Source organism: Tauraco erythrolophus, chromosome 4, assembly GCF_009769465.1.
Source record: "Tauraco erythrolophus isolate bTauEry1 chromosome 4, bTauEry1.pri, whole genome shotgun sequence".
Taxonomy (NCBI): domain Eukaryota; kingdom Metazoa; phylum Chordata; class Aves; order Musophagiformes; family Musophagidae; genus Tauraco; species Tauraco erythrolophus.
In genome coordinates, this window is record NC_141468.1 from 86,773,608 (window position 1) to 86,899,664 (window position 126,057).

A 126,057-nucleotide genomic window follows, 5' to 3' on the forward strand; every position below is an offset into this window, starting at 1 on the left:
CCTCCCTCCCTCCCCGCCCGGGCCCGGCGCTCGGGCTCTTCCTCTCCCTCGTCGCCCCCATCCCCGCGCCTCTGCCTCAGCTCTCGGTGCTCCATGTCGGCCCCGCTGCCCGGCTCCCCGCTGCAGGATGGATGCAGACACTGACCGGGAACCCACCCCGCCGGCCCAGCCTCCCCAGCAGCCGCCTCCCAGCTCCGCCGTGAGGAGCCCTTGGGACCCTCCTCTCTTGCAGCTGCAACGGCAGCCGCGGACAGGCGCGCTCCCCGCTCAGTGACCAGACTCTCCTCTCGCCTGCCGCCGCCGCCTCGCCCCAGCAGCGCTCCCCCGGGGCATGATGTCGGGGGGCGCCGCTGACAGCGGCACCCCGGCTCCTCGCTTTCTGGCTCCGCCGCCGCCGCCGCCCAAGAACGGTTCCAGCTCGGACAGCTCCATCGGGGAGAAGCTAGGAGCCGCCGCTGCCGCCGACCACGGAGCCTCCGGGGCCGGTGGAGCAGGCGGTGGAGCAGGGAGCGGAGGCCGCAGCGAGGAGTACCGGCGCCGCCGCCACACCATGGACAAGGACAGCCGAGGGGCGGCAGCCACCGAGCACCGCTTCTTCCGCCGTAGCGTGATCTGCGACTCCAACGCCACGGCCTTGGAGCTGCCTAGTTTGCAGCCTGCGGCGTCCTCGGCCCCAGTCTCAGGAGGCAGCGCCGCTCCCTTGGTCTCCCCCCCGAGTGTGCCAGCCGGAGTCCCTGCATCGCCGTCAGCGCCGCCCAGGCTCCCTCGCTGCTGCAGCAGCCGCCGCCGCCCGCCCCGCTCCCCCTCGAAGGCCGGTCTGCCCAGGAGCCCCCTGCTGCAAAAGATGCTGCCCCGCTGCTGCCCAAGGAGGAAGAGGACGATGCAAGCGTGCTGCCCCCGACCAGTGCCGCTGGCAGCGCGGCGGCTGCCAGCCGGGAGTTTGAGGAGCGGAGAACACAGCAGGAAGACATCGAAGAGCTTGAGACCAAGGCAGTGGGCATCTCCCCGGATGGCCGCTTCCTCAAGTTTGACATCGAGATTGGAAGAGGCTCTTTCAAAACCGTGTATAAAGGGCTGGATACGGATACCACTGTGGAAGTCGCCTGGTGCGAGCTGCAGGTAACACAAAGAAAAAGTGTGACTTGACGAAGCGCGGTCACTCTCCCAGGTGCTAGGCTGTGTGCTCGGAGCAGGTGGAACTCAGGAAATCGAGGTCTGCTTTATGCAGGCAGGGGACTGCAGGCCTTATCTGAGGCACCCCTTTGGAAGAAGGGTGCAGCCTTTCCTCGGAGTTGGTTTGCCTTTTAATTCTTTTAAATACTCTGCTCTCTGACTAATTTTTTTAACTTTATCGTGAGAAAACGTGCTGTGTGCCTGTTTCTTACAGTCTTGCGTTTTACGCCTCCAAAAGGTCGCTTGGAGGATTGTAAAAATATTTGTTTGCAGCTTCGGGAGGCTGGGGGAAAACATGTAAGTGAATGTCAACTTTAGCTAGCCTTAACTTTCCAAAATTTGTTAAGGTGTTTTTCATAGGGAAAAATACTAAAATGTTAATCTCACAGGTGTTTCATATGTTCGTGGTGATGGATCCCTGTAGGAAGTTACCCTAGAATAGACACAAAAGTCATGCAGTGCATCACACTGTTTAGTTTTGCAAAGCTCTCTTTTTCATTCTGAATTTTAGGGTTTGCACTTGGTGCAGGCACAAGGAAAGGAAGAAAGTCATTGTCTCCTTTCTGAAGCTTTAAAAAAAACCCCCACTAAAGTTTAGCCTTTCCAAATGGCTGGTAGATTAAACTGGACTAAGTACTCCTCTTCTAGTAAGCTTCTGGCCTGAGCAGAGCCAGAGTTCTGTAGAAGCCCAGTCTGACTATGGCAAGAACACTGTTGCGCGCGAGTTGGAGCTTGTAGAACCAAGAGGTTGCTGTGCAGCAAACTTTAAAGAAGTGGGAAGAGCTTGGAGTACCAACAACAAATACCTGGTGTACTAGTTTATTTATAAAGCCTCAGCATTAAATTAAAAGGATAGTGCTTGTTGATTTTGTTGTTTGGCTTTTGGTGCAATCCATAGAGGGGCTCATGTACTATGGCTTTGTTATTGTGTGTGTTCCCATCCAACTTAAGGCAGAGAAAAGAGCATTGGGCCAAAATCCCAATCCCTTTGAAGGGTTTTTACGCAGTTAGCTGCTCACAAATGGTTGATTGCAGTGAGTGTACCAAAACTTTCTTCCCCTCAAAAGCAATTTTATATCTATTGTGGTCAAACTGTGAGAATTTAGGAAGAGATCTCTTGGTTTGGATTCCTGTTTGCTTTTGGATGGTTGCTTAAGTGTTCTACCACTGTCCTGGTCAATGATGTTACTGACCTTATTCTATACCTAGTGACTGTGGAAGTAAGCTTCCAGGTTTTTTTTTTGACACTTAAGCATGCCCCACTCCTCCGTGCTAGCTGTGTGCTTGCTATGGTGGTCTTTTGAGCTTTCATTCTAAATTTGAAAAGTGAAATGAGCCAGTGTTGGGCTCTGCTTAAACTCTTCCTGTGCGGTTTGAACCGAGAGGAGATCAATAATCCGCCAAAAGGATGACTTTTATTTGAAATGGTAATCTTTGCAATTTTGGACTTCCTTGACTGTAAGCCCTGAAATCTGATTTAATCTTTACACTTTACTTACTGATCGGAAACTAATGTCGGCTTGGCATCCGTCACTTTTTGCTAACATCACGTCTGTTGTGGTGTCTTCATCATCATCAGTACAAACTGTCTAAAGAAGCATCTTCTTTGAAGTAATCAAATAAAGCAGCTCGTTTATAAAGGGCATGTTGCTGAGCTTTCAATGGATTGAAGAATTTAATGAGGCGTATTTAAAGTGGCAGAGTGCAAAAAGCATGAATGAAAATATTTGAGAGGGAAATATTTGACGTTTTGCTTGGAGGTTACATTATGCCTTGTGGGTTAAATCGTTCTGAAGGCTGCAACTTTCCTCTGGTAAGGAAACTGCATACAAACCAAGTTTGAAAGAAAAATACAAATTTTATAGCTGTTAAAAGTATTTGCTAAAGGAGCTACTCTACAGCTAGTCGATTATTTTCAGATGAAGTCCGGTTTTATTGTTTGCACTTAGAAATAAAAGGAGGAACTTGGTATTTGTTGGTGTGATGGGTACATCCTCTTCTTCCTCTAGGAAAATGTAATTGCTGACGGGTCAGTGATATTCGTTATATGCCATTTGTATGAAAATACAATCTGGATTCACAAAGATGGGCTGAAACTCAGGTGCCGTTGGTTTTCCAGCATGCCATGGTTTGAGGATTGGTGAACCTTCAAAGCATGCTGATTTTCTTAAGGAAATGCAAATGGTTTTCTTTCATGCTATATTACACCAACCCTAACTACCCGCTGGTTACTTTTAATTGTCTTGAAATATTGCTTGCTACTCCTTAGTAACTGAAGAGCTTTTCTTCTCTATATTCTTGCTAGCAGGAGTAGGCATCCTGGACGTCCCACCTCTGTAGAGTCTTCTCAAGGGTGCTGCTGGAATGAGGCTGCTTAGCGTGGTTATGCAGACGAAGTTGTTCCTCTCCTGGCTTGTCCAAAGTTGATAAAGGTGTAGCAACAGTTCTTGATTGTGAGATGTAAAATGGAGCGGGGCAAGAACAGTTGGTACTTTTACAGAGTCTTTGGGCATACGTTCTTTTAAGGCTTTTCTGGCCTACCTCACATGCTTCAGTTTCTTGAACATCTCTGCTGTTTGGTTGAAAGCAAGATGTCAGCTGCTTTCATCTCAGTTAAACTACAGTTTTTAAACATTGAAGCAAATTCGGTATTAGGCATCTTGTGGATCAAGACTTTGTGATGGCCTCTGGCAGAATTATTTTAATGCTGAATAATGCAACTATACCTGATTTTTACATATGTGCTCTGTAGTGATAGAGTGTAGAATCTAAGAACATCAGGATGCCTCCTTTCCAAGGGAGTTTGGGTGCTGTTTATCAAATGCAGCTTGGGTTCCCGTTCCCAAGTTGCTGATGATGCTCTGGAAAATATTGCTCATAGCTTTAAAAAGGCTCTTGAACTAAGTCGTAATGCCCCTTACGCTTAGAATCATGGAATGGTTTGGGTTGGAAGGGACCTCAAAGATCATCCAGTTCCAACCCCCCTGCCATGGGCAGGGACACCCTCCACTACACCAGGTTGCCCAAAGCCTCATCCAACCTGGCCTTGAACACTTCCAGGGATGGGGCAGCCACAACTTCTCTGGGCAACCTGTTCCAGTGCCTCACCACCCTCAGAGTGAAAAATTTCTTCCTTATAAAGAAGATGTACTGAACGGTGGAGAAGGAGCTGAAATTCGGTGGGTGACCCAATGGCGTTCATAGTATCTCCAGCAAGGGAGGTCCTGGCCAAGACTCTAGTTTTTCTTGATCTGTGGAAGATGGGAAGATTTGATTTGAAGGAGATGAGTATTTCAAGGTTGCTTGTAGATGTGTAACAAAATCTGAACACAGGTGTGACAGGCCACAAAGTGAACTAGGATAGTCCATGTGAAGCCCATTGTAACTGAACCTCGTTTAGATATTGGTTGCAGGTGTTTAAGTGTGAAATACCTGCCCTGCTGTGAGCAAAGAGGAGCTGCCGGGAGCTCAGCAGCAACTGCTTAGGGCCAGTGCCCAGCTTCAGGTACTGCAAGGAAATTGGTGGTGTAGTGTTAGCCTTCAGATACTTTTTTTCTCATTGTATATGGTCGTCTCAACTCTAGTTGTTGAGTCAAGTGTGCCTCCTACTGTTGTCATTAGCACATCTCGTAAATCGAGTGTAGTAGTTAGAGTTACTGCTGTAATGGTTTTTAAGTTGGCAAAAGTGGTTACTGCCTCTGTTTTCTATTTTAATTTGAATAACTGTTCCTGTACAGTCGTGCTGCTGATTCGTCTTTTAAAATTACCTTTCTGAGCAGGGAGTCTTTGTCACCTCTGTACAGTGCAGGTAACTGTGGCTAAAACAATGCACTTTTCCTATTGCACTAAGTTTATCTATGTGAAATAGTACTTGTATGCCAGAGGTAGCAAGAGTCACGTAGTTGACTGTAAAAGCCAAATATTAGGGGTGATGTGTCATCCTCTGAGTCTCTGCTGGAGTTTGAGCTGGGTTTAAATCGACTCCTGGTTTACAGAGCAATACAGGCTGGTGCAGTCACTTGCTGGACTGCAAAATCTTGTCTGGGATTACAGCTTTGGGTTCTGTTGTTCAAATTAGTGACTTTTAAAATACGGAAGGGCACTTGATATGGAAGGTAAGCTGGGCTCTTTTTGAACTGTATCTTGTTGGGGATTTGAAGACAGCTTCTTTCATTTGGACAGTGTCTTCTCTTAAAGGAGGCATGATTTAGAAATGGCTATTGGAAAAATACTTCCATTTGTTGAAAATGCATTCCTGGTAGATGTATACATTGGAGAACTGTGCCGCTTGACTGGTGTGTGCCGTGTATCCCTCCTTTCCTCTGTGTTCCTTTGACAGAAAGGGTAGCTTGGTCAGTCAGCAGTTACGACTCATGAGTGGCATCTTCTTGCTGACATGGCACTTTGCCATTCTTGCTGGGGCATCAGTGCAGTGGTAGTCAGGTTTGTTGGGCTTACCATGGGAGCTGCCGAAGGGGAAACGGAGATTTAGGGCTGTCTGTAAGCCAGGTAGAGCTTCTGGGGGTAAGAAATGAGTCTGAGAGGTGAAAGTGGTACAAGAAGGGTATGTTGTGCTCCGTAATACTTTGAGGGGAACCTGAATGTGAATTTGGTTACCTTTAGTTATGAATTTTCTGAGTAGTGAACTAGTGTAGGTTACGCGTGTGCGATTTTGTTGCAGACTGTTAGCTATAGACCAAGTGTAGTGCACGAATACCCAAATTTAGCAATGGATTTTGCTTTACAGCAATGAAAAAAACAGTTGAGAAGAAATATAATGCTGTAACCGAGTGTGAACCATGAGATTCTGTAGCATGCTCTGGTAAAAATGACAATGCAACTGGTCATCACTTCATTACAGGAAGTAGGGAGGTGCTAAATAGTATTTCCATATGTCAGATTTTTTCTGGGTGTAACAATATATAGAGATGGATTTAAAACTCAAAATACAGCAAGTTGCTTGAATATGATGTGTATTTTCACATTTAATGATGCTTCAGATTTAACTATACCTATCTTTATCTCTTAGATTTGAAGGTCTATTTAATACTGATTTTTAGGTCAGCAGACAACAATTGAACGTAGTTTTTGTGCTCTGGAGTATAGACTCCACTGCAGGCTCGCCGTGATAAATATCAGCTTACTGAAGTCAAAGTATAATTCTTAAAAATCTCTGCTTTCTGGGCTGGCTGAGCTGGGAACGTTTCAGAAGCTGCATGTTCAAGTCTGACAACCAAAAAAGGTCTTGTAGCACATAACTGCAGCATCCTGTAGTCTTTTTTTTTTTTAAAGCTTGTTGCATATTGCTCACTAGGAGGCCTGTGCCAAGATGCTAGCTCTGATGCACAATCATTGTATTTTCCATTAAAGCAAAATGGAAAACCAGATCAAAACCTTTGTGCAGCGAGAGGAAGCTCAGGAGTGAGGACCTGGAGTTCATCTGTCAAGTGCTATTGGAAAACGATTGCATTCTGCTAGTTCTGGAGGAATAGTCAACTTGTGGAAACAAATACACGTTCTCTGAAAGCTCTAACTGTGGTTTAATTCTGAATATTTTAAAATGTGTTATAAAACTTAGACTGAAACAGATCAAGCTTGGGTCTAATCTAGTGTGGTGACTCCGATGGCTGCCCTGTGCTTCACATCAGTGTTTAAAATGGCTCTAGTAGTCTGTGAGCATAACTGTGTGTCATGGTTTGATGTGGAGGGGGGGGTGGTTCTGGTGGCAGGAGAGGGATTTTGCTCCCTGCGACCTCCCCGGTTTTGGATCCGGGTTAGGCTTAGTTCTGGCCACCAGATCAGACTGCCATCCCCCTCGGGATTGAGCCAATAGGGCGCCTCTGCGAATTGCCCTATTTAAGTCAGGACAAGGGAACCGGAAAAGGTGCTTCGCCCAGGATCGAGCAGAGAAGGGAGGAGGGCACTGCCCCCGCTCCCTGGCTCCCGGCCGGGCGGCTGCCTGCGTTGGGCCGGCGCCGCCCACGGAGAATGGCGGCGGCGGAGCCAGCTGGGGAACTCGGGGGCACCCCACTCCCAGGGTGCCCACTGGGCTGAGTTCACCTGGAGAGGACTGAGATCTGAGAGAAACAGCCGCATCGACAGCAGGTCAGTGAGGATGGAGCGGGAGGAGGTGTGCCGGAGCCGAGTTTCCCCTGCGGCTGATGGTGAGATAGCAGGCGGCCCCCCTGCAACCAGGACGGCCTCGGTGGAGCAGCGACCCACTCGCAGCCCGTGGGGAGAAGATGCCTGAGCCCGAGGATGGTCGTGTTGGGTGCACGGCAAGGCAGAAAGGCATCTGGAGTCTGCGTGACGACCCACGCCGGAGCGAGTGGCTACAGCTCCCTAAGTACCCGAGACTGTGGTATAGCCCACACCGGAGCAATCTGTGGGGAAGGATTGTTTCCAGTGGGCTGGACTCACGTTGGAGAAATTTGTGGATTTTTCCTCGTGGGTAGGGGATCCATCAGGGGAAAAGGGTGTAAGGACTCCTTCTCCTTTAAGAAAGAAGCAGCAGTAACAGCAGGGAATGAACTGACCTGCACTCCCCCAGTCCCTGCCCCCTGTGCTGCTGGGGGGAGGAGGTAGAGCCGGGAGGAAAAGGAAGGTGGGGGGGTGAAGGTGTCGGTTTTAAGATCTGGTTTTGTTTCTTTCTGTCCTCTCAAGTAATCCGTTTTTATTTCCCTTTGTCCTTCTAAGTAATCATTAATAAACTGTTTTGCTTTGAGAAAAGCTCTGCCTGTTTTGCCCAGGACCATGGTTGGTGGGTGCTCCCTCTGTTCTTGCCTCAACCCTCAGTCCTTTTGTTTTTTTTTTCCCTCCTCTCTACTTTATTGGAGAAGGAGAGACTGTGTGAGTTTTAGTTGCTGGATCAGCCTAAAACCATGACACTGTGTGTGGCTACAGCCACTGTGACAGCAGCAGCGTGCCTCCTGTTTGTGACTCCTTCTGGGCCAGATGCATAATTGTCACAAATGTGGGTTAATATAAGTGTGTGACAGTCTCTGTGAACATCGTTCTGTCCTTATTAGGTCTTTTTCTGTTCTTGGCTCTACAAATTCCAAAATACTGAAACCATAAGTGTGTAATTTGTGTATGACACTTTGAGGTTACACTGGATTTCCAAGTGTCTTCAAGTGTGCGTGTGTAGGGAGCTTGGAATTGTGTGCAGTAAAGTCTAAATTTTCTGTTGACCTTCCATGTCATAGGGTAGAACAAGTTACTGGTACTTAGTGGCTTCAAGTCTCTGATGTGAAAACTTCTCCTTTGGCTAACGAACAAAACCCAGCCCTATTCCTGAGTGCGTTGTAATTGATACAGTTGATGACTTGATAAATGACGTGTGAAAGAAGCCAGGCTAATGACCTGCAGAAGTAGAAACAGTGATCAGGCTCCCTCAGACCTTCCAAGGGTGGCCCTGGAAGACAGAGGGAAACTTCTGGAGCTGCAGCTGCTAGGAGACCTCTGCTTAGGATAATCATCTTAACCTCCAAGATACCACTTTTGGAGATGGCTGTGCTTCAGTTTGGAACTGACTCTCAGGCAATAGATGTGATCGGATAAGTATGTTCTGAAAATGCAGCATTTCTTATGGAAATAAACAGGTTCCTGTTTGTCAGCTTGGGTGGGTTTGAGAGCTGCAGAATTAAATCTCTTAAATGAGATTCAGTTTTGAGCTGTTGTAGTTTAAAACAAAAATGCTTAACTTGATAACTAAGCTTTCGAGGGCTGAGGAAAAGTATCAGGACTATAATCTTTCTTTGAAAGGGGGGGGAAAAAAAAACCCCACCTGATAAAACTCCCTGGAGATATCCTGTATAGAGTCCTTTGGGAGCTGCCTGGTAGTGCAATAAATAAACCAAGCAGTAGCAGATGTGCGGTGTCTCCATGGATGCAGTACGTGGTGCAGTGTGGATTCAGTGCCTCTTGGTTAGCAACATCCCTCTGGGCCACGTGTTGTTCTTCTTATTTTTTTTTTTTCATTTCATGCCAGCAGCTTGTTAAACAGCACAACTCTGCCTGTCACCCAGCTTCTCTGTCCTGCGTGTGACAGTTTGTTCTGAGCAGTGGCAGCTTTAATGCTTCCTGTCTTGCATCTCTTCACAAACTCTTGCTTCCTGTAAAGATTAGCAACTTTTTTTTTAAGAGCACTGATTGGTTCTTCCAAATCGTAGTGAAGTTGAAATAAAACTTGAGTGGTTTTCTGTTTCAGTCTTTAAGTTCACGTTTTCAAGCTCGTCTTAGTCTTGAGAGTTAGTAACTTGGGAAAAATGGAAATGCAGATGTAATGGCTGTAACATTTGGCCTGTAAGGAAAAGAATAAATATCATGCAAGTTTGCGGTGCTTCTGCAGCTGGGCACAAGACTTTCCTTGGCAGAGCATGTGTGCTTTTTAATAGCAGATGGTAGAAAGTTAATGTTTTCAGCTCTTAAAACTTTAGATAATGATTCCTTGGTTTTAATTGGATCATGACATGTGTGCGCCATGTCTGGAAAAGTGCTTTTCCAATGAATTTGAAACAATTCCTGTTCTGAATAGCTAGGTTTGTAGTGCTGCTTGAAAATCAGGTTCTCGGAGTAGTGAAGGCTTTTCTCTAACATGAGGCATCTGTAAATCTTTTCAGATGTGGTGTTAACATTCTTGTCCTAACAAATGAGACTCAGCTTTTTATGCTGGCTTCATGAGTGTTTTTATGGAAGCTGCTTACGGTCCTCAGGACTTTCTTGTAGCTGATTCTGGGAATGGTTCAGGTTATGTACTGGAAGCCAACCAGGGTTTGAATGTCTCCTGTCAAGATACTACACGTATCCTCGTTCTAACTTACTTCCAACTCCCTCAGCATATTTAGAAATCGTCATGCCATCACTTCTCAACGTGTGGTTTTGGTTGCCCTCGTTATTCCCCTTGGGAGAGCCAGGGGAAGCGAAGAGATATCTAGGATTGAATCCGTGGGCTTACTCGAGGTCATCCTTGAGAAAGGGAGCTTGCTCGCTTATCTTCTGGGCACAATGGGCAGAATGCTCCTTAACTCCGTGCAGTAAAGGATAAACTTTGTGTTAGGATGTTCAGTGCTATGTGATGCTGTCCTCTTATCCCAAAAGGAGATCCTTGCGACAAGACCATCACAGATGTCACCAAGTCTTCCCTAATAACTAACAGAATAAAACTGCTGGATTGGAATGCAGTGACCAGAAGAATTCAGACTGGGTTCTCAAATGTCTTCTGAACTTTTCACCTGGTGATGACAGGTGCATTGCACATACCCAGGTTATCCTCAAGCACTTCTGGATTTGCCTGGGTAATTCCTAGCAGCACCTGTGTGTTACTTTGCGTGGCTCACAAGCAACTTAACATGCTCTTAGTTTGTTTTTCAGCAAAGGAAACTGCAGCCTGCTGAAAAATAGACTTGTGTTTTCTTTTTCTTCCAGAAGCTGTTTGAATATTAATATCTATGTAAAGCAGTAAGCAATTTTTACAAGGATAACTCATTCTAAATCACTCAGAGAGGCAAACTTAGCAAGCTTGGATTTACTATTTTAGGTATAAGCAGAATCTTTGGAATTGCTACCTCCATTCTTAGTTTAGAAATCCTTCACAGAGTATGTTTATACCCGATGGCCATCTATCTTGTAACTAAAATGTCTGTGAGCTTTGAAGTGATGTGTCAGTGACGCTGGAACTAATACTTTGCCCAGGACTTTGTGTTTTAATGTAGGGGATGCCTTTTTCTTGCTGCTCAGTGTGCCCAGGAATATGATTATGAAATCATCTGGTTCATCTATTGGCGATGGTCTGGGCAGCAATTCTCAGGGGTGTCTGTTCTCAGAAAGAGATCACTATGGTGCTTTTCACGTTGTCTAATTTAGTAACTGGTTAGCAGGACTCCTTTTAGCAGGTTACCTGTAAAATTAAAACAAGGAGGAAGCTTTGCAACTGCGATAACTCGTGACGCAAACGCTGAATTTTGAGCCATAGTTCAGAATGGTTTGGATCCTGTCACCTCTATTAATAAGCAGTCATCGATAGAAACTTTCGTTGGCTATCAGCTGAACAGCTATTTTTCTGCTTTAGGACAGCAGAAGGTGTGAAAAATAAGCTTTATTAGACCCCTTTTATGAGAGAGAAGCTTTGTTGTTTCAGTTTAGCTGTTCCGGATAATTTTTCTCATCTGGATGGTTTGAGCCATTCCTAATTTCCTTGCGTCAGGAGCTGAAGGTAGTGGGTTCTGATAGCAGATTTGGGGCTAGCAACAGAAATCTGCAAATGGAAAAACTCATGGAAGTGATTGAGAGTTTTTTACCACCATTTAGAAGATTTTGAAGAGAATAGGAATACCGATCTCTTTGTAACTGAGGTAAATCTGAAACAACTATGCAGGAATGCTGGGCTAAATGGAGGGTGGTACAAAGCTGACACCAGCAATTATGTGCATTTTATTTGGTTTTGGCCAGTTAATATACTCTCCTGATAGTTTAAGACTGTCCAACTGATGGTGTTACCCAGTTTTCTTTGGACGTTTTCTTCTCTTAGAGTAGCCCTGTGACTTGTTTCTGTTTGCTGGCTGTCACTGGCAAGTTTTTGACCCCAATCTCATTGTATTTTGACTGCTTCTATCCTGGCAAAGACTAATGACATGCAAACAATAACCCACAAATATTGGTATGAAAAGCTTCAGCAATCCAGGCTGATTATCTTAAGGATCTGCAAATCTGCCTGCACTTATGTAATATGCATCTGTTAATGGCAATATCTGAATTGTTAGCAGGTTTGGCTTAAATGGTGCAAAATGTTACCATGTCTGTTTTCAAATCTGCTGGTTTTAAGTAGGGCTCTTGTTCTTGCAGATATTTTCCAACATAAAACTGGTTTTGGTTTGTCTCTTTCTTTATTCACCTGTTTATGGAGTGCTTTCATTTGGGACATGTAAATTGTGTATCTATATAAAAATGTAAGACGTCAGCTTAATGTGCTCTGCTTTGCTGTAGCTGGCTTGGACTCGGAGCCTTTGAGTATTCCCTAAAGAAAAAATATGAGAAGCGAGACTAAACTTGAGTTGGAGACTTCTTGAGAAGCAGTCCGTTCAGATGAGTATCCTACAGTAGGAAATATGCTTTGAAAAGTGATCGAAACCTTTTTTTAAATTGCCCTATCTGGATGTAGAGATTGACAGTACGTAGAATGGCCTTTGAGAGCATGGTTTTTATTTGCATTTATCGTGGTTTGAGGCCTAGTGAGTTGTTAGGTTTGCCAGGAACAGAGTGCTGAAAAAGGAGAAACTGCAGAAATGACTGATATACAAAAATAAGACTTGTAAGTTTAGTTTTAGAATGTTTTTCCTGTGGTTTTCTCTACTTCCTTTGCATGCAGCTTGAGCTTTTTTCTGCAAACAAGCAGCTCAAAAGCAGAATGCATTTCAGGTTGTCTGTACTTGGGGCGGGGGGGGGGGAGGGGGGAAATTAGTGCAGTTGAATTTGAATTTTTTTGCCTCTTGATGGCAACTGTGAGCCAGTTCAGGTGATGGTGAGTGAGTTCTTTTTTGCTGATCTCATTATACAAGCCTGAACCTATCTGAGAGGTTCAGTATTTACCCTCAGGAACAAAAAGAAAAGGAAGAGGCTCTGGGTTGCTGCTGAAGACTTAAGTGCTGTAGGACATTAATAGATTGTGTATGGTCTATACCTGAAGATCTGTCACAAAGAAACCTGTCTTTAATACTCCCATTTCCTCTAGTAAAATGTGCATGTTTCCTATGGACTCCCTTTGATTTTGTAGACTACCTGCTTACATGATCAGTGCTTTTCAGTGGTCGTGGCAACAACAACAAAAAAAATCTGAGAAATCTGAGGAGGAACAACAAGGAATTTTGACCTCTCAAGTTGTAGTCATCTTCTGTTTGCAGAAAGTGAAAAGATCGCAGGGAATTCTGGTTTGAGTTATATTTGTGCTTGAAGTAAGTTTCATGTACAGAACAAAGAGTAGTTAACATCCTGCATTTTTTTCTGTCTGTGTAGGAGAAAAAATCTTTCCAGGTGCTTTAGATTGTAAGGCAGCTATTTGAGGATGGTCCTGTAGTTTGTAATTTGTTCCTTCTAGCTGGGTGTTAGCAATGGAAACAACTCTGTCCAAATGAGTTTCTTCAGCATGGGCAGTAGGTCGAGGGAGGGGATTCTGCCCCTCTACTCTGCTCTCGTGAGACCCCACCTAGAATACTGTGTTCAGCTCTGGAGTCCCCAACACAAGAAGGACATGAAGCTGCTGGAGTGGGTCCAGAGGAGGCTACAGAGATGATGCAAGGGCTGGAACACCTCTGCTATGGAGACAGGCTGAGAGAGTTGGGGCTGTTCAGCCTGGAGAAGAGAAGGCTCCAGGGTTATCTTATAGCAGCCTTCCAGTACCTAAAGGGGCTACAGGAAGGCTGGAGAGGGACTTTTTCCAAGGGTGTGTAGTGACAGGACAAGGGGCAATGGCTTTAAACTGAGAGAGGTGACATTTCGATGAGAACCAAGGAAGAAATTTTTCACTCTGAGGGTGGTGAGGCACTGGAACAGGTTGCCCAGAGAAGTTGTAGATGCCCCATCCCTGGCAGTGTCCAAGGCCAGGTTGGATGAGGCTTTGGGCAACCTGGTGTAGTGGAGGGTTTCCCTGCCCGTGGCAGGGGAGTTGGAACTGGATGATCTTTGAGGTCCCTTCCAATCCAAACCCTTCTGTGATTCTATGATTTATTGGGGTGATATGCCTATAAAGCAAAACTTGGTGCAGTCAGGTTAGACTAATACAACTTAATATTATATACTATTCCTTTTTTCTTTTTTTTTCTTTTTTGGCAGACTGGTGATTTTTCTCACAGTTGATGGCCCTAGAATTTCCCAGGTGTTTGAATAGATGCATCAAATGGGAGGATATAGGGCTTGTTGTGGAACTGTTTGTATGGAGAGGATTTAAAAAAAAAAAGCGCCACGACAGTAACACAGCATATCAGTGCAATTGAACACAACTAAGTGTGTATGATAGCATGTACTTCAACTAGGAAAGATAGCGAGTTGTCTTACCTGTATCTTGGGACTAGGGTTCAAGAAAACCTATTTTTTTCTTCCATTCGGTATGAAATCTTACTTCTCAAATTTAGGTGAATCTCAGAAAACTAAGCAGAACTGAAGTTTGATTTATTGGTGTTGGAGATGATTAGATCTGTTATTACCATCAACTTAAGTGGTTTCTTCTCAGGAACTTTAAGAGTTGAAAGAGCATTTTCAAGACAAAGGTGAGGAATAGTAAAAAAACCTTGTTTCTTAGGATGCACTTGCCATGAATTTTCAAGTTTTAGGACCATGCAACTTTAAACAATGAATTGATTTTTAAAATTCCTGTTGCTATGAATGGCTGGTTCATGAAAGAATCATTAATATATTTGTACTAGACTTTGTGGGTTTCTTCACTGCTTTTTGCCAAAATACCTCCCTTTGTATTTTTAGTTCAGTAATATCTTACTGAATAAGCTACCTGCTGTTGGCATACCTCAATTTCTCATTTTTTTATGGACTCTGGATTAAATAAGTGTAACATACCTGAACATATTAAGTAATTTTCTGCATTTATTCAGACTTTGAGCTGTGTAAGGGCAGCAGCCAGTAATGATGAACGTTTTGTTGCTATTTGTTCTAAGTTTTGTAATATTTTGTAATGAATTGTGAACCTACATGTTTTGTCTCTAAGGTAAAACTTTGTGACCATAATTTAGGTGTTTGAAAGAGGGTTTTTTTTTTGGAACTGGAGAGACAGTGTTAAGTTTAGGGTTGGGCTCGATGATCTTAAAGGTCTTTTCCAACAGGAATTAGTCTATGATTCTGTGATCTATCTCAAAGCAGCTTCTGTGGCCTAGTTAGTGCTAGATGACTAGCTGTTCCAGCAGACTTTCTGGGTCTGTTTACTAAGATATGTAGAGGAAGAGCTCTGAAGTGTTGAGTTGAGCAAGAGTGAGAAAAACTTCGCAGAGCATTGCTGCCCCAAATGTAGAGATGTTGGGAAAACTCTTAATGTACCTACACTGTAAATGGCTGCTACTTGATAAACTCATACTGTAAAATCCTTTCCTTGCTGTCTGGGAGAAAGTAATCTTACGTTCTAGAGGATATAAGTGATAGGATTTTGCATTTGAGGTTCCTGATAAACTGATTCAGAAGAATCCACAAGAACCCTGGTAGTCCTTTATTCACTTGTGAAAAATAACACTCGTGCAAACAGTAATTATCTCAAATGGTAAAGGAAAGAAATGGTTCAGTTTTGTGAGGAAAGCGTAAGGAGCTTTGGATGAGGTCAAGCTAACCAAAGGAAGCATGCCAGGATCAGCTGTTCTAAAGCAGCTAGCTGTACTTTGAACATCAACAAAATAATTCCCAAAATTCTTTTTGCGGTAGCCTCTGCTATTTACTATTATTGCAGATTGCTGGTTAGTGTTCTAAATCGTTTAGCTGAAGGTTGGCCTCACTACAGTTCTGTAGTGGTTTGACCTCTGTCAGAAAACGGCGTGGCTTCCAAAATGGTACTGAATTTCTGAAGTATGCTTGTGTTGTGTGATTTTACTATTGTGTCGCATCCAAGAGTATATGTTGCTCAACTTCTGATCTTGTTAACTTGCTGCGACAAACCACATGGTTTGGGTCAACGTGTAAAACTTGGAGGAGTGCAACTACTCTGTCTAAAATCACTGAATACTGGGTAATGACTCAACTGGTTACCTAGGTTGGTGTGGATGAGAGCAGTTCAAAAGCAGCAGGCTGTAAGCACGGCGATGTTTTCATCGTGTTTTGTCACTCAAGAGGAGTGTGAGATCTGAGGAAGTTGGCACTGGAATTTAGAATGGAAAGAATGAGTTGGTTGATGATGTAGAAAACTATTTTCCACTTTCCCTTTGACTTCTGGCCTTATCTTCTCTGGCAATAATGTGCAGGGAAATGGTATCTTTTGTTTTTCGTGTTCCTGTGTGGGAATGACAATTGTTCTTGCTTCTTACCTGTTCAGGAAGTATTGGTATTCCTCCCCCCTCAGTAAAACATTGTAACAGTCATTGCCAATGTTGCTTTTTTGCTTTATTTTCTAGCTTTGGCCTTCCTGAAGTCTCCCGGGGTCCCTATGTAAGCCATCTGGCAAAACAAGGATTCCTCTCCTCCCCCCCTCCAACCCTTGCCTTCTGGAATAAAGCAGGTTTTGTATCCGTGTCTGTGTTCAGCAACCCTAGGTAAAAGATTAAGGAGGATAGTTAAAACCTGCATCTAAATTTTGTCTCCTGGAGCTGCCTTCTTCCAAACTTAGATTTTCCAGCTGGTAAATCAATCTTATCCGTGGAAGAGTGCTTACTGTTCTCTTGGGAATTTGCCTTATACTTTTGCCTTCCCCCTTCTCAAGCCAGATCTCTTTGCAGGAAGGGAAAAACATCCATGGACTAGATTGAGCTTCAGCTGAATAGGGTGTCTCCTTTCAGCTATACTTTCTGCTGCTTCTCAAATGACCAAAACGTAAGTGACAGCTGAGTTGTCTGTTTGTGTCATGGGTCAAGGGCAGTCCAACTCAGCAGTTTCCCTTTCCTCTTCCCTGAGTTTTGTTTGGAAGCAGTAGTGATTCTATATAGTCATCCTCTTGTCATGAAGGCCAGATGGAAATACGTCAGTTGTTTCATGTATAAATACTCAGTGCAACAGCTGTGAGTTTACCAGGAGTCACTGGGATCACAAGTTGGTGACCAAATTGTTGGAGGGCCGTAAGCATTACTGTAACTTGAAATAAAACTGTGCTATGAAACTGTTAGAAATTGTTTTAGTTTCATTGAAAGAGGAAGAAACGAACACTTAAATGGAAATTCCTTTTTCAGGTGAAGTCGTAATTCTTTTTCTAGAGTCTTACGGAAGTCCTCTTATATTGATGATAATTTTTCAGCCGCTGATGCTGGATTTTACTGGTGCGATTCCCAAAGTAGTAAAAGAATTTCTCCGAAATCTTCTAATTGTCTCCTTGTGTAGTTTTATTAGGTAAGAACACTTACCCCAACTATTACCCACTGCTCTTTTGGCCATTTGATAATCCTCAGTCTGTGTTTCGATATGGATTTCTGGCAAAAAAGCTGAGATACCTGATGTCATCCTAGCTAACAATGAATCAAATGTAATGAGATTCCTAATAAATCCACTTGACACTGATAATTAAAAGGGTTAACTTGACTTTGCAGGTTGCAGAGAGTTTTTGCATGTGCAAATGAGCCTTGATTTATTCCAGTAATATTGAGAAAGGTGAGGGTGGAAGTCTGCCAATGACCACTGGCTGTTTGGTCGCAAAGTGCGGTGTGTTGCATGGGCTGCTGAGCATAATGGGAAACAAAGTGCCATAAAAAAACTTGACTGCTAAGTACATGACTGGAAAAAAAACACTTTAATGGGAGTACGGGCATGGTCATTAACTTAAAATAGCTTCTCTGCAGAAAACTGCTATAAAGCGAGGTTGTAGTTCTTGACCAGTGAAGACTGCAGTGTATAGGGCTGAAACTGAATTAGAAATAAAACAAAAATCCGCAATAACTACAGACTTGTGCTAAAAGAAAACCGCAAAAAACGCCAGGGATTTTGGCCGTATTTTAGCTAAAACACTTGCTTCTCAAACCTTGAGAGGAATTGTGCTTGCTGCTCTAAACAGCTTTCCAGTTCAAAGGGGTGCTTAAGGTACTTCTGATGTCTATGGTTAGCAGCTTTTATACAGTGGAACAATAAATGCGGTCGTCACACTCTTAGTGCCTAGTTTCTGCGGGCCTCAAAAAAAAACCACCCTAAAACCCCAAAACCTCACCCACCCCAACTCCCTCCCCCCAAAAAGAGCCAACCCACCGCTGTCTGGTTGGGTTGCGTTGTCTGCATAGATCTCACTTCTGCTTCCAGGTACGTTGTGCTTCAGAAATTGGGTTTTTTTGGTGTGTGTTTTTTTATTTTCTGACTTGTAGAATTCACTAGTGCAGTGCCTGTGTGATACAAGCCCTTGCAGCCAGTATGAAACGGGTGATTTGCAGGTCTAGAGGTTTGGGGAGTCTAATGGGAGTTAAGGAGGCTGAAGCTGTTCTGGAGTCCTTTAATGAGGATTTGGGGTGGTTTGAATTGCACGTGTCCTTCAGTGGAAACTTCTGTTGTGTTTGAATCCATGTGCTTGGTCTAGATGATGGGAACTCAGAGAATGCTTTTCATGGATGTATTGATGATGTTTATGGATATATGTATTTTAAAAAGTCTGCAACTTCCTTACTTCAGAATGGCAGTGGACTTCAATTCTCCCTGATCTCTGACTTTGTATAAAATAATTTTTCTGGGATAGGTCATATTCTGATAAGCATTGATGTTTTTTTCAACTATATATCGCTGTGTGATCTCTTGCCTTGGTGTCAAAGCATTACGAAGTCTTTCATCTGGAACCTCATCTGGCTGTTTTCTAGCTTAGTGTCAGGTTTACAGTGTGAGGGTCTGGGAGTTGTCAGTGCATGCTCTTGGAAATGGCAAGTAGAGCTGTTAGCCTGTGGCTGTCTCTTGTGGGTTTTGGACAGTCTCTTAGATATGGTGGGGTAACAAAACATCTCGAGCCTTGAATGATGACTTCTGTCAAGCGGAGATCAAGGGTCGTGGTGCTGTGTACTTTGTCACATCTTGGGACACGTTCATCAGAGATAAGAGGAGTCAGCTGTCTTATTGGGGAAACTGAGCTGAATTAATTTGCCTATCAGTTTAGTTTCACTTTTTTGGAAGCATCTGTGGCTATTGCGTTGTTTGGTTTCTAGTTCTTGCTGAATGGTGGAAGGGCAGAGGCTGTTTGTCTCTAGCCACATGCCCACATTACCCTGAGTATCTAGTAGGACCATGATGGTACAATGATGGTACAATGTGGAGACTCCAAATAATATCACATGGTTTTGGTGTGGCTTCCCCCTCCCTGTTTCTATTGAAATACTTGCCATGATTTTTTTTCCCCCAGTGTTCCTACACAATTCCTGCTGTAATATCTATGGAAAAAAGTTTGATTGGATAATGAGTCTTGGTTTCATCTGTCTTGTATCTTGGCTTCCAGTTCAATGTCTGACGAGCCCTAATGATATTGTATAAGCTAACCGTGGGGACCCAGCTGGTTATTCCATGACCAGTATGACACTTTCCCTGAAAGAAGCGGTGCAGAGGAAACTTAAGGACAGAAGAAGGCTTACTAGTAGACCTGAGTAGGCACTGCAGCTGGTTTCCGTGGTTGTTACTAACGTGGAGCAATATTAGGTTACTGCATCTTACAGGTTGTATGTAGTTTCCTTTAATCCTGAGGATCATGGAGATGATCTGTATTGCCTAGTCTCCTATCTAGCTGTTTCCTCTTCTCCCAAGAAGTGAATTTACCCTCTGGATTACTTGGTGATCTAATTTGGATGTTGCAGCTGTGGAGCCTTGGTTAGAAGGCACCACCTGGAGTTACTAAACAGCAGTTCAAAGGATGAGCTTCATGTGTTATGTCTGGAGTGTTGTGCTTTACAAAATGCATCTTGTAGAGCATTAACAGTTTTCTGATTTTATTCAGAAGAGGATCCGCAAGTGGAGGAATAGTTGCTGTTAGCTCTTTTCAGTAAAGCATTAGAGGAGTATGCTCTGGTGCTGAGTAACTAAAAATGCAAGTGTTAGAGTAGCAGTGAGATGAAGTTGCAAAAGAGAAGTTGTTTTGGGGTGTTCTTTGGGCGAAGTGACATGAAGAGCCATTTTGCTTGTTGTTACAGCCCCTGTGGGCGTCTTTGGCAAAAATCCTACTGCAACAATTTAGAATTTGATTGTTCAGTGCAAGACTTGGTGACAAGGGGTAAAACGGTGATTGAAATGATTATTAAGCTGTAACTGAATTTCTTTGCATTACCACCCTTCAGTTGGCATAATGTGCAAGCTGATACCTATTTGGCATCTTCCGAAACTATGAACATTGACGTATTTGTCTTTCGTGTTCGTGATGGGCTGGATTCCTTCAGAACTGCTGACCTTAATCTAAGGGATAATGTGTGTCTGTTTCCAGATGAGCTCGATCCTTGTCAGTTACTGGAAATACTCTTGAATTAAACTTTGTCTAATGCTGTGAAACCTTCTGGTTTTCCAAACCTGGACAGTAGTGAAATGAAGTGTCTCTGAGAGCCCAGAACTGAGAAGTCAGTGTAAATACATTGTTGTTACGCTCTTGAGTTAGTGCTGTAGGGGTGATGCACGTGCTTAACGTGCATGTCCATCAGGTGTGTTTTTCCTCTGACAGTCTGAATACAGTTCACTGATCCGGTGTCAGGAAGCTGCTACTCAACTCCGTGCCTGCACAGTCAGTCCAGCAGATTGAGAAGCCGTCTCTATAGCATAAGTATGTAACTTCCCTGGACTTTGGATCTGTAACGGTCTGTCATTTTGCAAGCTGTCTTTGGAACAAGTGTGTTGGTAATGCTCTATATCGTGGTCGTCCGCTTTTAAATTCCTTACACATGGGACTAATACATTAGGTAGCACCACTTAGGTTTGGTTCCTGTCGTAAGATCTTGCTTTCAGTTGCCCAACTGGTGTGTACTTCAACCACCTGGGCTGCAAGTTTTCAGGCCAAGTGTCTGTCTTGAGCTTAATTGTTTAAGAAGCTTCAACCAAGATGGTGTAGAGAGAAAAGTGCTTGCTTCGTTGCATCCATTGGTGCCTTAAGCTTTTGTACTTCAGAGCTGTGAAGCAGGGACCTAAAAGCAGCGTTGAGACAGTGGGTTGCCTTTATGCTGAGGAAATATTTCCAAGTAAGTCAGTTTCATGTAATAAAGCTTTAAAACAAGCGGTGTTTTCTAAATCAGATGTATTTGGACTGTTTAAAATTCTGAAGGCTTGACCCATGTTGTAGCCTACCAGCTGTCCCTGTTAGCATCCGTACGATGCCATATGAAGGAACTTGTTTAACTTACAATGCGTGTTGGCTTTATGTTTTACAAATGTCCCGTTACTTTTGTACAGCATGTGCAAGCCAAACCCTTAGGATGGGAAATGCACGACAACGCTGTACAACATAATTCAGTTCCTTTGTTTGTGTTGCAGCTGTTTAAGCTAGTAAAGTTTGATATCCTGAGAAATCGCTTGCTTTGTCAGGACAGAAGTTTCTCTGGAGGAAGAGGAATTGAAGCTTTCAAATAGAAAATCTTTTGTGGTGCAGCTGCCACTGTTTTTGCAGAAGCAGCAGACTTTGCAGCTATTAACCTCAGTGATCAGGTGATGGAGAACGAGCTTTGGTTCCGGTGTGTTGTAGTTAGTCTGCCAAATGTCCATGAAAATATACTGTTCAAAAGGCTTTAATTATAGTAAATTTGGATCTTGCAAAGTGACTTTTTTAAAAATTATTTTCGAAGTAAATGCCCTTGTCAAAATCTGTCTGCTTTCCCACAAGCCTTGAGGGGAAAAATGATGCAAATAGAATGGAGAGTGTGAGTGTAGATAGATATTTTATTAGATTTGGCAATTATCTTTATCCTTCCCTGTCAAATGTATTTTAAAATACAGGAGTTGGAATGTTTACAGTCTGGCTTTTTAAATACCTTCTGGATTTTTCAGTCAAACTGGACTCTTGAAGTTCAGGGTTTAGGTGAAATAAGGCCATCAGCAAATGCTGTTGCTGTATAGACTGAAGAGTTAAAGAAACGTTTGGGATTTTGTTTTTCTTTTCTGATGATAGTCATTACTGTGCAGAGGAAGGGGAAAAATAAAAGTTCAAAGACATGTATGTAAATGAAACAAAAAGTCTAAACAGTCTAAACATAGCTATAATCAGAGTAGTACTTGACTGCATTTAGTTTTGTTCTAGTGTTTAGTATCTAGCACGTTGTGTGGGAATTCTTTTTTAATTAGCTCAGAGCCAGGTCTGTGCTATGTCTAATGTTGTTTGCTCCTCCTGGGAAATGGAAACTTGCAAGCGCTTTGGAAGGAAGGTTTGGCAGGAACTTACAGTAGGAAAAGGCAGTTATCCCTTGGATTACCTGGAAATTGTTCCCTCCGTTTTTAAAAATGAAATTCTGGGTACTCGTAGCTGTAGTCTTTTCTGTGGTCTCAAGATTTCACTCTGTTCTTACAATACCATCTCTTTCCACCATCTGTCTTTGGAAAGAATGTGAATTTCGGAGAAAAGCACCCTATTTCTATGAAGCCGATCACTGCCAAGAGATCTCTTGTGAAGTCCATATTTAGGCTCAAGCATAGCGAAGTCGGTTGAGATAAGCAGAGTTCACAATGGGATATGTTTCAGGTTCCACCTTACAGCCTTGTACATGTGACTAATTCTGAAATGGAGTTGTTAGGACTGAGTCAGCGATTTAGTACACCGAAAGCGCTTGTGCTATCTCGGTCTGGTGTGTACTGAGCATTCATTTGCTCTGCAGATGCAGGGCCAAACAGATGGGTTCTGTGAACCTTCAGCAGAAGGTGACCAGGAACAAGAAGAGCAATGAAACTAGTGAAGGGTTTAGAGAACTTGTCCTGTGAGGAGTGGCTGAGGGAGCTGGGACTGGTCAGTCTGGAGAAGAAGAGGCTCAGGGGGGACCTTCTCGCTCTCTACAATTACCTGAAAGGAAGTTGTAGGGAGATGGGGGTCGGTCTCTTCTCCCACGTTATGAATGACAGGACGAGAGGGAATGGCCTCAAGTTACGCCAGGGGAAATTTAGGTCACGTATCAGGAAGAATTTCTTTCCCGAGAGGGTTGTGAAGTATTGGAACAGGCTGCCCAGGGAGGTGGTGGAGTCCCCATCCCTGGAGGTGTTTAAAAACCGTGTGGATTTGGTGTTGAACATGGTTTAGGGACCCCGACAGTGCAGGGTGAACTGTTGGACTCGATGATCTTGAGGGTCTCTTCCAACCAGATGATTCTACGAACCAGGCCTGGCTGAGAAAGCATACTTTGAAATAGCAAATGACAAGAAAGTTTGTGAGAGATCCAACATGTGTTGGAAGCATAGGAGAGATGAAAATAGCATCAAAAAACTAGCAGCCTCTGTAGCCAAAGTGCTCAGGGCAAGAGCAAGCCGTTCTTTGTTTGCAGTGCAGTCTGGATTTTATTACTTGCAAACTGAAATCACGAGGGGCATGTCTGTTTCTGATGGACAGATATGGTGCAACTCGTTTTGAAGAAGCCTGTTCATAAATTTTTCAGCCTGCCAACAGCTTTGAAGATAGGACTGTAACTCAGACTGTGGTTCATCTGTCCAGCTCCTGCTTACGGGGCAGCCTCTTGGTCTTAGCCCTCTTTCACAGTTGCAGGCTGTTAAGTATCGATGCTGCTGTAGTGAATTGTGAATTTTGAGTTTCAAAGCTTACAACTCCGTCGTCTAATATTATTACTGGCTCCTGAAGCCTATTTCCAGTACTTCTGAGGTGCTGCAGCAGCAGGTGCTTATACTTGGCCCTCACTTTTGGTGAACAGTTAGAAAATGAGTAGATAAAGTACTTCTCTTCCCTCTCTACCTCTTTGGTTTGTGGCCTGAACTAAGAAATTGAAGTTCTGAGCACAAAACCCTGTGGTGGTAACAAGAAAATCGTCTTAAGAATCTTCTCATGTTTTGAGTATTTAAAACTATCTAATGACGCTTCCACCTTTTGAGCCCCTAGTAAAAGAGGCCTTAGAATTGGGCTCCCAAGAGACTGTTTTACACAGCTGGCCATTGAAAGTACTGAGGTCTCTATTTGGGTTATAGCCATCCTTTGGGAAAAATTCCTTTATATTGTAGTCGTAGAGTCCTAAGGAGAGAAAATTACCAAGCTACTTGGAACTCTTTAGAAGGAATTGCTGAGGTTGTCATCAATATCTCTACGTACGAAGCATTCAAACATTAGGATTTTGATTGGAAAGTTTGTCTTGGCATTTGGGTTGTTTCTGAGTTAATTGAAGAAAATGTGGGAGGGGCAACAGAAGATGGGCAAAGGAACTGGTTCTCAGGTGTTCCAGACTGCTGCTTATATGGACTTTGTCCTGCTGCTACTCACATCCTGTTGCCTGGTAGCTGGGTAGAAGGCTCTTAGTCCGAAAATGAATATTAGATACCTGTCCAGAGATGGATCTGGGTCGTGCCTGTGAAAAAGGGGTCTTGTGTAGCCTCAGTTGTCTCAAGAGCAGAGAAAGGCAATTCTGGACTGACCTTTCTAGCAAGAGTAAACCTGTAACTAGTGAATTTGAGACTAAAACCAGGTCTGAGTGTCCTTTACCTTTATGATACTGTCTTTAACTCAATTAAAATTGTTTTACCAGGATGTTGTTTGAATTAAATTCCTTGCCCTACCACACAACTTCCAACAGAAACATGGAATGTCTCCAATCTGCTTACCTACTCTTATTCCCACAGAAATGTAGTTATTGCCACTGGAGCAAGGGATGCAGTACCGGAACACTTGTGCAGCTTTTCCGACAAACCACTTCCATTTGAATTCCAGCTTCTGTGGCTTCTCGTGTATGCAGACTTGCTGAACACAGAAGATTGCATTTCAGACGGAGCTGTGGTGCTAAAAATGTTTTCAGATAACTTTTTGGCTAAGGAAACTCTTTCAATGTTAAACACGATTAATAATTTGTTAATAATTTTGGTGTACGATGCACAAAGCCTCAGATATTTCATTGTATGGAAAGTGTTTGAATATTTTAAACTTTTTTTTTGGATGATGCTCTTTAGTTTACAACTAAAATTCATTTTGAACTGCAAGTAGAGTTCTTCTGTGTGACAAAGTAGGAGGTAAATTGAAAAGAAGGAAGCCTGTTTGCAGGTTGTGATGACCCATTGAGGGTGGGCCCCTTTGGACCATGACATCCTCAGATATTGTAGTTTGTTTTTGAGAAATTCTTCCAGTGTTCTTGTTCAAACAATTGAAATAAAGCGGCACCAGACCAAGGACAGACAGTCTGTGACTAAAGCACAATGTAATGAGAAATAGCCATTTTGGATAAGCTGTAACAGTTTGAATAGCTGATTCATAGATAGGTTGTGGTGAGGATCTGAGGTCTTCTAGGTCATGGTTGGTCTTCTGGCAGTGCAGGGTGTTCCCACTAGTATTCCTCAGAAGAAAAACTTAATACAAAATAGCCTTGCCAATGGCAGTACTACTACATGTAGTCCCCAAATTCCAAGAAAAAAAATCTCGGATATTCATCTTAAACTTCCTCTAGCACTTTTCCCTGGCTTTCTGCTTTGAATCACCTTGGAGATTACTCTGTTGACAGTCTTTCATCTCAGCTGTCTTGCAACACTAAATTTTAGTTGTCAGAGCCTTTTCTTGCAAGTAAGTCCAGCATTTAAGGGTGGTTGGGTTTTTTTTTAGCTTCTATAAAGATGGTCCTTTTATCTCCCAAGTATGCATATTACCTTGACTAACCATACAGCAAAACAGTTACTGGTTTTTTGTGTTGTATCCTGTTCTGCTTTAGATAGTGGGAGCTGACTCGTCCTTCCATCTGCATTTCAATTACACTATGTTTTCTTTTATATTTTAACTCAGTTCAAAATTATTCAGGTTTGAACTGTAAAGCCAATTATGCTTCTAGATGCCGAGTATGCTTCATCATACCAGCATTCTTAGTTTTTCATCCTACCACTTGCCTACTGGTAAATATTTGAGTGTTTTCTTCTTTCTGACTCAACTGTGCTTAATTTTCTTGCTCTGTGAAAGACAACTTGCATATTTTTAAATGTACATATTAGTGGTACGTTTGATATAGTCTGAAATGCTTCTGACTCTGAGAGTAGCTTTTTAGGTGTAATCTTGGATGGCGTTTGCCAAGGAAGATGTACACGATGCTTTGTAAACATAAGTGTCTCTAATGCATGTGGTATTGTTGTGAAAGTCTGCAACAAACACGCAGGTGATGCAGGAACCTGATTTCACAAGTCAGCCTGTCAGGTAAGCGTGAAAAAATTATTGCTGCTTCCCTTTCTGGGAAGCCTGAGATAAGCATGGGCATTCTGGTTGATCACAGGAAGACTGCATTGTTGATGAAGTGAAGCTTTAAAAGAAAAGTGCTCCTCCAATGGACTTTGATGTTTGTGAAATGCTAGTACTAATACTAATATTTATGCAACGTATTCCTGAGACCTCATCTAGAACACAAATTTTGGACACCCCATAAAACTCACTGTTTCTGGAACTCTTTAGTCTTCCCCTGCATGAGATCCTTTTTTGATTTGGTTTGACCACCTGGCAGTTATTTGAGGGGTTTATGATGAATCTCTAAAGGATCTCAGAGAGACATGTCAGACACAGAGTTTTCTAGTGATTATTGGAAGGATTTTCTGATGGATGCCAGTGCTTGGCATACACTTCACATATCATCCTGTCGTAACTGATAGGAATCAACAAATTTATAAGTTACATGTAGTACTTTTCTGGATGTGTTTGCAGGGACAGAAGCAAAGGTGGGAGGAGTAACTGGTGTAATGGGGCTGTATATGCAGTATATGTACCGATGTGGTATGTTGAAGTTAACGTGTAGGGTAGGCTGATGTGAGGTCATTTTACAGCTGGAGAAGCTCAGGGGCAGCCTTGCAGGGACTGCTGCTTAAATACTTGTGTAGACAATTTAAGTTTATTGCCCTTAGGCTTTATACTGGGATTTTTGCAAGAGAACTAGTCGGAGGCACGGGAACGGTATTAGTACTTGTGTACTTCCTACTTTGGTTGTTATTAGTAAATCTTTGGCATCATCTTGACAGTTCTGCATAGTTTCTAACTGGCATAGTGGTGCAACTTTTCAGCACACTGAAAAGTGGATATAGCTCACCCTTCCCCTTCGCCAATAGCTTTCTGAAGTATATGGGATGAGGAATTGTATGTTTTGATTCTCTAAATTTGGTTTACCTTCATCAGAATAGGTTAAGGGTTCACCCTAATGTTCTAGACATGCACCTACTCATAAAAGGACTCTTAGACAGAAATACTTCAAACAAGAGCAGCGGTAATAGCTCTTTTGTTACAATGAGTTAATAAATCTGCAAGGTAACTGGGGTGGATTGTGGAGGAGGCTTTTTTCCTGCATTATTGTGTCCCTCCCTGAATGGAGAATTGGATTTTCTTAGTAAAATTAGGCTGAGATGATTGGATGTACCTTCCCTCTGACTGACAAAGCAATCAACTCAGTGCAAAATGAGCGTTGGTGTGAGCTTCAGAACTTTTAATGAGGCATTTGAGCCAAGTGACAGGATGGTCCAGCTGGTTAATAGCTTATCAAGAATTCAGTTCAGCTAGCACTTCAGTTCTGTAATAAGCTGTATGTAATAAACATAAGCCTTATTGTGAACTGGTATCAGGTAGCAAACTTACCCATTTATCTTCCATGGATCAAACAGCAATTTTAAAGTGAATATAAATAGATGAGCTCTATTCTGGTACCAATTATTTTTGTATAGCCCCACGTTTTGATTACTGTCCCTTATGTTCAGCCTTTCAGGATAAATAAACTGATTAAAACTTTTAGCCATCTATTTTTTCAGACTGCTGTGTAAGGAAACACAAATGCTGCCTAGAGCAACCCTAGAATAGAAATGGCTGAAGCCTGAGCAGTTGCTTGCCATTCTTAGACCAGATTCCTGAGGACCTGAGAGATTCCAGAAGAGGTCATGTCTGAGCCATAGGTTTCATATCTACTGCTTTTTTTTTGTCTTACTGGTTGTGTGGAGAGCAAAAGAAAATATATAATTGATTTGATAAAGTATGAGTATAATTCTTAGTTTACTGTGAAGCTGTTAAGTAGTTTTCATGACTGTAGTCTGAAGAATCTGAGTTTTTGAAAGGCAACTGTGGGATTAGGCAATGTACTGATTAGTCTCAGTCACTGTTTTCTGTGGAGGTGAGATTTGGTTCAGTTCTTCAGTTTGGCTTACTTGTTTGCCCGTGAATGTGCTGCTGTGAGAGTGGGGAGAGGAGTAGTATAGACTTGTAGTAATGTATATACTTAGAACAGTTTTGGAAAATGAGCTAGTAATCCAATAGAGACTCACAGGTGGTACAGTTTTGCTGATGTTTGGTTTTCCTGGGAAAAGTGAGGTGCTTTACTGCCAGGTACATCATATTGATGCTTCTTAATTTCAGTGGGAACTTACAAATCTACACTGGCTGAATTGTTTGGAAGCCTATCGGCCAGCTAGACAGTTCTAGCCCTTTTGGAGTCAAACAGGTTCTCTCCTCTGTTGCTGTCTCTTCACGAGGGACTCGAGGTCCCGCCAGCTGCCCCAGGCACCAAGCAGCACACTTGCATCTGTCTCCATTGACCGGTGGGCATCAGCCTTCTGTCGGGTATTGCACGTGATACCGAGGTGCACCAGTGTAGTCATCTCTGCCATTGCTGGGAAGAACAATTCCCACAGTGCTGCTGTAAGACCTTACATAAAGCTTCGTCTTTATGTAAGGTCCCAAGCTTTGTGATCTGCTGTTGTCCTGCAGAGAAACAAAAGTGGTTTTCCTCTGCCACATTCATGATGCACGTTGTGTTTGCGTGCTCCTTACACTTCTGATCCCACTTCTGCCATGCGTTCAGTGTGAGGAAGCGAGGCGGAATGGCTTCGTGTCTCACCAGGTTAGTGAGCTCACCTCTGCTGCAGTGTTCCTAACTTCCTTTTTTTGAAAGCATCTTTGGGTTTGCCTGTTCCAGTTATTCCTTACTGCCTGCTTCCTGTACAACAATAGCAATACTAGCAGTAAACTTGTTCTGAATGTTCTCGTGAATTCTGGGATCCTGGAAACTTGAGGATTTAGCCAATTTTCCTTCTTGTAGCTGAGGACCTGGCAGGGCGGTATAGTTGTGACTAGTTACAGGTCAGTTGTGTTTAATGATGCTGGAACTTGGTGCAAGCAAGCACAAACTTCAGTTCTGATGCCTCTGCTGTTACGAGGAGACTCTCACTGAGGATATCCCTTCCAGCACAGGTTAAGTCTATGGCATTGCTGCCACCAGGTGCCTTAGATGCTGCTACTACTACTGCCGGCACAGGTGCCACTCCATATGCAAGTGGGAAGCGACCACATCACAGAAATATAGTTGTTGGTGGTGTTCTCCCCCCTCTCCCTGTGGTGATGGATCATAGCTTCACCCAAACTGACAAACAATTGCAGGATGAAAGGGGAGGTATCTTTGTCACATACGTAGACTTCACTTGCAGGTGCTCTCCCTTTGTTAAGACAAAGCTGTATTTCCTATTTGCTGAAGCTTACTCAAGTATCAACTCCTTCAGGATATGTATAATTAACTTCTTCAGACTCTGAATCTTGGCTGGTGAAGACCTCTGTCTGTCCCCCTTCTGTCTGATCATTGAGAGTTTCATTTCCTTCCTCTTCTTCCTCCCACCATCAGTTTACCCAAGTAAACTCTGTCAAGATATGTGTAATTTGCTTCCCTGATTTTAACCTTTGAGCAGCAGCAGAAAACTTGCATATGTTTGTTGTGTAACTTACCTCTATCAATGGTAAGAGAAAGGACAAGAAGCAATTTTATTTTTTGGCGTGTATTTAATAAACTAACCGCGTCTTCTAATGAATCTTGTGCTGTGCTGCTCAGGAGATCATTGTGCATTTAAATGCCAGAAATGAAGATACAAAAGAGAACATGTAGGTAGATGCCTTTTCATCAGGAAACTGCACAATTAATGTGAATAAACCCCCAACCTTTCACGTGGTTTAACTGCTTGTGTACTTTCCTGAAACTCAAAGCAATTTGAATACCTTGTATAAGACGAAGCCTACCAAAAAAAAAAAATTTACCCTTACTCAGGAACTTTAAAAGGTGTAATAGATAACTGTTTGAAGCCTACTCTTTTCCATTGGTTAGATATTGTGTAGATATTATACTTCATGTTATCTTTCTCAAGGTTATTTGCATACTCCACAAAGGTTATCTGTAGCTTATGTAAAATTGATTCTTCTTGTGGAGACTTGCCAAGCAGCAATGTGAAGTTGTATTTTCAGTAAGCATTAACTTCCACTACCCATCCTCAGGAACTTGGTCTTCTGTCTTCAAACTAAGACAAGGAGGAAAGGGACTGAAAAGTACTGGTTACCAGCATCCAGAATGGAGAAATACTGAGATCCTCAAATTCGCTTACTGCTGCTTCTGTCGTGATACTACCTGCTTTTCTTCCATTGCAAGGGATTGTTTTGGGACCCTGCAGCCTAATGCCAAGAAGAGGGTCTGTGTTATATTCTTCCCTTCCCCACACTGTGTGACTTCATGCAGATGCAGAGATTGATCTTGATTTCTGAATTCCGTAAGCGTGGCTGAGGAAGTGACACTGAAGCAGCAAGGAAGCAAACCCTTTCTTCCTAAAAACCTTCTAGAAGTCTTTGCAGAGCTGTTTCTGGGGGTGTAGGATCTGGGAGGGATAGCTAAGGAGTTTCAAGGTTGGGAGACACTTAGCCTTCTGAAAGCTAAAGAGGATTTTAGACATTGCAACTTTATGACACAGAAGCCTTAATTCTTTTTTTGTTCTTGCCTTTGGCAAGTAGCTTTTTGGTTTGGTCATTCTCCCTTTTTAAAAAAAAATTAATCTTGTCTTTTGACAGATGCATATACTTTTGGGGTAAAAATAATACTTGATTTATCTGAAGAACAAACAGCGCGTAGTAAGGCGGTATGTTTTAGTAGATGACTCCGAGTGTGGAGCGCAGCCTGGGAGCATTGACAGCTATGTTCTGGTGACTCTTCATCCAGTGACTTCTCAGGTCCCACTTTGAAGGATCCTGGTCTGGCACTCGCTGGCCTTAGCAGCCACAGTTTTAAAAACACATTGCTTTTCTCAACTCTTCATTGAGCAGCTGGCAATCTCAGCAGCTGATGATCTTCCCCAGTGTGCCGAGAGCCTCCAGATGATTATCAAGTGCAAATTTCGGAATCGAGCCTTACAATCTTGTGCAGAGGCTGTCGAAACTTGCCTGTGATAAGTTGAACTGTTGGAAGGTAGGAGAGCTGTAGCAGGAAGCACACGTGAAGCAGGAACTGTCTGAAGACTGACATGTCTTCCATTAGGTGTGCAGACCTGATTCCTAACTCTGTGGTGAGCTAAAGGTTTATGTAACTCTGCAAACATTATATTATACAATAAAGCTCTCAAGCAGCGAGCTTGAATGCTCTGAGCATTTGAGAAGCACTACTGTTAAAAGAAAAAAAAACCCTGCATGCATACTTTTGGAACAGCAGCTGTTCAGCTCCATTTAATCAGTTTTTCGTGTTCAGTGGGTTGTACAAAGGTATACTGGTGGAAGGATCTGTGGAGATTCTTGATCACGTTTCGTGTCTGTTGCTGTACAGGGATGCGTTTTGAACAGTCTTCCCCTCCCTTTTTCTCTCTTTCTAACTAGTCTTTTAACACTGGCAGGTCTGAAATGGTGTATGTGTTGACACAGAAAAGTAGATGCTGTTCTTGTGCACGTAGATGGCCATTTCTAGGTACCAACTTGGTAACGCTGGATGATTTCTAAGCTCAGTGGATTCTTTGTTGATATTTTGTTCATCTAGCTCAATGGTCACTGTGCCCGTTTTTCCTCTTAGCTGCTAGATTTTTTCAGGATGAGAACACTGCAGCCCACAAAGCCTCAGCTCCATTAACAGCACTGAATATCAGAGCGCCGTCTTGCTAGCTTCTCCTCTGATGACCCCTCATTAACCTTGCCGAAAAGGCTTGCAGAGCCTTTCTCATATGCTGCAGAAATGCACACAGAAGAACATTTGTCTCTTCTGTGCGCTGCTGCTTCTTCGGAATAATAGGCTGGGAGCAGCAGTGTCTTCCCTTCAAATTTTCAGGCGTTTGGAAAGCTTGATAAAATGCTGCTTGGTGTAACCTCAGCACAGATGGAGAATTTACCTTGATTGGGATTCAGGCTATTTATAATTCAGCAGCACTCTGAAGTTTGTCGAGACTGTACGTTTTAAGGTCGCACCACGTGAAGACAGTTCACGGCTACTAATTTGTCTAGTGTGCTTTTTAGTGCATCTCTTTGGGTAAAAGCTACGTACTGTAGTTTCAAAAAACCAAGCAACAAGCCGCTACTATCCCTGCAATATAGCTACGTAGAATTTCTGGATCTAGCGGTAGGATATGCAGAAAGCCATTGAAACCTGTCTGTAGTAGGTGAAGTGTCCAGTCTTTCCCTGTTTCCTCTTTATTGATTATATTTTCCTTATGTTGTTGAAGAGGGAAAAGCTCTCAAGTTGTGTAGCAGCTCACAGACTAAACTTTTTTAATTAAAAATCCAGTTTAAAGTTGACCTTTATCATTGTGTGTCTAGTTTTTTGTAGAAGATAGAGACTATGTGAAGATTTCTGTTTGCATAAAGGTTCCCTGGCACTTGGACTAGGTTAATTCTACTTGATAGCAGTAGACTCAACAGGTGTGTGAGCAACCCAGTTGAAATTTAAGATTTAATTAGGTGCCAGAAATGTATTTTCACTCCTCATTAGGGATTCTGAGTAGGTATTAAGCCTTGACTAAAAAAAATTGCAAAAGGAATGTAGGCGTTTTTTACTGATGAACTTTGATATTTTTTTAATTTTTTTTTTGTGGCTTGGTACAATAGCTAATCTTGGGGGTGGGGAGTTGTTTTGGATTTGGGTTGGGTTTTTTTGCATTTACATAAGGCACCTAGATAGAGGTATGGAAAGAGGGTAGTAACAGTCTGTGTGTAATTCATGCTCCTTTAAATTAACTACCTTAGTGAAAGAGTCAACCTGTACCTGGTTTACCATGAATGACCAAGATCTCTGTTTTATGAATAATGTAAACATCACTGATAGCTCTTTCCTGACCGAAAGAAACCAGAAGGGAAGTACAGGGATAAATGGAAAGAGCCAAGAAAAGCTCATTGAGTCTTTCTGAGCCGAACAATTGTTTCCCTTGCTGCCTGTCTCCGTTCCGGCCCCTGGCACCGCAGAACCACACACCACGTGCTGGGGAGCCTCGCTGTTTGTCCTGGCTTGTCAGAACAGCTTAATGTAGGTGGAAAGGCATGAATGAAATGAACGGAGTGGGCTTGATGCATCTGCTCCAGTTTGTTCGGAGGGCAGCCCAGTGATGGGGATGTGACACTGAAGTCCTCCGGGGAAGCTATCAGTTCGGGAAGAACAATGCTGGGTGTTTATGGGATAGTTAAATCCATTTTTGGAAGCAAACTCTCCTACAGTTTGATAGCTTTGTATATTTTTAAATATTTGGGCTATATCTGCTCAGCATGTGCTAACTGACAGACAAGAATGTGATTAGCTAACTTCTAGACTTAGGACTTTGTCTTGTCTGCATAAGGTTGCTTCATAATGGCAAAAAAAAAAAAAGACTAGGGGAGGAGGGAAGGTGTCTGTTTTTTAAATTTTACTGGTAGGGATTTCAAAACAAATTGGTCTTTGAAGGATGAAATATCAAGCTGTATGTTATTAACTGTTCTTAAAGTGGTGGTTTCTTTATCAAGTTGCTCAAGTTTCCCAGGCTTATGGAAAAGCATCTTACATGCCTTTCTATTTCGTTTAGCTTCTGGCTGTTGGATTTAAAAATAAATAAAAATCAAAGAAAACATTAAATTTGTTTCATGAATCTTATGCTTTGTGATGCTGGAATGTTAAGTTGTGAAAGCTTCATTTTTGCTTGCAGATGAAAACAGTGAATAGATCCTGAAGTGATCCATCCATGTACCTATTTAGACTGGGAATTACAGGAGAGAGACTGCAGAGGATAGATCTGCTTATTTGATCCACCCTTGAGATAACTGAATCAAATGAGTCTTGTTTTGAATGACACGCCACAAACTTTTTGCCACCTCTTTAGAGGTGGAGGTGGAGCTGAGGGTCTTGCATTCCCGCAGATTCCTGCTCAAAGGCCACAAGGAAACCTGAGTTTTGACCCGAGGAACTGCCTTCTTGAACGGACACGTCTGGGCGTTTGAGGATACACTTAGAACTGAGGATTGAGAAAGCTGTCCCCTTCCCAAATTTTTGAAAAATGCTCCTTTAAAAAAATTGTCATTAAGTGATGATGGCTTCTTTCTTTCTTCTGCAGCTCTGCTGTACAACAGCTTTGTGTGTGGATTTCATGTGGATACTGAGATGTTCCCATTCCCTGCCTTTCCCCAAGAATTCTACCTAACGTGGCTGGCAGCACCATTTCTCAGTCTCCCAAATTACCTGTGGTGCTCTATTTTCTTGCTTATCTAAATATTTCAGTAGCTGCAGCTGCTTAAATTGCATCTTTGTATAAGAAAGAGCATCAAGTTGTCACATTTGCCCACACTAACAGCTCCAAGAACACCAAAACATATTTGGGATGGACTTTGTAGTCCATCTCTGCAGTCTGGGAAATCTTACTAACAGGTTTTAAGATTCTGGTGTACGGAACACTCCAGTTTTTTCATTTTGCTGGTATAACTGTACATGAGAGCTAATATTTTCCTGAACACTAAGGTTGTTTTCTTAAAGTATATTCACCCTCTTCTCTTACCTAGCGTTAGTGTTCCTTTAAGGAAAGAAATATAAGTCACTGTTATGGATGAGTGTACGGGTCGTGTATCCAAGGAAAATGAGGCTGGTTAAAAGTAGGATGCATGGCTAGTCTTAAAAACAAGTGGCTCCCCTGTCCTTTTTCTTACAGCTCTGTTTAATGTTCACTTTTGCTGCTGAAGGATGCGATGTTTCCTTTGTTGCAAAAACGTAGCTGTCTTCTCCTGGTGAAATTTGTTGGCCAGTGTTTGTGCCCAAACGTGTCCTGGATCACTAGGGCACTGTGACATTCAAAGAAGTGTGGAATTACTGAGTATATTGCCACTGTCTTGGTGGATTTTTTTTTTTAATGCCAGCACAGACGTGTTGAGTGTCTGTTTTAAACGTCACTGATGGGTTTGCAGGAACACGATGCTACCATTGATGGGACTAGAAAGAGAAATGCGTCAAAATACGCGTGCCTGTTAAGAGTCTGCTCAGTGATAAGAGTGATTATCACTTCTCAGTTTCTATTTGGGGCTAGTAGTGCAGTGGTAGGGAAAGCTGAGTAAGGTCCTTAAGGGAGATTGGGCTTACGTAGATTAAGAGGAGAATTTAATGTCAAGTCTAGTCTAAAACTGGTGAGTAGTGTTTGTGGTAGAATGCACAAAATAGAGGAAACTTAATCCAAATGTACGTTTAAAGTCTAAGTTTTGCAAAAAACTGAATGCAGGTGTTCATGTTACATAGCTACTTTTAAAAGTAATTGTTGCAGTCTCATTTTTATAATTCCCTTCAATAGAATAATTGTATTTACAGCTATATACTTGTTTTAAAATGTAGATTATATGGATTAAGTGCAGAGGCTGAGAAGACTGCTTTATTTTACTGTAAGAATGATTATATTATTGTGATTTTTGTATTGTTTGAAGCGTTGAGTGCTTCTTATAAGTGTGTGTGTGTATGGTCTGTTGACTGATGTACCTGTTGCAACTCACTGCTTTTCTGGATCACAGCTGTTTGTAGAAGTCACGATTAACTGGTTTGAATGGAACTTGTGCTGCCCTGTTCATAGTAATGAAAGGAAGGATATTAGATGGGCAAGATAGCTCGAATTCAAGTATTACTTCCATATTAAAAAAACCAAGTCCACCACCTAAGCAGACATGAACATTTAAATGTTTGCAGAGTGGTTCTGCAAACACATTATACTACCTCCTTGGAATTGAAAAGGAACTACAGAATGAAGTGACTTGAAATTATGGCTCAGATTTGACAAAGGTCACTGGTTATTGCTAAATAACTACTAGAAAAAACGATTCTAAAATTCTGGGCTCTTAAGTGTCGCCAGAAACATTCTTTTCACATCAGTTTATGTCAGTTGATCAGTCTGACTAGCGTGACCAGTGCGTTGGTAACGTATTGGTAAGTTTACAACACCGAGTGAGGGTCTCGATGGTATTTGATAGCCGGTTTTTAGTCGGTATAGTCTAGAGAGAGATATATATATATCTCCTAGACAGATAGCAGTACTGTCTAGGAATGCTGCTTCATGACCTGTCTCTGGCCAAACGATTGCTTTCCGTCTTCAGTGTGAGTTATGCTTTTGTTTTCCTTGGTGCTAGATGATAGGAAACCTGCTCAATCATGAGGTCATGCTTGTAATCGAAGAGAATCCAACTTGTTCCCTTGTTCTGCTACAGTTAAAATCACGTACTATATGTTAGAGAGGTTTGATGCTCTGCTCCCTGTGTGGAGTGTTAATCCAATCTGTTACCAGTGGTCTGGGTATTGTACGCGTAGGAGGAACTAAAGATTACTGTTATGTACAACCTGAGAGATGCTTTAAATGATCCAACTCTATTTGCTCTTGAACACTTGACTATTTTGAGGACATTATGTCGCCCTTCCACCTCAAGGCAGGCAACGACCTCAGAGTAGGGGGAGAGGAGATAATCTACAGATTGACAGTTCTTACCTCTGAGAGCAATCAGATTGTAAGGAAAAATATGTGATAAGAAGACTGTAATAGAATGTCTTCTAAAGAGTATTTAAGGGTCATTGCAAACAAAAGGGCATTGAAGACTGATTTTTATTTATTCACCGACTGTACCCAGCTGTTTTTCAAGTTGCTGCTTCTCTGAGTAAGAAATAAAGCAAAGCTTTCTGACATACCTCTTCTTTTTCATTAGGATCGGAAGCTGTCCAAGTCAGAGCGACAAAGATTTAAAGAGGAAGCTGGGATGCTGAAAGGGCTTCAGCATCCCAATATTGTCAGGTTCTATGATTCCTGGGAATCTACAGTCAAAGGAAAAAAGTGTATTGTTCTTGTGACAGAGCTCATGACATCTGGAACATTGAAAACGTAAGTAAATTAAGGCATGTCAAAGCGTGTAAGAATCATTAGCACAAAATCAGGGCACTAGAAATAGATCATGTTTCAGAATAGGTAAGAACAGAACCCTTTTGCTGAGGGCTAAACTTGGCTAGAGAAATTGTTATTTAAGAAGAATCTTACTAGCACTGCAGGGTACGATGGAGCATACTTACATTTATTAAGTTAGCAAGCTTGTCATATTCTTCATGGTGATGTCCTAGTAAGCACATGCAGAAAACGTTCCGAGTTTGAGAGCTCAGGAAGACAAAGGCTATTTTAACTTCTTGGAATCTTTCGTTTTCCTCTCTAGCTGCCTTCCATTTAGCATGAGCTGGTCTGTAAGGTTCAGAGCACGAATTAATTCATGTCCTTGGGGATGTTTTGGGTGTTACTACAGTACAAATAATATGTAAAAAAAACTCAAACCCATAACAACAACAAAAAACCTCAACAAAACAACGCACCACTGAATTGTTATCTGAAAGTCCATGTAGTAGCACCTAACAAAAATCTCGAAGCGTGCAGGTGCCTGGAGTTTCAACCTGTGAAGTAGCTGGGTGAAACTAGGTTCTATTCTTAAGCCAGAATTTTGAAAGTGGAGACCAGCAAATGGAACTGCTGCGAGGGCCCTCTGGTGGAATGGGGAGCCCAGGAGGAGCTCCACTGAAATGTGATTCTGAAATCATGCCTTTGCCTTCCTCTCTAGAAACTTGCAGAGCTGTGAGCTCGTTCTGGAGCATCCACTCGCCATTAATCTCCTGGAAATAAAACTGCCAGCGAGTTGAAATTCAGGGGTTGTAGGTCGTTGGCTTAATTTGGTGCCTATTTAAGTCTTGGAGAGGCATTCAAATCCTAAATGTGTACGCGGGCTCTAGGAGCTGGAAACAATTTGCAATCTATTTGGTTAAAATAGCCTGTGAACAGCTTGGGTTTTTTGTGATTCTTATTGATAGCCGCAAATGGATGTACTTCAAGAAGGAAAAAACAGCTCTTTCAGAGTCTGGACTGCAGTTACAGGGAAGTGTTTGTCTCGAAATAGTGCCGCAGGGCTAAAGATGCTGCAGCTTTCTTTTTAGCTGGATGTTCAGGGAAGACTTTTCTAAGGTTGTTTAAGGAGTTTCAGAGAAAATAATAGATGTGTTGCTTCATGTCCTGTTTTCAGAGCAGTGATAAAGATTATAAAGCTCTGTACAGATGCCTGTAAAGTTAACTAATCTAGAATATGTAGTGTCAGATTTAACTTTCTTATTTCTTACAACTTTTTCCCCCTCACAAATTTTAATTTTTAGATTGGCTTGTTATGCAGTGGCATAAGCAATATGTAAAGTAATAACAGCCAATTATAAAGTAGGGTGTGGGTAGGAAGAAATGCCTCAGATTTGCTGGCTATAGGATTATTTTGTACTCTGAAGGATAAAGGTCTTTTTATTTTATCCAGAAAGAGCTAACAGGCTCTTTAATTGAAGATCTCAGACTTCTGGGTGGTTTTTTTCCCCACTCTTGTATCATTTGTGTTATAATTGTGGTTTAGTTTATTCTTTTCTGCTTCACTTGAGACTTGACAGGTAAACTACGTGGGAAATTTTTGATGTGCCAAATTAAATATTGTTAACTATTTCATGTACACGTGTCTTATTCCTAGACTTACATGTCACACGTGTTTGCTGATGATGTTTGGCTGAGTATTACTTCCATATCTTTTTCCAGTGTTTACATTACCTGCATTTTATACAGGTGGTACCTTCCTTGTTCTGAGACTTGGGACACAGGCATTGTTGTCACTCGGTGTAAAAAAAGTGAACAGAAGAAAAGTGTAGTGATAGCTTAAAGTAAATTTTCCTTTTTTTTGTATTTGTATGCATTTAGATATATACACACATAAATAATGTTGAAATATTGTGGACTCATTCTTTTCAAGTGCTGTCTGGGCAAATTTCTAATTTTGCACAAAAAGTCCCTGAACTTCTGCATGGAAGAATTTTCCAACTCATTGTTGCAAAGGATCTGCTTTCTGATATTGTATGCTATCATGGAATTGAAGTACAGGAGGAAAAAAAATGGACTTGTCTATTTTAAGTCTTAATTATATAATTAATGAAAGCAACAATTTTTAATCTGACTTAGATCTTGGCCACTAGTTTTGCCTAAGGCTATTGTAGTGTGTGTTCCTGATCCACCTCAAATAAATGTCAGCTATCCTGTAGGACAAATACCTTCAGAACTACCTCTGCTAACTTAGTAGTAGCTCCTGGAGCTGAGATGCTATGTGTCAGCAGCCTTCTTGCTTAAAGAAACCCAACAAACATCAACCTGGAGACAGGAAGCCAAAGTCTATTTCTTGTTTTTCTCTATTTGTTGAAGCTAACTATTAAGAAGGCCTCGTGTTCTCCTCTTTGCTTGTATTCTGTGCAAAGATCACCTATCTATTGTGGTTTTTTCAATTGACTACTACCCTGTAAAATAGACAACAATGTTGATTAAGGAGGAACAAGTTCAGTGGAGGGCCACCAACATGGTCAGGTGCTTGATGACCTGCTCTGTGATTCTGTGACTGAGGGAACTGGACTTGCTCGTCCTGAAGAGGAGGATCCTTTGGGGGAGACCTAACTAGCAGCAGCCTTCTAGGGCCTATGAGGGGGGAGGTAGTAAGGCTCTTTGCAGTGGTGTGTGGTGGGAGCATTAGAGACAACAGGCATAAAATGAAACAAAAGAGGTTCATACCGATGCAAGAAGAAGCTGTTTAAGCCGTGATAGGCAGTGGAACAGGTTGCCCCAAGATCTTGTGCAGACTTGGTTCTTGGAGGTACTAGAAATTGGAGGTACTACTTCATACTTGGAGGTACTACTCTAGGCTGCATACAGCCTAGAGTAACCATTTCTGACTTCATGACTGACCCCACCTTGACCAGAAACTTAAGACTGGAAACCTTCTGAGATCTATTCAAGCCTGAGTTATCCTATGATACTAGGAAAATTGAAAGCATACTGGCTAGTAGGGTTGTCTGTGTATTTTTATGTATTTATATACACTTCTATTTTAAAATAGTTTCTGCCTTAAGTGACATGTGACTTAGTTCATGACAGTATTATGGAAAAATGACAGCAGCACTGCAGGATGCTGCATGATGGTTGGACCCAGGTCCTTTAACAGTGAGAAGCTGGCAGTAGACTAGCATATTTGAAACCAGGAATGTAATTAGGGATTCCAGATGCTGAACTGGAGTGCCCCTACCATGTGATCTTTGGAACAGGCTCAAGAGGGATGAATGAGGCTTGTGTCAATAGCAAGAATACAAGTGGTGGCTGATGTGATCCAGAACCTCCTTCAGTTTGTCTCCTTCCTTGGCTTGGCTTTTGCCATGCCTGTCTTTACATTCTCTTTTGAGGCTTGATTTCCTTCTGGAACTGGGTCCCGATGGCTTTTACAGATCTGTTTTTGCAGGAGGATTATTGCTAGCAACTTGATTTTCCAGGTCTTCTTTTGAACTGGAGAAATTAAAGTAAGAGGGATTAATATACTGTATTTCTATGTTGGCATTGATTCAAGTGATTTCATCCAGATTTTTTCTCCTGATTAAGTGGATATGCAGAAGAGACTGAAGACTACCACAGAATAATTGAACATGACTTTTTTTAAGATTGTAGTTGCTACACTCCATGCTGGTCACAGAATTTACTACCAGTCTTGTAGTAGTGTGAAACTGGTCTTTGACTGAGTGACATTGGCTGTATAAGAATAAAATCTTTGCTCTACACAGCATGCGTGTTTCATTCTCTAAACGTATTTCAGCCCATACTTCAAAAAGATGAAAACAACTGTTGTCTTCAAATTGTTTTACCCAAGGAGAGAGTGTGAGAATACATTGCTGGAAAGCACTTGAATGATATCAGTCTGTTCACGTTGTGGCATCTCTAATTGGTTAAAGTTAGAGTAGAATGAGATCAGTTTTGGGTCACAAGCATTGGAAAAGATTTTTGGTATGAAATTTGGCTATTCTGACGTGGGATTTTAAAAAGCAGCAGCCTTAGAACAATGAAGGTTAGGTCACATTCTACCTGCAAGGGAACACTGACTCAGCATATGAGCTCTTCCATGTCAATTATTTGGGAGAGTTTTTTTAAAGATTTCCCTGCCCCGTCCGCATCTGTCCCTAGTTTTGAAGAAGTGTACAGTACCAGTCAGATTTGGGTGATCACACCCTGTCCTGCATCAGGGAAGTGATCTCTAAGAACTTCTAATTTGCTTGACAACTCAACAAGTAACACTCCAAGTAGATTTGAAGTGTAACCTGGAAACCTTGACCAGAGTGCATGAACTTATATTGAAAACTAAGGTATAAGGACTTCAGAGCTCTTAGGGTTTGCAACAACTCTGTCCTTAGTTGATTGTCACTAGTGTTTTGGCTTAGTTCCCCACCTTCCCACCCAGTTACGTTTAATCAAGGAAAAGGTGGTAACTATTTAAGTGGTTTCGGGATAAAAGGGAATAAAAAAAAACCCTCTTAATAGAAAATTGTTGTCATGTATAAGCCTTTAACTCAACTACCTAATTACCAAAGAGTGACTTTGTATGCAAATAAATTATGAGCTATAGATCAAGCATGTCACACTGATCTTTCAGCACCGTAGTCCCCTGGCTAGAAGAAAAGGGGTAGGTTTTAGGAGGAGGAATCATCTTTAGCTCCTAAAGTCTTGAAATGCCCAGGTAGTTTTTAAAGTAGAAGGTGGAGTTGAAATTTGTGTGTCTCTTTAATTACTGCTTTTTTATTTCAGATGGCAGAAGATAGAGGATAATGTACTACTTGTTAGCAGAACCTCTTTAACCCACTGTTACTTTTTTCATTAGGTATTTGAAAAGATTTAAAGTGATGAAAATTAAAGTACTACGAAGCTGGTGCCGCCAGATACTGAAAGGCTTACAATTCCTACACACGCGCACTCCCCCCATTATTCATAGAGACTTAAAGTGTGACAACATCTTCATTACTGGCCCCACTGGATCAGTCAAGATCGGAGACCTTGGTCTGGCAACCCTGAAACGAGCTTCTTTTGCCAAAAGTGTGATAGGTAAGCCTCTCCTGTTTTGGAGGCTGGTGAGCCAGCCTGCCTGTTGGGAAACTGGAGTCTTTTAAGAGCTTTCCTCAAAAATGTGGTTTCAAAGGTACATGGTCAAAGCCTGAAAACGTGTAGGCTTTATTTCTTGGCTCTTGAGGTTATTCTGTGTTCCTGATGAGATGACATGTTGAACTTTTGGTTGTGCTTTTGATATTTGTGTATTAACATTAAGTAGGAGTATAGATTGATTGCCCTGCCCAACAGTTGAGTGTAACATGGTTGATAAAACCGCTCTTGACTACATGAAAATCACAGTTTTAATATGGTGCTTCTTCAAGAAATGTACGAATGCAATTTGGTGACCAAACACCATTTTGATATTTAGGGTAGCATTAATTTATACAGTCAATTTTTTTGATTGTCACCAGGAGTTAATATTACATCTCTTAGACTTTGAGTAATCAGAAACTAAGGTACATCAAAGAAAGTCAGTCTGTATATTACATCGCAGTCAGACTGTGGTATAATGCCGCGCTCAGGGAGTCTATAGAATGTGGATTTATGTAAGTTAGGAGGATGCACTGTGGAAATGTTGCCTTACACAAGAACTGAGCCAGTGTATCCACTAATAACCTTTTCCAGAAATTGGTTTGATGGAACTAGTATAGTCTCTCTTGTGAATTCTTGAAAGAATTGGTTTTATCAGCTTTGTTTTTGTAGTTGGGTGAACAGACTGCAGGGAATGAAGTTGCTCTCGCTCCCTCAGTATTTAGAGCTTGCTAAAATGCAGTATTACTCAACAGTCCTATACTAGATTCCTCGATGGGATCAATGGTGTGTACCTGTAAATTGTCTCGCAAGCTGTCGCTGAAATATTTCCTGCTTCTTAACCAGGTCAAAGTATTAATAGGAGAGAAAAGTATCAGTGTCAAAACCATGTATTTTCTTATGCATACTTGTCTTATCCTCAAATTTATCATTGGAATATCATCACTTTGTAGCTATTTATCTGTTAAAGGTTAGCCTTTAGATAAATTACTTCAATTACATTATCTTTTTTTTATTTTAGTGTAGTGAAAACAAGCAACGTAGCTATAGAATGATCTATAAACTGTCTTGAATCTGGTGTCTGCAGGAAATAATTCTGTGCTTAAATTTACAAAAAGCAAACTTGCATCTCTGGCTTAAAGTAAATCCGATCATACAATGCAGTCCCTTTGCTTACAGAGGGGACACTGATGCTTCACTGGGCAATAATTTTCTGCACACTATTGGAATGGGACTTGTTGAATCTCACGCTTCATGCCTGTAACTCAATCTCTCTGTATTTCTGAGTATTTTTGACTGTAGGATGTCCCTCACTAATGCCTGTATCTGCAGTAGACCTATAAATATACTGCAGGTGGGAAGGTAAGTATATGAAGAAAAGGGCTCTGGTGAGTGGCCTTTGCAGAAAATTCCTTTTTATCCTTTCTTCGATTTATACTTGTAACAACAGAGTTGTTCATTGCAAGGCCTTTCCCGAACCATTCCACTTCAAAACGTAGACGGAGAGCACCGGGTCAGAGACTAGCTGTGGGCTCTTACCAGTACTACTTCTTTTGCAGCAGAGGGCAGTCGGGTCGTTTGTGACACAAGGTTTAATGTGCCTCCTTTCTTACAGGCAGAAAAGGTAAGTGTCGTAACTCTCCTTAGTATTTGGTTTGCAGCCTATGGCTAGTCTACAGTGTTCCCCTCCTCTTGCCCCTTCCCCTCCACTCGACTCCAGCTCGATCCAGTCTGATATTTATATGAACTAACACATGCGAGCCAGGAATTGCATCAGCCCTTTCATGCCGTTCTTATTCCATAAAGGCCTTGCAATGGAAGACTCGCAAAGTACGTTGGTGCAACAGAGTGACTAAGGGTTTCCTCCCTCTTTTTTTTGCCTCCACTTTCTCTTGTCTCACAGGTCTGCCCGTCCGCTTCCTCCTGCGGTGAGTAACGCCAGCAGCCTCTGCTCGCTTTGAGACATTTAGAGTCTGAATCGTTCTTTTAATTTAAGGTACCCCAGAGTTCATGGCCCCCGAGATGTATGAGGAGAAATATGATGAATCCGTTGATGTATATGCTTTTGGGATGTGTATGCTAGAGATGGCCACGTCCGAGTATCCTTATTCCGAGTGCCAAAATGCTGCGCAGATCTACCGTCGAGTGACCAGTGTAAGTCCCTCCCACAGCCGATTGTAAAGCTGCTACTACTAGCAGCAAAGGAGTGCAGCAGGGTTGCACAGCACTGTGCAAGTGTGTGTGTGGGAAAAGAGAAGCTGACAAGAGGTTTTTCAGGGATGAGTGGAAAGATATAGGATGGTACAACTTACTAAACAGTCAGAAGCCTGTAAAATATGTGAATGGAAATATGATTTTGCATGTGTTTATATTCTTCCTTCTGTATATAAGAAGGCATTGCATAGTTTGTTTCTTTTCAAAAAACACAAAAAACCCAAAACCAAACAACTAAACTCATTAGAATAATAACAGGTTATTTTCTAAGGTGCTGGGGGGATGGTGGAAGTATTTCAGTCTTGAAAGGTGGTAGCTTTGTTCTCTGAAATAAAGCTGGATCACAAATTCAGAGCACTTTGGCTTAGCTGCCTGCCAAGGCAAATCATCAGTTGTTACCTAGAGTGATTTTAAGTTAATAGTTTACTGAATTCCAAGTGGCACTTAGCTCCTGTGTATCGGGTGCACTTATAATGATGCAGGGGAAATACTGGATAGATATTCCACCTGGTAAAGTGCTGCTAAGTGTAGTGGTGGTGGTGGAAGTGTTGCTAGTGAAACCAAATGAGACTGAGAAGCCAAGCAAGAAATTTGAGTTTGCTGATCTGATGATTAAGTGGAACCTACAGACCTCGAGTGTAGGAAACAGAACTGTAAGACCAGAAATGTTCAAAATGGTGGTGGCTACGTTTACTTTGTGATCTCTAAAACATTGTCGTGAAGGATATACCAGTGCAGTAAACCAAACTGCACATGTTCAACCTTCTGGTCTAGGCATTCAGAAAGAATCGTGAGGTGGCCACTTGGCGTAGTAAAAACTTGCATTGGGTTTTTCAGAATGCCTGTGCAGATGTGCAAAGGGTGCAAAAAAGCTTACCCTTTTCTCTGATCCATAGACAAATGAATTCCTGTTAATCTTTTTGTGTGTATTATCTTGGAGAAGCTGGGGATTTAATAAATGACTTGCTTAGCTTTGGAAAAACAAAATGCGCTCTTACTCCTGATACCTCACTCTGTAAAAGGCAGATATAATTACTGACTTCCAGATGTGGAAGGAAGGGTTTTCATGTCAGAAGTAATGAATTCTGAAGGAAGGCTTGCTGAAATAAAAGGCTGTCCCTTGGTTGAAGAGGAATATTGGAAAGGTGCAGAAGGAGGAAGAAAGAAGGGATAAATGGCCATTTTGTTTCTTTGAACAGAAGTTAGAGTAAGTTTATATATAGATGTAGGTATGGATATATATACACACATGCAGTCTCTTTTTGCATGTTGGTGGACAGATTTCGATTAGATCTAAGGAAGAAATTCTTCCCTCTGAGGGTGGTGAGGCACTGGCACAGGTTGCCCAGAGAAGCTGTGGCTGCCCCATCCCTGGAAGTGTTCAAGGCCAGGTTGGATGGGGCTTTGGGCAACCTGGTGTAGTGCAGGGTGTCCCTGTCCATGGCAGGGGGGTTGGGACTGGATGATCTTTGAGGTCCCTTCCAACCCAAACCATTCCATGGTTCTATGACTTACCTGTAGTTTTCTAAATAGAGAGGAAAAGCAAGGGCAAAATCTAGCCTTCACCCTGATCTGCAAGCTGTTTGGATCAGTGACAGAAAACTCAGTGTCTTACCAAAGCAATCTTAGTGCTATCTTTTGCTCTGCTTGTGTACGTGTCTTGGCCAGAGCCAAAGAGGTGTCCATCTGGATGGACACTTTTTCTCAGAACAGATACCTGATGTAACTGCCCTACCTATTCCTTAAAAAGTGCTAGGAACTGGGCTGTGGTGAGAATCAGCTTTTGAGAATCTCAGCCTTGGAAGTCCTCAGGTCTTAAGAGAGCTGGTTTTGCCCTGTTCTATGAAGTACTTAACAACTGGAAAGCTTTGTAGGGGCTGGCAGGAGCCAAACTTACCTAGAGACTTACCAGGGTTCAACTTACCACTTGTGTGTTGTGCTTGATGCTTCTTTCTCCCCATTGTTTTTGGTTGACTGTTGGACTTCAAAGTGGAGGAGAAACACTGGTCATTTTTCAGTCTGTCCAACACCATCTACTCTGCTGCTGATGGTTCACAGGTTGAATCAAATTGTTGATTTTTTTTTTCTGCTATTTCATCTACTGCTTGAGAGCTCTAAAATGTACTTTGATATGAAATCAAGGAAATCTTTCTGCCTTTCACAAGGAGCAAAGGACAGGAAGATAAAATGAAATGTATGTTTATCTGCTTCTAGGCAGAGAATGAAAGACCCTGTGCTTTGGTACATTTGGCTTTGTTCATTTCATTGTAGTGGCAAAGCAGTTTGCTTAAAATAAACAAAACAGAAACAACCACAAACAAAACTTGCATAACTTTGAAGGAAGCCTTTCAATGAAGAAAAGAATATTATCTGGAAATAAAGCACAAACCTGTCTTAACTGATAGTAGAGAGTTCAGTGTTTCTTCTATAATGTAGAAAGCAGAACCCTGTTATGAAAGTGAAATAAAATACTCTTTGTGTTCTTTTGACCCCTCTGAAAGCTCTGTGAACCGACGTGAAAAAGTCATAGTAGTTTTCTGCCCTTGTCCTTTGCTCCCTATTAAAATAAGATTTTTCTTTCGTTTCAAAGGAGGCTTAAGAAGTTTAGACAATGTCTGCAGTTGTGGATGAGGGGAGAACCAGTTGAGAAATTCAGTGTTTAAAAGGACAGTGTGTGAACCATCTATAACAGAGGAGTCTGAAAACTTCCAGTGTAGGTGACTCCAACAGTACTTACCAACACATTTTTGGTGGAAGATGTTTAACATTTCCATTGCAACTCCTTAGTTTGCTGCTTTCCTGGACGTATTTAGGAATATTTTGAGGTAGCAACTGTAGTCCTGCGGTGCCTTACATGGAAGGATTATTTTATCTAGATGCATACATGTAGAGACCAGAGGGAAGGAGGATGATAATGGTCTGCTATTGACAGTCATGAAAGATGGTGCTATGTGGCAGCTTAAAACCCCCTGAAACCCCAAGGGCAATAAGATCAAAAGGTGCAGCCACTCTGTGCAGGCAATATGTATTTAAATTAAATATGTATTTAAATTAAATATGTGTTTAAATTAATTGATTGCCCTCACCCCCTTTGCAGTAACTGTTAGGCTTAGTAAAAAGCAGAGTTGCTCCATTAGCTTAAATTCTTGCTATTGCTTAGGACAGAAGCCTGTAAAAGGTGTCTTAATGCCCAGGGTATCCTCCAGGGCTGGAGTTGGTACTGCCAGCTTACATTCTTTTCTCCCATTTTACCTGTGTTGGTTTGTTTTTTTTTTTGGAGGGGGATGACCTTCAGCTGCATTGCATTTTGACCTTACACCTTCTGTCATAAGGATTGCTCCAGCTGATGCCCAGATACTTCAGTGTTGGGTTGGGGCATTTGACAGGGTTGCTTAGAATACTCAGTTGTGTGCTCTGCCTCTTCTGTTGAGGGTCTTCCCTCATAGTTGGAAGCAGTTTTCTGATTCAATAATGTAGTTAGGTAAGCAAAGATATGGATATCGGATCTGAAGGCTGAAGTTCCTCCTAGAGATGAGACATTTTTTGACCCAAGCAGTTATTGTTGCTTTACATCTTGGATAATAGCACTGCTGTGTGAGTCTGCTGTTGATGCTCGTCTAAGTTGTCTACATGGTCTAACTGGCAAGTTCTTGTTTTTCCTTGAAGCAGTGCTGGTGTAAAGTACCTGAGTTTTCCCTGGCCCAAGAAACAGAAGTGCAATTTAATTGGTTTTCTGGCTCACTTTAACGAGAAGAGTTCTCGTTTCAATAGGAGAATCGGAGTAAATGCCTGGCTTAAAAAAACAACCATTTACAACTTGTAGGGCTCAAGGTGTTATGCTGAACTTTGTTTTACAGTTCTGGTAAGGAAGTTGTCAGGAGTTTGACACAAGAGTATTGACCTCTGATTGTACTTGCATCTTACTCAGTCCAGACCCTTTCACTAGCAGTTTATTTAGGAAGGAAAATGAGATCTGTGTGTCCGGTCGCTCATGCGTAAAGGAGCCTAGCCTTCCTCTTTGCTTTCATTAAATCATAATGGTGCAGTTTTGTCTCAAAAAAACCCCACGTTTCCTTGATTAAAGGTATCCTCTGCTGTTCTTTGGAAATGGTTCCCAATAGATTAGTAGTTAGTTACTTAAAGAAATTGTGGCTCTCCTGGGATTTTTACCTTATTGGGGGAGGTGGGAGCAGGAAATGTGAGGTTTAAGCAGTATGTCTCTTCAGCTGAGAATGAATGCATCCAGTGGGCCTCAGAAAAAAAACATCTAAGCCTGTAATTAATTGAAAGTAAGCCCCACTATTAAGGTAGTCTTGCCTGCTCCTGCGATTTATATTTTTCTCTTCTGCCCCCTAGTGCAGACACAACTCTCTAATATACTACTAGAGTAGAGAATGGGTCTTGTCACTCCCCCCACTTTTTTTTTAATTCTGCACCATATCAAAGCAATACAGACAGTTCCAATACAAAATGCAGTCAAGATACTTAATTTTGTTACATACTCACTTGCGCAAAAAAAGGAGTGTAAGATAGTAGTAAAATTAGGACGGTTTCCCTGTCTGACTTCATTCCTCTCTGGAGACTGGTATTGGTTCTTTGACCTGTTCCACACATATTTCAATTAAACAATTTGTCGTGGGAGATGTTTGAAACAGGTGATGTGTATTTAAATGAAAGCAGAGATATTTATAGAACAGACTTCTTAAGTATGATTTCTTCATTTAGTCTGTTTGGGAAGCAGTGCAGTGAAGGCATAACTGACTGCAGTTGCTTCAGCTGCTTCGTCTCAGCCTCTGGTGAGACTGATGTGACCCATGCAGTTGCCTCAACAGCCACCTTGCTGTTTTCTTACTCATGTTGCAGTTGCCATTCACAGATGTAGTAGAGTACTACTCTACTAGCCACTCTAGAGTAGTGTAGACCTCGATTACTTCTACACTTTCCTTCACGCTTTCTTTTTGCAGCACAAAGATTACTTAAAGTGTGTAGAGGTGCTGATTACTCGATCTCTAATACTTGCATGTCCCAAGTCTCACATTTTCCAGGTGATAGGCTAGTCCCAGGACTAGTAAAAAGACAATTAATGGGTTTACTATGCAGATTTGTCTCATTCTTGCATATCTACCACTGACATAAAAATACAAACGTTCATTGAAAAAAGTTAGTAAGACCATCCTTGCTTTCAAATGTACTAATTAGGTGAGTATGAGCAGAAAACTCTCTTTTCTTTCACCCCTTCCCATTATATAGACGTACCTTTCAAGTTCTCCTGATGGACTTGTGCTCTATACTTCATTTCTTCCATGCTTACTTTGACAAAGTGAAGTGTTGCCCTTGTCTCTGCTTTCACCAGAAGTTCAGTCTCCTCTCTGTAGAGGAATGTCTGCCTTCTGAGCTGGCCTTAAGATGAGAAGGGGGGGGGGGGAAGGTATTTTGCATTTTAATGAAAAAAAAAAAGTTGTTGTTTTGTACTGAATTGTTCCACAGAGTGGGCACAACATTTTTCTTCTCCATTCTATAGAGCTTAAAAAAAGGCCCAAGGGAACAAGGTACATAATGAGTAACCTGACCAGGCAGTGTCAAACTGGTTTAAAAATCCTTAATTTCCCTAACTGGTGGGAACTGAAGCTCACTGGTAGAGTGAAGGTCATTCTTTTGGCTGGAAACCAGGTGGTTAGAAAGCACCACAGTTTGGTCAATTGAGATGAAATTAATCTCTTCTTTAGTGTCTGAAGTTGGGCGCCGTAGTTGTTTAGCCTGGTCAACCACGCTGGTTTTGCTAGAGATGGTATGGGCAAAGTATCCCAGCTCTTTTTTTCTTCTTCCTGAGGGGTCCTAGGCAGCAAACATAAATGCTTAACCTTTAGACTTAAGATTAATTTTACTTGTCGTGCTTAATTACTGTTCATGAATGTCCTCTTTTGCTTTCTGGAAGCAATATGTGACTTTTTTTTTAAGCATACATAAAACTGTTTCTTTGCCTTGAATAACTTGGTTTTCTAGTCTGATTCAGATTGATAGCAGGGGTGCATCTGTATCTAGCTTTCAAGTGGAAAAAGCTACTTTATTGGAAGAAAATGAATGGAAAAGGAGGAGGAGGAAACGCTCAAACAGAGCAAGTAGTCTTTTGTTAAAGCAGATACTTAAAGGCAATGAACCTTCAACCAAGCACAGGAAACAGATTAATTGTAAGAGAGGGAAAACTCTTGTAATTGTATTCATGGAAAGAAGAATCTTCAGGCGCTTAAGTATCAAATGGGGAAAATTGCACAGCAGATGCAATTCCTCTGCATCACACTGAATGGACTAAGAATACTTAAGCTTCTACTGCTTGCCTTTGTTGCAAGCATTTTGCTGGAACGTCCTTAAGAGTGGAGAATCTCCGTGGGTGGAGGTTGAGTCACTGACTCATCAATTCAGAAATAGACAGCCTTAAAAATGGAAGATGGGAATTCAAAGTTTTGAAGCATTAGTATCTTAAGCTTTGCATGTTAGATTAGAAGTTCTCTTTAAGCAATGACAGTGATCAGAGTAAGGACAAACAGGGATCAACACTGAGACAGAAGGTGCTGTATGGTTTGCAGTTAGGGCACGTGATAGCTGGAGTTGGAAGGAAAAAGGCTCATTCAACTGAATTCCTTTCTAAAAGTAGCTCGCTTTTACGAGCTGATCTTAAAGGCGTTTGTACTACTCAGCATGAAAAGCTTCTAGATTACAGTTAAAACTGTTCCGTCAATATTGGCGGTGTAAAGCAAACTCGGTTTGAAGCAAAATGAGATATTTCTTACTTACATTGTTGACTGCTGATCCTGGAACGTGGCTCTTAGCAGTTTTTAGTTGGATTTTTAAAATGATGGAGTATTAAGAGGGGGTGATGGGTGTGAGCTTCGGTTGAGTTGGATGAACTCCAGATGTAACGTGTTTCTAAAATCTGAAATTGTAAAATTTGGTTGTATTAGGGTTTCCAAATGTGTTTTTTAGAAACCTACATAGGTTCTCAGGATACTGAGTAAACAATGTATGTTTGAAAATTCAAGTTCATTATCTATTAAGGATTAGGCCTCTTAAAACTGATACTAATACATAATTTTCTGTCCTGTATCGACATCTATTTAGCTCTTACATTAATGGAGGTTAATTTAATTGAATTTAACAAGAGATGGGAAGGTGGCTCTTGGAACAGGGAGGTGGTAAGTGGTTTTTAAATGCCTGGCTTTGCAGTGGGATGAGAACCATTAATGAATCACTGAAGCACTACTGTGGGGACACTGGTGGCTCAGTCTTAGTTGTCAGTATCATGCCACTGGTCAAAAATACTGACATGAAGAACGCATGGGCTACTATTTCTTGTCCTGCCAACTATACTGCCAGTTGCACAGGGGTAGGAATGGGATAAGTCCAGGAAAGTTTTAGTCTTGTGGAAGCTCACAGGGATGTTGAGTAATAACGAGTTATTTTGAGATTATGTGATTCATAAGCCAGAACTCCACCAAAATTTTATGTAAACTCGTTAAAGTTTACGTAAACTCTTTATAGTTACCTCCAGGTTCCTGGGAGCTGTTGCCAGAGCAGGCAGGCACATGGGACCATGTATGCCTGTTTGAATGCTTCTGTTTCTTCCTGTTTCAGAAGAGCGAAGGTCACCGAAGTAGAATGTGATTTTTGCAAATACAGCTTAGTCTCAAAAACAGAGACACGCAAGAGGCTAAAATGTATATATGGAACTCTGTTATTTATTGTGCATAATCTTTTTATGCTAAAGAAAAAAAAAAGCTGTTGCCTCTCTGTGCAGTGTAAGTATTTAGAAGCTTCCTAACACTATGAGGTTGTGGCTTTATTTTAAGGTCAACTTCTTTCAGAGACACTTCTACCTCACCACCCATTAGCACCATCATAAAGTTCTCTGCATGGCCGAGACGGTTTTTGACACCACCCTCTGAAACTATTGAATCTTTTGGTACACAAATAGAAGCCCTTCACTGCTATTAGAATAAGTCATAAAATAAAAGGGACAATGACTTTTGGTGCGTTGTCTGAATTGTGCGCTATTTTTGCTGTTTGCAACATTATCCTAGGCCTTTTAGTAGGGATCTTCTAGGGGCTGGTTTTGGTACCACATGTGTTTTGTGCCCTTGTTGGATCATTCTTTTTAATTCAGTTCGAAGTCCACTGGAACTAATCTATGGCTTTTGAATCACTGGTGCTGTACTTGAATTTAAAAACGAGTACTAGATGGTGTTTTTCTCTCGGAGTGGTAGCTGATTAAAGCAGAGAATGCAACTAATACAATTTGATTTTTCAAAAATGTATTTTCCATACTGAAAATAGAAGACAGATACTTTTAGTGTTGTGTCACTGCGGCATTTCTAAATTTATAGCACTGAAATGTGTGTCTAGGCATGTCTGTATTTTTTTTTTGAAAGCCATTTCCAAGCTGAAGTCTCAGTAAAGCAAAGGGTCATTCAGCTAGCTCAAGGTGTTCACCACTGCATGTTCTTGTTGGAATGATAAAGGCAACATCCCTGCTCCCAAGTGTGAGGTTACAGAACTGTGTGAGAGAGAGTACTGATCTTACCTGTACGCTCTTGTGCAAGAATAAAAACTGATAAATTATTGCCCAGGCTACTTGTCCAGTCAGACTTTACTGTTGCTTCAGAAGAACTTCTTCTAAACAAGGCCCTTTTCACTCTTAGGTGCACCAATATCCTAACTGTTTGCCAGGTATACACTAAGGAGCTGTGTCCTGTTTGCAGTTACAAAATTTCCTGTTCTAGAGCTTGAGTAATTTCTTCTAGTCATCAGAATTGCTGCAGTTACTGTAGGTGCTGTGATTAATCAGCTTTTTAACTAAAACCGTCTGCTTAGCTAGTCATAAGGGCTCCAGATTGTTAGGACTTCTGAAATAGGTTGATATTTGTATTTACCTGGAGGTGCAGAAGTAGAGTGGACTTTGATGTCTGAAGTAAAAACTTGAAATGCCTGGTGTGCTGGGCTAGATAATGAGTCAAGGGGTGGTTGTAGGGCATGGTGTATATTCAGCAGTAGTGCATAGTATTAATTGAGTTTCAATATTATCATGAATACAGTGTTTTTTTTCCTTTGTTGTAGCCTTTGACTTGAGTGCTGGAAAGGATTACAGCCAATGATTTCTAGGAAGAGTTATGACTAGTTCTTGTTCAAACTTAACTGTGGAAACAAAGCAACAGAAGGTAGCCTACTATGCTGGTCTTGAAAGGCTTTTAACGCTGCAAATTCTCCGTTTTATTAAGAATACAGTATTGAGACACTGGCAGAGAGGCTGGGTAAGCAGGCAGTGCCAGTGTGCTGTGGCTCCAGAGCTTGGAGATCAGGTGTAGAATGCAGATGTGGAGGTGATGGTTGAGCAGTGATGGCTAGTCAAACAAGGAGTCTCTTTAATTCTTTTCACCAAATATTATCTCATACCTAATGACTAGCTGCTGCTTTTAAGCAACCTCACAAACTTGAGGAATAAGCAGTTAGTATGGGTATGTCAATCAAAATACAAATATACCATGGGTATATAACAACTGTAATGGTGCATGTTTGGGAATTTTTTTTACTGTTGTGACTGTCCTCTTTTTTATGAATGCCTCAAAAATTGTTTGAGAAGAGGTGGTCAGTTGAGGAGGAAAAGAGTTTCTCTATGTTGTGATCAGTCAGATTGCAACAAGCAGGTCTGTGTAAATGTATATACAGTATAAATGTATATACAGTGCCTCTGTTCCCTTTACAATGTGTTTGTGAAATATGGGCATACATTGTTATCAGCTGCAAGTGGTGAAGACAGCTGGTCTGGAGAAATTTAAGCATCATGGCATTTGGATTACTTACACACCTGCATCGCAGGGGATGAAGACCAACTGGTTAAGCTGTTTATGTGGCACAGAGCTCTCAAATAGCTGAGAGATGAATTTTGATCTGGATGAAGGTAGACTAGTCAAGCTCAAAACGTGCAATCGTTGCTTTTCTTCAGAAGAGAAGCAAACTAGGTCTGTCCTAGTCTAAATAGTACCTCGTGAGCTAACTCCAGCTCACTGGAAGCTTTCCATCTGCTCCTACTGCTTGTATTGCAGTAATGCTATTTACTCTGTTAGGACACTGATCTGGTGCAGAGCTTATTCTGCAGGATTTACTGATTTAATTCTTGGCAGAATTATCAATTGTCCAGAATTAATTGCTGTGAAAATACTGAAATCAGAGAAGCTAATTTTTCACTTCTGGTAAATGTGTTGCGTTGTTTTAATTTTTTTTTCCCCTGCAATCTCAACTACTCTAGCTTTTTTTTAAACAAGAAGGATAAAATCCATCTTCTGTAGGCAACCTGTATCTCTTTGAACTGTGTAAATCTTAAACTGATGTCTTCTGTGCACAGTAAGTATTCGACTGGACGGAGGTGATAGTTATAGGTGTACCCTGTGCGAAATAAGGGAAGAACTAAATCTGAAAGACTGCTTCTAGGACAGACAACAGGATTGGGATGGAGAAGGTGGTGAAATGGTTAAAATGCGTAGGTTTTGAGGGCTGGGTAAGTAACTAATTGCAGGTGGTGAAATTTAGAAGATCATGGGGTAAACCAATTTAAATGCCATGTGTACTGTTGCCTGGGGGCTTCTTTGAGACTGAGGAAAGAGGTAGGATCATTGGCTTGTTTTCCACTGGAATAGTAGGCTCTGTCTAAATTCCTGGAATTAATGGTTTGTGGCAGCCTGGGACAGGCTCAAACTAGAATGGTAACAACTTAACAAAAAGAAAATAGAAGGACTTTAATGACTTTGTGTGATTTGACTTTGCTACTGATTGTATTAGCCTCTGGACTGCAACATGAGAACATTTTGTTTGAGAAGATTAATCAGTCACGGTAGAATTCCTTCCAAGCTCTGCAGTTAGAGCACCTTTTCAAGAGCCGAGCAGGAATTGCCATTAGCCTGGGACAGGTAGACTCTGTGCTTGTTAAAACCTGGAACGGTTTGTTCTTTGCAGGTCATGCGGTGTAGCCCAAAAAAGTGTAGCCTTAATGAGGGGTGCAAAACGTTAGATTTTGATTCCTGTGAAGTAGATTTGCTTTGACTATGGAGTGTCTGTTTGGTTTGAGTGCAACTGTAGCAACAAAAAAAGTTTATAAGCAATGGCAAGCAAAATTCCAACATACTTCATTCATTATACCAGTAAGCACTATTAAAAAGGAGATGATACTCAACAGTTAATTGATTTTTTTTTTTTTTTGGGGTGGGTGTTATGAAATATCTAGCTAAGCAGTTGGAAGACAAATCAACAGAGCAGGATCGTTAATCATCCTTTTTCCCTTGAACTCTCTAAAGTTTCACTGTAACTGGTGGAGAAGATGTCTAAAATGCCCAGTAGAGGGTCAAAAAGTGTTGTTTTCGTAACAGTGGTATTGTATGGTATAGTGACAACACTGGTATGATTGTGGTATACTTGAGGAACTAAGTATGCTATTTTGGAGTGAAGAGTGATCTTGACAATTGGAAATTGGATTTTTATCAAAGTTTATCACTCCTAGTTGGTCAAAATTCATTTGCTCGCTTCACACTTTAAAACTTTTCTTAGTATTGTTCCTTATGTCCTTCCAAAAAAAAAAAAACAAACCAAAAAAAACCAACCAAAGCCCTGAGTCTGTGGACAACTCCTTTCATTAGTAAACAAGTTTGACAATGGCTGTTGGAAACTGGATACTGGGGGGGAGGGAACCCAAACATGTCAGACTTCAGGTTCGGGTTTGGAGTCTAGCAAGAGGTATTAGAAAATAAAACTCTGGATTATTTGTGTGCATGTGGCGTAAAAAAAAAAAATCAACAATGTGGCTTTCTGACTTTGTCCAGCAATTTGAAAATCACCTTCAAATCCCTATTCCTTTACATTAAACACCCAGGAAAAGGAAGCAGATGATGTTGCCAATGGTAGGAGAATGCAATTGTCTGGAAGGAGGGAGGCAGAATGTGTTATGTTATCCTAGTGCTGACTTGTGTTTTGTTAGGATTAAATTATAGTCAGCTGTATGTATACTCTGTAGCTCCATGGAAAGAAAAGGGGAAACAGCAGAGCTGCCTTCATCCTCCTGTACAAAACCAGTGCCAGCAATCTTGGGTTGGAACAACGCACTGCCTGACCTGTCCCACTCTGTGTAGAAGTGTATTTCTGCACCAGCAGGAGTGAACTGGGTGATAACCCTACATGCAACCTTAAACTATTGCAGGAAACCTGGGTGGAGAATAGGCAGACCAGCCAAGTGGGAGGGCGGAGACGTGCAGGGAGTAAAGGATCCCTGGGCTGCCTCCTCTTCCTCTTCCTCACAGCTAGCTGGGCAGGCGGAATCGGACACGCTCGCCTCTCGCTTATATTGATTCTTTCTATTCAGTGGTTGAGTGGCAAAAGCAGATATTAAGCTCAGATCTCTGCAGCCTCATGTACTGGACTTGGAAGAGCACAAGGGTTGTCAACCAGAAAACAATGCTCCCTTCTAACTTAGATGTCTGCTTTCCTTCCGCTGTGCGTTAAGTCCACAGCCTAGTGGATTCCCGTCAGAAACTAGCACCCACCTAACTCTTTGGGGGGTGTGTGTGTCTCTTTTCCTGATGGATTTTACAAAAAGAGAGGTCTGTCCCATATTTGTAATTGTTAATTCCCACTGCTGCTGCTGTCACAAGGATTGCGGGAAAGAGGTAGGTAAGAATTTCAGCTCTATGGAATAAGCCTGTGTTTATCTCTTATGGAATAAGGGAGGGATTTGGGGGATGAATCAGAATTCCTGATAAAATCTGCTGGACTGCTTTGTTTTCCTGTAGATTGGGTCTTTAGCTGTTCAATTTGGCTGTTCTTTTTTGCTGCTGTGATTTTTCAAAACATAGATTAAAACAGCAAGGCTGGAACACTTACTGCTTCTGCTATTTTCTATCTGTGTTGTTATTCCAAATCTACTTTTTTCAATGTAGGATTGGTGAGGGTATGGAATGCTTCTTCTGTCTTCATTTTGGTTTGGTGTAAAAGTTACACGGCACTCATTGTACCTTCTCTTATGAAGTAAACGATATTTTCACTATCTCTTGCATTAGAACAAGATGATAGACCCTGACCCAGTAATCTGCTGATCTAACTAATGCAAAATACTCTGTGTTTCCAGGCAAAAAATTGTGAAGAGGAGTTCTAGGTAGCATATACTTTGGTGCTTAAAGTATCTTGAAAATCTGGTGGTTTTAAGAGTACTTAACTTGCCTTTAATGGATCAAATAACCGTATAGATGTAGATATTTGGAATTGAACTGAATTGGATATGTTGAATTTTGGAACACACTCTTTTCACCTGATGAAAATCTGATAAAATCTCCAACTTTACTACATCTCAGAGACTTGAAATATAAAAATCTCTTCTTACGCTTAACATGAAGGCTGTAAGATAAGTGGTTTTGCCTAAGTTGTGCTATGTGCTACGTACATATATGCTGATATTTTAGAGGTGCTCTCAAAATGCGAGTGTTCAGGGGGCTTTATTTTAAGTTGGTGCTTTTTTCAAAAGAAGCAGTTCTGCCCTTGTTAGCTACTGCACGGTCCTTTTTCTTCTGTAAGCCCGAAAGCTGGCGTGGCAGCGTAGGGAGCCAGACTGGGGAGCTTCATCTCACTGGAAACTGCTGCGGGCTTTCTTGGTTGGATTCGTTTTAAGTCTGATAAAAGCTCTGATCTGGGTCATTATGCAGCTGTGTAAATGCGTGTGCTGGCAAAAGGAAGGGAATGATACGGGTGTGGGAATGGGAGGTGGATCACAGGAGACTGGTGCTTTCAGCAGCAGTGCCAGTCCGTGCTATATTAGATGGCAGCTTGAGGGAAAACGTCGATGATTTTCTTGTGTGCCTCTTATATCTATCTACACTTTTCTTTTTATCTGCAAGAGCTCTTCCTTCTACTTCTTTAGCAATCTCAGAAAAAAATCCTAGTGGGATTAGGGTGTTTAGTTCTCACTGAGCTACCACTGGGGAATAGGGCTAGTAGATGAAGAACTTTGAGTTGTCCTGTGATTCTTCTAAGGAGTTTGGGGGCCAGGAGAAGGATATACTAACGTGACCACCCTGCAGGCAGTGTGGTGAAAGCCAGGAAACACCGAATGGCTTGGTATGTACTGGAGTGCCTTTGTGTGCAGAAACTAAGGAACAGGAACGTGCTTGGCTGCACAGCTCATGGGTTCTTAAGGACACATCAAGGTTGTGGGAACTGCAGGGCTTGGTCTCCCTTGGGTTTCTCTGTGATGGCAGATCAAGGTGTATAGGCAAAGCTGGGTACAAAAGGGTTCACTCATTTACTGATTTTTTTTTTTGTAGTTGTCTATTCTCTGACTTATTATGTAAAATAGTTTGACACTTCCCCTAGTGCTTGAAGGAGGAAAAAGAAAAAGTTTGTAAAAGCTGATAGTGCTTAAGTGGCCTGAAGTTCCAGTAAAGGCTGCTTGGCCAGCGCTGTAGACTGGACTTAGGCAACCCTTCTCATGGACTGTGGAACAAACTGAGAAGTAGGTAGCTGCTTGAACACGGAATCTTCTGTTGGTTGTAAGCCCTAGTGGGAGATTCTCCCACATTTTCTGAGGAGCAGTTAGGAACGTGGAAGCTGTGCAGGAGGAGGCTGGCAGGGGCTTTTCTTTTTAACTGAACTCTTGGTTTGGAATTCCCATATTGCAGTATTGTAAAAGTAGCCCTCATGGAAGGGCCTGAAGATTTTGGACAGGTATTTATTTTGGGATAGGGAAACACAGAGTAGCAGACTGAATCACAATTTTAAAATCCATTCTTAGCTTTACCTTCTCAGGCTTCATGCAGGAGCAGCAGAGCATGTGGTAAAACAAGAAAACTTGTGTTCTGGCTTTGTTTTAATATTTTGCTGTACCAGATGTCTTACTCAGCTTAGCTTTTAGTTTTGCTGAAGTGAGATTGTCGCAGATCTGACATCTTCCTTCTGCTGCCGCGGTGTAAATGAACATACGTGCAGGCTGCTGCTGTGGCTGGGGCTTGAGCTGTTTAGGAGACGTAGATGTTTTCAACTTTGGAAAATTTAGATACCAATATATAGAATAAGCAGTTGAATAATTGTTGCATAGGTTGTATATGTATGTGTATATAGAACAGCACTTAATTATGTATAGAAACATCTGTCTCTACATATATGATCCTGAACTCCTGGGACGGTTTTAAGTTTGGTTGGAATTAGAGGTGGGTGTCTCTGACTAGTCTCAGACACAAGCAAGCGGGTACTTGATGCCAGTAGTGAACACTAAAGCTAGTTTTATAAATTCCTATAGAGTGTAGGGTTCTGGAGACTTATGGTATGTTCTGGTCACAGTATTAAACTGACCTGTCCAAACTTCGGTCTGGTGTCGTATCAGCTGAGGCATTGATCTCCAAAAGTCTTAATGTTCAGTGAAGCTTTGGAAAGCATTACACTAATATTTGCTGACAGACTGTGTTTCAGGGCTTACTGGAGTCACAATACACTCTTCAATCCTGTGAGTTTCACTTGCTAGGATTTCCTAAGACCAAATTTTAGAGCAAAGAAACGGATAACCAGGATGCCGTTGTAACAAGTGAAAAACTGTCTTTCTAGTAGCGCTATTGTCCACCGAAACACTGGACTCTTGTGCTTCTCCCAGTCTTGTGTTTGCATCTGTGAAAGTTGATGCTGACTGTGCCCTCTCCTGGGAGACTGTGGTAAAATGTGTTTTAGGTACTGAACGTGCAAATGCAGTGACTGTTGTGTCTGGCCAAGAGGGGAAAAAGGTATCTAAATGTAGATGGAAATGATTATCGTATTAAGTCTCCAGTTAAATGAAGGTCTGTAATTGCAAAAGCTCTAGTTCAGAGACTGGAACCTTTCCATTTCAAGACTGGTTTCCTACTGACAACAAAGGAAAGAAGTGTCATGTCTTGATATCCCTGTCCGGTGAGTATAGGAATCTGGGAGAAGTACTTTCTGGTTAGGATGCGAATCCTGATGCATGTACTACTACTAGTTCATTATCACTTTTTGTGTAGTTGAGATTTACCAGTGACACAGGGTCAGATGTACGAAGTGTATGATTTCGGGATCTTCACATAACAGAGTTTGAACAGGATGTCCTTGTCCTCTCTCCTTTTGCTGTCTTAAACACAGAGTTGGAAGCTAGAGACTGGATCAAGTAAAATTGAGTGCCTGATTTTGCAGTTGTGGACAATTGCCCCTGAAATAGCGCTTCTGGCCATGGTTAGGTGGTGAAGTTTAGCGCTCTGCCTGCAATATTTAGCAGAATTCCCAGATGACCGTATCTCATGGCCTATTTGCCTCACTGATTTGAGGAGCTGATGGTACTTAGATTTTGTTTTGCTTTTCCCCAATGGCTTTCGCATGTACTGGAGAAAGGATTGCCATGTGTTGTTGAAGGGCTTTTGTAAAGGTCTGCATTGCTAAGCTCGTTTTCCTGAGCTCACAACAGCAGAGATGCAGGAGTGTGGTTTGAGTGTAGTAGGCCTTCTGGGGAGAGCTAAAATACAGGAAAGTGCTTACTTTATTTCTCCTTCTTCCATATTTTTTTTAAACACTGGACAAGTTATTTGATATATGATCCAGTCTGATCATTCTGGGCTAAGGTTTTTCCTGTAACAATCAATCTATTCCAAAAAGACCTCATATAATGGCATGTTGGAAACATGCTGGGAAGCAGCAGAATCCTTTGAAGACTGTCACGTTAATCACTTGGGTTTGTGCACTGGTGTGACACAGGAAGTATTTCCCTCCCTTCTCAGTCCAGTCTATGTCCTCGCCTCTAACCAGCATAACTTCATGGAAACGAAATGGTTCTCCTGTCATAACTGACAACCTAACTGCCAGAGGTTTCTGATATGGAAGTGTAGCTGAGAAATGGAGGGGAGAAACACGTTTGCAAAAGTCACGAACAAATAGAGAAATCTGACCCCAGTCTTACTGTTCATCTATGATTTACACTGGTGGGGAATTCAGGCCAGTTATCTGAGTAAAAATAGTTGGTCTGGAAACACAATCCAAACTTAAATCAAGTGGGCCTTCCAGTTTCTCTTCTACTTGTATGTTCCAGGGTGTCAAGCCAGCCAGCTTTGATAAAGTAGCAATCCCTGAAGTGAAGGAGATTATTGAGGGATGCATTCGGCAAAACAAAGGCGAGAGGTAAGTACTTTATTTTTCGGAGATGTTACTTACTGCCTGCGTCTTCTGTCTGTGATAATACAGATGCAGTTAGTTCTCGGGGTCTTCTGTGTCCTGATGCACGTTGGGAAGCCAGCCTTCTACAGCTCCTCTTCTTTGGTAGATTCTTATTCCATGATTGTTTTAGAGAATTAACAGCATAAGGAAAAGTGCAAATGCTGTAGGAAACATCTATATCAGCTTATTCAGACACTTAACTGGATTTTATTAAAACTTCGACCTAGTCAGCAAAATAGTGGGGGACAATCCTTCCAGATTCACAGGTATTAGGATTGTTTGGTTGGTTTGTTATTCTGGAATCCTTTGTTTCTTCTGTGCCTTTGATTTTGTTCTCATTTTATGGCTGATGATTTCGAGGGCTTTATTTTTTTGAATTCTTGCTGCTCATTTTCATCTGTGTTTGCTGCAAGATGATTTCTACTCGAAGTGAGTAACTTACACCATTATAGTAAATCTGTAACTGCTCTGATGGCTTATTTGTGGGATTTGTTCTGTTTTCTGTGTTTACATAGTTGTTGCTTACTGGATGTCCGATTTCAGAATGCTTCAGCCATCAGCCCTCCTCTAGCCTCCCACTATTCTCTTCAGAGCTAGTTTTGTTTGTGGATGTGTATTCATCCCCTTCTATTAGCTCTTGGAGTTTTACATCTGATGGTGATGCTGTGTATTTTTAGTTTCTGTTCTTTTTCTTAGTATTAAACCATTTTGTATTTTTTTCTCCATTTTAAGTTAATTTTGTGGCTGCACATCACTTATATCTTGCCATTTAGTTAGAGTGGTTAACCTTCAGACTACTACTGTTAACACTGTGTGTATATGAACATAGATTATTTTTTTTGTATCTTCAGGAAAAAGCTGCCAATTGTGCCAAACAGCATGCAACTGGAAGTGGTTCAAAATAGTATAAAATATGAAAGGAATTGTGTGATGCTTATCTAGTGCTGAATTTACTAGATGAGGCTTTTGATGAAATCTTGAAATAGGCTGAAATACCTGTTTGGATTACTGATTTAGGGACTAAGGGTTGTGTGTTGTATCTTAATGTTCAGTAAAACCAAACAATTTCTTCCAAGTTTCTTATTATTTTAGTTAAAATACATATCCTATTCAGTTGACTTAAATCTGTTGGTACTTCTGCTGACCAATGTGTGATTATTTTTTTTATACATGCGTAGCATTGTTGCATTTCGTTTCACCATCACGCTTTTAAATAGAAATTCAAATGATAGGCTGTCAAATAATTAAGGAGAGAAGTGTGGAATGTAGAGAATATACTTGGAGGATCATCAGGCAAGGATATTCCTTAATATTTTATGAAAACTTATTAACTGTGCGTGCTTTTTACATTCTTTCCCAATGTGCTAGATATGCTATTAAGGACCTTTTGAATCATGCTTTCTTCCAAGAAGAGACTGGAGTACGGGTAGAACTAGCGGAGGAAGATGATGGAGAAAAAATTGCCATTAAACTCTGGCTGCGAATTGAAGACATCAAAAAACTCAAGGGCAAATATAAAGATAATGAGGCAATAGAGTTTTCCTTTGACTTGGAGAGAGATGTCCCGGAGGATGTAGCACAGGAAATGGTAAGTGTTGATGGTGTTACACTGGTGTTACACAAGTACTGGTGTTTGACAGTGAAATGTAGACCGTCAGCCTCTGCGTTTTCGGCTGTTACTGTCTAGAAATAAACCAGCTGCAGCAGTTTGTGAATGAGAAGGTAGCGTCAGAGAGTGGTAGCTTCTCTTGTAGCTCTACACCAGTGGCTGTCTGTGACAGTCTGAATTCTGTGAATATATCCTCCTTCAGGTGGAATCTGGCTATGTCTGTGAAGGGGATCACAAGACGATGGCGAAAGCTATCAAGGACAGGGTCTCTTTGATTAAGCGAAAACGAGAGCAGCGCCAGTTGGTGCGAGAAGAACAGGAGAAGAAGCTTCAGGAAGAAGGTAGTCAGAAGCAGCAGCTGGAGCAACAGCAACCATCAAGTGGCCCTTCCCATGCAGGGTCAAAGCATCCCCTATCTGTCACTGGTACTGCTCCTGTCCCCACTACTTCAGCATCGGTTTCTACACAAGTGGAGCCTGAAGAACCGGAAGCTGATCAACACCAACAACTGCAGTTCCAGCAACCCAGTATATCTGTTCTTTGTAAGTGTGCCAGTTGGTTTATTTAGAAACTCTTGCACTTACACAGTTCCCCCCTTAGAGTCTTAAACTTTTGGTGGGTGTAGCAGTAAATATCCTAAGGTGTTGCTGTCTGCCATTGCTGTCTGCTGAAGAAGGTTAGAACCACGAGAAAGCACAGCAAAATAAAATGCATTCTTGTGCCTTCACTGAGCCAAGGCTTGGCACAATTGACAGTCCAGTGTCTTAGCACAAAATCATTTTCCTTTGTTTCAAGTTAATACACCAAACGAACTGGGGCACCTGAAGCATGAACGTGTGTCCTAGTTTTTGCAGCCTTCCTGTAGGGGCAGTCCCTTCTGGCCCTGCAGAAGGCTGTATACTCTTGCAGCAGTGCAGTTAGAGCTATTGGGAACACTGAATCCTTTTTAACTTATGGTTAAGGTGGAAGTGAGGTTAATGTACAGGCAGTTCAGCTCATAATTTGCTCTCTGAAAAAAGGTTTCATTTTCCGTTTTACATTCTGTACATGAAAAGAGGAATTGACACTCCCAGCTTTTCCTCTTCTGCCATCCCAATGTTTGAATCAGTATTTCAATAATGATGGTAGGTGAGAAGTTCTGTGTTAGAATGGTGAAGTTAGAAAGCAAATTACTCTGTTCTTTAGGTAATAGGGACTTAAAGTTCTCTGCTATGTCTACATCAGATGCATCTGCCAGCCAGCACAACAGACCTCATTTATATGTCCATGTAGAGTTAAATAAACAAAAATAATAATTAAAAAAACCTTGGAAGATCACTCATAACAGTGTGGAATTTAAGTTTCTGTTTCTTAGTCTATCTAGTCTTTTATAGGAAGCATAGCTTACTAGTAAGTGTCTTCCCAAAGAACTTGTGAAATTACTGTGTTTTTTCAGAGGTTAGGAAAAGGTGTATTGGTAAGGAATTACTGTGTTGAGGAAGGAAAACTAAAACACACACCCACCATATTTTTTAACTAGCTTAAAAATCTACAGGAGGTAAAATGCTGATAAGGTCCATGTGACACAGCACAAACATCAATCTAATATTTGATTGATTATAATGCCTTCAAAGCTGTGAATCCAGACTGCAGTTCTTGAAACGCACGTTTTTATCTTTTAACTTCTGCAGCTGATGGGACAGTTGACAGTGGCCAGGGGTCATCTGTTTACACCGAATCATGTGTGAGCAGTCAGCAGACTGTGTCGTATGGTTCCCAGCACGACCAGTCCATCTCAACAGCTGCAGCCCAGGGATATGCAGCTTCAGTTGGCCAAGTGCAGTCCCAGCAGCATGGAGGATATCAGCCACCTGCAGCGGTAAGCCAGGACTTGCAATATCTCAAACGCATGGAATTATTTTTCTGTTTCTCTTGAAAGGAGAGAGGAAAGTCTGCAAGGCAGTCTTCAGTGTGTGTTTTGCATGTGATAGAAATTCTGCATGGGAGTAACGAGGGGTTATTTTTGCAAAGGTGACTGAGTCTAGGTGGGGGAAAGTTGCAAGGGCCTTATTTGTCTCTCAAGCTTTTATTTAATCTTGAGTGCACTTAAGCAGAATGATGGGTTAGGGTTTTTTATGGATAGAAGTAACACCCTCAGAACAAGACCATGTCATGAAAGTAAGCATTTAATCTCACGTGGGGAAGTGGTGTGTGTATGAAGTTACCAGGAATCGAGCCGTTGGTTTGATTTGCAGAAGCAATTAGAATAATTTGAGCTACTGTATGAAATTGCTGTGTGTGTTCTGTGAGGCTTTGATTACAGATTCTGCAGGTAAGATTTTATTTTTTTAACTCTTATAGAATGCTGCATGTGAGAACTCCAGATTGAAAAGACCCCACACCCTTGTTCCCAGTTTTATTTCTAGCTTGTGTTGAGTTGCTCATCAGTTGCCATGCATATTCCTTTTCCCTGGACAGTCTGCACTGGGCACAAATACTTTTCCTACTATGTTCATTTGTGTTGCCCTTTTATTTTGGTATGTTTTTTTCCTTGGTATGTTTTTAGATCTGAGTATGAAAGTATGCAGAAATCTATTCTAACTCTGGAGTTAGAACTTCTGCTACTGTTATATTGTCTTCAGTGGTTCCCTTGTTGCTTGTTTTTTACACAAATAAAAATCTAAGCCTGAGGCAGGGATGTTATGGTATAATGTAGTAATACCATACGGGAGAAGATGTGACACTTAAGACTGAGGGTCCTCACTTTTTTTTGGTACCTGTGGCTGTAGGCTGTGTTACAGAATCCTTGGTGTTACTAGCATTTTTGGAAAATGTGCTGGTTTCACTCAGAAGCAAAGCATCTCCATCTTTTTCAAATGCACTTAACCTGAAGCGTGTGGTACTGCTAGTCCTTGATTAAATGAGTTTTTAATCCCTCTAAATAAGCTTTTGTTCTGGGTAAGCCATGTTTTGATGTGTGGGCATATATTGGACCAGAAGCCATTTCACTGCCTTGGGATGGCTGGCTTCCAGGTTGAAAGACCATAATCTTTTGAGAGGCGATGGGAGAACAAGCATGTGACAGATGTATAGCCAAGCTACGTAGCTCACTGCTCAAATGTGCTCTTGCTCTGTGATGACGACAGTGGCACCAGGAGGTTGGCAGAACGGAGTAGAACACTACAGAACTACTAACAGTTTGTTGGGAAGACAGTATGACAAGTCAAAATGATACTGACAACTGGAGAAATGGCCTTAAAAAAAAAAAAAATGCAGTTCCATCAGGACAAGAATGAGGTTGATGCTTAAACAGGAATAATCAGCTGCACAAGTGCAGAATGGGCAACAACTGACTAGGCAGCAATTCTGCCAAAAAAAAAGTCAGGGATTACATTGGACCACTAGCTGAACATGGTCAAAAACATCATGCTGTTGTGAAAAAGGCAAACATCGTATTATGAGAAGTAGTACTGCTCTTGGCCATGGGTGAGTCTATCCTGGACATTCTGCTTGAGCAAATTTGAGGGTGAATTGGGAGAGAATTCAGAGGAGGGTCAGAAAAGCAACCCACCAGAAATACAGTAAACGTGGTTTATGTGAGAAGGCTGGAATAGTTAAGACGAGCTTGAGGGGAAAGCAAGCTCTAAAGGCTGCTGCAAAATAGGAGCAGGCTGACCAGAACCAACATGGTTTTCAGATAAAATAAGAAATAATAAGCCCGAATTGTACCATGGCATTATTGCTTGGGAAGGATTTTTTTCAAACCAACAAGGACAATTACGTACTGCAGTCTCCATCACTAGAGATATTTCTGAACAGTTGAGATAAGTTAGTTAGGAATGACATATATAGTCTTGCCTTGGAACAGGCAAAGATTATGGATAAAGTATTTATTTAATGCTTTGAGTTTCCTTAGGCCTCTCTCCCAAATCTTTTAACAGTCTAGCAAGATTTCTCACATCAGAAATCTTTAAAATCAGATCTCCACTGGATACTTTGAGGTTTTTTCCCTGGAGGTCTGTATTTGATTTCAGTTATGTTAAGGAATTGTGGATTACATCCATTACATTACCATTAGAGCAGGAAAACTTGCAGTCAAAGACTATCTCTTCAAAACACCATCTTTTCATTGATGTAAAAAAAAAAAACCACAACCAAACACCTCTCTGAAAAAGCAATAACAAAAAAACCCAACCAACAAACCCCACCCCAAAACCTAATTCTCATTCTTCCAGTTTGCCTGGATTTTTGACCTGTGGCCTTCTGGATTGTGGCAAGATGACAAAATCCTGATGCTTTTGTTGGCCCAGTGTCTGGAAAATGCTTGTCCAAGACTAATTTTACTGAAATTTCCATAAATTAAACCAACTTTTTTCCACAACTCACGTTGTAGAATGTGTAATCTTTAAATTTTTACGGTCATGTTTAATTAATAAAGAGCCAACTGCATATGTTTAGTCCCCTTAATTCAGGGAGGGAGGTGCCCAAGCAGAGGGACTTGAGATGTCGTGTATAAACACACATCCGCTCCCTGAACTACGAAAAGTTGAAAGTTTGAAAGCTCATCAGTTTCTGCTTGGGCTTTTTATTTGTCAGACTACCAGATGCTGTGAGTGTAGACAGTATGGGCCACATCAGTGGCCCCCCAGCACACGTTCTCTCCTGTCCATCCTGCCATCTACATGCTTCTTGTAAGGTCCTGGGGAACTCCCCGCACTGTCAGTACCCTCGGGCAAGTTTGGGTCCTCAGAGGGGCACAGAGCCTATTCCCAGCGTGTGCTGTCATTCATTCAGCATTTCTCATGTCTTCTTGCACACATAGTGGTCAGTATTGGGCCTCTCATTGTTTGTCTGCATTTCTTTTCTACCTCATTATAGTTTTTTACTGGTTTTGTTCTTTTTTTTTTTGAAGTGTTCAATTCTTAACTTTTGTTTTCCTCCTTTAGCCTCAACGTGGTCGTAGCATGTCAGTCTGTGTCCCCCACCTTCCTGCTCTTCCCTCTATGTCCTGCATCCCTCTCAGTGCTCCTTGCACCCCACCACCAGCGCTGTCTGCACCTCTCTCTCCTTTCTACCTTCGGACTACCCCTGAAGAAACCTTTGCAGCAAAGCTTTCTAAAGCCCTGGAAAGTGTCCTGCCCATGCACTCTGCCTCTCCACGCAAGCATCGACGCTCCAGCCTGCCCTCCCTCTCTGTCAGTCCTGTATGTGTTACCATTTGCCTCCTGGCACAGTAAGATAAGTTATCATTAAATACATCCTGGGCTTTGGGCATTTTTAAAATGAGAAAATGAAGAGCTGATTCCATATTCCTTGTACTGTGCTGCTGGAACATTGATATTTTTTTTTTTGGCAGCAGTACACTTAAACATTATCAAACAGTGGCTGACTTTTTTTTGGTATTTTAGGAGAGTATAAATGTGAATTACCCAGCTGTACCACAGAAGGTAAAGACAGACTAGTTCTTATCCCCTTAAGTCAGAAGACTAGCTTTTTATTTTCTGACTTCTAAGCAATCATCGAGTGTGAATTAAGCCCTGCACAAAACGATCAGCTCTTGAAGCTTAGTTGCTGTGGCTTGTTATTTTAAAACCTTTGGCTAGTTGTGGAGGTGATAGCAGAAATTCAGAGTATGAATACTTCTGAGGGTTTTTCTTAGTTTTAATCAGAAATGCCACTTCAGCTGCTACTCGATGGGAAGAAACCATTGTTTCATGTTTCTCAGAAGGTTAGATGCAAGGCAAGATAGCTTGCAGGACAGGAGGTATTCTGTTTTCAGTTTTGGGCTTCGATTTACATGAAATAAATTTTGAGAAACACTTCTTTAACCTGAAGTGTGGAACTGGTTTTCAGAACATAGGATAAGTTCTTCATCCTGTAGGACCTTCTTGTTAGTCTTGATCAATATGGAAATTTGCTGCTGCTTTTCCAGAAAAAAGGGGCTGGGGAGAAACAGAACAATGTGGAAACAGTCATAAACAGAGTCTGTCTTCAAGACATTATGCTTGCTACTGACTCTTGTAATTTTTTTTTTTTTCCGTGTAGGGTTGATATGTCTCAGCATACTGTAGGCAGAAATGAAAAAATGTGGAATTACCAACTTCTTTGGTATTCTTACATAGAACTCTCTTAGTGAAAACTTCCCTACAAATCTTAAGTGAGATGAGCCTCATCAGATGGAGTGGAATTGCCTGCCAACTCTGCTGTTACTAAACCTGTGAATGTTTCGTTGTCCAGGCAAGAGTCAGGTTTGTTTCAGTGAGTGCTAATTTCTGATGTATGATCAAGAGAAGCAATCAAACTGGGCAGGATGGAAAGGCTCTGCTGGTTTATCATAATTTTTTTTTTTCATCTGTGGGCTGGAATGGTTCCGTTTTGTCTCACGAAAAATTTCTCTTTAGCTCCTTGGATTGCATACGTAACACACTCCCGACAGGACGCTAGCACTGTGGGTTTGGTAGTGGACAGGATTAAGATTTAATGCCATTTGTGTTCTAAATGCAAACTAGAGGCTCTGTGTTGTTGCTGCTATCAAATTCAGAATTTTCATTTTCCCCATATGGTAATAACCTCAGGGGTTTGATCAACCTTCAAGCACTGATCACAACTGGTAGCCCGGGACAATAAATCTCGTTACTCCGTTAGGAGCAAAACTGGCTTATTTTTGTGACCTATTGGAATTGAACTGGAAAAGCAGCTCTAACCCAAGCAAATGTTTCCATTTGTAGCTCTGCCTGCCATGGATGTATTTAATGGGTATTTACAACTCACGTAAATTTCCTAAGTATCGTATGTTTTTGACCATGAATTGAGTAGTCATTCTATAAAGTTACTTCACAGAACTGCCTAGTGAACTGTGCATGTTGATGTGCTTTCACTTTTAATGTATGAATTACTTGTCTTGTTCATGTCAATACAGCCTCAGCATCCGCGTGGGGGAACACCAACGTTCCCAGATTCACAGATATTTTTCCCAACCGTTCATGAACGGCCGGTGTCTTTCTCACCACCACCTGTCTGCCCGCCGAAGGTGGCAGTCGCTCAGCGGCGCAAGAGCACTTCATTTTTGGAAGCCCAAACTTGCCACTTCCAGCCATTGCTGAAGACTGGCCAGAGTTTAGTTCCACCTGGTGGTAATCCCACCAACTGGACACCAGAGGCATTCGTTATGCTGGGCACAGCAGCTCAGAGAGTCGCTGGAGAGCCTCTGCATGTGCAAGTTAATCCTGTGTTTGAGCCAGCTCCTGTCCACAGTGACTATAGATCTGGACCAACACCTCCAGAGGATGCTCACTACAGAATGCATCCAGAAGCTGTGTATTTGGTGGGCATGCACTATCCATCACAGGTATCGGAGCAGTGTGATCAAGTAGCTTTTAACTCTCATGCGACTGAACAACATTTGAAGCAGGTCTCTGAGTCAAACCATGGGCAAGGTGGTCCTCCACAAAACTCTGTGTTCGACTTTCAATTGGGGCAAACATACCTGGCAAGACACGTTCAGAACTTGAGGCTGGATTCTGGGATGGGTCCCCTTTCTCCATTATCCAGTGTTTCAGCTCCTCTGAGTGCAGATCCTGCTCAGATGACGTTCCACCAGGTGTTTGTTCCGCACTCTGCCCCGGCTGTGCTCTCTCACAGTGGTGATGGCAGAGCGAGCTGTGTCTTTGAGTTCCATGTGCACGCACCGACTTCTGCTCCAGCAGAAGGGGCAGTTTTACCCCAGCAGGTCTACAGAAGTCGCCGGGGCTCTATGGAGACCAGTCAAGAGGAATCCACTCAAGGCATAGGGTCACATGGTCGGCTTCAGCCTGTGACAGAGGAGCAGTGTAACTATCTTGGTCCTGAGTTAGCAGGTCCCAGAGGGGGCTCTGCCAGGCGGAGCTGGCCGGAAGGAAGCCCAGAATACTCCAGTGATTCCTCACAGCTGACTTCCTCTGACACTGGCGATTTCCAGTCTCCTCCTCCTACAGGGGGGTCATCTTCTGCTTTCGGTTCCGACTTCTCATTGCCCATTGTTCAGCTGCCTCAGAAGGTATTGCAGGAGTCGCAGCTCTTCATCTGCTTCCCCCAGGGAGCCTCGACTCAGCAGGCCTTGTCCACCTCGCTTCCATCAGGACCACCTGCACTCTATCCTCAGGTTACAGGAACAACCCTTCCAGAATTTCTCTGCTTTTTCTAAGTCATACCTTGCACTTAAAGGGGACCCTTGTTCTTAGACTTGCTCCATGTGGTTCTAAGTGTTAGCATTCATGGGGATGTCTTTCCACCGAGTCAGCAGTACACTAGGATCTCTTTAACTTCCCAGGTTGCGATGGAATAAAGAGACATCAGCAACCACTTGGGCAGTGTTCAGCTTCAGCTGAAATACCGGTAGGGCTTTGGTTTGAAGGGTAACAAATGGTCAGTGTTCCTCCTGCGCCTGGTTTTTCTTTTGGCAAGAGATAGCTGGAAGTACCGAATTGGCTTTTAAACAATGGGTTTAATGAAAAGTGTCTTCTCCAGAGTTGGGATAAGCAGGGAGAGGAAAACTTGCTTTGTGTTTTTGTTCCTGCTCCTTAGGCGTTTAACGAGAGTGTGGTATTTGAAGTTGAACTTCTGTATGAATAAGTTTCATTAGACGACAGCAAGGTGTGTTTTGGACAGTCACCAAATTAAAGAGCTTTCCTAGCCTTGGGGGAAGAAAGTGGGAAGAGAGGAATGGAAGGGGCTATATTATGTACATGGATTTGGAAATGTACATTAAAGAAACTAACAAGCAGAATAGTAAATTAGTGGCACAAACAACTGTTGCTACCCGGTATTGCTTCCTTATAAGCCTAGAATGTGGTGTCCTTTAAAAAGCAAAGTTGGAGAGCCGAAGCTTGGTTTGGAGCTCCGTGTTTTATCAGCATACGTTGTATTTGCACTCGAAATAGTCAGTAATGCATCTGTACGCTGTGACTGCCAGGTGTATGTGTACATACATTGTGTCTGCACTTGTAGTCTGAAACTTCTCATAAGATTTTTTTTTTTTTGTGAAAGAGAGGATTTACTTTAAGTAGACTTCTCTCTTATTCCTTCTGTTCTTGGAATTAGGGTTTCTGACGTTTTAGTTACTGGAATATTAGCAACTTTGGGATTTGTATTAAATTGGAGAATAATCTTTCTCCTTTTTGTGGTAAGATGGAGAACTAAGTATTGGAGGCTTTCTGAATGGCATAATAAAGGTGTTTAGTAAAGCTGAAACAGTTTTAATCACTAGTCCGATTCATTTATAGAAATGAATATATCTTCAACATCTGTGCTGAAGCAGAACTTGCGAGTGAAGCTGCTACGCAAGAAGTTTGAAAATTACTCGAGGATTGTTTCTCCGTAAACCACCTCTGTTAAACTTGAGGAGGTGACTCCTGATGGGTGTGAAATACATCCGGAAAACACAATAAGGGATCACGATTATTTTACAGAATATAAGTTCTAGGCTTTTATCTAATTCGTTAAAAAATGAGAATATGAGCACAAAGTGGGTCGATGTGAACAGATGTTCCAGCAGTGTTTAGATCTGAGCCAGTAAGGGCTTCGAGCTTCTAAAACAGCAAAGAAAAAATGGTTCTTTTCATTGGCAGTCTGCTTTCCCCAAAGTTTCTATAACTTAAAAAGTATGTAGCTTTAATGAACTTATCAGGAATAAGCTTCTACAAGCTAATGATCACAGCATTAGGGAATGTTACTAGATTTTTCTGATGTGATGCATATGCACCAGCTATGTGCCTCACAAAGGCAGTTCACCAAGTGGTGCCTGCTCAGGGAACTCATCTGAAAGTCTTGGTCTAGTTGCCTCCCAGGATCTGATAAAGAAATATAATGAGTACAAAAAACAATGAAAATCCTGGGATCTGATAAAAAAAATGTCAGCCACAAAGTGATAATGAAAATCCATTCCATTTTCCTCTCCATCTTCCACACTCATTTGTATGCCACTCATCCATTTTTTTCGTTGCTTATTCATTCAGAAATTCTGTCTTAGCTAGAACGTGAAGCCCCAGATTCTTCAATATCCCATTCTTGGTAGCCTTTGGATGATAGTGAGTCTGGAAATGATGTCTAGCTTGTATTTTGATATGCCTCTCAGAGGGACCCTCATGACATGTATGTGGACTGAATACTTGTTATTGGTCTAGAATTCTGTATGTCTTTGATTTTTGTAACAGATTTATTCCTGCTAGCCTCCTTCTACCCCCCCCACCGAACTGTGTTAGAACACATGTAAAGGTAAAACTTAATGCCTCTGTTTCCAGTTATCATACCAAGGCATCCTGCTCTTAAAGCATCATCACTGGAAGAAGCAGCTGGTAGGCTGATCTGTCTCATGTTGAGGGGCACGTGGGTTGCAGAGACTGTGTTGGTTGTTTTGGAAAACGTAAACTGCGGTTCAGTACTTTTGTGCATTGGTCTGCTTTGTTCTGGTTGTTGTAGTGGAATTTGGCCAAAAGGACTAGTTTGTCCAAAAGGACAGCTAAAACCTATTCCAACCAGATCTTCCAGGCAGCAATGATTTTAACTGCCTGCTGCACAACCTGTAGGGCTTTTAAGCTGATTATTTTTTTTTTCCTTCTCCAGGCACCGGTGCAAGGCCAGTCAGCCTCGAGCAGTGCAGCAGTACCATCCCAGCTACCCAACACACTCAGCAGGTAGGATGGACAGTCCCTAAACCTAGGATGAAAATACTTTCAGTATAGGATTTTGAGGACTTTAAGAGCAGTTGACTACCTCTGTACCCCCTTCAACCCATAGATTTGGGACAAAAGCAAAGGAATCCTCTGATTCTCACCCAATCTAACATGCTGTGAGATAAACTTTGTTGACTTTCTGAAATGTATTTTAGAATCATGTCAGTGATTGTTTCTTGTGTCTACCTTCCCCAACTTTCACCTGAGCTGGCAGTGGAGGTCCCATTCAAGGGGAGGCATGTCAGGATTTGCAAGTTAAACCATCTAGAACAGGCCGACTTCGTTTGCATGATTTCTTCTAACTGGAAGTACTCTCTTCTGCAACATCCTCTTCTCTTAACTGCCTTTTCTTCCTTTATGGAATCTCATTCTTGTTTTCACAGGTGAAATAATTCTGTTGCAAGATGTGGTGCTGATAATGGAGTTGTATTAGTAATGCTAATAAGTAATTGCTAAAGCTTAATTGACTCAGCATATTCAGAGAAACCACTGATGTCACTTATGAGGAGTAAAAGTAGAATCTAAATAAGATATGCTTTACAAACTTCTATGGGGGAAAAAAATAGCTTCTGCCTCTTTTCCATACTGCAGAATACACAGCAGCCAGCCTCTTCCCAACAACCTGGACAATATCAGCTGCAGCAGCCATCAGTTTCTGCTGGTGCCACTCCCACACAAACTGTCTCTCAAACTCAAACTTCACAGGTTATGCCAATTGCCTCAGGCAGCAGCTGGGACACAGGGTAAACAAAATTCTTCTTTCTAGCAGAAGACTTTTTTCTCTTCTTCCACAGCTGGCAATTTCAACATGCTACTACTTTCACTTTTGTCGTCTTTTCTAATTGTTTCAAAACATCATCCAGATAATAGTATTCTCAGTGTACTACAACTGTCAGTTTTGTTGGAAAATGTTGGAAACCCTTTCTTTCACACGTGGCAGTCGTGAATAATTTGAGGGAGGGATAGCACTTCCATGCCCAAAGATCTTTAAATTGTCAAAAATACCATGAGGCATATTGATGAATGGTGTATGAATGAATTTTCAGGAACTTGTCATTTCTCTGCTTCCCATCAATGTCTGTCTTCTGCACTGTTATGTGTGTAAAACATACTCACTTATTTAGGTAGAGAACCATAAGGGCTGCCTTCTCCACTCTGTCATCTTTCTGTTCATCTCTTCTCCTTTACTCCTACTCGATCAAGAAGCTTCTGTTACTGAGTATTTCTTCATTTTGGCTCATATCTCTATCTCCAACATGTGAGCCTTGATTTTGTTTTTTAAATTGTTGTTTTATTGCTTGTTCCTGCTAAGGCTAAACTGCCTTTCTAGTCGCATCGTTCGCTGGCTTTAATTGACGTATCTCCTGCCATTCTCTGACTGCTGGCACAGTGGCTTTTCGTTCTCTTGCTTTAGTCCCCATACCCAAAGCTGGCAGATTTGTGGAAAGATTTGCACTTCTTTCCTGTAAGAAGGCAGGCTTGGCTCTGGGGACAGAGTTGAGAATTCGATTCTGTTTGTGCACAAGGCAGTGCTTCAGGGTGTTTGAACGTTGCTCTTTGACCCTCTGTGGGTGTCTGTTTCAAGAGCCTGTTGAGTTCTTCAGGGGAAGTGCAGCGAAGTGAGGACCTTTTGGAACTCCAGCCAACTTCCCAGCCACTCTGCCAACTGTGCTCCCCACCCACTTTAACAAAGTGCTATAACTTGAATAATTCTTTCTTTGACTAATGCATAAAAATTCTGCTTTCTGCAACCCTGCTTTAAAAAAAAAAAATCTATCTCTATTTTCTTTACCTCCCCAGCTTCCTGTTTCCCAACCAGTGTCGATCATCCAAGGCGAACCTCAATTACCTGTTGCAGCACCTTCTCTCCCTCAGCCTTCAGTTGCCCCATCAGTCCCCATTGGCTCTCATTTTCTACCCATGGGACAGCCCTTGCCAACTTCCATGGTTCCCCAGTTCTCAGTCTCTCAGTTGCCCGTAGCAGCTCCTCATGTGTCAGTGGCTCAGCCAGGTTTCCAGTCACTGCCCATTTCGATGGCAGCTGGCATGAATCAGCCACTGCTCACGCTGGCAACGTCTGCTGCGGCAACCGCCGTCCCTAGCCAGCTTCCCACACTGATGCAGCCTGTGGCTCAGTTGCCCAGCCAGGTTCTCCCGCAGCTCCTGCAGCCAGCTGTCCAGTCCGTGGGATTGCCAGCCAGCATTGGACAAGCTGCTGAAGCTTCACTTCCTGCTGGAGATGCTCTTTACCAGGTATTGTTGCAAGCCAGCAGAGCTCTTCTCCACGTTTTTACCTGTTCTTCTAAGGCACCAGGTCTGAACTGTGTGCCCTGGCCAACTCACTTCTCATAAGAGAGCCATTAAGCCACAAAGCTGATTTCTGTTGTGTGGGAAAGGACCGTTTTAAGGAGGGAGGGGAAAAAAGAGATCTTGGACACGCTGGTGTTTTGAGTGTTTCATACTTGGCAATGGAATTTTTCTAAAATGACAGAATCATAGTGCAGGACTTTGGTCAACCACTGTGTGAAAGAGGACAGCTGCATATCCAGCAGATTTGTCAAGTTGGGGGGAGAAAAAAATACAAAAAATTGTGTGGTGTGGTTTTTTTTAAAAACAGAGGATGTGTGTTGGAAAGAAAATCAATGGCAGCATGTTTAGCAATGTCAGTATTTCTTTGTAAGCCTGGCAAGGGAGGTGGGGAGCAGGGAGGGACACGGATTTTCTAGGAATAAGTCACATGGCATGGATCTTGAATATATGTAAGTACCAAATTCTCGTCATGAAACGCTAGACTGTTGGGCACAGACTGCTTCAGCCACTTTGTGCCATCATGGTAAAAATGACAATCTGAATAGCGACAAAAATAGCAACTCGGCATTTAGTTGTTCTAGAGTGAAAACTGTATAGATGTGGAAGTATCTGCACTGGGATTATAAGGAATGCTGTAGAGCAGAAGCAGTGTGTAGGAATGTTCCTGGGTCAGCTCATCACAAGAGGACAGGAAGAACACAAGAACGTTTTTACTGTCAGTCTCAAGAATCAGCCCCAGTTGCATAACAGCATCTGAGCAGTATTGTTCAGCCTGAAAGTTCTTCAAACTCATTTCGAGTCTCAGCCCTTAAAAATACAAAGCCAAATAGGGGCCACTGCAAGACTTGGGAGGTGAAGATTGTTCTACCTAAGACGTGGAACTTGGAGTGGGAATATGCTTGTTGAAGCATGGCGACTCGCAAGCTGAGCTTCGGCTACCTGAACAGTTTGCTTCTCTGGGAAGGTGGACTTTGGGAGTGCTCAAATGAGTACAGGAGGTTGGAAGGTGCCCCTGAAACGGATACTTGTTTTACTGTCTTGTTTCCTAAGTAGCTCTGACATTTACTAACTTGACTCCTTCGGTTCTATTACAGGGCTTCCCGTCTCGGCTTCCGCCTCAATACCCAGGCGACTCCAGCGTGGCACCTTCCTCTGCCGTGGCCTCTGTTAGCATTCCTTCTGCCGTGCTGTCCCCTCCCTTGCCCGCCGATGCCATGGCTCAGCCCGGCTATCTTGCCCCTGTCGTGCAGCCGTACACGGAGCAGAACGTTTTAGTTCCCATGGGCAGCCTAGGAGGGCAGGTCCAAGTGCCCCGCCTGCGGGGAGTTTGGCACCACAGGCCTCATCTGCCACCTCGCAGCAGGCAGTTGTGGAGGTAAACGTGTTGAATATAACGTAATGATACGTTTAGGGCTTTGGATTTTGCAGCGGTGTATGTGTGTGGGAACTAATCCCTTCCATGCTTGTCTTAGTTGGAAATTAATATTTCAAATGACCTTTTTCTTACAGCAGAATGTCATGCCAATGTGGGGACCTTGTTGCCACTGGCTGTTCTGTTGGGAAGTGAGTGTGCACCCTGCAGGCAAAAACCCGTTAACACTTCACTTCTCGCTAGTACTGTAGAACATTTTTTGCCATTCCAAAGACAAACTGCGACCGATAACCTTTGAGAATCTGTGATTATGCCTGTTCCCTGCGGCGTTCTTGCTGGGGAGGATTCAGATCGTCTTTGAGCTCTGCATTGGCTTGCCTTTTGCACGTTCTGTTAGTAAGACTGGCTGCATGGCGAACTGTAGTGACACGTTGCAGTAGAAAGGATGGCTGATTTCCTCTCCCCACCCCTCCACAGATGATGATTTGCTTCGCTGCAGTTTGCTCTAAAATATTTTGTAAATTAGAGCTGTCTAGATGCCAGCTGTCTGAAGTTCTGAAAAGGTAGTGCTTTGAGCTTTACAACTGATGTGGGAGGAAACGTTGAAGACTACTGGATTGTTGAAACGGAATGGTATTCTTTGGGGAGGTTCTTGATGTAGGTTTCTATCCATAGGGTACTCAGGGTGTCTCACAGACTGCTCCTTCAGAGACTCTTCCAGCAACACAGCCTGCTCAGTCTACCCCTTTGGCTTCCTCTATGGATAGGTAAGCATGGTTTTCTTTTTCAATTCCATGCGTTAGATTATTCTTCCTTGGGTGATCTTTAGGTATCTTTTTCAGCAGGGTTATTTTTTCACTGAGGGTGTTCTTGAGAATGTGAGAAAATAAACTACCTAGAGGAAAAATAGACTTATGCGAGTTGGAGTGAGTTTTGATTGGCAGCAGGGTATGTGTAGTTATTTAACTTCTAATCCTTCTATATTTGTCTTGTCAAATGGATCATAAGGGATGCTTTCCTGTCCTTCTGCCACTTAAAACTCAAACTCCAAATACCTTGAAAACATATTCAGAAGATATATTTGTACAGCTCCCTTTGCAAGAGAGATGTAGCTATATAGTTACTGTTAGAATTGCTATTCAAGCAACCCTAGGCGTTGACAGGACTCTTCCCCTACTCCATGAAGAAGAAGCACCTACTCTGATGAAGAAGCACCTACTGCTATCCAGAAAAGGATACCCTTTGGTAGCATGAACTGCATGGTTGCAGTTGTGGAGTGCATGGAGGACAGGAATGTCAAGTTTGGTGGTGGTTTGTGGTTTTTTTCAGTGCGCATTCTGATGTTGCTTCGGGATTGAGTGATGGCAACGAGAATGTTCCAGCTTCCAGCGGAAGGCACGAAGGAAGGACTACTAAACGGCACATACGGAGGTCTGTCCGCAGTCGCTCTCGCCATGAGAAGACTGCTAGGCCAAAACTGAGAATTCTAAATGTGAGTATTTTGAGATTACAGTGGCAGTTTGGTAGTGATGATGCCTTTTTTTTTTGAGCCTCAAAATTTTCTTTTCTTTTGAGGAATGTGTGTCTTGAGTGGTCTGTTTCTCCCCAGCCCAGCCTCAGAGCACACAAACTATCCAGTGTATTTTTTCTGCTTCTGGAGTCAGCTTTTCCAAATGTCAGCTATTAAGAGCTTTTTGGGGCATTAGATACGGCAAAATTAGCTTGCTTAGTCATGAGTGATTCCACAGACTATTCTGGAATATCTTATTTAGTCTTAGTAGTAAAAATAAGCCAGTGACCTGACCTGTAAGCTAGAAAGAAAGAAGGGAACGTAAGGAGTTTGAGAGAAGTGTGGACAAGGTGAGCTTGGAGGTTTGAGTAATTGGTAGATCTGGAGAAAAAATGATGTTGTACATGGCACCATGTATTCGACTGGAAAGAGGGAATATGTGTGTACTAGAGCAGTACTGTTGGGTGGTCTCTGTGAGCTTTAAAGAGCAAGTCCTACATTCTCCTGCTTTTGGATTGAAGTAGTTTTCTTTGCTTTAGGTTTCAAATAAAGGTGATCGGGTAGTGGAATGCCAGCTAGAGACACACAATCGGAAAATGGTTACTTTCAAATTTGATTTGGATGGTGACAACCCTGAGGAAATAGCTTCAATTATGGTAAGATGTATTTTAGAGATGAAGAATTGAATCCAGCTTTAATCACAATAGTAATATAAGCAGTCTGATTTTCTCATTTATGTTTCAGAATTGCTTTTCATGTAGCATGGCCTGTGCTCACCTTTTTGGTGTGCAAGCACAGCTTGTGACTCTGGGCACAGAGTGGTGTACCAAATTGACAGTTCATGTTGCATGCTCAATTCACCCAAAATGTGTGTGTTTTTACCTTAGAATTGTGAAGGTTTATCATGTAAATATGCTTTTGGTTTTTTGCAATCTATTTTTTTGAAAAACTGCCAACAACTTTCTGAAAGCACCGGGTTAAACAAATTCTGTTTGCTTTTCTAAGAGCAAACATTGCTTGATCTTTAGAACTTAAGTTTTGAGGGTTTTCCTGTTGTTCTCAACTCAAACTGCAACGTTCTGCCCTTAAAAGTAAGGAATGGGAATCTCTTTCTGATTTCTGAAAGTCAGTAATGACTGATGCTACTTTTGACTTGCTTAAAGGGAAAAAAAAACCGTCTCCATTCCATGTCTAGTGGTCAAGCACAGAAAAGAACTTGCCCTGTAGAGACAGGTTTAAATGAATACTGAGTGGGATGAAATAGAAATTCCCCCTCTTATTTTTTCCTGGGCTGGTACAATCTGAATGAAACTGAGATTGTTTTAGTGCTACTGAAGTGAGGGAGGATGACAAAAAGCAGTATCTTTTGCCAGCTTCTTGGGCACCTGAGCAATATTCATCCTTTAGCTTAGAGAGGTAACAGAATGCAAGAAATCTGTAGCTAAATAATTCCTATTAAGTGTGTGCTGGATTCATACCTGTCAACAGGAACCAAATCAGTGACACAGGGAAAATTACCTCTTGGCTGCTAATGGCTTTTGAAGAAAGAAGAAGCAATTGAGTTCTTGGCTGTGCGTGTGTGGGTAGTGTCAACAAGTCAATTGTGTGAAGTTAAGTGCCAAAAAATAGAGAGAGAATGCACAGATGTCTGTCTCATACTAAAGTGATCCTATGGAGGAATAAAAGAGTAATAAAAGGTTGTTTTGTTGTGGTTGTTTAAAAGAAAAAAAAATCCTTCCAAAAAAACCCAACAAAAACCAAAACCAAACAAAACCCCCCAAAACTAAAAAAAAAACCTGAAATCACAAAAAACACAGGTATTTGGAGATAGTAGAAACAAAATAAGTGAACTGTGCCTCCAAAACGCAGTCATGTAGTTGAAAGTGTGCAACCTGATTTAGGCAACTGAATCTGGAACTTGATGCTCATCGAGTTCTTGTTGAATGTTGAGAAAACTTTTGAGCGTGAGACTTTCTGGTTTCCTTTTAATCAGGATGCTACTAGGCATACCCCGTATGGGTGTCTGTCATTTCTGAGTTTTACCATGCGTTATTTCAGGAGACGCAATTTTCTCATGGGTCAAAGAAAACTAAGAAGGTCTTTCTAAATGCCAAGTATTCTTGTTTAAGCTTATTTCCTCCAACATAAGGAGCAGAATATGTTTTAATAAAGCAATACAGTGTGTTGAAACTAGATAGGCTTAAAAATCTTCCTCCCCTCGTATAGGCAACGTAATTAATTACTGGCTTATGTGCTGTAGCCAGACTTTGGTAAGTTAGTGATATGCAACCTGCATAGAGCAGAAATCCTGCATGGCATGGAAAGAGAGAAGCACAGAGCACATGTTGCAATAAAGAATTTTCAATTTTTTTTGTATTATAGTTTCTTCTCAGTGTGGCTCTTCATGTGCATTACGTTGGATATGAGGAACTGAAATAAGATAAGGCTGTTAATTTTAAATTTCACTGTGCTAAGCAAAGATTGAGGTGACAGTTTGATGAAGTGAGATTGACTGTACACCAGGGCAAATACCTCTGTGCTGGAGAGAATTTAGAAACAATTATTTTTTTCTCTAAGGTGTCACCGTCTCTATCTTGTGCGTAAGAACAGTGAAGGGAGGGCAAACAGTAGCACCAGAAGTAAATTACGATTATTCAGTATATAGTCTTGAAATAATTTGTGGAAAATCATTGTTGCTTTGTTCTTTTTGCAGGTGCAGAATGAGTTTATTTTAGCAACTGAGAGAGACTCATTCGTAGAACAGGTACGAGAGATTATTGAGAAAGCAGATGAGATGCTAAGTGAGGACGTAAGCGTGGAGCCAGAAGGCGATCAGGGTTTGGAGAGTATGCGGACAAAAGATGATGGTTTCTTTCCAGGGTCGCAGGTATGTAAAGGACAGATTGCCTTAACTATTCGTATTTCCCATTTTGGGTGGTGTGGCTTTGTGAGTAGAGCTAGCTAGAAACTGAGACTTCCTTTCATGAGAAATAGCAAAGCTTAATAATTAAACGAAAGACAGAGAAAGCTTCACATCAGGGTAAGAGCCTAAAATTCATTTAGAAAGCTGAATAACGTAGACATCTTGCTTTCTGACGTGTTCGAACGCTTCCAAAGCTGCTGAATTTCGTGACAGTCCGCTAAACAGTCTGATACACTGAGACTTCTTGGATTTGAGGTTGTTGAGGCAGGACACTGAAACCCCCAGCCCTGCGCTGCTCGCTACATGCAGAGAGCCTGGACTCAGGCCCTCTACCCAGTGAGCCACTAAAGGATGGTATGGCTTGGGTCAAAAACCCAAATTTGGAAAGTCATTGCTGGGAATTAAGAAGGGATGCCGTTTCCTGAATCTCTGCCTTATTTCCACTCAGAACTAATTTGAAACATCCATTTCTCTGTGGAGTATTTAAGGAAGTCAGCTGGACTGCCTGTTGACAAGAGTGGTTAGATCAGTTTGTATCGACAGTCATAAGCTGAGAAGCACCCGAGAGCAGTAGCTGACACTTGTCTGGGCTGGTTTCCACTGGTTTGGTAATGGTGTTTGGGTCCAAGGTGCTGCTTACCTTCAGCGCCCGCATTGCAGTAAGCTAGCGTTTTAACAACTATCTTCTGGGTTTCTGTTTCAGAATAGAACTTTAAATTTTATCTTACTTTACAGAAATTAGAGTTCAAACAGCCAGATCCTACATCTTCCATGCCACAAAGAACAGGTAAGTCTTTTGTGATTTTTTTTTTCAACAGTTAACTTTTCTGTTTCAGCGGATGGGTGCAGCCAAGTTTTTATTGTGTATGATGGAGTGCACGTTGCATATTGCAGGTTGTGTTTAGTTACGACTGTGTGTCACTAAATATGTGACTTCTTTCCGTTTAGGGGTTCCTCCCAGCTCCTTTACCCAGGTTGTCCATTCTGCAGGAAGACGGTTTATTGTCAGCCCTGTCCCTGAGAGTCGATTAAAAGAACAGGGCTTTTTCCCATCTGCTGTTCCTGGAGGAAAAGAAACTCCGGATATGGGTAAGTGATCTGAACTCTTAAAATCTGGGGGCTAAGACACGTTCATCGAAACTGTGAAGTTAGTTAACTGAACTATTCCTAAACACCTCTTAAAGTACTTGGGGAAGTAAGGAACTGTCTGTGCTGGTAAGAAGTGATTATGATTTGGGTGATAGTATGCAGGATTCTCAGGGGAAAAAAATGTTGATGGGTTGTCTGCAAGACTGAAACCTTATTTCTTTATTTTAATGTAAGCCTGGGTTTGTAATTTTTTTTTTTATGCTGAAAGGTAAATGTGATCTTAGTCTAGCAATAGACAGTAGTACTGTAATGAAGTTTTCCTGGTGAACTGACATTTTTTTCTTCTTCCAGTAGCTGCATCTCCACTTCATGGTCCTGGAATGAATCTCTCCCACTCAGCATCGTCGCTGAGCTTGCAGCAAGCTTTCTCTGAGATGGGGCATGGTCAAATGACAGAAGGACCTAGTACAGCTCCTCCAATGTTCAATCAAACAATACCACCATTTCCATCTGCACTTTCTACCGTGGCAGGCAGTGGTGCACCTCCTGCATCTGTGGCTGCTTCTTCAATATCTGCTCCCTCCAGCACAGGTGTTTCTCTTCCAGGATCTGTTACTTTGCCTTCAGAAAGTGCAGCTGTTGGAGTTGCACCAAGCACAAGTGTGCCAAGCTCTATTTCTCCACCTCCAGCCTCACAATCTGGACAGCAATCGACTGGTGTCCCTTCCAGTGTGAGCGCCCCTGCTTCTTTCTCCTTACCTACCACATCCCAGCCTGCTCAACCAGTAACTGCAGATATCGCCTCCAGTATCAGCACACTGTCGTCTTTGGCACTGCCACCTACCCAGGTTCCCAGTGTCACTGGTCTTGGTGGTGTTGCACCAGCTGTGACATCTCAGTCTGCTCTTCAGATTGTAAGTAGTATGGCAGCACCACAGACATCTGTTGCCCTGTCTCTGGCTCAGAACGTGGCTTTGCAGCTTCCTCAGCTTAGTAGCAGTGGCTCTGTCTCCAACCTGGCAGAAACAACAGTTGTAAGTGCTCCGCAGTCACTACCTGAGAGTGGGCAGTCTATGGATAAATCACAGCTCTGCAATGCAGCTGGCTTATCTCTTCCAATCTCTGCACCTTTATCTTCAGTAGCAACAAGCATATGTGGTTCAGTCACTCAGCCAGTGATACATCCCTTACTGGTCCCATCAGGAATTACATCAACACCTGTCCTACCCCAAATTCCAGGTGCAACACCCGTGTTGCCCCAGGTTCCCTTACCTGGTGTCTTACCACAGCCAGTTACTAACTTGCCTGCAGTCCAGCAAACTCTCATCCACAGCCAGCCTCAGCCAGCTCCGTTGCCCAATCAGCCTCATATTCACTGTCTGGAGGCCGATGCTGATGCTCAGTCTAAAGCTCCTGGTATCGATGATATCAAGACCCTGGAAGAAAAGCTGCGGTCTCTCTTCAGTGAACACAGTAACGTGGGAACAGCTCATCCGTCAGTATCTCTGGAGACGTCATTGGTGATGGAAACTACAGTTATTCCTGGGATACCAACCACTGCTGTTGCCCCAACTAAACCCCTGACATCCATTAGCACTTGTATACCTCCGAGCAGTTTGCCTCTGGGACCAACTGGCTTGCCAGTGCTGACACCGGTTGCCACTCCCGGGCAAGTGATCACCCCGGTCAGCTATATTTCGGCACCGAGCAGCATTGCAACAGCAGCAGTGAAACCAGGGACCTCTCCTTCAAAGCCCCCCCTTAGCAGGGTTCCGGTAAGAAACGCAGCATTCCTGTCAATATTCAAGTATTGCTGGAAACAGCCTTCTTGAGCAAAATCCCTTCCCTAAAAGCAAAATGCTCAGGCAGAGGTGTCTTAATTTAGTGTATATTGAAAGTTTTATGCTCTGGTTGGCTTCGTGTCCCAAGAGGTGTTTTATTTTGTCCATGTTGGTGGGGGGAACGGTCCAATTCTCTGTTGTGCCTCTGAGAGAACTCTCTAGTGTTGCTGTTTGTAATTTAGGAGTAGGAAAAACTAAGAGTGAAGGGATTGTGGTTTGGTGGGGGTTTTGTTGTTGTTTTTTCAAATAGAATTTGGAAGGCTTGTTTTAAATAACTTTTGGTCTTGTACATAACTAGAATGAAACGAGGTGGTTTTGTGTTTCACTAAGTAGTCAGGATGGCTTAGCTTTGCTTCTCATCGTTAGCCTGTTCTTTGAAGGCAAGGGTGAACCCTGCTGAAAGGGGTTTTTTTGTTTGCTTTTTTAAAAAAGTCCTGTGCTGCTGATATAGTGCCAGGATACTCTCTTCCTTCCAAATGTTAGATTTGTGAAAGCAGAATGTTGACAAGTTTTTAAAAGGTACCTGGATATCTGAACACCTTGTTTACTGAATTGTGCTCTTCAAATAAAAGCTCTTTCATAGAGACAGTCATGACTCGTAGTAACAACTTGAGATGTGTTGTGGCTGTTGTTACCTGCTTGCTAACCAGAAGTACCAGTATGTGAACTTAGACTGCCTGTTTTCTTTTAAATGGCTCCCTGTGTTAGGAGACTGCATTTCAATATTTTAAATTATCAGTAGCCCTGTTCAAAGTTAAATGGAAGTAGATTGAAGAAGCTTTCAGGTGTTTAACAAACCAAAAACCTTCATAACTACTTTTTTTTTTTCCTGCGACGTTCTTTTCCACCCACCAACACTTTGTGCTGGTGTTCTTTTGCCAGCTTTGCTTTTAACCAGTTTGGGGCTGGTCGAATTGAGCTAACACTCTAAGTACAGCCATTCGTTAGTCGTCTTGTACTCTTTGTATTCGAACAAAGTAGAAAATTCCTGCCACGGAGGAGCAGGAAGACGTGCCAAGGAAATCTAGATGCAGAGGCATTCATTTATGTCAAAATGAAATCGAGAATTAGAAAGATTAGAAGATAATAAAAACTGGTATTGGTTCAGGAACAGTTGAAGCAGTTGGAAACCTGCTAACTGCAAACCTGCGTTTACAAAGCTTGAATTTAAATGCAATAAATGTTTGGAGTTTTTGATTGTCAGTTGTGGAAGAAACTACCTCCTCTCTGAAGTTTTCACTTATAAATTAGGGTGGGTTTTTTTCCAAAGCTGAATTTTAGTTCCACTCTCTGTATCGTTATTGGGTTTCAAAGAGCTTATTGCTTTAGTTTTCTGGAGTTTACGAAACTCTGTGTGTGTGGTTTTATTTATTTAAAGTATGTTTTGCCTCTTATTTATAAACTAAACGATTAACCTGCCACAGCTTAAACACTTATCATGCCTCAGAACAGGTAGTGCCCACGTGTATGTTCCCAGTGCACAAAAAAGCCGAGGTAGTGCAACTTGGCGTAGTTCCTGGGGAAACATTTTTTGGGAGAGTAGATAACTATGGAGTGTATCTTCTCTGGGTGGTTACTACTGCAGTTTGAACCAGTTAAGCTGTGGTAACATGGCTGTAATCTAGAACTGGTTCTGCTTGTTGAAGACCAGAATAGACGGTGGGCCAGTTACCTGTGTTCTGCAGTGCTTGCTGTTGTAGGAGGGAAGCCAGCTGGCCAACACTGACTCACAAAACTATCATGTCTTTCTCAAACTTCAAAGTCATAGTCAAGCCTCAAGATTGCAGCTGAGAATAAGAATTGCCAATTGTGTAATGGATCACTTAATTTCTAGAACTTCCAACTTCCCTAACAATGGAGATAACTAACTGGAATGTGCTGTCTGACCTGGTGGGAAGGCTTTGATGCCTCCTTCTAACGTTTCCAGTCTCTCTAACCTCTTCCACGTAACCTGGATGACTTCCCCCTACCCAGTTGCATGGCCTAGTCATCTTCTGTTGGGTCATCAACATCCTTCAGGTTCAAAACAAGTGACGGATGAAGAGATTGGTCTGAGAGGTCTATAAATCTGCTTCTCAACAAGTAGAGACATCCTCAGGCATGCCAGTTCCTGTTCTCAAGTCATGTTGCTTGGAACAATGTGCCAGAAGCATGTTGCTAATGGGCAGTTAACATAGATCTGTTGTAAGGAGATTGAGTGCATGCTTGCACCCTTTTGTAAATTAAGCTTCTTGGAAACTCAGTTGCTTTTTGGAAAAGTTAATGTAGCTTGTCTTGCAGACTTGAGAATAATATTCCCAAGATACTTTACTCCTGGGCACAGCAGCTTGTTTAAACTGGAAATTGTGGCTGCTCAAAGATAACCTGGATTTAGAAACAAAACAAAAGCAAACAAGCAGCTTCCCCCAAGTTTGCTGCAAAAATCCGTACAAAAGACTCTATGCTAACTCTCCAGGAAGGAAGTCTCTACAGAAAAAAATGTTGAGGCTTCTGTTGTATGACATGACTGACTGTAGCTTGGTGTCTGATTCTGTTCCGTGTCTGATGGACTCGCGTTTCCTCTTCGTTATCCATAGGTGCTACCAGTAGGTTCTGAACTTCCGGCTGGCACTCCATCCAGTGAGCCGCTGCCACCTTTTCCAGGACCTTCACTAACTCAGGTGCTACACGACTTGACAGATTTTATCTGCTGCTTTTCCTGTCAAAGAGCATGTTTCGATTAAAACTCTCCATTGCATGTTATTAATGGCTTTGTTTTTCTTTGCTTTTGACTGAGTAACCCCTTTTGTGTAACTGTGGCAGTAGCCAGAGTCGCTTCAGCGCCGGATACGTAGCTTCAGGATGCTGTACTCAGCGTCTGAAGTGCAGGAACAATTAATTAGGCAGTTTAGCATGTTGACCTGAACTTTAGAGAGGTTTTTAAAACATGACACAGGTGAGTATGTGCATAAAACTCCAATCTGTTTGCTTCTTGAATAGGGTGTAGTAGCAAAGTAACAGCTCTTCAGGGTAGTGGTATATTCTGCAATTAAATGTTAATAAAAACGCAAAATTGCTGGCTTTGTGAATTCCTGTTTTGTTTTTTGCTGTGGCTATAACTCCACTCTGATTGCACTAGGCTCTCAGAAGTTATTTGAAGCTCCTGATCATAAACATGAGATGAAATGTGACAGTTGCTTCCCTTGCTCAGATTCTGTCCTGATATGCAATAGTGAACTTGGATATTTTGTGTGTAAATTGGACAGGTGAGCAGCTCAAGACCATGAAGATTAAATCTGTCTTCACTCCTGCTTAAAAAATAGGAACACACACCCCCTCTCATAATTGAAAGAACTGCGTTAAGACAAAACTGTTTTATGGATCTTCTAAATGCTGTGTAATGAGATCATAGAATCATAGAATGGTTAGGGCTGGAAGGGACCTTCAAAGGTCATCTAGTCCAACCCCCCTGCAAGGAACAGGGATATCTCCAACTAGATCAGGTTGCTCAGGGCCTCGTCCAACCTGGCCTTGAACGTCCTCCAGGGATGGAGCATCCACCACCTCTCTGGGCATAATATGGGAACACTGCACTTCAGTGTGCAAAGGAAAGCCGAAAAAACAACCAAGCAAAACCCATGAGACCCTGAGATGGAGCTCTGCTGCTTCTGAAAGAAGTTTGTGAATAAGCACAAAAATGAATTTCTACAGAATTATATTAAAGTACACTTGGCACAGAATTATCACCCCAATTTTATATTCAAACCTGTAAAGAAGTTGTTATTTAAGTGGGTACCTAGTGGTGCTGCTTAAGGGTCAGAGTAATTTTATCCTAAATCGAGTGTTTCCTGTGCACGTGTGCTGCTTACAGTATTCCCCTCTTCCACCTGGGACTGAAGTCCGCAGTGAGCAGTCTTAGAGTACGCGTCCAAAAGCTACGCTTGAATTGGAGACTGTCCTTTGATAGGAAGGAGTTACACTTCAGTCTTAAATATCATTTTAAAGTAATTCCAATAAAATAGCTACAGTATGAAAACTTGTACATCATTTCCTAGCTCTATGGCTCGATTTCTTTTTTGTTTTCTTGACCACTGAGAACTTCAGTGCAGACTGAGCTGACCTTGATCAGGTTCTCTACGTAGCCCTCTAGTAACATTCTCCTTGTCTCTTGCAACGGAGCTCTTGAATTCATGTTTCACCTGTGGAAAGGAATATAAAATAAACTTTAAAGATCACTTTAGTTCTTTGCAAGCTGTTCCTTTTTTGGGGTTTTACAATAGCTGATGAGAAGTATGTGAAAGGATTTAAGGTGACTGTCATACAAAGGAATAGCGTTAGAAAATTGCAAATTTAAGCTGTGCTGAGGTAACTTCGGTTCACCAGCCCGTACGGCTCATGTTCTACTGTAAAACTGTAAAAACTGAATTTACAGGTATTAAGGGACTGATCTTCAAAGATACCATTGAAATAATTTTTCCATTTCTGTCTTCCGAATGTGAGAACCATGGTATTACCTGGCTCTGAAGGCATGAGTAGAGTTGAGCAGAGGGCCCGCTAGCTGCTTTCCTGTAGTTTTGTGGTGGCTGTGACAGTAATAGTCCCTTTTTAACTTTTCCACCTTTTTCCCCCAGTGCTCTCTATGCAGAAGCTCTGTCTTTATTCAGCGTTTTTTTCCCAGTAACGTCATTATTTTGTGATCTCTTAAGAATGTCTCTTAGACTAAGTTGGCGTGGAGTGTGCCCTGGAGGTTAGAATGGAGCTGGTCTTGTGGACCTAAGCTACAGTGTGCCAAAAGCTGACATCTCATCCTGTCTGTTCCTGCTCTACCACTTCCTTGGTCTTCATCTGAGGAACAAATCAGTGACCTTCATCAAGGAGTCCTTGCAGATGACTTCTGCATCCAGAACTACTCATTGCTTGTCTCTTGTGTTTAATTAAAGCGTGTTCAAATCTTTTGTAAGCAATGAGAAGCAGTCCACTACTTGGGAAGTATTATTCTGTGCGAAAAGGCAGAATTTGTGCTCTTTATGTAAGAAAACTATCAAAGTCATGTATGACTCTTGAAACCTGTCGTGGGAAGGAGTGCTGCTGTTTTGTTTTACGCCGCTTCTTTCCAGCAGGCTGAATGAGGGCCCAATTCCTGCCCTGGGAGTAATCAGGGAACTGGTATCTGCTGGTAGTGTTCGCAGCAACACTTTCTTTCTCTTTTTTTTTTTTTTTTTTTTCCCCTCCAGCTTCTGGAGGCAGAAGCTGGTTTATGCCTTTCAACCCGTTCTTTCCGAAGCACGGTTTTGCTGAAGAGGAGACAACAACAATTTCATGATAATTCTTACCTGCTTTTGTACTGTGAGCAAGGTGGGCAGATGGGTCTGGAGGCAGCTGGTTAACATCAGTCATGCTGAGTTCATAGTCGTTTTTATTGTCATTGCTTGGAACTAGATTTATCAGTGACATTTTCCCCCAAACTCAAAGCACTTGTGGTCGCTTATGTGACTTAGGCCACTGCAAAAGATCTGTTCCTGTTTGCCATTGGTATTTCTAGCAGGATTCGTGGTATGGAAGAGGCACGCACACAGTTCCTTTACCAACAGCTTACCTAATTTCACTTCTCATTTGAACTCTGAAGCCTGCCTAGGAGCGAGGGGAAAATTCTAATTCAAATCTAATTGACTGTTAAGAGCGTTTGCTGCTGTCACATAAAACTATCTGGAAAATTACTGGCTTGTGTTAAAGCAGATGGGCTTGCCTGCCTTCCTGCTTCTGGCAGTAGCTCATTACACAACTGGTTTTTTTTTTTTTTCTTTCCTTAGTACCAGACTCCTAATTTGCAGACAAAGTACGTCTCATCTCAAGACCAGTTTTGGACAGTTTGTTCTTGAAGTCTTAAATACCTGTTCTGTTTCTTCGTTAGTTTGTTTTTAAATTGCATCTAGATCAATTTTTAAGCTTCCTTTTGGTACCCTTGTTCTGTAAGGAAATCTTGATTTCCTGATCTGTCTGATACGTCAGCTCTTCACTTGCGTGAAACAAATATCTTCTGAGCGTAAGTGGTAAGAATTATACAGTATTTCAGGTGGAACATCCTCTTAATTTTACAGTATTATTGAATTAAATTAGCTCACTTGTTGGCTAAGCATTGGGACTTCTGAAGGGAGTCATAGAAGTCTTCTTGTGCTTTTTATTCGGATGGAATTGATACAGAGTTTATCGTTAGGATTTTTGGCTGTGTTTTGAAATCCACAGTTCAGGAAGAATGTCATCCTAGCAACCCCTTGAAAGCATCTTTGTGCTGTTGTGTACCTCTAACTTTGAGCTTCTTGAAAGTGGAAGGTAATGTTTTTAGGTTGCTGTGACCTCAGCTTCAGTTCTAAAACCAGATGTAGCTTTTAAATATAAAAGACTTGGAAAGATTAAGGATGCTACCGTTTGGATGGAAATACCTACTCCATAGGGTCAGAATTGCAACTTAGGGATAACTGCCAACACTTTCTTCTTCCGTATGCATCTTCACAGCTATGCGCTAATTAACAATTTGGAGTGAATCTGAATTCTTATCTTTAAGATATTTTTAGGTAATTCTTCTTCTCTTCTCCATCCCAATTCAATGGACTAAGTTTGAGTTGGCATCCAAGATGTTTTTCAAACAGCCGAAATCTAAATAATGGGCATACTTGAGAGAGATTCTGCCCCTTTCCCTTCCTCTTCAAGTCAGTCTGTCCAGATAGCTGCTTTGAGGGAACTTGTGGGGTTTTTTAAATTTATATTATCCTTAGCCTTGCTTTTATCCATGCTTGCTTTTGAAATTGAGCATCTTTTTGAATTTTTCTGTCCTTTTTTTTTCTAATTGACTTTTTCATCAAGATTTTTTAGATAATCTGTAATATAAATTACCTCCTTTATACTCCAGCAAAAAAGTAGAACTTGGAGGCTTGCAGCATCTTTGCTCAGCTCTTCAGAATGGGAATGCAAACTTTAAGTGAACTTCAGGAAAAAACAGAAGTTCCGGTTAATGCTGCTTTTCTGTTTTGTTGTTTTTTTGTTTTGTTTTGTTTTTTCCTACCAAATGTGTTGCTTCCAGTCTTCCTGTGCTGTACATGTTAAATGCAATCATGTGAGAAGGGAGCATGATAGAAGTATGGAAGATGTACTGACTGCTCTAAAGTTTAGTATTAAATATGGCTGTTTCTCAAATGTCATGTCTTCTCCTGAGCTGGGACAGCTGTTTACTCTTTCCTTTTTCTCAGTCCCAACAGCCACTGGAAGATCTGGATGCTAAGCTGAGAAGAACCCTTAGTCCAGAGACCGTTCCAGTGACATCTGCTCCTGCCTGTGTATGTTTGCAATGCTGGCAGTTTAGTAGTCTTGAAAAACCTCAGTGTTTTCTCAAGGTCGTGCTCTTAGGTCACTGCTTTTCATATCTCTACACCAGTCTCTAAACTTTTAAAAATGAAAATGAAGAGACATCTTCCAGTTTGTGGGACCGAGTCAACCAAAATAGAAGAAATCTGTATGTTGCAATAGATCAGGTATTTCCCGAGGCTGGTTTTGGTGTTAGTTCTTAATCCAGCTTTTTGGTGATGTCATTAATGTCACCGAACTGGAAGGGGAAGTGACTGTGGAGTAAGAGGAAAGAGCACTGAAGAAGCAGTATGTGGTATGTCAGTCTTAATTTGGGAGGGATGTTTAAAGTGTGGATCTGAAGTTTTAGGACTGCAATAATACACTGATACAAAACGAAGGTAATGATTGACATGGTGATCTCCAAGGGGCTACTCATGTGTTACTTCTGCAAAGCCAAAGGGGATGTTCTGCTGGCAGCCTCAGGGTTGTAAGGCGTGCAGGACCTCTTGCTGATGTTACTTGCTTTGGAGGTTAAAAACTCGTGTGTTCGTTTTGTGGTGGGACATTCTTTGAACCTGGTGGGAGGAAAAGGTGGTGTGATGTGCTATAGGGTGGATTTGTTGGCATTTGGTCAAACTGCTGATTCTTTTAATTTGATTTTTGTTTTTCTCCTTGAACCTGTAGTCTGTGCCCTCAGTAGCATCTACAACGGTTACCGGGCTGGTGTCCACAGCAACACAGCCTCCTAAGGAGGGTAAGACAACCTTGATTGTTGTAGATGGCTTCTCAGCATGGCGATATAATCCAAAATTGAACAGACTAGTGACTTGGAAGGATATAGCCTTGTTAATAAGTCACACAAGGGCAATTCCCTAAGGATCATATTAGTTTTTAGTGACTAAACTGAAATTTTCCACTGTGGGCCAGGAGAGGGGAATGTTACATGGATATTGTAGTAACTCATTTAGGATTTAAAGCTGTCCAAAATGCTAAACGAAGACTTGCAAAGAATCTCTAGTGTGCTACTAAGGTACAGCTATAGAATTTGAAGGAACTGGTTGTTGTCTTGTGTTACGTTCTTGGCAACAACAGTCAGTTGTAATGAGTAACAACTCATTTTGCGTCATCGTGCTGTGTTCTATATGTAGGATACCTCTTCCTAACCTAAAAGGGTGTCCTTAAATAGAGAAATGAAGGTTTAACTACTAAGAATTTAAGAAAGGTAATAGGAAAACCAGACTCCTTTCTGGCTGCTTTAGAACAGCTGGAGGTTGGCTGGGTGATCAAAACAGAAGTCTGAATGATGGATGACTTTCAAGACTGGATGAGTTTGATAGTTGGGGGCCGGGGGGAACCCAACAACTGGCAAAATAGTCTGAGGCTCTCCTGTCAGCATTCCCCTAATTGCTTTAATTTTAAAAATCTTTCTTTCTAAAATGAAACTGTAACGTGGTACTAGAATTATTTCTGAACTATCTAGTAAACATTATTTAACTTGCATGTGCCTCAAGTTCAATGACAAACCATCAAAAGCTAATAAAAGGAGTAGGAAAATAAAATATTGCCATTTTAGTATGTCTGTAGTGAACAATACTGTCGAACTCATTTGTCTGCTAGAAAATGAGTTGGGTTTTGCCTGCTAAGGTTTAGAAGGTAGAAGTAAACCAACTGGGAAGATGCTTAATAACCACGGCAAGCTGTCCAATAGAATTGATTTAAATATAGGCTGTTATTTCTCAGCTTTGTAGCCTTAAACTGTCAGTGCATACAGCAACAAAATTAGGAGCTGACACCCAAGAATTCAGTTTTGAAAGCTTCAGATAGGCTGCTTTGAGTAACTGTGGCTTGTATCACTTCTTCAGCTTACCACTTTCTTATTAATAAGTCATCCCCAGTGCTTGTGAAATTTAGGCAGTCAGTGTGGGTATTGAATTAAAATAAGTTTTTCTTTACATACATTTCAGTTGTGTTTTTATTCTTTGGCTCTTTCACATCCCTGTTTGAAATAAGTGTGCTCTTTTTACTGCTATCTAAAAATGCCCTTTTAGCAAATATGCTGTGCAGGGAAACTTTGAAGAACAATGCTTTGGTTTAGTGTTGCAGTTTGATATTCTATATATGGTAAAGTTGGAAAAAAGAGATCAGGTTCCATGAATCCAAAGGGAAGGAGGGATTAGGAGGGAACTGACAGTTGAGTTGGAAATAGACCAAAAGAAATGGTTGGGGTTCAAGTCATTTGTTGCTTCTTTTCCTCTTAATCCCGTTCTCCTTTCCCTTAGCTTCAGCATCCTGTGGTGGAGAGAGCAGTGCTACGACTCCCGCAGCAGGGGCCAGTGTTCTCAAGATGGGACGGTTTCAGGTAGGACGTGTTAAACGGATTTGGCTGTTGATAGAGGGTCTTGGCTGAGCAGTTCCTGCGTAGTGCCAGCTCAGTGTGGGCTTTTCTGTCGGAGAAAAGGTCCGTGTTGAGCTCTGTGAGTGCTTTGTGGCGGAGGCTGTTTTCATTCGGGGCAGATGGCAGTAGGTTGGGCAGGTCTAGAATTGCAAATAGAAGCGTCACGTGAAGGAAGAACTGGGCAAGTCTGCATGATGACCTTTCTGTTGTAGGTGTCCGTGGCAGTGGACGATGTGCTAAAAGAGGGCGACAAACCTGAAAGCAAGCCGCTGCAGTTCGAAACCACCTCCACTGATTCCTCATCTCTTTCTGGCAGTAGCCCAGAGAGTACGCTGGTGAAGCAGGCTGGCGGTCGGAAAAGCGAGGCCATGGCTTACTCGTCCTTGGATGTGGTAACTGGTGTGGGTCAGGCAGTTCCTGTGCTGCAGTTGGACGTTGGTCAGCCTACTAAGGTCGGGCGCTTCCAGGTGACGACGACGACGGATCAAGTGGGACGCTTTTCAGTGTCAAAGACCCGGGATGAGGTCAGTTGTGTGGAGAAAGAGCCGATGACTCTTCCTCTCTCTGTGGACTTGGAACAAGTTGCTTCTTCAGCTGCAGCTCCGAAGAAAGAGTTGGAGTTAAGGCAGTCCCCACATATGAATGGTCCATCCTCTGAACCAGAGGCTGCCTTCTTAAGCGGGATGGCTAAGGATTTGGATGACGGCTCGGGGAGCCCAGACTCCCTCCAGCCCCTGGGGTCGAAGATCAGCCTCCCCGTTCAGAGCCTTAGCAACTCGTTCAACTCTTCCTATATGAGCAGCGACAACGAGTCGGATATCGAAGATGAAGACTTGAAATTGGAACTCCGTCAGTTACGGGAGAAGTAAGGCTTTTTTCCTTGTGTGCTCGTGTATGAAATAAATATATATATATATATAAAACAGGATTAAAATGAATTTCATCCGTACTGTGCTTTTGACAAAGAACAAAAGTAAACCTTTTTCAAGACTCAACCTTTGCTAAGTGTCAGGACCCATTGCCATGCGGGAAGTAAGATTCTTTAGTGGGAAAGTAGTACGTAATTATAACAAAAAAGGTATACACACGTTTGCTGTGCTTAACTTTCTAACCTGTAACCTTGCTGTGTGTGCTTACATGTAGATGGGTTGTGGATAAGACTGGAGATGGATAGAAGCTTTTGCGTATCACTGAAGTTTAGTAGTTAGTGGGCATAATGGTGTCTCGTTTGAAAATGGCACACAACTCTACATCTGATATGCATTTCTGGCCCTTCTAATGGTTCTTCTTTTCCTGAAGAATCCTTGTTGGCTTACAAAAAAACTGTAAAGGCAAGCAATGTGACCTACTGGTTTATCTATACTGAAAGTTGAACGTTTTTTAGGGCAGCTAGCAATTTTACATCTTGTGTATGCAACTGCTCTGGAAAAAAAAAAAGGAAATACAAATGTAGACGTCTCCAAGGCCATATGTCTCAGAAGATGAGTAATCCTGTAGCATTTTAACGCTGAGTGATTTGATCTTCTACAGTAGATGTATGTTTTTGTTTGTACTTCTGTTTATCCAGGTTATCTTGTTGGGAACTGTGTGTTGGACTTTTAAAAAGCCGGGGTTAGGGCACAATGGAAAGCGGCAAGTGCTCCGTCAGGTGCAGTCAGTGGTTATTTGGGGAAGAGATTTATTTCCTCCTTTGTCCAATGTTGATGGGAGTTTGACTGAAGAAACTGGTCAAGTGTGACTGGAGGGGAGGGATGGTGTGCCAGTGTGTGTAGATATACAATTTTTGTAAGTCATGCTCTTTTGCAACTTTTTAGGCACCTTAAAGAGATCCAGGAGCTGCAGAGTCGCCAGAAGCAGGAGATTGAGTCACTCTACATGAAACTGGGAAAGGCCCCACCGGCAGTAATTATTCCTCCAGCTGCACCCCTTTCGGGAAGGAGGAGACGACCTACTAAAGGAAAAAGCAGCAAGTCCAGTCGTAGCAGCTCCCAGGGAAATAAGAGCCCTCAGCTGTCAGGTGAGACTTTGTTCAGGTTTTTGAGTAGATCAAACAGAGAAGGTGCTGTCTCCCAATCTAGATCTGTGTCTGTCTTTTGGGGTTCCCCTCCCAGTTCCCCTCACTGCCTGGATTACTGGGTCATTTTTGAAATGGCTTTTGCTATTTTGTAGTCTTGCTCGTGACTTTGGTAATCTAGCGAAATATTACTTTTATGTTGTTCTATAAGAGCAGTTTTGAAGTTGTAATTGGTATTTTTCTTAGGGATCAGTCCTAGAGTTCTGACTAGGAAAAGTGTAAGTTTACAATTTGAGAGGGAAACTTCACATTTTATTTTTTTTTTAAAAAGATAAAACTGCTCTTGTTGCCTCCTGAAACTGATTTTGCAGAATGGGGCTGGTCTCTTCAGTCATCTGCAAAGATCACTTTTTTCCTACTTTATTAACACTGAACCATGGTATAACTAGTGTCCTTCATTTCAGAAACTTAGTCACAGTTGATAGATGTTAAAGTAGTGAGGTTTTTTAATAGAGCTGCAATTTGCTTGTACTTAAGCTGTCAAAGCTTCCTTTATTACTACAGAATTATTATTACTACTATTGTTACTACTTTATTACTACCCAAAAAAAAGTTTTTATAATAAACAGAACTCAGAAATAGTTCTGTTTACTGTTTGAATGACATGGATGTCAACTGCTTGTTGGGTAGTTTTTAAATGTCTCTCCAATCCCATAGCACTGAGTAGACACTATCAGATGGCCAGCACTGTGAGCAGAAATTGTCACTGCTTCCTGCACATTCCCTTTGGTAATTCCACATCACGCTGCGATTTCTGTGCCCGGTCACCCTGACGGCTCGCTTCTCTGTTGTTGTGGGCCAGGGGAGCGATGTGTGAGCGTGGGACAGTCAGCTAGCACAGAGTTGCCTTAAAACTTATTTACTTAAGAATTTTTCTAGTCTCATTGCTTTCTCAGAAACTGGAGCAGCTCCCTCCCTCTGCCCCCCCCTTGCCTGGATTGTCATGCTTGACCAGAGGATGAGACCCTTTATTATTTTTTCCCTCCCCTCACCACAGCACTCTTTCCTGTATCACTAGCATAGTAGCTCCAACTGATCAACTGAGTTACTTGGTAGGGACTTCACCCCCTACTAAACGTTCCACTCCAACGTTCTGTTTTTTTCTCCTGTCCCTTGGGAACAAGGACAGAAGCTTTGGAAACAATGTGGGGAACCTAAACGCTGACTGACTTTTTGCCTTCCTTCTTCCTCTAGGCAATCTGTCAGCTCAAAGCGCACCCTCAGTCCTGCCCCCCCAGCAGACTCTTCATCCTCCTGGTAGTGTGCCAGAGACTGGGCAGAACCATTTGTTACAGCCCCTCAAACCTTCACCTTCCAGCGAAAACCTCTACTCTGCCTTTACCAGCGACGGTGCCCTTTCGGTACCAAGCCTTTCGGCACCAGGTCAAGGTAAGACTGTAAATGGAATTAGTGTCGAGTCTTGCACCTTTGTTACTGGTGAACAAACAACCAACTTGATTCTTGATTTTTAATACGGAGCACAGAGTGGATTGGAAGTCTCCAACCTGTGTGTAGAGGCTGATGAGGGTGGTTTTTTGCAGCTAGATTTCTACCTTCTCACGTAAGGCAAGTGTGAGGCTGTTGAAATAATCAATAGGTGACACATGGCCCTTTCTGCGGTCGTGGAAGCGCCAAGGAGAACACCAGAGAGTGCAGTACAGTGGTGGCAAGTGATGTTCTGCTGACCTGGGGGAAAGGCCTTGGCTGAAAGGATGAAGAGCAGATGAGAAGAGGTTGCCCAGAGAAGTTGTGGCTGCCCCATCCCTGGCAGTGTTCAAGGCCAGGTTGGATGGGGCTTTGAGCAACCTGGTGTAGTGGAGTGGAGGGTGTCCCTGCCCATGGCAGGGGGGTTGGAACTGGATGAACTTTGAGATCCCTTCCAACCCAAACCATTCTGTGATTCTATGAGAATGTGGGATCAGAAAGGTGAAATGAGACTAAGGAAGGGGCAGAGCAGCTTTGGTGTTAATAGATAATTGGAAATGTAGGAAATTGCTGAACGCTCGGAGTGCTTTTAGACTTCCAAACTGCTTTGGCTATTTCTGTCAATAGAATTTTTTAACAGTAAAAGGTAAAAAAGCCTCGTGTTCTGCAATTGTGAGTTAAAGAATTATCCTGGAAGGGGAGAGTTAGTGTAGGAGAACGGAACTGTAGGAATAATAAACCGTTCACTTAGTTGTGGATTGCTTGTTATTAGGTAGTATGTTACCAAATAATTTCTCCAACACAGCTCTGATTTATTTGGTAGGGAAGGCTGCTTTGCTTGCCAGTCATTGAGGGGATGGTAGCTTGATTGCTTTACTTCTCTGAACTTAGCTGTTCCAGTTTTTTTCCCCAGGAACGTCTTTTCAAAAAGCTTTGCCACAGACTGATTTAATACACCAATTCTAACGTGTGTTTTTGCAGAAATTGGAGAAGGACAGACAGAAAATGGAAACAGACTTTTGGCAACAGTTTTCTGTAGAGGCTTTCCTAACGAACTGTTTCAAGTATTTTGGAGCTACTTGAATCATCTCCCTGTGCCTAGAGTTGTGCAGCACCGTTTAATAATTGGATGCTTTTGCCAGGATTTGGCTTTCCTGTAGATTGCAGCCTGATTGCTGTGTTACGTACTGGGGAGTAACACTGCAAACCGGGCGTCTGGTGGTACCGGTGGGAGTCTCTCCGCTCCGTATATTGTCTCCATACTCTTTGGTCCGCACTTGGAGCTTATTCTTGTGTGTCACGTTGATGCATTTCACCCTTCCAACCTCAAGTTGCTAACATCTTGTAGTGGTGTTCTGTCTCTCTTCCTCTCCTTTCTCTGTTCTTCCCGTTTTTGTTTTCTCACAGGCTGTGCGAAGTTTAACTGTGCGTCTGAGAGAGTGACCTTCAAGCCTGGTGGCAGGAGGACCCGATTTCTGAGTACGCCCTGCTTGGCTCTTTGTGTGTAACACCTTTACTCCTTCCTTGTCTGTTTTTTGTTTTGTCTTTTTGGGTTTTTTTGGTTTTTTTTTCTGCTGCTTGGATCTGTTTCATGCAGCCCATTCTCATCCGCCGCCTTGTATTCCTTCCCATCCCATGGCTCAGCTGAGCTGCTCTTGGCACACCTTTAGAAGTTTGGGTTCTCGTGTCAGATATTCTCTGTTGTTAAGCTCATCGTAACAAGCACTCATTTTATCGAAGCTTTTGGTGAAAACTTTGTCAGGACAGGTCAGTGAAATGACAGAAACTGGGGAGAGTAAGCAAGCTGTGGGTGCGTGGGTGTTTTCTTTCAGCCTGCCTTAGGGGTTCTGCTTCAGTGTACGTTAGCTGACACGAGGCTTGGAGGGGAGGTGGTCTTTCTAGGGGAACAGCAAGGAAAACTCGTTTTCCAAATGATTCCTTTGTTGGACACTGCTGTAACTGATGGGGAGTATGTTGACTCCCTCCAGCAGTGTGCTTCCTCCACAAGCGGGATGTCTTTTTGCAAGTTCTGATCACAGTGCAGAGCATTGACGCCACCTGTAGACAGTGAAGACTGACTTTTTATGTCCATTAGCAGGTGGATAGCTAAAGATTAAAGTGTTGAGGGTTTTAAAAATACTTGGAGAATATTTTCAGGCAAACTCGAAAGATCCTCACCTGCTAATGTGCTCAGGTTTAGGAGGTTTTACTGTGAATTGGAGATACACTAAACGTGCAACAAACAGCAGTAAAGGTGGGTCAAAATATCTCCAGACACCCTCTCAGCCCTCATGAGTTACCCTGCAGCCCTTTCCAAAATCCTCTCGTTTGTCCTTACGTTAGGCCAGATTTAGAAGAGAGCCTCAAACTTCTGATGTGGTTGAAGTAACGATGCGCTTGAGCTGAGGCTGCTGATGTGGTGCTGTTTCTTGGGAGTGCTGCAACGTCTCCCATGCTGCTTCTGCAGGCTGGACCCCTTCCATGCCCGACATGTGTTTCCCACCCTCTGGAATGACTTGATATGAGGAAACTTTACGTGCTGTAGAGAGACCTTCAGTCACTGCACTGCATGACAGTACCACGCGTCCGTGGCATCGGTCTCGCTGCGGTTGGCAGTAGCACAGCTGAGCTGGAGAGTTGTGTGCAGGAGCTCGGCCTGCCCTGCTGCAGAGACAGCTGCAACCACCCAGCTCCGTCCTCGGAGAACGGGGGGAGTCGGAAGGGGGGACATGTTGTTCCCTGGCCGTTGGGTTTTCCAATGATACCTCTAGCCCACTTCCTTGGATTCCTGGGGCTGTGCGTACGAATGGTATTTAATTTTTCAAATTGAGCAGCTTTAAAGGTGGGTTTTTTTGCTAAGTATATTATGTGTAGATGTGCACTAACCGACATCTGCAGTCTCAAGATTTGTGGCTGCTTTCTTGGGAGGAGTTAAATTCTTACCAAAGCTAACTCTTTCCAAGTCTGACCTGTCCTTTTTTGGGGCAGGGAACATAAAGAACAGCCGTTCTGTTTCTGGAATTGGCAATGAAGTGAATATATGAGAGAATATGTACTCATAAAGCCTCGACTTGCTGCAAATTGATCAGCATCTGGCTAAAGAGTACTTTGCCATGTGTGTCTCTTGCCATGGGACTGGTGCTAAGGGAAATGGATTCCTTTTGAAAAGCGTGTTGTAGCTGTCCTGTAAAAGCAGGTGCAACCTGGCATGGCACAGCTTGGCCTGGCCCTTGGCTCCTGGCAGGTTGCTTGCTTCCCGGAGTCTTGTCCGTGAAATGCTATCGCAAACTGGTTTGGAGGGTGACAGCTGGAGAAGATGCTGGGTTCGAATCGGCAGCATTGAGGAAACAGTGCAGTAACTGATGCTTTTAACTGTGCAGCTGGAGAAACAGAGTGGTACAGCTTGGCAGGGAATGTCTGAACTATTCCATGGATCTGAGAAAACAGGGTGACAAACTAAAGCACTCGACCTATCAAAAAAATTTTTCTCATGTTGAAAACTTTGGAACTTGGATAGTTGTAAAATGCTTCCCATCTTCTGACAAAGAAGGAAGAGGTACTTGATTTTTTTTCCTTTTGTGGTAAGTCAGCTGTGACAGTAATGTCTCCTGATGTTCTTCACTACGGTTTGGGAATTCTGAAGAGTAAATGTAGGAGGCTGAGCCTCTTCTCTTTCTGAAAGTACAACTGATCAACTGCCAGTATTTAATTTTTCAAATTGAGCAGCTTTAAGGTGTATTATGTGCAGGTGTGCACTAACTGACATCTGCAGTCTCAAGATTTGTGACTCCTTTCTTGGATTTCCTTCACAGTCTTTGGATTTGTCCTAGAAGGTCTCCCAGTAGTGACAACAAGAGCCCTGCTGCGCTGTGTCCTCTGTTTCTCACCAAGCTTTTTGTACTGTTTGCTGATACTAAACATTTCTCACTGTTTCTCTTATTTTTAACAAATTACTCTCTCTTTGTGCTTCAGGGAAGATGGTGAAAAAAGTCTGTCCTTGCAACCAGCTCTGTAGTAATTATCTTATTTCTGTTTTCTCCGATTGCTGATCGTAAAGCTCTTCATCAGCTTTCTGTGGTCACCGAAGCCTGACCTCCCTGACTCTGTCTCCAGCACAGCATCTGTCTGTCCGTGTTACGCCCTCTAACGTGCGCTCTGTCCTTAGTATATCCAATAGTCTGGCTGTTCCTCGAGTGGAGGCAGAACCTCCCCTTCCCTGGGGAGCTCTTTGCTCATCGCTAACGAGAGCGAAGTCAGTGTCAGGGGCAGTTGCTCACTGTAAGGTGCTAGAGATGGACCTTTGAGCAGCTGGGTTGCTTACAGATCTGGTGGGCTTGCCACCACGGTGATGGACCCAGTTGCAGGCACCCCGTCAACGTTTCAAAAGAGGAAGCCATCAGAGATCTGCAGCTTGTCTCCCAAAGCAAGAGATGTTTAGAAAAGCCTGTGCATGCTCATGTCATTTCAGATGGTTTTCAAGGTGTCTCTTGACTGCTGGTTTATGGAGAGGGGGGAATAAAGGGCAGAATTAAGGCATTATAGGGAGCAGGCTGGAGAGAGAGAGGGAAGCCCGTTCCACTTCAGATCCTTCATGTCAGAGCAGAATTGGGGACGGCTGCTGTGACCAAGCAGGAATGTGGGGGGTTGTTTCCATTACATGCTACAAGTTGAAGCACTTCCTTTGCAGCCTCTTCTGGATGGCAGTTTCTGCAGGTGGTGACTATGTTGGAGCTCAAACGTGAAATTCCTGAGAAGTCATTTTTTAGATTGACATTAAGTGGGAGCTTTAGTAATGGCACAGCTGCCCTATAATGGCATAGGCTGGTCTGTCTGTGACCTGAGACAGGAGCTCCTTAACAAAATCCTGTTGGGAGACAGAGCTCTCGCCTCCCACCTTTTCCACCCTGCACCAATCCGGTCCTTTTTAAAACACTTAAGCTTTCCTAAATGATCTTTCACACCTTCAGCTGAATGCACTGTGCCATATATTTTGATTAATTCTCTCCCTCTCTTGGCCTGAGGAGGCTTTCCAGCATGGGTCCGGATCCAGTGTGCTTGCTGAGCGAGGTGGAAACGTGAAATCCCAAAAGCAGATACTGGCCATCACGAAGAGGATGAGAGCGAGTGTGTCAATCGCTGCATGAGCCCTCATGGTGCAATGTGATTCTTACTGGTTTTGGCAGCTCCCTCCCGAGTTGCCTCTTTCTTGCTTTTGCCTCATTTGTCTTCAGTTTCACCTTTCACATCTGTCTGATGAAATAATTGTGTTGTGAGCCCGTTCCCCACGGTGCATGCTGAAGGTTCGTGTTATGCCACTGTGGGTTTTCCTTGCCACCTCGCAGCGTGTTCCTATTACTCATCATCTGAGCTGCAGCTGCACGCCCCGATCTGGGAGCCTCCACCTTTCCTTACCTTTCCGTGTGTGTGCTCTTGCATGCGTCTGCCTGCCCGTAACAACCGCTGCCCACCTCTGGGCACCCGCACCCGGAGCCACTTCCACGCTCGAGCTGGAGCTGGTGGCAGGGGATGTGTATCCTTCCCTGCTCAGCACTACTCGAGGCAGTAACACTTTGCTTATTTGCCCTGCGTAGTAAGTACGTCACCTTCCGAATTTCACTCCTCAATACGAAACATTCCTGCAGGGCTTTGGAGCCTGTTCTTTCCTTGATCCAGTGGTGGCAAGGAGTGTGGCTGATGGCCGGGGAAAGTGGAACAGATGAAGTAGCTGTCGGGCAAGAGACAGCGACTCCGTTGTTTGGCCTTTGCAATAGAGAGATTATTTTCCTTGCTGGTGATTTTGCTCTGCTTTTCCTCAGTTTTCTTCAGAAACGTCTGCCATCAACTCAGGTTTTATTGGATTTCCCAGTTGCACCCTTCAGAGGGAGCAAGTGAAAACATTTGAGGAACTTGGAGAACTGAGTAGATGAGGGTGTGCAAGGAGCCCTGGGTTTAGCACCGCAGCGGCCAGATGCTTATTTAGTTGTATTTGATTTTGTAATAAATGGATTTGTAAAATCTAGATTAATTCCACCTTTACCACGTCCTTCAGAAAAAGCCCGTTGCCCTTAGTGGTCAACCATCATTTCGACGGCTGTAAACGAGGATACTTCGGAATTCTGCTGGGAATTCGGAAAGCTTGCTTGATAACAAACAATTCCTTTGATTCCTGTTCTGTGGTCTGCTTTGAAAAGCGTAAATTAGAGTGCAGTTGCGTGTTTATAAGTGTGAGGGGGAGAGCGAGGCCATCTAAAACAAAGCTGCTGGAATTTTTTTTTCCTATGGGATAAGGTTCAGCAAGTTTTCTAGCAGAACCGAAGCCTGGTGTTTACGTGAAGAGGTTTTTTTGGGTTCTTGCAGTCAGCCCAATGGATACAAAAACTTGTTCAAGTTTTTTGCCTGAGGAACCACTCTCATTTCTGCCTTCTTTAAGCTCTATTAGTTGTTTGCATCTGAAATGCTTGTTCTTCTGACGTAGGAAATCTGAACATTATGGGGAAAAAATGCTTTCAGAGGCAAAAAGACAAATTTAATGCAGTGTAGCCTTCCCCTGCTGACCCTGGCTGTTGGGTGAATGAAGACAGTCCCGCCTGGTTGTCCTCAAGAACATGAGTGTGGCAGCAACTGGGGACAACAGTTGTTGTTTGGAACTGTGGCTTTTTCAAAGTGTCATCTGGGTGAATTTTCCTCTTCATTTTACAAAGCAGAGATAATTTGCTGCAGAGCAGCTGGCAATGCTGGTTGTACCGTTCCCTATTCAGCATCCAGCGTTGTCCTCCAAGATGGCATTGACCTGTGCCAGTAGAGGTTGCTGCTAATTAAAAGGTGTAGGATGAGAGAATGACGTGACTGTACTGTCATTCAGTGCTGAAATCTAATCTTTTTCCTCCACAAAGGCCTGTGGGCTGCTACCATTCCCCTCTTCGGGGGACTACTTGCAGCACTTCTTGAAAAAGTGAACGTGTCTCTGACATCCTCTTAACCTGAGAAAATGCCCATAGGGATCCTTGTAGTTCCCACTGCAGCGTGTCCTGGAATTGAAACGTAGAATTAATCTGCATGGCATTTTAACTGGCTCTCTATTGATGTCCCATTGCCACGATGATTAAATTTACGAGAGAAAGGTGATCTTTAACCTGAGTTTTGATTCCTGTTTCTTTACATCCATAGGGACCAGCAGCACTAACACGGTGGGGGCGACAGTGAACAGCCAAGCACCCCAGTCTCAGCCTACGGCTATCGCCTCAAGCCGGAAAGGGACCTTCACAGATGACCTGCACAAGCTGGTAGATAACTGGGCCCGAGATGCCATGAACCTGTCTGGCAAGAAAGTTGGCAAAGGGCATAGCAACTATGAGGTAAGACGTAATCGGCGAACACGTGCGGTGAGAAACTGTTGGTGCCATTGTTGTCTCGTCAGGGTGTCACACAGAGCGTGGCTGCTGTGTAGCTTGGACGGCTGCTCCAGAAAAACGTTGGCTGTGTTTTCTGTGTGTGTGGGATCGTGTCACTTGCTATGGAAGGGGAAGGGATAACTCAAGAGCAGGGCTGCAGTGTGTTCTTGCAAACATCCGTCGGGAACAGCTTGTGGACCTGTGGGGTTTAAGCACAGTCGTGTAACTTTTCTTGGGGTTTGTTTTTTCTTTCAGGGCCCTGGAATGGCAAGGAAGTTCTCGGCACCAGGTCAACTCTGTATCTCTATGACATCTTCCCTGGGTGCTACGCCCATCTCTGCAGCATCAGCTACCTCTTTAGGTCCCTTCACGAAGGCTATGTGCCCCCCGCAGCAGTACGGTTACTCAGCAGCCTCTTTCGCCGCCCCGTGGAGCGGGACGGGTGGGCCGGCACAGCCACCGCTCGGCCAGTTCCCGCCCGTGGGTGCCGCCTCTTTGCAAAGCTTCAACATCAGCAATTTGCAAAAATCCATCAGCAACCCTCCCGGCTCCAACCTGCGGACCACCTAGCGGCGCGTGGAGGCCACGCTGGCGCTAGACCTCGGGACAGGCCGTGGGGAGGGAGATGGGGCCCCGTCTCAACTCCTAGTGCTGCAATGAACTGGTAGCTCGCCAGACTGGGAATGAATTTCTCTTTTCCAACCATTGCTGTCAGCTCTCTGTAAGGGGAGGTTCCCCACACGCTTTCCAGGGGGAGGAGGATGATCAGCATCCTTACGATGGGACAGTGCTTTTGACCGAGGGGTTCTGTCAAGAGAAGTCACGGGGTCAGGTAAAATTCTTCCTCGCTTCGAGGCTGATCCGCACGTGTTGAGGTGGGAGAGCTGAATCCTAGCATGAGGCTTCAGCACGCTCCTCATCTCTCCCTGAAGAACCATGCCCAGGAGAAAAGCTGTCCGAATCCCCCTCCTCTCCCTCCCTCTCCCCAGTCAGTCGGATCTGGCTCCGAGACGATGGGGCACACGGATGGACTTGCAGTGCAGCCCGTGCTTGATAGGTCATTACTGCTTTAAGTAAGATATTAACAGCTTTGACTGCAGCATTAGAGCAATTTAAATTGTTTAAAAATTTTTTAAAAGTTCCCTGCGGACATGTACTTACCATCAGTTTTGATGTGGAAACACTGTGATATATAAATGTTGTTGGACAACAGTAGTTTAAAAATGAGTGGAATATAGAGGGTTAAAAAAGTTAAAAAGAAAAAAAAAACGGGAAAAAAAGCTAGCTATATCCTTATACTTATTGGAGACACTTTAACTTTTTCCTTTGTATTTTCATTGTATTAGATAAATAAATGTGAATGTAAAATTGTATAAATTAATGTACTTGAATACTTGTCTGTTCTCCCAGTATGCTTGCTGGATATTTTAGTGCCTTGGACTTCCATTGCTTCTGCAGTTAGCGGCATCTTCCCAGCGGAGCCCCAGGTGGACGGAGGGCGAGTTGGGAGAAGGCGGAAGCGCTGTACCCGGTGCCAGGGCGGGACGTTGGTGCCACCGTCACTGTGGAGTAGGTGGGACGGAGCGGGGAGGGGGCGGCGAGTCGGAACAACGACGTTCCGCGCGTTGGGGGAACTCGTCCCGGCGGGAAGATCTGAAGTTGCTGGTGGGACAGGGGCCAGGTGGGGGTGGGACGGAGGGGCGTGGGGGAAGCTAAACCGAGACTAACCAGTATTGGCTATGGAGGTAGGAGGTCTGGATGAGACGGAGAGCGGAGGGGGAGAACGTGTATCTTCGGGAAAGGCCCGACTTAAGATGCGGTTTGACTCCACCTGCGAAGCGGGGAAGATGTTTGGTCAGGATGGGACTTGAGGGAGAGGTGCCATTGCTCGTTGGCGTGGGCTTGTCTGCTGGGATTGCTTTTCTTACCTTTTGGTTGTGGTTTTTTTTTTTTTGTAAAATCCATTTAAGCCAGGAAGAGACTGTCCTGGTGCAACGTCCATTGCCGGCAATGGATGTACTTGAACCAGCCGGCATCGAGGAGTTTCCTCTGTCTGATTTGCAGGATTTAGGATTTTGTTGGCTCTGACAGATTCCAAGCTGGTACCAGGACTGTAACTGTCACCTCACGGTAACCGTACTGTACCTTCCGCTCTGGTCGCTCTCCCTTTTCGTGGTTAAACAATACTGGTTTCCTCTCCAAAGGAAAAACACCACCAGCCAGTGTTTGTCCTGCTGCTTCCCAGTTTTTGGGAGTAGCTCACCAGTACCCTGGAAGCTGGTGCATCACGGAGAGGTTACTTGCCTGATTTTTTTTTTTTTTTTTTTTTTTCTGGGAGCGCTGTTTCCCCATGGAGCCTGACCAGGGAGTTTTTGTCTGCGGATGTGTTCGCTTGTTGATTTTTTTTTATACAGAAAGGGACAAGATCCGTGGCTTTCCTGTGTCTTTTTTCCCAGCAGTGTTGGCAGCAGGGCAGGAACGGGCTGGAGAGGAACCAAGGGCAGAGGGTGGCAGGCAGCGGCACGGTGGCTGCGCCGGAGGTCCGTGGATTTGGGGGTTTATTCCTTGTAACTGAAGTGCAGACGAGAGCTACGGAATGGGAGAGGAGGCTCATGGAGGGGGTGTGGAGGAAGGAGGGGGAGAAGGTGGAGGGGTGCCAGCGGGGGAAGGGGAGCGGAGACCCTCGGCTCTCCCATCCCATCCGAGGGATGCGGAGGGACTCCCAGAACACCTGGCCTGACGGGGGAGATGTGCCCGGGAAGGGGAGCAGTGACAAACGTGGGGCAGTAGTGAAAGGAGGGGAACATTCCTGAGAGGAATCATCAGCTGAATGCAGCATGTGGTTATTTAATTTTGGTCTAATAAGTTGGAGGTCGTTTGTGTTCTTTTTTTCACTTAATGTTATGCGAGAACTGGTTTTCTTTACCATTGATCCCTCCCCGGCCCCGTCCTCTCTCCTCCTGTGGATGAATAACTGAAGTCTAGAGGAATGAACTAATGCTACTGAACTGTTAAATTATTTTGTTTAATATTACACTTCGAGTATCTTTTTCCACATAAAATCTGTTTCGGAATTACAAGCGTTTTTCTTTACATTATTTAACAATGTACACTGTAAAAATTAAAAATACAAAAAAAAATAAAATAAAATGAATTCAAACTTTGGGCTTCCCTGGCCATAGTTAGTTGTGTGTTTTGCACTAAACCCCGGCACTGCGCTGCTTGTGCGATGGCGCCTCGCGCCGCAGTTCGTTACCTTTGTAGAATATTTAACGGAGTCGTTAAACAAACCCAACCTGCTTTGGTTGAGCTGTGGGTTTTCCAGCCTATCCGTCCTTCCCGGAGTGATTTAACCCTTATGTGATTTATCAGTTCATCACAGGAAAGTGCAAGAAACCTGGTTCAATGAGACCCTGACCTTCTGAAAAGCAGTGACCAGTCATGAGCCACTGGCCTTTTACTGGTCATCTCTTGAGCTTCCTACTTGTAACTACTCAGTGGTAGTCTCTTGAGCTTCCTACTTGTAACTACTCAGTGGTAGTCTCTTGAGCTTCCTACTTGTAACTACTCAGTGGTAGTCTCTTGAGCTTCCTACTTGTAAACTACTCAGTGGTAGTTGTCTGTTGAGCTTCCCACTTGTAACTACTCAGAGCACACTTGCTTCTTTGAGCTCGTTAACCAGGAAATGAGTTGTAATGGTCTGGAGGGTCCAGAGGCATGAGCAAGCTGCGAGTGTGGTTTGTATGTCCAACTTCACGTTTATTTTATATCGAAAAGGGTTGAACACTTGTTTAAAAACAAAAGCACAGCTCCCACTTTTTTAGGAAGCTCCAAGCAAACGCTGTCCGAGATGCTACGGGAACTCCTGGGCTGCGGTCCCAGCGCGCCCCTGCTCCTCTGCTGCCATCACACCAGTATGGCTGAGGAAGGCACCGAGGGGCCAGTGGTAGGTGCCAAGGAGCCAGCGCCGGGCTCTGAGGAGCAGCGATGGCTCCGACCCCTCTGTGCAGCCGCAGGGCGAGCAGCCGGGCTGCGCGGCGGAGGCAGCCGCAGCTCCGCACCCTCCGCCTCCTGGAACGGGCAGCGACTGCAGCTCGCAGGCTTTGTGCATCTGTGACCCACCCTCTCCCCGTTTCACTGGAAATCTTTCTCCTGTGCTGAAACACAGCACTGAGGGAGAAAAGTCAGGAATTGCATCTCACTGTAAGGATTAATTCTGTTACTCTGGCAGGCAAATTGCGCGTCGCGGCAGCCTGTGATACAGGCACGAGTCTGGTGCTGCAGAAAAAAATGCCTTAAAAAGGCATCTGAAACATGTAACAACCAAAAAGAACACCAAGTTCTTGCTGGCTGTGTTAAACTCTTCTGTGTTGCTTCACCATAATACGCAGGAAAATCCATTAATGCTTTAGGCTCCCATCATTTCAACAGCCAACTGCAGTCTTCTGATGTAATCCAGGATGGAGGTAGATACCACCAGGTGTCTTACGTAGGTTCCAGCCTCCTCTTCTTCAAGCTTTGACTTCTCATGTGGGGGCTGTGCTCTGTCAAACAGGGAGACAGTGAGAAACATAAGTTTCTTAAAGCTTTTTTTCTGCTTCTAAAAGGGCTCCTCAATTCTTTTTCTAGTTCTTCCTTGATAGGACAGTTCGAAGGAAAAACCCAACTAGTTCTCCTAGCCCACTATCACAGCATCTGCAGCCAGGTCCAAGAAAAGAGGAACGTTTCTCCTACTCCCATTTACTAATCTGACAGCGTTGCTTTCAAAGCCAAGAGCAGTTGCTACGACAGAACTTGGACATTTTTTGGTAGGACGTACCTGGGGTACACTGGTTGGCACAGCTGATGTTGCTCATGATGGCAGCAGACGGCTGCAATTGCACAAACCTCGCAGAGGTTTTGTGGGAATTCATTCTGTGAGGTGTCCTGTCACCAGTAGTCATTTGATGGTGTCCGTGGGGTGGTCCAGGTGTCCCGTGTCCAGCTGATGGGTCTGCCATTTCGTGACTCATCATCTTAAGATCCATAGTCTCCAAGGAAATGTCCCAAAGTTCAGGATCATCTAGAATGAATGAAAAAGTGATCAAACCAAAGATGACGCTACTGTATGTACTACAGGAATGACAGGAACTCCAGGACCAGCCCACTCTTTTCCTCCAAGTGGTGGCCACTACAAAACTGTGAAGCACCTTTTCTGTCAGCGCACAGCAGGGACACGGTGCTACCCCGGTGCTCTGGACTTAGCAATGTCCAGGCACCACGCCGTAAGCAGGACCCAGATGGCCATGGTTGTTAAGACACCCCTTCACCTCCCCAAATGTTCTGTTTCTGTGCAGCATCACTTGAGGAAAAGGGTTTTCTGAACACGTTTTACAACCCAAGAGCGTGGTGTGCAACCCTGCATAGCGATGGCCGCCACTTCCCTGCCCCTCCAGCAAGGCTGTGTCGCTGAGATCAGGCCCATCCTTGCACTTCTGTTATTCCAGCCTCTTCAGAACTTTCCCCTCCACGCTGGACTCCGAAGAGCTGATGTAAATGTTAACATCACCAGATTTAACACTCTTGCTCATTGCTTTTTGGCTGACCTGCAAAGAACTCCTCTTCTATCACGAGCTCCTGTTGTACTGCTGCTGGAGTGCTGTGCTTGACTGGAGGATCAGCTGTTGCTGGATAGAGGTAACGAGAAGAGATAAATATCAGAAATATAGAAGAACCTTTTGCTCCTTAACAGAGCATGAGTTGGAAATGAGAGGTTTTTTTTTTTCCTAGAACTGGTGGTTTTGGTGGCAGCATGTGGAACGGTCAGATTCTGTACCTGATGATGGCTGACAAGGGCAACTGCAACACTTTGAGATGGTTTTTAGCCTGTTTACCCCATCCCCCAAGTTCCTGCTTACCACACAGCTGCCCAGACCTCCTCGGGAGGAAAGAGCAATGTGTTAGTAGGTCACGCAACGTGTGTTTGCCTGTAAAACAAAGTTTTGGTTGGAAAGTTGGTTGGAAAGTTGCAGATTTAACGGTGCAGTTTCAAAGCTGATGCTCGTGCCGCGAGGCATGGATGTGATGCTCCTGCTAAGAGCATGGAGTGGGGGGAAGTAAGCTAATCCTCCCTCCTCGGGTCTCCGTTGTGTGTTGATAGTACAGTGCAAAGGCAGATGGAACTGGTTGGGCTCCAGTAGCAAGGGCACCACATGCCCACCAGCAGCCATCATTAAAACTGTCTGTTTTAACGCTGAGTCTTACCTTGTTGGCTGCTAGGAGTAACTGCTGGAACCTCGTGCTTCTTCTGCATCTGTTCCCGGAACTGCCGCTGTAGCTGCTTCTGTCGCAGTTTCCGCTGGTAAGTGGCATCACGCTCGCTGGCTGAGGAGGCTGTGTTTCTGCCCCTCGCCCCAGGTAAGCAGAAAGTCAAACAGGATTGCAACAATTACATTTTTATGAAGAAAAAAAACGCATTAAGAAATAACAGCAAGGAGAATCCAGTGAGCTATCATTTTATGGCATCTTCCAAACTGGGTTGTCCATATGTTTTGAAAGGTACAGGAACTTCTAACACAGCTTATAAAATAGATTTATAATAGCAGCCTCACCTGGAACTACTTGGCTGTTTCTGATCTGCCACCACAGCAGCATCTGTCTGACCAGGCTTACACGTTGATGCCATCTCATAATGTTGCCTTCCTCCTGCGTTCTGCCTTTCCAAACAGCTGTTGTATCTTGCTTTCTCGATTTCAGGTTCGTAATCCTCTCTTTTAGCGTTGACCAGCTCTAACTCTGAGGACATCTAGTAAAGGAAAAGAAGAAAACAAACTCAGCAATGTCTTTCCTCAAGTTAATGAAATAAGCACAGACTTTTTCTACACAGGACTGTTGAACGCTCGAGTTTGTTGGCTCAAAGTGGAACAGTAAGTTAGAAAACTGAAATGCATTTTCATGACAAAGTCACTCAGTTAATTAATTGCTGAATTCAGGCGACTTTGTGTTAGTTTGATGGGTCAGTGCTCCAGGGCAGACCGCCTGCTCTCCCCACCCTGCCTCCCTGCCAGCCAGAACTGATGCAGATGCAGAACTCTGCAGCTTCTCAGGCATCTCACGAGTCTGTGGCTGAGTCTGTGAAGTTTGGCCAGTCCTGTGGTCACTGAGGAAGGTGCACCGTGCTCCTTCTTTTAAAGACGGGATGGTTTGGCTCTGTGATTTTACAAATTTGTGGTAATGCCACCAAGAGACAACGACTCTGGCAAAGCAGAGATCTGTGCCACCTTTACTTGGCGAGGTGTCACTCTGGATCTGCTCCAACAGGCTCAGTTAGGGAGACAGAACCCCTCACAGCTCTAGGCTGACTAGCAGAGTTGGGTAAAGCCTAGTACGACGATGGCAGCTTTCCTATGAAACACCACGGGTCAGCAGCTGTAAAAGGCTGACTTTTCCCTCAATGAGTGAGGTAGGTCACCACCTAGAACTGCCCACAACTGGTTCGTGATCTGAGTAAGAGCCAGGACAACTTCAATACTACGTGGACTGCTGTGTTCCATCACAGCACACGTATAAATTCTGATAGCTCTGAAAGAACTTAAAAAGTTCAAGTGTGGTTGTCACTGATGAAGATGTCCAGCACAATTTCTCGTCTCTCTCTGGACCAAAGACTTCCACAAGAGGCATTTCTCCATGGTGTTGGTTACCTCAGAAGGTTTGCTGTTCGACCTAGTGCTTCACAGAGCAAAAGTAACAGCAGCTCTTGCCCTGCAAACTGGAACCTGAGGAGGTAAGGAGTCTGAAAAGCAAAGCAGTGTGTAACATGGCTCCTTGCTGTTCAGGAAGGATAAGAGCCATGGTATGGCAAGGAAAGCAAGTGTTCAGGTACACATCACTTGTACATGCTAATTCTTCACACTTTCAAGAGCCACAGTTTGCCAGTAGTATCGTTATCAGCTATTTAAAAAAAATAAACTGGAGTGTAGGTCTTCCTAATGTTGTTCCTTATCCTCCAGCAGCCAAGTCCAGCACATCCTGTTCTCCTAATTCCGTTGCAAAATTCAGGTACCAACACGTTGTGGTTGGCAGACGTTTGCAGGGCCGTGCGTACACTCCTCAAGGAGCAAAACCGAACGGTGCCACCTGTTCTGCTGTGCCATGGTAAAGCCTTGAAGCAACTGGCAACAGCTAAAAAGCTGTTGTGGATCCAGTCTAAAGGGTTGGGTTCACCCTTTTGTATCATAGATGCATCCAGTGTTGGGAAGGATCCAACTTGGTTGACTGAAAGTTGGAATTACCTTTGCCTGAGACCTCAGTACAAAACCCCTGTTACAGGACAACCTCTTGTTAACTATTCTGACAGGAACAAGGCACACTGAGGGTTAAATACAGGCGCACTGTAGATTGTCACAAGGACCAATTTGAATACTGGCTAGCAGAAGGACAAAGTAACCATCAATGCATAGATTGACAGTGCTACTGTGTGGATTTTGCTTAAAATTCAGTGAAAGTCCCAATTCTAACAAGCGGCTGCAGTATGTGACCCACCTGGCATTGTTCCTCTCCTGGGCTATGCATATTGAAAACTTTATTTGAAGAAGGAAGTCTTTCTCATGGAAAAATCTCCAATTTTCTGCCAGAGCTCCCTAAAGTCTGAAGAACTCCCCTTTTTCCTGCTGCCCACTGGCTGACGTAGAGACTGCCAGCTTGGGAGACTTCAAGACCAAAGGAAATAGTCCTGATTTTGCAGGAATGCCCACAGGAGCTGTACCTGCTTTAGGGTAGGTTACACGGATCCTAGATGTCTGTCTGTCCTGCCTGCAGCCTGGGTTTTATGAATTATTGCATCAATTGCCAGTTGGGAAACTGTATGCAGTTACCTCTCATCCTTTTTTTTTTTTTTTTAATTCCTGAGGAAATCTGTTAATGACAGCAATATGTCAAAAGTTAGTTTGATTTTTAAACTTCATAACAGTAAACCCAGTTGTGCTACCACTGCCAACGAGAACAGACTGAGAGATGTGTTTTGGCTTTTGCCTTATAGAGGGCAAAAGCATACAGCAAAGAACGTGCCCACAGCCTCTGTTCTCCCAAAGACTTCCAGTGCACCTATGGGATGGATATTTGACTTGACACTGGTATTGCTGATACACATCTAAAGCACAAGTGGCTAGACGAGAGTGAGGAACCGAGTTGCTACAACTGACAAAGCTTCAACAGTTTCAAGAGCTGCAGCGCACGGAGAAAACGGCCACTAGTCAAAATTTAGAGGAGTTGCGGTGAAACATTGGGGAAGAGCTCTGTGACTAAACAGGTCACACGAACTAGCAGGCAAAGGCTGTTGGTCTCAGAGCTGGAAAAGTTCAGGGATGAGACATATGGATATCATCATTTATCATCTTTTCAAGAGGAAGGGCCAGGAGCAGCAGACAGCTCGTGGCCTCTGCTCACGTTCTGCACCTGACGTGGAAGCTTGTTCACGGCTCGCAGGTAGTCTTTGTCCAGGATGCAGTTCCCAAGAGCATTCCCAAAGCACCTGAGAAATAAGAGAGCTCACTGTGACTGAAAATAACACTTAATTCTCACTTCGCTTCTGAAAATCTACAAGGACATTTGTACAAGATCTTCACTTACTTGAGTGCCCTCTTCAGTCCATCTGTTACTGCCTCCTTTCTGGCCTTTTCTAGGGACAAGGCCTTGGACTTCAGGCCTTCACTGACTCCATACCCCACGTCTTCATGGTATGACCCATCCTGCAAAAAAAATTTAAAACCAGTAAGTATAAGGGGACTTCTGCACGTACAGCACTTCTTGGTAGATGCTCTGCTTTCGTAAGCCTCATTACTTGCTCTTGGCTGGTGGTTCTATAGCAAGGTCAGTGTTTGGACACCACGAGGTTCTCCAGTCTAATACAGTACTCAAGAACCAGTCTGACCTACACACAAGATTTCACTCACAGCTTTACCTAATTGCTCAACTACAGGGAGAGCAAACAAAAAAAATCCACTTACCTTAAGCTGAACTCTGACAAACGCACAGACCCCCACATAGAACCTGCCGTTGTTGAGGTCAACAAAGTCTGGGGGAGGGAAAAGCAACATCCTAAATAACACAAAAGACTTCTGATCCACGTTTAGATCTTTAGTCCTTCGAGGACGTTCATAAACCTGTACTGTACTTGCTGAACGTGCCCAAGGTGCTGTATCATCTTCTGTAAAACGGGGCACGACTTAGAAAACATGAAGTGTGGTTTGAGAACGCTGACTGGTACCGTGCCCAGTGCATGTACACGTGATGCCTTCTGGTTATCAGTGGCTAGACATGCCCAACGCTCACACCCTGCTACCGCGGGTATAAACTTCAACATATGAAAGAAGGGTGAGTTGTAAATGTGAATTCTCATTCAGCTGCATATCCTGAACGTTCAAAGCATGACCATTTTTTCAGCTGGAAGAAAGTATTTAAAATATAGATTTATAAAAAGAGTAACGGAAAAGAAACTGTTGTCTGTAAAAGTAATTTCTTTCCTATTACATACCAGAAGTCTCTAGTTTGTGAAATTTTGCACAAGGCTTTTTTATCCAGCACATACTGGCTGAAGAGTGTAACAAGCTGCAAAACAAGTCTCGATCCAGAAGCTCTGATCTCTTATTTCACACCAAAAGCAACGCTGCACAGTTTACACACAGAGCATCCCAGTTAGCAGTCTTGCAAGTCTGATAGGAACGTGACACGGGTCGGAAATAAAATGCTTTGCAGTTCAAGGAACTGTATTCTGGGTCCAAAAGGTCTTCTCTACTCATCTGGTCTACTTGTTTTGTAAACCTGCCAGAGGTGCAAGCCCTTTTTCTACCCAGGAACTTAAAAGCAAACACAACAGAATCCTCTGTCTCTGGATTGCTAAGGAATGACTTGTTGTGGCACTATTGATAGAAGTTTGAAGGATGTCAGTCCTTTCTTGACTGAAAAGAGCAGGGGGAGTGGTACAGAATAGATGGAAATGAATGAAGTAACTTAATTTATGTCTAGAATCTACCAGCCTGAGGTGAGAAAAGATTTCTGAAGGCAGGAGGGGCAGGAAGGAGGTACATTTACGCAGCTTTGTTGAGCTACTTCAACCAGTCTCCAGTCTAAGCACAGCAGATCTGCAAACAAGGACAAACTCATCTGGCAGGTACTACTTCAGCTGTCAGGATGGAAGAATTGTAAGCTTTAAGGTGATCTCAATACCATTTTCTAGAGGAAGAATTTTTCCAAAGCTTTCTGCTGTGAAAAAAAAAATCTCAGAACCAGGAATTGGCTCAAAGAAGAATGTGCAGAAAAAGATGGGTCTCTAAAGATCAGAGGAATATTAACTTGTTAGAATATAAAAATTACAGGTGAGTACGAAAATTGGCTCAGGGCTGGTGGGTGTTAAATAGTTTAATTGTAATTACTCTTGTGTAGTCACTGAGTGGTCCATAGAGATCAGAAATCTTGATGAGAACAGCTCAAGAAAAATCATAAACACACCTGGAATAATGACTGACATCTTCCAGTGCAAGATCTAAACAGAAGGTCCATTATCATTCAATTTCTCTCCTTCTTGCCAACTGCTAAGATACCTGGAAATTCCACCTGCCTCTCCTCAGGTTCTTTGAAGCCATCTCTGAAGTGAGTCCTAGGGTAGGTACCCTGGTCCTTATCTGACTGTTCCTTCGGGGCCTCACAGTGAAAGGGAAAGTGAAGGAATCATGGAATCATGGAATGGTTTGGGTGGGAAGGGACCTCAAAGATCATCCAGTTCCAACACCCCTGCCATGGGCAGGGACACCCTCCACTACACCAGGTTGCCCAAAGCCTCATCCAACCTGGCCTGGAACACTGCCAGGGATGGGGCAGCCACAGCTTCTCTGGGCAACCTGTGCCAGTGCCTCACCACCCTCTGAGGGAAAAATGTCTTCCTTAGATCTAATCTAAATCTCCCCTCTTTCAGTTTAGGAAAAGCAAAGACCTCTCTATCCTCAAGAGATACTCACCAACGTTCTGCTGAGTGACTGAATGTGCCCAGCCATTGAAGCCAAACATCTCGTTGGCCAGACTGATGACCTTGTGACCCTCGATGTAACAGACCTGAAAAGAAAAGCAGATACACACAAATCTATATAAATACGCACACGTGTGCACTCATACATACATGCTTTATTTTAAAGAGGGAATGCACACATCGTCTGACGCTGAGGAACCCAGCTAAGTTCTAGGTTCAGGGAAAGGCTGATGGTGCAGCTTTAGGCTCTTCCACCAACTGTGAACAGGGGGTTACTAGGACAACAAGTAGGACTTCATCAAGGGAGGGCAGAGCCAGTGGGCACTGAAGAGAGTAAAGTGCGGTCAATGTTATATAATGCTTCATATATTCCAGTTCTGGGGGAAAAATAAGAAAAATTTCTTAAGGCTCCACAGGTAGATAAAGATTCCCTTGTTAAGGATGAAGCACTGAAAACTGAAAAAGTCTTTTTTTTAAAGTAGAAAAGGAACCTGTGGCTCAGTAAAAGCCAGAATTTATGCTATGCTGACTTTGCTTTCACATCTGCATGTTAAAAGACTAGTGGGAAATTAACTTCAAAAAATAAGGATTATTGTAACATTTTTACCCTCGTTTTCCTGGGGAGGGGAAGGGGAAAAGTGAGTTGAAACATCTCTGCATGTTTGTTCCTACCTTTTGTCCTCCTCCAGCTTGTCGACTGCTGATATATTCTGGACCCAGTCTCTGACGAAGAGCATGCTGGATAGCTTGATATTCACTTGCTGTGTATTGATACTTGACAAAAACAAGGTAAGACAAACTTTCTCCCTCGCCCTATTTTAGCTCCCCCTTTTCTCCCAATAGCACCTCTTTACCCCATTTTTCCATGTACAGTCCTTCCCAGGGGTGTATGATCCATTTTTAGAATCAAGATGTAACAGACAAGGAAGGACCTCGGGGTGCAGGTGTGTGTGCATTACATTTGTGCATGACATTGGGGTTTTTTTCTGTTACTCTTGATGTGTGTGTATATAAACATTAATTTTTGAGCTGTAGCAATTTTCTCGTGTCTCATAACCACATTACAAGAACTGAGACGAGCCAGGCCTGTTAGTATCCTATGGAAACCTTAATGCAGTCCTAACTCTAGCCAAGGCTGCTAGGAACACAGCTTATAAAGCTTGTATTTTATCTTTTAAAAACAAAACATAACATCTCCGTGACCAACACGAAAAGTGTATTACTGAAGTTTAAACATGTTCTCCCACCATACGCCATCGGGGCAGGGAGGATAGCAGCTCAGGCAAACAACGGGAATAGCAGTCTTGTGAGGAGTGTTCAGCAAACTCCCCTCAGGCAGGGAAGGTCCTTTGGATAACTCCAGCATCACTGGTATCACCAGCAATCCTTTGTTATCCTTTGGATAACTCCAGCATCGCTGGTATCACCAGCAATCCTTTGCTATCCTTTGGGTAACTCCAGCATCGCTGGTATCACCAGCAATCCTTTTACTATCCTTTGGATAAGACAAAGACACAAGGAAAAAGAGAGAGTGTGCATGCCTATGCCACATTCAGGAACTATGTATAGATGCCATCATAGAGAAGAGAATTCACCACCAAAAGGTCTGTTCAGTCCACGGAAGGTTTTCTTTTTCCCAAATTATCTTTTTTTTTAAGTGATTTTTTTAATAGCAGAAAGTAGTTGACTTTTCAGAACCAGTACTGAGGATGTGTGTAGGCATGATCCAGGCTCTCTGGGAATAAGAGAATAAAAGGAGCCTCATTTTTGAGAAACAAAATTAAGAACTTTTGTGAAGAATCCAAAGCAATTCACTGTAACTCAGGGCACGCCAAGTCTACTGCGGAGGAAAATATAATAAACAATGAGGTAGAGCCCAGCTAAACGGATGGGACTCCAGCCTTACTGCACTCAACTTTAAGCTGAATAAACATGCAGAGCAGATTTCCAGATTTTTATTCCCAGAATAAAACCTTTATTTCCCCCTCAGGCGAAAGGAACTGACCTGTCCGAAGCACGCGACGGAACTGCTAACGCTGGAACTATTGCTGCTCGTGTGGCTTTCGCCGTCCTTCCCTTGACTCTCAGGCATCCCTAAAGATAAGGGAAAACACAAACATGGAAGATAGGAGCCAACAGTCCTAAAGACAAGCTAAAAAACTGCTGCAGTGCCCTGCCCAGCGAGTATAATATTCTGTAACAGATGTGTTGGATGTTACAGTGCTATTACACTTCTCACTCCACGGAACTGCTGCAGCCCCCACTGGAATTTTGTTTTCTGACGCTCTTTCAGAACTAGCAAAATTTTTCTTGCCTTACACTACATAGGCAGAAACGGCTAGTTTTATCCTAGAGGCAGAGTTTTTATCCTAGAGGCAGAGTTTTTATCCTAGAGGCAGAGTTTTTATCCTAGAGCAAGTCAATTCTGGTCTTCCGTCCATAAACCCAACGAGGGTGAGCCTGAATTAAATTAAATCAGTTAAACAATTATTCTATTTCAAGAATAAATAAATTACCCTTGCTAGTCACAATAAATAAATAATTCAACAGCATCTGGATCTTGCATAAGATCAGACTAGAACAAAGAATTAATAATGTCTTGAGACTTTACTGGTTACAAATGATTTTTTTTTTTTTTAGATGATTGTGAATGCATTGTACTATTCTAGGTAAGGAAAAACAAAATAATTCCCTCTTTCAGATTCTTCAGCACTGTCTTCCTAGATCACTCTCAATATCCATCAACACTTAGACTCCGATAAAAAGCAGAGGCAACTTCCTAAAATTCTACTTCTCTATACCCTCACTTCTCAGCCTTCATCTTTGCTGACTGTTTTGACTGTGATCACAGTGTCTTGCACTACGATGGTGTTACACAAACTCCTCAGAGCTGAAAACCTGCCAGAATTCTCACAAGTTGTACCGACAGTTCAGTCGACAGCACCCTTGTCCAAGCCAGTGTCCAACAGCACTGCATTCCCACTCCACCCTGCTGCTGGAGGAAGGGAATTGCTGGGAGCTGATACCACAGGTGGGCAAAGGAGCTGAGCAGCACTTCTGTACCAGCAAAGAGACAACTTATTTTTACAACTGGTAGTCCACCACTAAGGCTTCTGTATGCAGTACCAACACAAGACAAGTCTAAACACAGATAAGACACTTGCAGATGTCCAAACAGTTGGAAAAAGTCAAAAATCCTCAGCAAACAGGGTTATTTGAAAGCCAGTCAGAATCCAGGCAGTACTGTGTTTTCCCACTGTCCTCCAGTGCTTTTTAAAACAAGTTTTCTAGTCTCTAAACAAGGAAGCCAAAGCTCACTGAGAACCTGGCAAGCAATTTCTTCTCTGACAGGGTTGTCAGCCACTGGAACAGGCTGCCCAGGGAGGTGGTTGAGTCCCCATCCCTGGATGTCTTTAAGAAAAGGGTGGATGAACTGCTTAGGGATATGGTTTGATGGGGCATTAGGGACGGTTGGACTGGATGATCTCTAAGGTCTTCTCCAACCATGAAATTTGCAGAAAAAGGATACCAGTTGCTTCGTTGGCAAGTCTGAGCACTGGTGATTTATGCTAGGTGTAACTAAAACTCTCCTTGATTTTGGTTAGCTGTAGTCCTTCATCTCTGGTCCAAAAGTCGTGTAGTTGTACAGCGTTTGGAGACTCAAGCGTGTTTCAATCAAAAGTATTAAGTCCTTGGATTTTTTTTTAATAAGGTGCGAACCACCGTTGGTCTAAATTCTCTGAAGAAACTCTGAATAAGATGTGGGGAATTGATTCTGTACTTCCTTGTTCTCTTTCAGAATTCTTCTGCAAACAGCTTCACTTCATAGTTTTAATCCAACAGATCAGATGCCACGAGAGAATACTACCAGTAAGTATACTTATCGGACAATACTACCAGTATAATTACTGTAGAATACTGGGTTGGAAGGGACCTCGAGGACCACCTGGGCCAGCCTTTCTTGGAAAAATCAAGTCTAAGTGAGATGCTCCAGCATGCAGTCCAGCTGAATCTTAAAAGTGTCCCAGTGTTGGGGAATCCCCCGCTGCCCTGGGGAGGTTATTCCAATGGCTGATTGTTCTCAGTGTGAAAAACGTTCCTCTCGTGTCCAATCGGAATCTCCCCAGGAGTAACTTGTACCCAGTACCCCTCACCTCTTCCATGGGACTCACTGTAAAAAGGAGTCTCCATTTTCTTTGTAGCCATCCTTTAAATACTGGAACACGGTGATAAGGTCTCCCCTCAGCCTTCTTTCCTCAAGGCTGAACAAACCCAGTTCTCCCAGCCTTTCCTCACACAGCAGCCTTCCCGGTCCTTGGATCATCTTTGTGGCCCTTCTCTGGACCCTCTCCAGCCTGTCCACAGCTTTTTTGTACAGCTGGGACCAAAACTGAACACAGCATTCCAGGTGTGGCCTGACAAGTGCTGAGTAGAGTGGGACAGTGACTTCTTTATCTCTGCTGGTGATGCCCTTGTTGATGCAACCCAGCATCCTGCTGGCTGTCTTGGCAACACACTGTTCACTCACATGGAGCTTGTTGTCCACCACCACCTTCCCACAGAGATCCTCCCTAGCCGGGCAGATCGCAGCCTGTGCAGTGTATCCTCCTGGATTATGTCTTCCCAGGGGCAAGACCTTATGCTTGTCCTTGTTGAACTTCGTAAGGTTCTTGTAGCCCACTCTTCCAGCCTATCTGGGTCTTCCTGCAGGTGGCTCTTCCTTCCAAAGTGTCCTCTTCCCCGCTCAGTTTGGTGTCACCAGCAGACTTCATGAGGGTACACTTGACACCACCATTCAGATGGCTTCCAGAGATATTAAACAGTTGGGCCCATTATCAATCCCTGGGGCATCCCACCCGTGACAGGCTGCCTGTTTATCACCACTCTCCGGGTGCAGCCTTTCCGCCAGCTCCCCACCCACCACACAGACCACTGTCTAGACCGTAACGCAGCAGTTTCTCTGGGAGGAGGCTGTAGGAAAATGTATCAAAAGCCCTAGAGAAATCCAGGCAGACCATGTCCACTGCTGGCCCCACATCAACTGAGCAGGTTCCTTTGTCACAGAAGGCGGTCAGGTTTGTCAAGCATGACTTGCTAGCTCCTTTATCCTCCATGGAAGCTTCCCACGGGATCTCTTCCAACTGAGCTCTGAGCAAGCCGAAGTTTGCTCTTCTGAAATGTAAAACTCTTGTCTGTAGCACCAACCTTCAGTGTGCTCAGCAGGGTTCCAAACACCACAACACTGCGATCGCTGCAGCTGACGCTATCACCGAGACATTACAAAGCAGGTTTTCTTGGTTTGTGAGGAGCAAGCCCAGAGGTGCCTCATCCCTGGTTGGCACATCTAACACTTTACTGAGGCACTAGTCTTCTATGCATTCCAGGAACTTGATGGATGACATGTGAGCTGCTATGTTGTCCTCCCAAGAAACGTCTGGGTAGTTGAAGGCACTCATGGTTCTTTTGATCCGAAGCTTGCCAAAGTGTCCCAAATATTGCTTTGTTGGCCTCATCGTCTTGGGCTGGAGATGGGTAGGAGATGCCAACCATAAGATCCCCCTGAGAGGTGACCCCTCTGATCTTGACCCAGAAGTATTCAACAGGGCTTCCGCAATCGCCATCGCTGACCTCTATGGTTCCAGGTTCTCCTTAACACAGAGTGCAACTCCTCCTCCTCCTCTTCTTCCCTGCCCATCTGCTTTGCAATGAACAGCATAAAAACATGTCAGTGGTTTGTGCTTAAGTTACCTCTTACTCTACAGCTTGTGTGAAGGAGACGGATGATGCCGGTTTACCGTCAGGCTTTTTCCTGTAGGAAGGGTTTGCTTCAGCTGGGAGCCTGGTTTAAACCAAACGTTCCATTAGAGCAACGTGGTGGGTTTTTTCCAACCCAGTGCAGTACAGCAAAGCCAAGCCTGTGTCCCAAAGCAACTGTCAGAGTACTCCAAAGTGACAGAACTTCAGTTTCAAAATTGCTAGAGTAGGAGTCCAGAAGAGAGAGGAGCTAATTCTGCAAATGGAGGTATGAATCTACTCCGACACCGGAGCCAGGAGCCCGGGAAGGCAAGGCACTCCCATTCTTCAGCAGAATATCATTTCCTCAGCCCTCCCCTCCCCACAATGTTTTAACTCATGTGAAACACTAACACTGAAGCAGATGATCAGCTATTGACTAGGGCACAAAAGAGCCTCAAACACCCTCCAGGGCCAGGCCAGTGCTAGGAGACTGTCTGACTCATAAACCAGTGCTAAAAAACCTTTATTTTCAAACCATCTTTAAATACTCAAAACTAAAGTTCAAATGTACTTGCTCTGCATGCAGGATGATAAAAGCAGTTTACCATCAGCTTAAAGACAACTAGGAATTATCATTTATTACCTCTGTGGCTGTGAGCGTTATTTATTATTTACAGGGAATTATTTTAGTTTAGCTGGTCATGTTCTCAGAAGTTTTTTTTATCACTGAGAAGACACACACACAAGACTACAGGTGTTGCACTGTGCTCCAAGATATGACCTCGATTGACTAGAACAGGCAAAGCATCTTAACAGCTCTTGCTACTACCATACTTGGATCTTGTTTTTTAAGAAAAGTCAACAATACAAAAGCTTAAAACTTGAGCAAATTCGGTGCACAATCAGAAAAATGGCTGGTTTGGGAAACTGGATATGAAATGCTAATTTCCAACAAGGCTCTACAAGTCAGTGTTTATTGGAGTGGTGGCAGTGAACTGAGCAGCTGCTGAGAAAATTTCAGGTGTGCACACGATTCTCACGTAGGAAATAAACCAGTCTAGAAGAAATAATCCTGAATTCAATCTGTTCAACTACTGCTGGAGGCTACAGCAGCAACTCCTTCAACTTCCACAACAGTCTGCACGTAACTTCTGATTTTCAGAATGAACACATCCTCACACGCCTGTCCACCCTACTGTCCACTACTCCAAAAAGAGATTTTGGTCCTAAATCACCTGGTCTCCTGCCAGTTCCCTTCTGTCTCACCAAACGAGGGTTTTGAACCACACGCTGTGCCTTAATCCTCTGCTACAAACGTGCAAGGTGGAAGCCGGCGGTTTTGCATCACTTTGGAAGAGTTTCTTCTTACTTACAAGAATTGTGTAAGCACCACAGCTTGGGAAACCCTCAGCAAGAACATGGCTGCTTCCAGAAATTGACTGTAGCACCACATAATCTGTGAGACAGGGCATGAACACACTGTGCACTTGTAGACAGCTTTTCACTCCACCTCGTCGTTGTCCACAAGGTAAGTTTCCTTCCCAGTAAAGCTTTGGTTTGCCAAGCAAAAATCTTCAATATGTATTCCTGTGGAGTGTTCTCTCCTCTGGGAACTCCAAACTATCAGCTGATTGACCTGTTCTGCGAAGTTGCTTTATCTGACACCAAGCTGAGGTGAACATCTTTTAAGAATAAGATGTTCCCAAAAAGACAGGCCTGTGCTACACCACAGTTTTGAGTGGAAAACATTATGGAATCGCTGTGGGAAAACTGCACACGATAAAACTCCTCAGTTCTGACTCCTGCTAACATCTCCAGGCAAACCACCTCAATGACTTGAGAAATGCGACGTCATGTTCTCCAACTTCAACAGAAGACAGAGATATTCAGCGTTTCACAGGTTAAACACTGAAATGCACAGGGAGGTCACAAGACTGGGTGTCTATTACAGACCAGAGGTGGTTTCTGATGCTCACCAATACCACATCAATGCCTCTTACTGGTGCTGATTCAGGCCATACTCTGTCGTAAAGCCACTCCAGCACGAGAATAAAAAGGTATGATGTAGAAAGTCTGCGCTATCTGCAGCAGTTTAAACAGATTTGCTTTCAAGGCATGTAAATCCCACTCTACCAATTTCTCTTCAGTCACCGCACGTTTCAGACTGAACGTGTCTTTAAACAGTCCCACTTATTTCCGTGGAATCTCTATACGTGGCTCCGAAAGCAAAACTGAACCCTTGGATTTATCAGGCAGTATTATGTACTTTTTACTCATTAACGTTTTAATGAACGCAGCGTAAAGCTCTTTCTTCCTTAGCTTTACACCAGCATGGCAGAGTAACAGTGCACGTGTGGAGAAGTGCTTCTATTTAAAATGTCTGAATACATCCAACATCTGAAACAGAGCCTGTCCGGTCAGTTCCTGCATTTTTGGAACACAGGAACTCATCTCCTCGCTCGTAACGCTGAGTCCCCTGCCAAAACAGCCTTTGCAGACGTGCCATTAACTCATCAAACATCACTGTGTTGATTGAGAGTTGGTTTAGGATCCCACTACGCCAGCAATCACCAATTCCAGTCCCAGTGGATCAGTTCAGTGCATGCCTTGCTGTGTTTTAGATGCAAATTTTTCAAGCCTTGCTGGTTGCTTCTCCAAACATGTTCCTCAACAGCAGTGTAAATTAATTCTCTCCTACACAATTTTGTTCACGATTTCAAAATTCACCACCCATTGACACTTTTGCCTTACAAAGGGAAAGTTCCATCAGTTAAAAATGCATCAGCAGCACCTCGTGAAACAGATCACTCCAA

The 126,057-nt window shown here is 43.0% G+C and overlaps 2 protein-coding genes across 4 annotated transcripts; one reads left to right on the plus strand and one right to left on the minus strand.

Moving 5' to 3' along the window:
• Positions 1–334: 334 nt before the first annotated feature.
• Positions 335–107,088, plus strand: WNK1 (WNK lysine deficient protein kinase 1). Its single transcript, XM_086609663.1, is given in 36 exon segments — positions 335–716; positions 719–1,119; positions 36,833–37,005; positions 41,864–42,084; positions 44,117–44,274; positions 61,439–61,527; positions 62,932–63,151; positions 63,375–63,714; positions 64,843–65,030; positions 68,098–68,355; positions 70,071–71,291; positions 73,751–73,799; positions 73,802–73,821; positions 74,452–74,574; positions 74,576–74,597; positions 75,656–76,113; positions 77,265–77,481; positions 77,484–77,545; positions 78,218–78,309; positions 78,872–79,034; positions 79,592–79,708; positions 81,766–81,939; positions 82,711–82,762; positions 82,924–83,064; positions 83,416–84,839; positions 87,482–87,565; positions 92,129–92,215; positions 92,910–92,979; positions 94,505–94,584; positions 94,833–95,485; positions 96,435–96,637; positions 97,889–98,083; positions 99,527–99,619; positions 102,092–102,133; positions 105,287–105,474; positions 105,766–107,088. Coding segments are annotated over 36 exon segments (8,775 nt in total). The 3' UTR covers positions 106,081–107,088.
• A 2,474-nt stretch (positions 107,089–109,562) lies between these two features.
• RAD52 (RAD52 DNA repair protein) lies at positions 109,563–119,600 on the minus strand. 3 transcript variants are annotated; one of them, XM_009984390.2, is made up of 11 exons: positions 119,514–119,600; positions 118,181–118,282; positions 117,501–117,594; positions 115,494–115,561; positions 115,117–115,235; positions 114,943–115,018; positions 112,101–112,294; positions 111,754–111,890; positions 111,096–111,176; positions 110,330–110,572; positions 109,563–110,054 (listed from the first exon to the last, which is right to left on the minus strand). In XM_009984390.2, exons 1-11 carry the CDS (start codon positions 119,598–119,600, stop codon positions 109,996–109,998), a joined length of 1,260 nt encoding a protein of 419 aa, XP_009982692.2. In that variant the 3' UTR covers positions 109,563–109,995. The 3 variants fall into 3 exon arrangements, with proteins under 3 accessions (XP_009982692.2, XP_086465790.1, XP_086465791.1); XM_086609664.1 differs by having other exon boundaries at positions 111,754–111,896; XM_086609665.1 differs by lacking the exons at positions 115,494–115,561; positions 119,514–119,600 and having other exon boundaries at positions 111,754–111,896; positions 118,181–118,276.
• Positions 119,601–126,057: the final 6,457 nt, after the last annotated feature.

What these genes read in the sequence shown, in the direction of transcription:
- RAD52 (XM_086609664.1), bottom strand. Translation starts at nt 119,600, where the DNA reads ATGCCTGAGAGTCAAGGGAAGGACGGCGAAAGCCACACGAGCAGCAAT. An exon ending in AAGCTGGAGGAGGACAAAAG is followed by an intron (nt 117,595 to 118,180) that starts GTAGGAACAAAC and finishes TTTTCTTTTCAG; the next exon opens with GTCTGTTACATCGAGGGTCA. An exon ending in AAACAGCCAAGTAGTTCCAG is followed by an intron (nt 111,897 to 112,100) that starts GTGAGGCTGCTA and finishes ACCTGGGGCGAG; the next exon opens with GGGCAGAAACACAGCCTCCT.